Source organism: Pristiophorus japonicus, chromosome 8 (genome assembly GCF_044704955.1).
Source record: "Pristiophorus japonicus isolate sPriJap1 chromosome 8, sPriJap1.hap1, whole genome shotgun sequence".
Lineage (NCBI taxonomy): Eukaryota > Metazoa > Chordata > Chondrichthyes > Pristiophoridae > Pristiophorus > Pristiophorus japonicus.
In genome coordinates this window covers 9840127-9984305 of record NC_091984.1, presented here as the reverse complement: position 1 = coordinate 9984305, position 144179 = coordinate 9840127, and the positions used below count along the sequence as shown (strand labels likewise).

The window sequence follows — 144179 nt, the reverse complement described above, 5'->3', positions numbered from 1 at the left end:
CAGACTGCAGCTCACTGACCGTTCACTGAGAATCGACACAGACTGCAGCTCACTGAGCATTCACTGAGATTAGACACAGACTGCAGCTTACTGACCACTCACTGAGAATAGACACAGACTGAAGCTCACTGACCATTCACTGAGAATAGACACAGACTGCAGCTCACTGACCGTTCACTGAGAATAGAGACAGAATGCAGCTCACTGAACATTCACTGAGAATAGACACAGTCTGCAGCTCACTGTGTTCACTGAGAATAAACACAGACTGCAGCTCACTGACCGTTCACTGAGAATAGACACAGACTGCAGCTCACTGACCGTTCACTGAGAATAGACACAGACTGCAGCTCACTGACCGTTCACTGAGAATAGACACAGACTGCAGCTAACTGAACGTTCACTGAGAATAGACACAGACTGCAGCTCACTGACCATTCACTGAGAATAGACACAGACTGCAGCTCACTGACCGTTCACTGAGAATAGACTCAGACTGCAGCTCACTGACCATTCACTGAGAATAGACACAGACTGTAGCTCACTGACCATTCACTGAGAATAGACACAGACTGAAGCTCACTGTGTTCAATGAGAATGGACACAGACTGCAGCTCACTGACCGTTCACTGAGAATAGACACAGACTGCAGCTCACTGACCGTTCACTGAGAATAGACACAGCCTGCAGCTCACTGTGTTCACTGAGAATAGACAGAGACTGCAGCTCACTGACCATTCACTGAGAATAGACACAGACTGCAGCTCATTGACCATTCACTGAGAATAGAGACAGAATGCAGCTCACTGAACATTCACTGAGAATAGACACAGTCTGCAGCTCACTGTGTTCACTGAGAATAGACACAGACTGCAGCTCACTGACCGTTCACTGAGAATAGACACAGACTGCAGCTCACTGACCATTCACTGAGAATAGACACAGACTGCAGCTCACTGTGTTCACAGGGAATAGACACAGACTGCAGCTCACTGACCATTCACTGAGATTAGTCACAGACTGCAGCTCTCTGATCATTCACTGAGAATAGACACAGACTGCAGCTCTCTGTGTTCACTTAGAATAGACACAGACTGCAGCTCACTGACCATTCAATGAGAATAGACACAGTCTGCAGCTCACTGTGTTCACTGAGAATAGACACAGACTGCAGCTCACTGACCGTTCACTGAGAATAGACACAGACTGCAGCTCACTGACCATTCACTGAGAATAGACACAGACTGCAGCTCACTGACCGTTCACTGAGAATAGAGACAGAATGCAGCTCACTGACCATTCAATGAGAATAGACACAGTCTGCAGCTCACTGACCATTCAATGAGAATAGACACAGTCTGCAGCTCACTGTGTTCACTGAGAATAGACACAGACTGCAGCTCACTGACCGTTCACTGAGTATAGACACAGACTGCAGCTCACTGACCGTTCACTGAGTATAGATACAGACTGCAGCTCACTGACCGTTCACTGAGAATAGACACAGACTGCAGCTCACTGACCATTCACTGAGAATAGACACAGACTGCAGCTCACTGACCGTTCACTGAGAATAGACACAGACTGCAGCTCACTGACCGTTCACTGAGAATAGACACAGACTGCAGCTCACTGACCATTCATTGAGAATAGACACAGACTGCAGCTCACTGACCATTCAATGAGAACAGACACAGACTGCAGCTCACTGTGTTCATTGAGAATAGACACAGACTGGAGGTCACTGACCGTTCATTGAGAATAGACACAGACTGCAGCTCACTGACCGTTCACTGAGAATAGACACAGACTGCAGCTCACTGACCATTCACTGAGATTAGACACAGACTGCAGCTTACTGACCATTCACTGAGAATAGACACAGACTGAAGCTCACTGACCATTCACTGAGAATAGACACAGACTGCAGCTCACTGACCATTCACTGAGAATAGACACAGAAAGCAGCTCACTGACCGTTCACTGAGAATAGAGACAGAATGCAGCTCACTGAACATTCACTGAGAATAGACACAGACAGCAGCTCACTGACCGTTCACTGAGAATAGAGACAGACTGCAGCTCACTGACCATTCACTGAGAATAGACACAGACTGCAGCTCACTGACCGTTCACTGAGAATAGACACAGACTGCAGCTCACTGACCGTTCACTGAGAATAGACACAGACTGCAGCTAACTGAACGTTCACTGAGAATAGACACAGACTGCAGCTCACTGACCATTCACTGAGAATAGACACAGACTGCAGCTCACTGACCGTTCACTGAGAATAGACTCAGACTGCAGCTCACTGACCATTCACTGAGAATAGACACAGACTGTAGCTCACTGACCATTCACTGAGAATAGACACAGACTGAAGCTCACTGTGTTCAATGAGAATGGACACAGACTGCAGCTCACTGACCGTTCACTGAGAATGGACACAGACTGCAGCTCACTGACCGTTCACTGAGAATAGACACAGACTGCAGCTCACTGTGTTCACTGTGAATAGACAGAGACTGCAGCTCACTGACCGTTCACTGAGTATAGACACAGATTGCAGCTCACTGACCGTTCACTGAGAATAGACGCAGACTGAAGCTCACTGACCATTCACTGAGAATAGACACAGACTGCAGCTTACTGACCATTCACTGAGAATAGACACAGACTGAAGCTCACTGACCATTCACTGAGAATAGACACAGTCTGCAGCTCACTGTGTTCACTGAGAATAGACACAGACTGCAGCTCACTGACCGTTCACTGAGAATAGACACAGATTGCAGCTCACTGACCATTCACTGAGATTAGTCACAGACTGCATCTCTCTGATCATTCACTGAGAATAGACACAGACTGCAGCTCTCTGTGTTCACTTAGAATAGACACAGACTGCAGCTCACTGACCGTTCACTGAGCATAGACAGAGACTGCAGCTCACTGTGTTCACTGAGAATAGACACAGACTGCAGCTCACTGACCGTTCACTGAGAATAGACACAGACTGCAGCTCACTGACCGTTCACTGAGAATAGACACAGACTGCAGCTCACTGAACGTTCACTGCAAATAGACTCAGACTGCAGCTCACTGACCGTACATTGAGAATAGACACAGACTGCAGCTCACTGTGTTCACTGAGAATAGACACAGACTGCAGCTCACTGTGTTCACTGAGAATAGAAACAGACTGCAGCTCACTGACCGTTCACTGAGAATAGACACAGACTGCAGCTCACTGTGTTCACTGAGAATAGACACAGGCTGCAGCTCACTGACCGTTCACTGAGATTAGACACAGACTGCAGCTTACTGACCATTCACTGAGAATAGACACAGACTGAAGCTCACTGACCATTCACTGAGAATAGACACAGACTGCAGCTCACTGGCCATTCACTGAGAATAGACACAGACTGCAGCTCACTGACCGTTCACTGAGAATAGAGACAGAATGCAGCTCACTGAACATTCACTGAGAATAGACACAGTCTGCAGCTCACTGTGTTCACTGAGAATAGTCACAGATTGCAGCTCACTGACCGTTCACTGAGAATAGACACAGACTGCAGCTCACTGTGTTCATTGAGAATAGAAAAAGACTGCAGCTCACTGACCGTTCACTGAGAATGGACACAAACTGCAGCTAACTGAACGTTCACTGAGAATAGACACAGACTGCAGCTCACTGACCATTCACTGAGAATAGACACAGACTGCAGCTTACTGACCGTTCACTGAGAATAGACTCAGACTGCAGCTCACTGACCATTCACTGAGAATAGACACAGACTGTAGCTCACTGACCATTCGATGAGAATAGACACAGACTGCAGCTCACTGTGTTCAATGAGAATAGACACAGACTGCAGCTCACTGTGTTCAATGAGAATGGACACAGACTGCAGCTCACTGACCGTTCACTGAGAATAGACGCAGACTGAAGCTCACTGACCGTTCACTGAGAATAGACACAGACTGCAGCTCACTGACCGTTCACTGAGAATAGACGCAGACTGAAGCTCACTGACCATTCACTGAGAATAGACACAGACTGCAGCTTACTGACCATTCACTGAGAATAGACACAGACTGAAGCTCACTGACCATTCACTGAGAATAGACACAGACTGCAGCTCACTGACCATTCACTGAGAATAGACCCAAACTGCAGCTCACTATGTTCACTGAGAATAGACACAGACTGCAGCTCACTGACCGTTCACTGAAAATAGACACAGACTGCAGCTCACTGACCGTTCACTGAGAATAGACACAGACTGCAGCTCACTGACCGTTCACTGAGAATAGACACAGACTGCAGCTCACTGTGTTCACAGGGAATAGACACAGACTTCAGCTCACTGACCATTCACTGAGAATAGACACAGACTGCAGCTCACTGACCGTTCACTGAGCATAGACAGAGACTGCAGCTCACTGTGTTCGCTGAGAATAGACACAGACTGCAGCTCACTGACCGTTCACTGAGAATAGACACAAACTGCAGCTCACTGACCGTTCACTGAGAATAGACACAGACTGCAGCTCACTGAACGTTCACTGCAAATAGACTCAGACTGCAGCTCACTGACCGTACATTGACAATAGACACAGACTGCAGCTCACTGACCGTACATTGAGAATAGACACAGACTGCAGCTCACTGTGTTCACTGAGAATAGACACAGACTGCAGCTTACTGACCGTTCACTGAGAATAGACTCAGACTGCAGCTCACTGACCATTCACTGAGAATAGACACAGGCTACAGCTCACTGACCATTCAATGAGAATAGACACAGACTGCAGCTCACTGTGTTCAATGAGAATAGACACAGACTGCAGCTCACTGTGTTCAATGAGAATGGACACAGACTGCAGCTCACTGACCGTTCACTGAGAATAGACGCAGACTGAAGCTCACTGACCGTTCACTGAGAATAGACACAGACTGTAGCTCACTGACCATTCAATGAGAATAGACACAGACTGCAGCTCACTGTGTTCAATGAGAATAGACACAGACTGCAGCTCACTGTGTTCAATGAGAATGGACACAGACTGCAGCTCACTGACCGTTCACTGAGAATAGACGCAGACTGAAGCTCACTGACCGTTCACTGAGAATAGACACAGACTGCAGCTCACTGACCGTTCACTGAGAATAGACGCAGACTGAAGCTCACTGACCATTCACTGAGAATAGACACAGACTGCAGCTTACTGACCATTCACTGAGAATAGACACAGACTGAAGCTCACTGACCATTCACTGAGAATAGACACAGACTGCAGCTCACTGACCATTCACTGAGAATAGACAGAGACTGCAGCTCACTGACCATTCACTGAGAATAGACCCAAACTGCAGCTCACTATGTTCACTGAGAATAGACACAGACTGCAGCTCACTGACCATTCACTGAGAATAGACACAGACTGCAGCTCACTGACCGTTCACTGAGAATAGACACAGACTGCAGCTCACTGACCATTCACTGAGAATAGACACAGACTGCAGCTCACTGTGTTCACAGGGAATAGACACAGACTTCAGCTCACTGACCATTCACTGAGAATAGACACAGACTGCAGCTCACTGACCGTTCACTGAGATTAGTCACAGACTGCAGCTCTCTGATCATTCACTGAGAATAGACACAGACTGCAGCTCTCTGTGTTCACTGAGAATAGACACAGACTGCAGCTCACTGACCGTTCACTGAGCATAGACAGAGACTGCAGCTCACTGTGTTCGCTGAGAATAGACACAGACTGAAGCTCACTGACCATTCACTGAGAATAGACACAGTCTGCAGCTCACTGTGTTCACTGAGAATAGACACAGACTGCAGCTCACTGACCGTTCACTGAGAATAGACACAGATTGCAGCTCACTGACCATTCACTGAGAATAGAAACAGACTGCAGCTCACTGACCGTTCACTGAGAATAGACACAGACTGCAGCTCACTGTGTTCACTGAGAATAGACACAGGCTGCAGCTCACTGACCGTTCACTGAGATTAGACACAGACTGCAGCTTACTGACCATTCACTGAGAATAGACACAGACTGAAGCTCACTGACCATTCACTGAGAATAGACACAGACTGCAGCTCACTGGCCATTCACTGAGAATAGACACAGACTGCAGCTCACTGACCGTTCACTGAGAATAGAGACAGAATGCAGCTCACTGAACATTCACTGAGAATAGACACAGTCTGCAGCTCACTGTGTTCACTGAGAATAGTCACAGATTGCAGCTCACTGACCGTTCACTGAGAATAGACACAGACTGCAGCTCACTGTGTTCATTGAGAATAGAAAAAGACTGCAGCTCACTGACCGTTCACTGAGAATGGACACAAACTGCAGCTAACTGAACATTCACTGAGAATAGACGCAGACTGAAGCTCACTGACCGTTCACTGAGAATAGACACAGACTGCAGCTCACTGACCGTTCACTGAGAATAGACGCAGACTGAAGCTCACTGACCATTCACTGAGAATAGACACAGACGGCAGCTTACTGACCATTCACTGAGAATAGACACAGACTGAAGCTCACTGACCATTCACTGAGAATAGACACAGACTGCAGCTCACTGACCATTCACTGAGAATAGACAGAGACTGCAGCTCACTGACCATTCACTGAGAATAGACCCAAACTGCAGCTCACTATGTTCACTGAGAATAGACACAGACTGCAGCTCACTGACCGTTCACTGAGAATAGACACAGACTGCAGCTCACTGACCGTTCACTGAGAATAGACACAGACTGCAGCTCACTGACCGTTCACTGAGAATAGACACAGACTGCAGCTCACTGTGTTCACAGGGAATAGACACAGACTTCAGCTCACTGACCATTCACTGAGAATAGACACAGACTGCAGCTCACTGACCGTTCACTGAGATTAGTCACAGACTGCAGCTCACTGACCGTACATTGAGAATAGACACAGACTGCAGCTCACTGACCGTACATTGAGAATAGACACAGACTGCAGCTCACTGTGTTCACTGAGAATAGACACAGACTGCAGCTTACTGACCGTTCACTGAGAATAGACTCAGACTGCAGCTCACTGACCATTCACTGAGAATAGACACAGACTGTAGCTCACTGACCATTCAATGAGAATAGACACAGACTGCAGCTCACTGTGTTCAATGAGAATAGACACAGACTGCAGCTCACTGTGTTCAATGAGAATGGACACAGACTGCAGCTCACTGACCGTTCACTGAGAATAGACGCAGACTGAAGCTCACTGACCGTTCACTGAGAATAGACACAAACTGCAGCTCACTGACCGTTCACTGAGAATAGACACAGACTGCAGCTCACTGAACGTTCACTGCAAATAGACTCAGACTGCAGCTCACTGACCGTACATTGAGAATAGACACAGACTGCAGCTCACTGTGTTCACTGAGAATAGACACAGACTGCAGCTCACTGACATATCACTGAGAATAGACACAGACTGCAGCTCACTGTGTTCACTGAGAATAGACACAGACTGCAGCTCACTGACCGTTCACTGAGAATAGACACAGACTGAAGCTCACTGACCATTCACTGAGATTAGACACAGACTGCAGCTTACTGACCATTCACTGAGAATAGACACAGACTGAAGCTCACTGACCATTCACTGAGAATAGACACAGACTGCAGCTCACTGACCGTTCACTGAGAATAGAGACAGAATGCAGCTCACTGAACATTCACTGAGAATAGACACAGTCTGCAGCTCACTGTATTCACTGAGAACAGACACAGACTGCAGCTCACTGTGTTCATTGAGAATAGACACAGACTGCAGATCACTGACCGTTCACTGAGAATAGACACAGACTGCAGCTCACTGTGTTCATTGAGAATAGAAACAGACTGCAGCTCACTGACCGTTCACTGAGAATAGTCACAGACTGCAGCTCACTGATCATTCACTGAGAATAGACACAGACTGCAGCTCACTGTGTTCACTGAGAAGAGACACAGACTGCAGCTCACTGATCATTCACTGAGAATAGACACAGACTGCAGCTCACTGTGTTCACTGAGAATAGACACAGACTGCAGCTCACTGACCGTTCACTGAGTATAGACACAGACTGCAGCTCACTGACCATTCACTGAGAATAGACACAGACTGCAGCTCACTGACCGTTCACTGAGAATAGACACAGACTGCAGCTCACTGACCATTCACTGAGAATAGACACAGACTGCAGCTCACTGACCATTCAATGAGAATAGACACAGACTGCAGCTCACTGTGTTCACTGAGAATAGACACAGACTGCAGCTCACTGATCATTCAATGAGAATAGACACAGACTGCAGCTCACTGTGTTCATTGAGAATAGACACAGACTGCAGCTCACTGACCATTCACTGAGAATAGACACAGACTGCAGCTCACTGACCGTTCACTGAGAATAGACACAGACTGCAGCTCACTGACCATTCATTGAGAATAGACACAGACTGCAGCTCACTGACCATTCAATGAGAACAGACACAGACTGCAGCTCACTGTGTTCATTGAGAATAGACACAGACTGCAGCTCACTGACCGTTCACTGAGAATAGACACAGACTGCAGCTCACTGACCGTTCATTGAGAATAGACACAGACTGCAGCTCACTGTGTTCACTGTGAATAGACACAGACTGCAGCTCACTGACCGTTCACTGAGAATAGACACAGACTGCAGCTCACTGACCATTCACTGAGATTAGACACAGACTGCAGCTTACTGACCACTCACTGAGAATAGACACAGTCTGAAGCTCACTGACCATTCACTGAGAATAGACACAGACTGCAGCTCACTGACCATTCACTGAGAATAGGCACAGACTGCAGCTCACTGACCGTTCACTGAGAATAGAGACAGAATGCAGCTCACTGAACATTCACTGAGAATAGACACAGTCTGCAGCTCACTGTGTTCACTGAGAATAAACACAGACTGCAGCTCACTGACCGTTCACTGAGAATAGACACAGACTGCAGCTCACTGACCGTTCACTGAGAATAGACACAGACTGCAGCTCACTGACCGTTCACTGAGAATAGACACAGACTGCAGCTAACTGAACGTTTACTGAGAATAGACACAGACTGAAGCTCACTGACCATTCACTGAGAATAGACACAGACTGCAGCTCACTGACCGTTCACTGAGAATAGACTCAGACTGCAGCTCACTGACCATTCACTGAGAATAGACACAGACTGTAGCTCACTGACCATTCACTGAGAATAGACACAGACTGAAGCTCACTGACCATTCACTGAGAATAGACACAGACTGCAGCTCACTGAACATTCACTGAGAATAGACACAGTCTGCAGCTCACTGTGTTCACTGAGAATAGACACAGACTGCAGCTCACTGACCGTTCACTGAGAATAGACACAGACTGCAGCTCACTGACCGTTCGCTGAGAATAGACACAGACTGCAGCTCACTGACCGTTCACTGAGAATAGAGACAGAATGCAGCTCACTGAACATTCACTGAGAATAGACACAGTCTGCAGCTCACTGTATTCACTGAGAATAGACACAGACTGCAGCTCACTGTGTTCATTAAGAATAGAAACAGACTGCAGCTCACGGACCGTTCACTGAGAATAGACACAGACTGCAGCTCACTGACCGTTCACTGAGAATAGACACAGACTGCAGCTCACTGACCGTTCACTGAGAATAGACACAGACTGCAGATCACTGACCGTTCACTGAGAATCGACACAGACTGCAGCTCACTGTGTTCATTGAGAATAGAAACAGACTGCAGCTCACTGACCGTTCACTGAGAATAGTCACAGACTGCAGCTCACTTATCATTCACTGAGAATAGACACAGACTGCAGCTCACTGTGTTCACTGAGAAGAGACACATACTGCAGCTCACTGATCATTCACTGAGAATAGACACAGACTGCAGCTCACTGTGTTCACTGAGAATAGACACAGACTGCAGCTCACTGACCGTTCACTGAGTATAGACACAGACTGCAGCTCACTGACCATTCAATGAGAATAGACACAGACTGCAGCTCACTGTGTTCACTGAGAATAGACACAGACTGCAGCTCACTGACCGTTCACTGAGTATAGACACAGACTGCAGCTCACTGACCGTTCACTGAGAATAGACACAGACTGCAGCTCACTGACCATTCACTGAGAATAGACACAGACTGCAGCTCACTGACCATTCAATGAGAACAGACACAGACTGCAGCTCACTGTGTTCATTGAGAATAGACACAGACTGGAGCTCACTGACCGTTCATTGAGAATAGACACAGACTGCAGCTCACTGTGTTCACTGTGAATAGACACAGACTGCAGCTCACTGACCGTTCACTGAGAATCGACACAGACTGCAGCTCACTGAGCATTCACTGAGATTAGACACAGACTGCAGCTTACTGACCACTCACTGAGAATAGACACAGACTGAAGCTCACTGACCATTCACTGAGAATAGACACAGACTGCAGCTCACTGACCGTTCACTGAGAATAGAGACAGAATGCAGCTCACTGAACATTCACTGAGAATAGACACAGTCTGCAGCTCACTGTGTTCACTGAGAATAAACACAGACTGCAGCTCACTGACCGTTCACTGAGAATAGACACAGACTGCAGCTCACTGACCGTTCACTGAGAATAGACACAGACTGCAGCTCACTGACCGTTCACTGAGAATAGACACAGACTGCAGCTAACTGAACGTTCACTGAGAATAGACACAGACTGCAGCTCACTGACCATTCACTGAGAATAGACACAGACTGCAGCTCACTGACCGTTCACTGAGAATAGACTCAGACTGCAGCTCACTGACCATTCACTGAGAATAGACACAGACTGTAGCTCACTGACCATTCACTGAGAATAGACACAGACTGAAGCTCACTGTGTTCAATGAGAATGGACACAGACTGCAGCTCACTGACCGTTCACTGAGAATAGACACAGACTGCAGCTCACTGACCGTTCACTGAGAATAGACACAGCCTGCAGCTCACTGTGTTCACTGAGAATAGACAGAGACTGCAGCTCACTGACCATTCACTGAGAATAGACACAGACTGCAGCTCATTGACCATTCACTGAGAATAGAGACAGAATGCAGCTCACTGAACATTCACTGAGAATAGACACAGTCTGCAGCTCACTGTGTTCACTGAGAATAGACACAGACTGCAGCTCACTGACCGTTCACTGAGAATAGACACAGACTGCAGCTCACTGACCATTCACTGAGAATAGACACAGACTGCAGCTCACTGTGTTCACAGGGAATAGACACAGACTGCAGCTCACTGACCATTCACTGAGATTAGTCACAGACTGCAGCTCTCTGATCATTCACTGAGAATAGACACAGACTGCAGCTCTCTGTGTTCACTTAGAATAGACACAGACTGCAGCTCACTGACCATTCAATGAGAATAGACACAGTCTGCAGCTCACTGTGTTCACTGAGAATAGACACAGACTGCAGCTCACTGACCGTTCACTGAGAATAGACACAGACTGCAGCTCACTGACCATTCACTGAGAATAGACACAGACTGCAGCTCACTGACCGTTCACTGAGAATAGAGACAGAATGCAGCTCACTGACCATTCAATGAGAATAGACACAGTCTGCAGCTCACTGACCATTCAATGAGAATAGACACAGTCTGCAGCTCACTGTGTTCACTGAGAATAGACACAGACTGCAGCTCACTGACCGTTCAATGAGAATAGACACAGTCTGCAGCTCACTGTGTTCACTGAGAATAGACACAGACTGCAGCTCACTGACCGTTCACTGAGAATAGACACAGACTGCAGCTCACTGACCATTCACTGAGAATAGACACAGACTGCAGCTCACTGACCATTCACTGAGAATAGACACAGACTGCAGCTCACTGACCATTCAATGAGAACAGACACTGACTGCAGCTCACTGTGTTCATTGAGAATAGACACAGACTGCAGCTCACTGACCGTTCACTGCAAATAGACTCAGACTGCAGCTCACTGACCGTTCACTGAGTATCGACACAGACTGCAGCTCACTGACTGTTCACTGAGTATCGACACAGACTGCAGCTCACTGACTGTTCACTGAGAGTAGGCACAGACTGAAGCTCACTGACCATTCACTGAGATTAGACACAAACTGCAGCTTACTGACCATTCACTGAGAATAGACACAGACTGAAGCTCACTGACCATTCACTGAGAATAGACACAGACTGCAGCTCACTGACCATTCACTGAGAATAGACACAGAATGCAGCTCACTGACCGTTCACTGAGAATAGAGACAGAATGCAGCTCACTGAACATTCACTGAGAATAGACACAGTCTGCAGCTCACTGTGTTCACTGAGAGTAGTCACAGACTGCAGCTGACTGACCGTTCACTGAGAATAGTCACAGACTGCAGCTCACTGACCATTCAATGAGAATAGACACAGACTGCAGCTCACTGACTGTTCACTGAGAATAGACACAGACTGCAGCTCACTGACCGTTCACTGAGAATAGACACAGACTGCAGCTCACTTACCGTTCACTGAGAGTCGACACAGACTGCAGCTCACTGTGTTCACTGAGAATAGAAACAGACTGTCTGCCCATGTTACTAGCAGCCTGTCAGTGAATCTGTTTGAGGTGTTCAAACCGTTTCCTGACAAACCGGTCCCGGTTCACCTCTCTGAGCTGACCTTCTGTGAGCACCGGGGCCAAGAAATGTGTGAGGGTCCGCATGATCTGGCCAGTCATGAGCTCATATGGGGAATACCCGGTGATCTTTGACTGGCTGGCTCGGATCCCCATTAGGACCAATGGTAAGACCTCCACCCACTTTTGGGGTGAGTCTCCCGTTTCCTTCCGCAGCCTTTCTTTAATGGTGCGGTTTAAACGCTCCACAATACTCGATGACTGTGGGTTGTGGGCAACGTGCCATTTCCCCTCAATGCCGAGCACCTTAAGGGTTGCCTGTATTACCTGCCCGGTGAAATGGCTCCACTGGTCCGACTCCACATACTGTGGGAGTCCCCACCGGGAGATTCCCTCACTAGAATCTTAGCTGTCCCTAGTGCGGTGGCTGTTCGACAGGGGAAGGATTCAACCCATTTTGAGAACACGTTCACCAGGATTAGGCAGTATTTGTAGCCTCCCTGGGCGGTGGGTAGGGGCCCAATGTAATCAATTTGGATTGACTGCCATGGTCCCTCTACCCTCCTGACGTGTCCTAGGGACACCTTCCTTTTCTGGGGGTCAGGGTTGTTCGCAGCACACACCAGGCAGTTCGCACAGAACTCGCGGACGTCCTTCCTGAGTCCCAGCCACCATCCTGCCTGTTCCACCCATTGCCAGGTGGTCTCAGGCCCGGGGTGTCCCGCTCCTGGACCCTCATGGGCCAGTTTTAGGAATTCCCTCTGGTGCTGCTGTGGCACGACCCATTGTCCCTCTTTAAACAGCATGCCTTCCTTAACGGTAATGGCTGCTGTGCCGTATGGACCTTCTACTCTCTCTCCTCTAGCTAGCGCGTTCAGGACAGCTTTCAGGACGGGGTCCTGAGCCTGAACTGTTTTTAATTCCGTGGCCAAAGCTATCCCTGTACTCTCTGCTGCCCTGTTCTTATTCTTGACCTCTGCTATGTGGCCGGTGTCATAGGGGTCCCAGAACTTTCCCATGCGGGACACCTTCTTTGGCCAGTTTGTCAGCCTGTTGGTTTCCCTCTGCACGGGGTTCGGTTTTTGAATGGGCCTTCACCTTATGTATGTAGACCTTTCCCTCTTCCCCCACCGCTGTCATGATTTTCTCCAGCAGGGGCTTGATTGCCAGGAGTCTCCCGTCAGCGGACGTGTATCCGCGACGGGATCAGATAGCCAGGTACTCCGTACATGAATTGCAGGTGAACATACTGTCCGAGCAAATCGTGTAAGGGGTAGGGAATTCCTCGGGGTGGGTCACCACGTACATTATGGCGGACAGTTCAGCATGCTGGGCACTCATGGTGCTGGGGAGCTTGATTGCCAGGGCAATACCTGCCCTTGGGTCATAGACTCCGCACCCAGTGAGTCGTTCGCCAGCAGATACCGTGCTCGACCCGTCCACGTAGATGTCCCGGCCTGTAGGGTGTAACCCCGCCCGAAGGCCAATGTTCACCTCCCATACCCCTTCTATGGAGCACCTGTGGGCTTTCCGTGGATAGATTAGGTTGGCTGCGAGCCTTGGCTCGCGGGGGCTTCTACTCTGAGGTCCATCTGGGAGAGGAGCAGGGTCCAGTGAGCAATGTGGGCACTGCTCACCGTCCCGTCCTTAATCCTCCCATCTAGGAGCATCTGAGTAGGTGTGTGGTGGGTTAGGAGTGTTAGAGGAGACCCTCCCGTGAAGATCAAGGATCTTTTCACTGCCCAATGTGTGGCTAGGAGGTGTCTCTCACAGTTGGAGTACCCCTTTTCCACATCTGTGAGGATCCTGGAGGAGTAAACCACCGGTCTCAGCTGGCTGTGTTGCTCTTGAAGCAGCACTGAGATCAAACTGTCCCTGCTGGCTGCCACCTCCAGGAAAAACTCCTTTCCTACATCTATCGCTCCTAAGGCTGGCGCGGTCTGCAAATCCTTCTTGAGCTGATTAAATGCTGCCTCGCAACCCTCATCCCAGTCCCACTCTACCCCCTTGTGTAGGAGCCTGAGCAGAGGGGCTGCGGTGGTTGCATAATCCTCAATGAAGTCTCTGTCGTACCCGGTGAGTCCTAGAAAGGACCTTACCCCTGTCATTGTGTTGGGGGCTGGTAACTCCTGTATTGCCTCCCTTCTAGCCTTGTCTATGGCCCTTTCCCCAGCGCGCACAGTCAGCCCCAGGAATTTGACTTCCTTCTGGCCGATCTGTGCCTTCTTGGGGTTTACTTTAAACCCTTCTTCTTTTAGCAGCTCCAGCAGCTCAGCCAGCAGTGGGCCATGCTCCTCCCCCTGATCGGTGAACAGAAGCAGGTCATCCACATACTGCACCAACTGCTGGGGTCTGCTAAAGCCCTTTAAACAGTTCGCCATGCATTGGTGAAAAATGCTGGGACTATTGTGGAAGCCTTGGGGAAGACAGTTCCACGTGTATTGTTGGCCCTTAAAAGTAAAGGCGAACTTGTACTGGTCCTCCCGTTTTAAAGGAATGGACCAGAACCCATTTGAAATATCCAGCACCGTGAAAGTGGTCGCAGATGCTGGAATACTCCCTATGAGGTCCGCTACGGCTGCTACAGTGGGTGCACAGGCAGGGATATTCTTATTTAGTACTCGATAGTCCACGGTGGCCCTCCATGAGTTGTCCGGTTTCTTAACCGGCCACAGTGGAGAGTTCACATGGGTTGCTATCGGTCTTAACACCCCTTGCTCTACCAGTGATCCCAGCGCCGTTGTCAGTTCTGCCTCTGCCTTCCTGGGGAAGTTATATTGCTTTTGTGGTTGGGTCATGGGGTCCCCTTTTATACTAACTTCCACCCCTACCCTACCACAGTCATGTTTGTGGGTGGCGAATGCTGCAAGGTGTGCCCGTACATATGCCTGGTACTCCACTGGGGTGTTACTGACCAGTAATTCCAAGTCATAACCCTCCTTTGGCTTCACGGTACACAATGTTCCCTTGGCCCCTTTTTCTGGGATCACCGCCACCTCACCTTCCCTGTCAGTCACTATGGCTCCCCATAGACAGTGGTTCCTGAGATCCACTAGGATCTGGTGGCCAATGATAAAATCAGCTCCCAGGATCCCTTTTCCCTTCTGCTCCCATTTCATCAGGACACACTTCCATTTGGTTTTGAGTGTCCCTAACTGAATGGTGAGTGGGATGGAAAATGAACCAGTTTGCTCATTGCCTGTGAACTCCACTGGACTGTACGGGACCCCGTTCGATAGAGGTGAGGTAGCTGGGTTATCTGCATATACAAGGGTGCTGGAAGCACCAGTATCTAGCAGGTAGGTCCCTTTCACTTTCTCCACCTCCATCGTAACGCACGGTCTCTTCCAGGCATCGTACTCTAGGGAACACAGGTACACAGGCTGCACTGGCCTTAGTCATGCATCTGGGTGGGTTGGAGCAGAGGGTTTTACCATACCGGCTACTGGACCGGTTGCGGTAGCTACTGCTCCCTATCCGTTTATGAGTGTCTGTAGGGCGGCTACGAGTGTCTCATATGTGTCGGGTGTTCCTGCCCCGGCCTTACGGGCTGGGGCTGGAGTGGCCTTTCCCTTAGTCTCTTTCCAGGGGTTCCTACAATCCTTTCTCCAGTGCCCACTTTTCCCACACCCAAAACACTCGCCCCCTTTGTGGGGAGGGTTCCCACCTTCCTGATGCCACTCTCTCTTGCCTTGGCTGGGTTTAATCTCATGGACCCTCCCTTTAGAGGAGGGCTCCTCTGTCCCTCTACTGTTCCGGTAAGCCAGGATCAACTGCCTGACTACGGTCTCCTCGGTGGTTCTGGGATCTCTTGGATCGAACCAGATCTCGGCTTTTGCCTTTACTCCAGGTAAGCTGTTTGCCACCAGGCTGCGGAGCCAGTGAGCCAGCTCGTTAGGGTTCAGGTGGGCCCGGTCAAGAACCCCACTACAGGCCCTTTCGTAGTCCGGCCACAACCTGTCGGCGAAAGCCTGTGGAGTCTCCCCATCGAGCTGCACTGTTTTCTCCACTCGGGAGAAAGGACTCCCATCGTTCATACCCATGGCCTTTAGAACCTCCTCCTTAACCGTAGCGTACGTGTTTCGCCCCTTTCTGCTGTCTGCAGAGAGGGAATGGCACAGCTTGGTGTCTAGCGAGAGGAGCAACAGCTTAGCCTTCTCCGAGTTATCGCACCCGTTAATATCCCCTGTGTGTTCCACTTCCAGGAAGTGTACCGAGGGATCCCCCTGTTGGGTGAGCTTACTTAGGTGGCCTATCATAGCCCTCAGTTTTTGGGTGTCGTGGGGGACTACGAAGTTGCTTTCTAGGGGTCCTGCTGTCCCATTGGCATCAGGCGGGCCAAACTTCTGCTGCCGGACCGGGTGCATTGGCCCTGGTTCCGGCCCTCCTTGTATTGGTTCGCCTGCTTCCCACTGCTGCCAAGCCGAGTTAAAACTCGGGGCTGCCGGTGTTGGTAGTTTGCAATCCTTGCCTGCCCCGCACTCTGGCTGACACCCCTGCTGCTCCGGGCCATTCCTGGGAGCTGCAGGCGGTGACTGAGGGGTTTCTCCTTGCCCAACCAGGTGTTCCTGGGCTAAACCCGGGTTTAACAGGCACACCATGCCTTTAGCCCGGGATAGAGCAAGGTTCAAGCTTTGGATCTGCTGCTGGCAGGGGCCGTGGTCTCCTGCCTCAAATTCCCTGGCACTGGCTACCTTATAGGCTACCTGAATGTCTCTCACCCTCTCCCCATACTCTTTAACTTGCTTGGCGAGGTGGGAATTCTCTTCCCGCAATGCCAGTTCGCTATTCTTGGCTTCAATAATCTGACACTGTAAAAGGTCCAGTTGGGTTTTGTGCCTTTCTTTAGTGAGCTCTCTACTTTCCTTTAATTGTCCCACCTCTGTCCACAGCCTTTCCCCGACTGTGGCCCTTGCGCTGGACCTCTCTTCTGCCTGTCTCAATACTCCCTTTAATTTCTCATTCTCCTCATCTAGAAGCCGGATCTGTTGCTGAAGGCAAATTAGCCAAATGGCCTTCTCTATCGACCTTTTATGGTCCTTGCTCTCGGTCCATTGAGCTGCAGCATCTCCTGGACGCTCAGCATACAATAGATCGAGTACCCACTCCTTAGCCACATTTGCCCTCTTAAACACATACGAGGAAATCCCCTCTTCCATTTTGCTTCTTTTCCTGAAACCAGTCTCTCTCTTATCACGTTCCTTGTACCAGTGTCCCATCTGGGTCGCCATTATGTAAGGGATGGTTTTCAGGGGGTCAGCTTTCCCTTCTGACCTTATATGAGTGGTTCCGAATCGCTCCCACACCCTTGGTTCTAGACACTGGAATTATGAAGGGACTGTGACAGACTTGGACAGACAATCGGTTTCAAGGTAGGAAGCAGGTATGGCTTTATTGTGTTTAAAAAGAAGTAAAAGGCACACCTTTAATAACACACACAGACCAATACACACTGAGGGGTACAACACATTGAATAAATTGTCCAATTACAGTCTGTGGGGAAAAGAATACAGCTTAAACTCTAAATGGGGTAAAGAGGCGAATGCAGATACATTTACACAAATTATCCCAGCCTCCCTCCTCCCAATTCCCCTAACTAACGAAGTTATAGCTCTGGGGGGTTCAGGGGCTATGCTCACCAATCCCCTTTTTGACAGTTCCAACTCCAGGGTTCGCCTTAGTTGTCCCTGGGGTTCACCTTAGTTGTCCACGTTCTGTAGTCTGTACCCCTTGGTAGCGTAGGACCAGCTTGTAGAGTGGAAAAATCTTCGTTTTTTCTTCGGTTTTGTCGGGTTGGTTCTGGTTGACGGTTGGGTTGGTCGCGATGGCCCACAACTTTCCAATAGTGGTTTTGACAGCCTGTTTGCTGTTGTGGTGCTGTCCTTCTGGGTTTTAGAGATTCCTTTCGCCGATGTTTCGGGGTCCCACTTTTCGAGGCTGGTGTAGAACTTATGCAACGAGACTGCTAACTTAACAGTGTCTCTTGAAGCACACCTCACTGCCAGAACAGACTTCAATTATACTAAAACAGGCTTCCTTATCTTCCATCAAATCTAGCTCAGTTCTTTGTTTTGATTTTGCAGCCAGCTAACTGAAACTTGATTAAGTGGTTTTAATCTGGCGTTAATAGGCTTTTCGAAGTTGGTGAGCTCTCCATTGTGCTAGTCTGGCCTGAGCCAGATATTTCTATGCCTGTTGAAAAGGTGTTGGAATATGTATGTGACATTTGGGTCCTCCGGGTGCGGTGATAAATGTTTCTTCCATCGTTGATTTTTTAAATGCTAATGTTTTCAAGGGGCAAGTTTCGAGGGTATACAGTTCCCAGACAATTTGATTAGTTCCAATGTCCAAACTGGCCCTTTAGATATTGACCCCACCCCTTTTCTTGCAGACCCAACATACACCTTTTAAAAATCCCAAATTCGATTAAAGTTCGTAGTTTCTTCCATGTGCACTTTAGGATTTCAAACTTTCTGGTAGATAGTTCCAAATTAAATTCCCTTTCCTATGAGTCCAAATACTGGGGGGGGGGGGGGCGGGGATCTCCATGAATGCATCCCCTTTTATCCCCTTTAAAATTCATTTGTGTCCCAAAGTTTTCCTTCCATTTTAAAAGTCCAGAAAGGGATTCTTCTCTTCTGCAGGGGAAAGGTACCTGGAATCTTTGCGAGATATTGGTAAATTCTACAAAATTGATCGGGGAGCACTGCAAACCAGCGAGTAGCATACAGATTCTACACCCACCGACATCGTGAAGGACAGAGCATACTGGACTTCGTAGCGGATCTCTAGCGTTTGGCAAGCCTCTGTAAGTTCACAGTCGCCTGCAGGGGGGAAATGCTAAGGGATTTCTTTATTGAGGGCATCGGTCATGTGGGAATTTTCCGCAAATTAATTGAGACCAAGGATTTGACCCTGGAAGTGGCGGCGTTGATAGCTCAAATTTTCATGGCGGGGGAGGAAGAGACAAAAATAATATATGCGCGCAATTCTGCCTCGAACGCAGCAATGGATCAGGGAGTCAACATCATCAATGCGACTCAGAGCCCCGCAGGCAGGCAGGGTCAGTCCGACACTCCCCAAGCAGCAATAAACCCCAGAGTAGGACTTCAACAGAGACAATGGTAGGCTGAACGGACATTCACGCCATCACAGTGGCCAATGCGGCCCGGGATGGGGCCATTGACACCCACTAATAGGGTACTTAAGAGCAGTCAAAGGGACAGTCAATGCTGAATGCCGGGCCATAGTCCCTTTGTTCCCAACAATGGAAACTTTAACTCATCTGGAGGTGTGGGGGAAAACACTCAGCCAGATCTTGCAGATTTCAACAGTTTGTCTGCAGGAACTGCAATCTCAATGGTCACTTAGCTTGAATGTGCAGGAAGTCTGCAACCAGACTAATATATGAGGCGGATGGACCAGAACAGGGTTCTTTGAGGCAGGATGACTTTTGGGGTGAATCGATGGATGCCGAGGTTCAGCGGGTCTATGTGGTGAATATTCACAGTTCATACACCAAAACGCCACCAATGATGATAAGGGTTTTATTAAACGGTATCCCTGTACGCATGGAGCTGGACACTGGAACCAGCCAGTCACTCATGGGCGTTCAGCAATTTGAGAAGCTATGGCCACTTAAAGCCAGTAGACACAAATTAGCACGTGTTGAGACACAATTACGGACTTACACTAAAGAAATCATTCCAGTGCTATGTTGGCTGTCACACACAATGGGTTAGTGAATCAGCTGCCACTCTGGATTGTCCCGGGCAATGGTCCCGCACTGTTGGGGAGGAGCTGGTTAGCCGAGATGAACTGGAACTGGGGGGATGTTCATGCAATGTCATCTGTGGAGCGAAGTTCATGCTCACAGGTGTTACAACAATTCGATTCACTATGTCAACCTGGCGTCGGGACTTTCAAAGGCACTAAAGTAGTGATACACATCACCCCGAATGCCAGGCCAGTGCACCACAAAGCCAGAGCGGTGCCGTATGTGATGCGGGAAAAGATCGAGAGCGAATTGGACCGGCTGTTCAGAGAGGGCATCATCTCGCCTGTTGAATTCAGTGACTGGGCGAGCCCCATCGTTCCCGTCCTAAAAGCAGATGGCTCTGTCAGGATCTGTGGCGACTACAAGGCCACCATCAATTGGGTGTCCCTACAAGATCAATACCCGTTCTTCGCCACGCTGGCCGGCGGCAAACTGTTCACCAAGTTGGACTTCACTTCAGCCTATATGACCCAGGGAACTGGCCGACGAATCTAAACTACTGACCACCATCATCACGCACAAGGGACTGTTCGTTTATAACAGGTGCCCGTTTGGCATTCGATCAGCGGCCGCGACTTTTCAACAAAACATGGAAAGCCTGCTTAAATCAATTCCTGGAATGATCGTATTCCAGGACAACATCCTCATCACGGGTCGAGACACCGAGGAACACCTCCACAACCTGGAGGAGGTGCTACGCCGACTGGACCGGGTAGGCCTGCGACTCAAGAAGTCTAAATGTGTGTTCTTAGCTCCTGAGGTTGAGTTTCTGGGCAGGAGGGTTGCTGCAGATGGGATTCGGCCCACCGAATCCAAAACAGGCGATTCGACGAGCACCCAGGCCCTGAAACACATTGGAGTTGCGTTCATTCCTGGGAACTATTTCGGGAACCTTCTGCCGAACTTGAGCATGTTGTTGGAGCTGCTACATGTGCTCCTGTGTAAGGGTTGCGATTGGTTTTGGGGGGGACTGTCAGGAATGGGCTTTTGATCGGGCGCGAAACCTACTTTGTTCAAACAAGTTGTTGACCCTGTACAACCCCTGTTAATAATTGGTTCTGACATGTGATGCATCGTCCTATAGGGTTCGGTGCGTGTTGCGGCAGGGAAATGCTGAGCGTTAACTACAACCTGTGGCTTATGCCTCCAGCTCGCTCTCTCAAGCAGAACGGGGATATGGGATGGTCGAGAAGGAAGCGCTTGCATGTGTCTATGGTGTAAAAAAAATGCATCAGTACCTCTGTGGTAGGAAGTTTGAATTAGAGACGGACCACAAGCCATTAACATCCCTGTTGTCAGACAGCAAGGCTGTCAATGCCAATGCATCAGCTCGCATGCAGCGATGGGCTCTTACGCTGGCTACTAATGACTACTCCATCCGGCACCGGCCCGGCACTGAAAATTGCGATGACACGCTCAGCAGGATCCACTGGCCACCACTGAGGGGGCAGCGGAGCAAAGCGCCGAGATGGTAATGGCTGTCGATGCCTTTGACAGTGCAGGCTCCCCCATCACAGCCCGCCAGATCAAAATCTGGACAAACAGAGATCCCCTCCTATCCCTGATTAAGAAATGTGTCCTGACTGGAGATTGGCCGCCCGCACACGGAGCATGCCTTGAGGAGGTCAGACCGTTCCACAGACGAATGGATGAGCTCTTCATCCAAGCCGACTGCCTACTATGGGGCAGCTGGGTAGTTATGTCCCAGAAGGGCAAGGAGGCATTCATCAGGGAACTCCACAGCGAGCACCCAGGCATTGTGCTGATGAAGGCCATTGCCCGGTCACACGTTTGGTGCCTGGAATTGATTCAGACCTGGAACACTGTGTTCGCAGGTGCACGACGTGTGCCCAGCTGGGTAATGCCCCCAGGGAGGCCCCGCTCAGCCCATGGCCCTGGCCCACCAGGCCATGGTCACGCATTCATGTTGGCTACGCGGGCCCGTTCATAGGTAAGATATTCCTTATTGTGGTAGATGCGTACTCGAAATGGATCGAGTGCATCATTCTGAATTCATGCACGTCATCCACCACCGTGGAAAGTCTATGTGCGATCTTTGCAACCCATGGCTTGCCGGACATCCTGGTTAGTGATAATGGCCCATGTTTCACAAGCTACAGATTCTGAGAGTTTATGTCGGGCAATGGCATCCACCACGTCAGGACTGCGCCGTTCAAGCCGGCCTCCGATGGTCAGGCGGAATGTGCGGTCCAAATCATTAAGCAAGATATGCTCAGGATTCAAGGACCCTCCCTACAATGCCGCCTATTGCGTCTCCTGCTGGCCTATAGATCCCGACCGTACTCGCTCACGGGAGTCCTGCCCGCAGAGCTACTAATGAAACGGACACTCAAAACTTGGTTGTCCCTCATTCACCCAGTCCTGACCGACATAGTTGAGGGAAAGTGCAAGTCACAAAACGAGTACCATGACCGTAATTCGAGGGGAAGATGTATAGAAATAAATGATCCTGTATTCGTCCTCAATCACGCCATGGGGCACAAATGGCTTGAGGGCACTGTAATTGACAAAGAGGGGAATAGGGTCATCGTGGTAAAACTCAACAAAGGTCAAATATGCCGTAAGCATCTGGACCAAGTTAAAAAAAGGTTCAGCATCGACATGGAGGACCCGAAGAAGACTATGAGATGGAGATCACATCACCGCCAGTGAATGAGCAACAAGAGCAATCAGAAGAATGCACAGTCCCTGCGGTCAGCCTGGACAGGCCAGAATCACCACAGGTGACAGACACTCACGTCAGTGTCCAACAACCAGAGCCCCAACTGCGGCGCTCCACGAGGGAGCGTAGACCACCTGAAAGACTAAACTTATGATCCCAATAAGACTTTGGGGGGCGGGGGGGAAGGTGATGTCATGTATGTAACCGCAATGTAACGCCACTGTATTACTGTATCCACTCAACCTAAATGCACACCTTGACCACAAGGGGTGAACTTGTGGGAGACACTCCTTACCTGATCACACAGGTATAAAAAGGGAGGTCCCACGCAGGGTCAACATCTTTGGAGTGCTGTGAATAAAGAGTTAAGCTCACAGAGTGACCTTGTCCCCATAATGTGCCTTGTGTGGTTTCATACTGTACAGTAAGGACTTTACACTTTTTCTTTCAAACTTTTGTTCATCTGCCCTAATTTCTACTTATGTGGCTTGGTGTGAAATTTCGTTTTATAACAATCATATAGACATTATATAAATGCATGCTGTTGCTGTTGTATTAATCCAGATTTTGTTGTCAGGACCCGAAGCTCGCAGCCCCTATCCCCGGTCGAAGGGATGCCCCGATCTCACCACACCTGATTCTTAGCCGAGTGGCCTCCCGCACTGGCCGGCGAGGTAGGACTTCAGTTCTATTTTTTATTTATTGGTTGTGCTTGAGAGTTTTGATTGTTGTGGGGGGGGGGGGGCGGGGCAGGGGAGGAGGAGAGTTTTGGGGGGAGGAGGAGAGTTTTGGGGGGGGGGGGAGAGAAAGTGTTTTAAGGGGGGGAGAGAAAGAGTGTTTTGCATGTGTCAATCACTGCCAATGCAGCACTCTGACTGGGCATAACCTCTGTCAATCACTACCAATCTGACATTCTGACTGGACGAAAGTTCTGTCAACTGCTGCCCCAGGAGCAGTTTAACTGGGCAAGACTTGTGTTAACAGCCCTATGAATGGGTACAAGTACTGCCAATGTAGCAGTCTGATTGGGCGCGACCCATGTCCATCACCGGCGAGTCAGCCAGTATCTGTGCCCTTATCTGAGATCTGAGTGCAATTCACTCGCGGGAGGGGGACGAAGCCTCAATTGGACCTAGTCCCTTTATCGTTATCAGTGTGTTGCTGTTGCGGGAACATTTTCTGCGGATTTCTACTTTAAACCGCAAGAATACGTTGGAACCCAACAGGAGGCGGGCTTCATGAGATCTGCAGAGCGCCGCAGACCTCCGAGTGCTGGGGTGAGTAAAGTCAGGCTGCATTCAACGTTTTATGTCAACAGTCATGTCAAATATTGTGGCAAAAAGAATCACGGATCGGCATGGTTTGTGGGAAATGCACGGTGCCATCGAGCAGTGGTCTACTTTGAGGCAAAAGTTACTATCAGTTGGAAAATCATGGACTATGCAGCAAGACCATTAACACCTGAAAGGGCAGGCAAGAGCGACCCATCATCGACATTTTTGGCCAAGTGCCTATCCAAGTATTTTTTAAATGCGATGTAGATTTCTGCCTCTACCACCCTTTCAAATAGTGAGTTCCAGACTGCCAGCACCCTCTGGCTGAAAAAAATCTCAACGTCCCTCTAATCCTTCTATCAATTACTTTAAATCTATGTCCCCTGGTTATTGACCTCTCTACTGAGGGCTATTCACTCTATCTAGGTCCCTCATAATTTTAAGCACCTCAATTAGGTCTCCTCAGCCTCTCTAATCTTTCCCCATAGTTAAAATTCTCCATCCTTGTAAATCTCCCCTGTACCCTCTCCAGTGTAATCACATCGTCTGAACTGTAGATGGAAAGTGGGAAGCCCCTTCACAGAACTGGTCGAAAGGGAGTCGGGGAATGGGGAATGGGGAATGATGGCAGGAAAAGGTAACGAGAGATGGGTCATGTACGGGATAAATTGTAAGGTTGCAGATAGGGGGCCAGAATTATGCTGAAGGTAGTGAACTTATAAATTGCCTATGTATGTAAGACTTGCTTGTATAGGTATAGCACACTTATACACATTAAACTAAGGCTTAACCTTAGTAACATTTAAACAGCCGAAGTCAGCAGTTTTGTTTAAAAGTCCCTGAGGAAGAGATAAGGAAGCCAGTACAGCCACACTAGGCGTTGGATAGACTGGGGTAGAGGGCAAAATGCAACAAAACATTGATGAGAGATGGACAGTTGCATGTACCATTCCGAGCCCGTCTGATAAGAGTTGACAAATCAATATAACTTCGCTGATAGCAATTTACCTATCGAAGATTTTGGAGGAGGATAGCTCCTCTCCAAAACCTGGTATAAATTATGCTTGAAAACTCTTGTATTTCGGACGTTCCACGACTGAACCTTCCCGTGCATTGCTCGTAATAAAACCGGTAAACCTGAGGTTTTGTTTCTTTACTTCCGTGGTCGTTTTACCGTAGGAAGCTGGGCGAGGTGTCGATTAACTATATCAGTTAGTCCACCTGGAGGGAGAGAAACCTTTTTACCCCAACAGGTCAAAAAAATAAATGTTACATTTCCACATTGCAACGGCGACTGCACTTCAAAAAAGTACTTCATTGGTTGTAAAGTGCTACATAAATCCAAGTCTTTCAAGCTATATCTTCATATCGTATCTGAAAGTAGTGACTGTTATAGACAATACAGCAGCCACTCTGCACCAACATCTCACCAACAGCAGGTAATCTTTTGGTTGTGTTGGTTGGTGTTAAACAGAGAGAACTCCCTGCTGTTACATCACGTTACTATGGGCTCAATTTTCCCCAATTTTGTTTTTTGGCGTATTGCCAGAGTTATGCCCATTTTTCTTGGCCCCAACTACTCCAAAAAAAAAGTAGCAAGTTTCCCTGTTCTGTTTTTTGAAATTGGTGCCGCACAGCCTGACCTTTAGTTTTGGGGGTGGAGCCTAATGTCTGCGCCGAAAAAACGATGCCACCCCTTTTGCCCATGCGTGAAAAAAAGGAAGTTTTTGACGTGATTCCTATGGACGCGCATGCCCAGCACAGCTCCCGGTTTGCATTCGGCCATTTTTAAAGAGCCAGTTGTGTGTGAGAACTTTAATTCTCATTGAAACAAATCGGAGCAGCAATACAAGATGCAATGTGGCGCAAGGACCAAGAATTTCCTACAGGATGAACTGGAGGCACCAGTTACTGTAATTGAGGGCAGATGGTACGAGCTGGACACCAGCAGAGGTCACATAAAAATTCCACCAAAAGAAATGAAGAAACGTTGGAACCAACTTGCAGAAGATTACTGTGCAATGTGACCACCCCGAGGTCTGGAGGCCAGTGCAAAAAGAAGTGGCAGGACCTTGGTCTCTGCTTTGATGGGTTCTGCCTGGAGAAAAGCAACCACCACTGCACAAGCTGGGCCCACACTCGACGGAGAGGGCAAGTGCTGCAAATTCCACAGTCTGGCTTTGCTAAATGTTAAGTACTGCGCAGGCTAGCCATGCTTTGGTTCATGGGGATGTCTCCGTCATCTATGCTTCGGTTGATGTAGTGTGCTATCATTCATTGTGGTCCTTCAAATCAGCCTGCTGCCTGCACTGTGTGAGCGTACTCATGCCACCCACCCTGGCCCCTCCTCTGCTGCTAACCATTTGTCTGTTCTGTTATATTTTGCAGCAAGGCACACCCAGGGCCCCACAGGGTGAGGAGGGGAAGGAGAGCTCGACAGCGCTCTCCTGAGTTGCAGGATCTAACAGATGTGGTTCAGATTATGGCAATGAGTGCGGAGAGCATTGACCTTACCCGATCACTCCTGGACACCACTCTCACGAGAAATGGGAACACGAGGGCGGGAATGTTTCAGTCAGCCAAAACAATGTCGGTGAACATGAGGGAGGGAATGTTGCAGGTAGTTGAGACATTGTCAAGGCACACGAGGGAGGGAATGTCGGAGTTAGCTGCTGCAATAAGGGAACATGCCCAGACCCCGTGCCCACTGACAGAATCAATTGCCACTGCCACTCCAATCCCCAGACCAGCCTCTGAAGTGGCCCATGCCGGGCTTTCCACATTACCGGCTGCCGCCCCCCCCCTGCTCCCCCCCCCGTCTTGTGGTCCTTCTGGAATAGTTACCCCTGAGCCTTCAGGCAGCAAAGCGTTCACAGATGAGTTGCTGGCGCAAGGCTAGAGCAATCGTTAAAGGGCACGACGGCCTGCTTTCCTCCACCATCATGCTCCGGGTTCAGATAGTTGCATGGCTTCCTCGTCCTCGTCTTCTGCATCTTCCTCATCATCATCAGCCACTCTCGCCTCAGGTGGGCCTTCTGCTACCAGCTGCTGCTGCCTCATGATGGCTAAGTTATGCAGCACACCAACAGTGAATTGACCGATAATCTCGGGGGAGCCTCTGGAGTGGTTCAGGCATTGGAAACGTTGTTTCAAGACGCCAGTGGTCTTCTCTATTATGCTGCGCGTTGCAATGTGCGAACTGTTGTATTTTCGGTCAGCTTCCGTCCGTAAGGGCGTAAGGGCGTCATGAGCCAGTTGGCGAGGCCGTACCCTTTGTCTCCCAGTAGCCAGCTCTGCCCTTCTGGCTGCTGCTGCTGAAACACAGCAGATATAACACTCTCGGGTAGGATGAACGCATCACGGGTGCTCCCAGGGTATCTTGCATCAACTGACATGATGCGATGCATGTAGTCACAGACAAGCTGCACGTTCATCAAGTGGAAGCCTTTTCTGTTCCTGTACATCTCTGCATCCTCCAGAGGTGCTCACAAGAAGGCGATGTGGCTACCATCAATGCAGCCCTGTACCTTTGGGAAGCCAGCAATCGCGGAGAAGGCCACAGCCCTTTCACGCAATGCCAGGGCGGCCATGGGGTCTTTATGTAGTCATTCCTCCTGGCATATAATGCAGCAGTCACCAGTCGAATGCAGATATGTGTTGCATGTTGAGAAATGGTGGTGGCGTGTCAGTTTAAAAAAAAAATGAAAACTTAAAAGAATTCCATTAAACTTCCATTTCCTGCGTTTTAAGTTTGAAAAAATTGAGCTTCATGATGTGTATTTAATGTCTTCTTGACTCCCTCCAAAACTTCGGATAAAAACAATGGTGTCTTTCTGCAGCGATTCTTTAATGTGCGCTGGTTTCCCTTAAGTACCCAGAAGATTTTTTGGGACTGGTCACATACACCGTCCGAGGATAAATTTAAATTGACCAAGCTTGCATAATTGTGAAAAACTGGCGCAGACATCGGGTTACGCCCCTTATGACGTGAAAAAAATTGTAACTAAGTGAGTTATGCTGGCGCACAAAGAGTGGGGACACTTGGATTTAAAAAGTTTAGGCCAAAAAAAGCAGCACGCGCCAAAAAAACGGCACAAATCACTGGGGAAAATTGAGCCCATAGAGTCTACAGCACAGAAACAGGCCATTCGGCCCAACTGATTTTCTCAACTACTCCCTGTGGTAGCGCATTCTACATTCTCACCACTCTCTGGGATTTATTAGTGACGACCTATATTTATGATCCTTGGTTTTTAGATTCCCTCACCAGTGGAAACATTTTCTCTACGCCCACCTTTTTGTTATCTTAAACGACTCTATCGGGTCACCCTCTTTTTCCCAGAGAAATGAGTGCCAGCCTGTTCGGTCTTTCCCTCATGTTCCCTCACTGGCTTCTCCATTGTAAATCCCACACAGCATGGACATTGAAAGGGCTCTCACACTAAAAAAAACAGGCGACCCAGAACAAAATGCGAATTACAGGGAACATTGCTGATAAGTATATCCTTTCAGTTCTGGTACAGTCCTTGTGAATCTTTTTTGCACCTTATTCAATGTCTCTGTAACCTTATTTTATAATATGGAGACCAGAACTGTGAACAGTACTACAAGTGTGTTGTTAAAATAATATCATGGGATGTTTTAACGTCCACCTGAACAGGGAGACTAGATGACTTTGCTTTAATATTTCAGCCTAAGAACAACAGCTCAGACAATACAAAGCTCCCTCAATACCACAGTAAATATTGGGAGTGCTAGCCTGGATTAGCAGCCAATAAACCTTGATGGCACAGCCTTCAAACCCAGAGGCAAGGTTGCTACCAAGACTGCTGCCAAGATAGTATTAAGAAAGAGGCAAATAAAAACAGAAAATGCTGGAAATACTCAGGTCAGGCAACATCTGTGGAGAGAGAATTCTGACAAAGGGTCATCGACCTGAAACGTTAACCCTTTTCTCTCTCCATAGATGCTGCCTGACCTGTGTATTTCCAGCATTTTCTGTTTTTATTTCAGCTTTCCAGCATCTGCAGTATTTTGCTTTTGTAGTCGAAAGAGGAAGCTATTTTTCTTTAAATAAAAAGAACTGAAAAAGGATGATTTTTCAAAGATCAAGTAGGCCGTGAAAAGTTATCAGAATAAGATCAGCTCCAAAATTGAAAGGAGTAAAGTAGAATGTGAATGGGTGAAACTGAGAGGAAAACGGGAGAGGTGGTTTAAAAGAAAGAACTTGAATTTATATAGCACCTTTTTATGACCTCCGTGTTCCAAAATACTTCACAACCAATGAGCTAATTTTGAGTGCAGTCACTGTAGCAGGCAAATCTTCCTGCTTCTCTTCCTCCACCCGCATCGTTACCTCTGGTGTCCCTCCAGGATCTATCCTTGGCCCCCTTCCTATTTCTCATCTACATGTTGCCCCTTGGCGACATTATCTGCAAACTCAAGTACACTGATGCCACCCAACTCTACCTCGCCACTGCTTCCCTCAACCCCTCCACGGTCTCTAAACTGCTTGTCCAATATCCAGTTCTGGATGAGAAAATTGTTTCCCCAGTTACATATTGGAAAGACCAAAGCCTTTGTTCCCTAGCCAGTGACTCCATCCCTCTCTAACATTTGTCTGAGGCTGAACCACCTTGTTCGTAACCTTTGTGTCATATTTGACCTTAAAATGAGCTTCTGACCATCTATCTAAGCATAACTAAGACCACCTATTTCCACCTCTCTAACGTGGCCCTTCTCTGCCCCACCTCAGCTCATCCGCTGCTGAAACACTCATTCATGCCATTGTTACCTCTAAACTTCACTATTCCAACGCACTCCTGCTTGACCTCCTACATAAACTTGAGGTCATCCAAAAGGCGGCTGCCCGTGTTCTAACCTTCACTGTCCCGTTCACCCATCACCCCTCGCTGACCTACATTGGCTCCCAGTTAAGCAACACCTCGATTTCAAACTTCTCATCCTTGTTTTCAAATCCCTTCATGGCCTCATCCCTCCCTATCTCTGTAATCTCCTCCAGCCCCACAACCCCACCCCAAGACATCTGCACTCTTCCAATTCTGCCCTCTTGAGCATCCCTGATTATAATCACTCAACCATTGGTGGCCGTGCTTGCTGTTGCCTGGGGCCTAAGCTCTGTAATTCCTGGCCTAAACCTCTCTGCCTCTCTACCTCTCCTTCCTCCTTTAAGACATAAGAACATAATAGGAGTAGGCCATTTGGCCTCTCGAGCCTGCTCCGCCATTCAATAAGATCATGGCTGAACTGATCCTGGCCTCGGCTCCACTTCACCGCCCGCTCCCCATAATCCTTGATTCCCTAAATCTTTTAAAAATCTGTCCATCTCCACCTTAAATATATTCAATGACCCAGCCTCGCCAGAGCTCTGAGGTAGAGAATTCCAAAGATTCACGACCCTCTCAGAAAATAAATCCCTCCTAATTTCCGTTTTAAATGGGCGACCCCTTATTCTGAAACTTTGCCCTCTAGTTCTAGATTCCCCCACAAGGGGAAACATCCTCTCTGCATCTACCCTGACAAGCCCCCTCAGAATCTTATATGTTTCAATAAGATCCCCTCTCATTCTTTTAAAATCCAAGTTGCATATGCCCAACCTGCTCAATCTTTTTTCATATGAAAACCTCTTCATCTGAGGAATCAACCTCCATGAACCTACTCTGGACCGCCTCTAATGCAAGTATATCCTTCCTTACATAAGGAGACAAAAACTGTATGCAATATTCCAGGTGTAATCTTATTGTTACAGTTGTAGCAAGACTTCCCTACTATTATACTCTATCCCCTTTGCAATAAAGGCCGGCATTCCATTTGCCTTCCTAATTACTTGCTGTACCTACATGCTAACTTTTTGTATTTCATGCACAAAAACCCCCAGGTGCCTCTGCCTGTACTGCAGCATTTTGTGATCGTTCCCCATTTAAATCATAATTAGCTTTTTTATTTTTCCTACCAAATGGATAATCTCACATTTTCCCACATTATACTCCATCTGCCAAATTTTTGCCCATTCATTGAGCCTATCTATATCCTTTTGTCGATTCTTTGCTTTATCCTCACCACTTGCTTTCCCACCCATCTTTGTATCATCAGCAAACTTGGCTACATTACACTTGGTCCCTTCGTCCAAGTCATTAATATAAATTGTAAATAGTTGAGACCCCAGTACTGATCTCTGTGGCACCCCATTAGTTACAGTTTGCCAACCTACAAATGACCCATTTATCCCAATTCTCTGTTTTCTGTTAGCCAATCGTCTATCCACACTAATATATTACCCCCAACCCCGTGAGCTCTTATCTTGTGAGTAACCTTTTGTGTGGCACCTTATCGAATGCTTTCTGGAAATCCAAATATACGACATCAACTGGTTCTCCTTTATCCACTCTGCTCATGACATCCTCAAAGAATCCCAGCAGATTTGTGTTTCATAAAACCATGTTGACTCTGCCTGACTGCATTATGATTTTCTAAATGTCCTGCTACTACTTCCTTAATGATGGACTCCAGCATTTTCCCAATGACAGATGTTAGGCTAACTGCTCTATTGTTTCCTGCTTTCTGTCTCCCTCCTTTTTTAAATAGAGGTGTTACATTTGCGATTTTCCAGTTTGCTGGGACCTCTCCAGAATTCAGGGAATTTTGGTAGTATACAACCAATGCATCCACTGTCTCTACTTTTAAGACCCTTGGATGTATGCCTTCAGTTCTCGGGGACTTGTTCACCTTTAGTCCCAGATGCTCCTTAAAATCTACCTCTTTGACCAAGCTTTTTATGTTCCATACCTCTGGAGCCTACTGTCAACAAGGGCAGACGTTGATGGCGAAGTTCAACACCACCTTTAGTGTGCCAGTGCAGCCTTCGGTCACCTGAGGAAGAGAGTGTTTGGAGACTACGACCTCAAACCCGACACCAAGTTCATGGCCTACAGAGCAGTAGTGATACCTGTCCTATATGCTTTAGAGACATGGACTATGTACAGCAGGCACCTCAAAGCACTGGAGAAACATAGAAACATAGAAAATAGGTGCAGGAGCAGGCCATTCAGCCCTTCTAGCCTGCACCGCCATTCAACGAGTTCATGGCTGAACATGAAACTTCAGTACCCACTTCCTGCTTTCACGCCATACCCCTTGATCCCCCGAGTAGTAAGGACTTCATCTAACTCCCTTTTGAATATATTTAGTGAATTGGCCTCAACTACTTCCTGTGGTAGAGAATTCCACAGGTTCACCACTCTCTGGGTGAAGAAGTTTCTCCTTATCTCGGTCCTAAATGGCTTACCCCTTATCCTTAGACTGTGACCCCTGGTTCTGGACTTCCCCAACATTGGGAACATTCTTCCTGCATCCAACCTGTCCAAACCCGTCAGAATTTTAAACGTTTCTATGAGGTCCCCTCTCACTCTTCTGAACTCCAGTGAATACAAGCCCAGTTGATTCAGTCTTTCTTGATAGGTCAGTCCCACCATCCCGGGAATCAGTCTGGTGAATCTTCGCTGCACTCCCTCAACAGCAAGTATGTCCTTCCTCAAGTTAGGAGACCAAAACTGTACACAATACTCCAGGTGTGGCCTCACCAAGGCCCTGTACAACTGTAGCAACACCTCCCTGCCCCTGTACTCAAATCCCCTCGCTATGAAGGCCAACATGCCATTTGCTTTCTTAACCGCCTGCTGTACCTGCATGCCAACCTTCAATGACTGATGTACCATGACACCCAGGTCTCGTTGCACCTTCCCTTTTCCTAATCTGTCACCATTCAGATAATAGTCTGTCTCTCTGTTTTTACCACCAAAGTGGATAACCTCACATTTATCCACATTATACTTCATCTGCCACGCATTTGCCCACTCACCTAACCTATCCAAGTCACTCTGTAGCCTCATAGCATCCTCCTCGCAGCTCACACTGCCACCCAACTTAGTGTCATCCGCAAATTTGGAGATACTACATTTAATCCCCTCGTCTAAATCATTAATGTACAATGTAAACAGCTGGGGCCCCAGCACAGAACCCTGCGGTACCCCACTAGTCACTGCCTGCCATTCCGAAAAGTACCCATTTACTCCTACTCTTTGCTTCCTGTCTGACAACCAGTTCTCAATCCACGTCAGCACACTACCCCCAATCCCATGTGCTTTAACTTTGCACATTAATCTCCTGTGTGGGACCTTGTCGAAAGCCTTCTGAAAGTCCAAATATACCACATCAACTGGTACTCCTTTGTCCACTTTATTGGAAACATCCTCAAAATATTCCAGAAGATTTGTCAAGCATGATCTCCCTTTTACAAATCCATGCTGACTTGGACCTATCATGTCACCATTTTCCAAATGCGCTGCTATGACATCCTTAATAATTGATTCCATCATTTTACCCACGACTGAGGTCAGGCTGACCGGTCTATAATTCCCTGCTTTCTCTCTCCCTCCTTTTTTAAAAAGTGGGGTTACATTGGCTACCCTCCACTCGATAGGAACTGATCCAGAGTCAATGGAATGTTGGAAAATGACTGTCAATGCATCCGCTATTTCCAAGGCCACCTCCTTAAGTACTCTGGGATGCAGTCCATCAGGCCCTGGGGATTTATCTGCCTTCAATCCCATCAATTTCCCCAACACAATTTCCCGACTAATAAAGATTTCCCTCAGTTCCTCCTCCTTAATAGACCCTCTGACCACTTTTATATCCGGAAGGTTGTTTGTGTCCTCCTTAGTGAATACTGAACCAAAGTACTTGTTCAATTGGTCTGCCATTTCTTTGTTCCCCGTTATGACTTCCCCTGATTCTGACTGCAGGGGACCTACGTTTGTCTTTACTAACCTCTTTCTCTTTACATACCTATAGAAACTTTTGCAATCCGCCTTAATGTTCCCTGCAAGCTTCTTCTCGTACTCCATTTTCCCTACCCTAATCAAACCCTTTGTCCTCCTCTGCTGAGTTCTAAATTTCTCCCAGTCCCCAGGTTCGCTGCTATTTCTGGCCAATTTGTATGCCACTTCCTTGGCTTTAATACTATCCCTGATTTCCCTAGATAGCCACGGTTGAGCCACCTTCCCTTTTTTATTTTTACGCCAGACAGGAATGTACAATTGTTGTAATTCATCCATGCGTTCTCTAAATGTCTGCCATTGCCCATCCACAGTCAACCCCTTAAGTATCATTAGCCAATCTATCTTAGCCAATTCATGCCTCATACCTTCAAAGTTACCCTTCTTTAAGTTCTGGACCATGGTCTCTGAATTAACTGTTTCATTCTCCATCCTAATGCAGAATTCCACCATATTATGGTCACTCTTCCCCAAGGGGCCTCGCACAATGAGATTGCTAATTAATCTTCTCTCATTACACAACACCCAGTCTAAGATGGCCTCCCCCCTAGTTGGTTCCTCGACATATTGGTCTAGAAAACCATCCCTTATGCATTCCAGGAAATCCTCCTCCACCGTATTGCTTCCAGTTTGGCTAGCCCAATCTATGTGCATATTAAAGTCACCCATTATAACTGCTGCACCTTTATTGCATGCACTCCTAATTTCCTGTTTGATGCCCTCCCCAACATCACTACTACTGTTTGGAGGTCTGTACACAACTCCCACTAACGATTTTTGCCCTTTAGTGTTCTGCAGCTCTACCCATATAGATTCCACATCATCCAAGCTAATGTCTTTCCTAACTATTGCATTAATCTCCTCTTTAACCAGCAATGCTACCCCACATCCTTTTCCTTTTATTCTATCCTTCCTGAATGTTGAATACCCCTGGATGTTGAGTTCCCAGCCCTGATCATCCTGGAGCCACGTCTCCGTAATCCCAATCACATCATATTTGTTAACATCTATTTGCACAATTAATTCATCCACCTTATTGCGGATACTCCTTGCATTAAGACACAAAGCCTTCAGGCTTGCTTTTTTAACACCCTTTGTCCTTTTAGAATTTTGCTGTACAGTGGGCCTTTTTGTTCTTTGCCTTGGGTTTCTCTGCCCTCCACTTTTCCTCATCTCCTTTCTGTCTTTTGCTTTTGCCTCCTTTTTGTCTCCCTCTGTCTCCCTGTATAGGTTCCCATCCCCCTGCAATATTAGTTTAACTCCTCCCCAACAGCACTAGCAAACACTCCCCCTAGGACATTGGTTCCGGACCTGCCCAGGTGTAGACCGTCCGGTTTGTACTGGTCCCACCTCCCCCAGAACCGGTTCCAATGCCCCAAGAATTTGAATCCCTCCCTGCTGCACCACTGCTCAAGCCATGTATTCATCTGCGCTATCCTGCGATTCCTACTCTGACTAGCACGTGGCACTGGTAGCAATCCTGAGATTACTACTTTTGAGGTCCTACTTTTTAATTTAGCTCCTAGCTCCTTAAATTCTTTTTGTAGGACCTCATCCCTTTTTATACCTATGTCGTTGGTACCAATGTGCACCACGACAACTGGCTGTTCTCCCTCCCATTTCAGAATGTCCTGCACCCGCTCCGAGACATCCTTGACCCTTGCACCAGGGAGGCAACATACCATCCTGGAGTCTCGGTTGCGTCCGCAGAAACGCCTATCTATTCCCCTCACCATCGAATCCCCTATCACTATCGCGCTCCCACTCTTTTTCCTGCCCTCCTTTGCAGCAGAGCCACCTACGGTGCCATGAACTTGGCTGCTGCTGCCCTCCCCTGATGAGTCATCCTCCCCAACAGTACTCAAAGCAGTGTATCTGTTTTGCAGGGGGATGACCACAGGGGACTCCTGCACTATCTTTCTTGCACTGCTCTTCCTGTTGGTCTTCCATTCCCTATCTGGCTGTGGACCCTTCTCCTGCGGTAAGACCAACTCACTACACGTGATACTCACGTCATTCTCAGCATCGTGGATGCTCCAGAGTGAATCCACCTTCAGCTCCAATTCCGCAACGCGGACCGTCAAGAGCTCGAGGCGGATACACTTCCCACACACGTAGTCGTCAGGGACACCGGAAGTGTCCCCGAGTTCCCACATGGTACAGGAGGAGCATATCACATGACCGAGCTCTCCTGCCATGTCTTAACCTTAGATACCCTTAAATTGGTAATAACAATGTTATAGTTCACTTACTGATATAAAAAATAAAAGAAAAGCTACTCACCAATCACCAGCCAATCACTTACCCCATTGGCTGTGACGTCACTTTTTGATTACTTTCTACTTCTATTTTGCTTTCTCTCCCGCTGGGCAAAATCCTGCAAATCCATTGGCAAGCTAGGTGCACCAACGTCAATGTTCTCACTTACGCCAACAACCCCAGCATCAAAGCATTGACCACGCTGGATCAGCTCCGATGGGTGGGCCACATCATCCGCATGTCCGATACTGGACTCCCAAAACAAACACTCTACTCAGAGCTCTGACACGGCAAGCGAGCCCCAAGTGGGCAGAGGAAATGCTTCAAGGACACCCTCAAAGCCTCCTGGGAAAAAGTGCAACATTGCCACTGGCACCTGGGAATCCCTGACCCAGGACCTCTCAAAGTGGAGGAGGAAGGCGCCAGACACCTCGAGTCTCTTCGCCGGGAGCACGCGGAAGCCAAGCACAAACAGCGGAAGGAGCGTACGACAATCCAAGCCCCCCACCCATCCGTCCCTTCAACGACCATCTGCCCCACCTGTGATAGAGGCTGTAGGTCCCGCATTGGACTCTTCAGTCACCTGAGAACTCTTTAGTGTGAAAGCAAGTCATCCTCTACTCCGAGGGACTGCCTTAGAAGGGATGAACGGTACAAGTTATTAACATGTATGTACTTTATTTGGAGGCAAAATATGTATTATTGTTGGTCAAATCATTCTGCAAGAAGAAGGAGGCTATCAGCCCTGTGTGGCTCGGTGTCAAATGTTTTGTCTTATAATACTCCTATGAAACACCTTGGGACGTTTTACTACGTTACAGGCGCTATATAAATGCAAGTTGTTGTTGTTGTTGATAAAACACGACCACCAATTTGCACAAAGCACAATCTCACAAACAGCAACGAGATGAATGACCAGATACTCTATTTTAGTGATGTTGGCTGAGGGTACCGGGAGAACTGCCTTTCCCTTTGAATAGTGCTATGTGATCATTTATGTTTACTGTTGGGCCAAGGTTTGACGTGTCATCCGACAATGCAGAACTCTCTCAATGCTGCCCTGTCATGTCAGCCGAGATTATGTGCTCAAGTTGCTGGAGTGGGGCTTGAACCCATTACCTTTTGTTTGAGGTGTAAGTGCTACCACTGTCCCAAGGCTGGCATTTCAGGTTTAAGGTTTGAAGTCCATATTTACATCAGGGGACTCTAAAGTGCCTAAAGAAAAACGAGATACTGTTCCTGAGGCTTATGAGCTTCATTAAGTCAATGAAGGACAACAAAGAGGAAAAGGTTGGAAATGGAGGAATTCCGAGCCAGTTGGATGTCAGGATTATGCTTGAGTTCAGCAGCGAGGACATTGGGGTTGATCACTAGCATGAAAAAGGATTCAGAGCAATAACGAACTGCAGAGCCTGTTGAAATGTCTAGCTAGCCCTCCAGGTTGAGTTTAAAAAAAAAATGTATTCGTTCACAGAATGTGGGCGTCGCTGGCATGGCCATCATTTATTGCCCGTCCCGAATTGCCTCGAAGGTGGTGGTGAGCCACCTTCTTGAACCACTGCAGTCCATGTGGTGAAGGTACTTCCACAGTGCTGACTTTGTTGTAGTGCTTTGGTACAACTGAGTGGCTTGCCCGGCCATTTCCGAGGGTGGTTAAGAGTCAGCCACATTGCTGGGGTCTGGAGTCACCTATAGGCCAGACCAGGTAAGGACGGCAGGTTTCCTTTCCTGAAGGATATTGATGAACCAGATGGGTTTTTCTGACAATCTTGTAGTTTCATGGTTACTGACACTAGCTTTTTAATTCCAGATTAATTTAATTGAATTTAAAACCCGCATCTTCGTATCATTAATCTCGGCCTCTGGATTATTAGTTCAGTAACATAACCACTATGCTACCGTACCCTTTTGAGGGGTAGTGTCGTAGGAGTCTGGGAGCACACATTAACCTACAAAGTGGGGGAAAAACACAATTGTGTTTTTGTGAGTTATATATCAAAATCTTGTGCCTAGTGCCTAACTTCATTGTGATAAAACAGTAACATTTATATCAAAACATGTAGTAAACAGACCCGTTGAAAGCAGAAAAAACAGATATCCTAAGTTCAATTTTTTTTTGTGTATCCGTCCTCTTCGATCCTTATAACCATATCTTGACCGTTAGTTTTTCCAAAGCTGACCTACTGTGTATTTCTTCACTCCTGCTCTACCATTGGTGACAGAGCCTTTTGGAACTACCCCGCTAAACCCGCTACAGAGCTCCCCAACTTGAAAATCACCTGTAAAAGATATCTCTTTGATAGTGCCCATGGCCAACTCCCTTAGTGCCCCTTCTATTCATCTGTCTTTTAGATTGCCTCTCTTGGTAAATTTTGCTACATTAAAGACACTTCAAGGAATTTTGGGTTTTGCAGTAGATATTTTCTTGGGTTCAGTGTCACTGGCCATTCCCATAAGAGGACCTTGCATCCACTACAATCTGTAGTGCACCTTTTTCTGCCCAATATGCAGTAAACAAACACAGGAATCATAAAGCAGAACCTTTGCTCTGTATACTGGCTACTGAAATATCGCATGTGATTTCTCTCTCCATGGAAGGTGGACTGAAAAGCCCTCTCTCTCTTTCTCTCTCTCTCTCTCTCTCTCTCTCTCTCTCCAGATGTGGTATGGCTTCAAACCAACAAGCTGGTTTAGTTTACGTTCAGGCCATGTATCAACAGCATATAGCTTTCAGAACAGTCAATTTCATATGCTTCCTGGATTATGAAAAATAAAGATGCAAATACTAACTCTGAGTATGGATCCACTACCTCCAGTCACGCCTTTCAAGCAGGCTGGCCTGGGCTTTACAAATCAGAGCCAGCTTCTAACTGCTGTCAGGGCACAGTTCACTTACTTTGATAGAGATAAAGAGGTCTACGGGATCAGGGGTTTGGTCCACTGAATCATCCGTCAAAGTCACCACCCTGTTTGAAATGCCTCCCCATTGTCGTGGCAACTTAAATGTCTGCCTTAGCTAAGCACCCTGAAGTGCAAATGGAATGAGGCGACATCTGACCGACCATTAGGAGTCCGGAGGAAACCATTTCATCACAATAGGCTGAAATGTTTGTGAATGCACAAAACAATTTCCCCTTTTATTTACTAATTAACATTCCAACTTACAATGGTAACCAGCCTGGAGTTCGCGCTGCTGGCTTGTTGAGAGAAACTGCCAAATTTAACCTTAACTAAATTGGAGTGACTGCTGCCAATGGCCAGAAGCTGCACAGAAACATTCTGCGCGTTAATCTGGAAATTTTGATGATGTTTTTGCTTTTTTGTATTGAGCCTGCTCTGTGTCCCTGACATTTTTCCCCTGGTGCGTTCCGGGTTCCCGACTTTTTTCCCAGGCCCTGAGAGTCCCGAAGTGAAGAACCAAATAAACACAGACTGCTCAGGCCCAACTACTTCTGGGTCGTTGGCAACAGTCGCGACCTAAATAAATATAAGACAAAAAGAATCCAGTTTAGGCAATGCAGGTAAAATCCAAGTTGTTACAGGTGCAATACCAAGTTGCTCTTTGAAAGACGACTAGAAATGTTTGATCATTGTAAACATCGAATCAACAATCAGCAAAACCTACCAAAGAAAAAATATTTGCATTTCCATAGCACCTTTCACATCCTCAGGACATCACAGCTAATGAAGTGTAGTCACTGTTACCAGTAAAACAAGTACAAAGGGAAACCATTAAACTGCTCACTTTTCTTTGGTGACCATCTTGGTGTATGATTTAAAATTAGAAACTTTCAGTACTGAAAATCAGATTTGTACATAATAAAGACACAAAAGTGGTGCCTCTAGACTTGACTACTCCAACGCATTCCTGGCTGGCCTCCCACATTCTACCCTATGTAAACTAGAGCTGATCCAAAACTCTGCTGCCCATGTCCTAACTTGCACCAAGTCCCACTCATCCATCACCCCTGTGTTCGCTGACCTACATTGGCTCCCGGGTAAGCAACACTTCCTATTTCAAAATTCTCATCCTTGTTTTCAAATTCCTCTGTGACCTCGCCCCTCCCTATCTCTGTAATCTCCTTCAACGAGGAAATGTTCCAAGGACACCCTCAAAGCCTCCTTGATAAAGTGCAACACCCCCACTGAGAGTCCCTGGCTAAAGACCGCCCTAAGTGGAGGAAGAGCATCAAGGAGGGCGTTGAGTACCTCGCTCTCGTCGCCGAGAGCATGCAGAAAACAAGCGGAGGGAGCGCGCGGCAAACCAGACTCCCCACCCACCCTTTCCTCCAACGACTGTCTGTCCCACCTGCAACAAAGACTGTAATTCCCGTATTGGACTGTTCAGTTACCTGAGAACTCACTTTTTGGAGTGGAAGCAAGTCTTCCTCGATTTCGAGGGACTGCCTATGTTGATGATGAATCTCCTTCAGCTCCACAACCCCCCCCACCCCCGAGATATCTGCGCTCCTCTAATTCTGCCCTCCTGAGCATCCCTGATTATTATCGTTCAACCATTGGTGGCTGTGCCTTCTGTTGCCTAGGCCCCAGGCTCTGGAACTCCCTCCCTAATCCTCTCGCCTCTCTATCTCTCTCTTATCCTTCAAAACGCTTCTTAAGACCTACCTCTTTAACCAAGCACCTTCTCTAATTTCTCCTTATGCGGCTCGGTGTCAAATTTTTAATCTCATAATACTTCTGTGAAGCGCCTTAGGATGTTTCACTATGTTAAAGGTGCTATATAAATACAAGTTGTTGTAAGAAATTAAATCTGCAGTAGCGTTTTTGTTTGAAATGTCTTAACAGCATTGTGGCTCTGAGAAGCCTCGGGCTTGCATTTGTGAGATTTTGTGGAGCTCTCTCCTTCAGCTGAAGAGGCTGAATAAGTTAACCGTTAACTCCTAGAATATTTTGTGGTTGACAGCAAGTCTGGTAATTCAGAGTGTATCAAAGTTTGCTACTTTTAAGTCCTGATCTTCCCCCTCTGTTGCCCATTAATGGAAAATTACATTGAAATTGAAACACCCTGGGAAACTGGTATTCGAAGAAGTGAAGGCACTTGGAATTTGTCTCAAAGCATCGTAACGCTTGAAGTTTGGAGTGTTATTTGAGGTAACAGTCACAGGAAATCCATGTAAGTTACGGTATTGAAGGGGTTACACATGATAAAGGAATCATTACATTACATACAATTTACAGCACGGAAGTAGGACATTCGGCCAGTGGGTCTATGCCGGTGTTTATACTCCACATGAGCCTTGCTTCATCTCACTCAATTAACATATCCATCTATTCCTTTCTCCCTCATGTGCTTCCCCTTAAATACATTTATGCTATTCGCCTCAACTATTCCATGTGGTAGTAAGTTCCACATTATAACCACTCTGAGTAAAGAAGTTTCTCCTGAATTCCTTTTTAAGTTTGGTGTTTTTTATATTTATGGCACTAGTTTTGGAACCCCTCCCCAGCCCAACAAGTGGAAACATCTCTGTCTACCCTATCGAACCCCTTCATCATTTTAAAGACCTCTATCTGGTCACTTTTCAGCCATTGGATTAAGGAAAACACTCTTTATTTTTCTTGCAGGAACCAATATTAAAACATTCTGTCTCTGAGCATATCTCTTACAAATTTCTTTCCAAATCCTGCAACCTTCATCTAGTCCCATGCCGCCTTCCAACAAAATCACAGCCTCTCTCACCGTATGCAACACCATGGAAGATATGTAAATATAAATATACATTTTTATGAGTCTATTGTATTTCACACTTTGATACAAATACATTGGTATTTTTTCAAAAAGAGGAAGCAAGCCAGTGATTTAATGCTTTTTTTCCTGCCCTTGGGGAGGAACCCAGAAGCCTCTAATTCATAGAATCATAGACTGATGCAGCTCGGAAGGAGGCCATTCGGCCCGTTGTGCCTGTGCCGGCTCTGTGAAAGAGTTATCCAATTAGTCCCACTCTGCCCTTTTTCTGCATAATTGACCTGATGCATTCATTTTCAGCGACTAGACCTTGCAGCCTTAAAGGGAGATGGCTCCATCTTAGCAGCAGAATAATACATTATACATTGCGTGGCATATATTCCCAAACTTATAAAGCTTAGACTTGCTTAGACGATAGCTATTTTTGAAGTTGTTTCTTACAGGATCTCTGTACAAAGACCATCAGATTTAATCAGTCAGACAAGACAATTTTCATGATCTAAGCATGGACTTTATAGGTATAATAAAGAGGAAGGATACACTTTTTTTGTAATACTATGGCAATTGCCCTCTACTATTGGCTGCAATACCGTGACTGTAACAAGAACTCCTTCTTGGATAATTTTATTCTTCATTATTTTCCTGGTGTAAGTATTTTCCTTTTACTGGTCTGAACCTGTATCTCCTTGTCCTAAGTTATTGAACGTGTAAATATAAGAATAGGCACCTGATTCAAAATATTCCCATTATCGCCTTTTATGATATTGTGTGACTGTTGTCATGCCAAGAATACATTTAATGCAATAAAAACTTGCATTGGAAAAATACTGAAGGTCCAATTATTTTTGTTTTACAGCTGTACATTCCTGTCCCATTAGCTCATGGAGATTACACTCTTCTTACGCCAATCTCTGTGTTCTGTATCTATCTTTTAAACACCAGTGTTTATATTGTAGTTCCAAAGTACCAGTGTGCTGAAGTTGTACTGAGCACTGTTTTCAGAATGTTAAATAGATGTGCCAGACTTGACTCCATTTTCGCACTCTCTGCTCAATGGTAACACTTTCCCCTCTGAGTGAGAAAGTCGTGGGTTTAAGTCCCATTCCAGAGACTTAAGCTGACACTTCAGTGCAGTTCTGAGGGAGCGCTGCAGTTTTGGAGGTGCCATTTTTCAGGTGAGACGTTAAATCGAGGCCCCGTCTGCCCTCTCAGTTGGTTGTAAAAGATTCCAAGGCACCTTTCAAAGACGAGCAGGCGAGTTCTCCCAGAGCCTTGGTCAATATTTAACCCTCCGCCAACATCATTAAATCAGATTACCTGGTCATTCATTTCATTGTTGTTTGTGCGACCATGCTGTGCCCAAATTGACCACCTGCATTTTGCAACATCGCTAGAGTAACTACACTTCATCCATTACAACAGTGACTACACTTCAGAAGTACTTGTATGGCTTTAGCATATCATGAGGTCATGAGAGATGCTATATAAATGCAATTCCTTTATTTTAATGCATATCATTTCAAAAATAAACTCAGCTCTAGTATTCATTCATCTGTTTCACCCTATATCATAAATCTCCTTTCTAACATTTCCCCATTTGTTTTCAACTCTGAAATTCTGAAATATTGAGAATTGTGGCTTTAATGCTCTGCCCCTCGGTGTTTCTGATTATGGGGAGCCCTCTCTTTGGGGCTATGAGCATCTCCACTGGAACCTCCTGACCGACCAAACACCGGGAGCTGCCCCACTTTCTAAAGCTGAAGCTGTGTTTATTCTTGAGGTTGCAGGTTGGGAATTATATCATCGGAACATAGGAGCAGGTGTAGATCATTCAGCCCCTCGAGCTTGTTCCGCCATTCGGTTAGATCATGGTGATCTGGATCTTAACAACATCTACCCACCTTGGTTCCATAACCCTTAACAACATTGCCTAACAAAAATTTATTGATCTCCGTTTTTAAATTTTCACTTGACCCCCGAACCTTGTCGAAATCTCGACCTCCGAAAAGAATAACTCCGACACTTACAGCTCCGGTAGAAGTTTCCTTTTTAATTTGCTTGCTCGCAAGGGGTAGGTCACACTCAGTCAAGGGCTAAGTGAACACCTCCGAAATGGTTCAGTTTAACAAGATATTTATACAGTAAAACCAAAGTTCTGGCCTCTCCCTGTGTATTGCTCTGTCTCACAGTCAGTGAATACAGATAAAGAGTAATTACTATATCCTGGTCCTGACATGGTATCCAGATATTTCCTTTTGTCAGGGTTATCAGAAAGCCAAACGGCCATTACTCCATGAGTCATAGGTAATGGGCTATCACCTGTCTTGTATTGTGTCAGGATTGTTTCAATTTCCTGGTCAGTTTATCTGTTTGCATCAAATGGATGAGGTCTCGGAAAGAGATAATGGCTAGAAGATAAGGGTGGGGTGACATGGAACTCCTGTAGTGTAGACAATAGGAGAGCACCATGGGGGGTTACTTGTCTCAGCATGACTTGTCTCCTAGCTGTCTGATGGCCATCAGCCATCTAACAGCAGGTTTAGCTGTTTATGCAAGCTGACTGCTAAAATGCAGAAAGTTCTGGAAGGGCCAGGACTCCATTTTAATCAAAAGGCACACAAATACCGTATGGTATCAGCTTAGATAAAAATACTTTCCACAGCCTCAACAGCTTTTTGAGGGAGAGAGTTCCAGATTTCCACTATTCTCCGTGTGAAGAAGTGCTTCCTGACATCACCCCTGAACAGTCTAGCTCTGATTTTAAGGTTATGCCCTCTTGTTCTGGATTCCCCCACCAGAGGAAATAGTTTCTCTCTATCTACCCTACCAAACCCTTTAGTTCGAAACACTTCAATTAGATCATCCGTTATTCTTCCGTTCTATTTCTGACAGCAGTGTCAACCGTGGCTCAGTGGTCAGCACTCTCGCCTCTGAGTCAGGAAGTTGTGGGTTCAAGCCCCACTCCAGGGACTTGACCACAAAATTCTTGGCTGACACTCCAGTGCATTGCTGAGGGAGTGCTGCACTGTCAGAGGTGCCTTCTTTCAGATAGGACATTAAACCGATGTCCCATCTGCTCTCGGGTGGATGTAAAAGATCGCATGGCACTATTAGGGCAGGGTAGTTATCCCCAGAGTCCTGGCCAATATTTATTTATCCCTCAATCAACATCACTAAAACAGATTATCTGGTCATTATCACATTGCTGTTTGTGGGAGCTTGCTGTGTGCAAATTGGCTGCCGCGCTTCCTACATTACAACAGTGACTACACTTCAAAAGTACTTAATTGGCTATAAAGCGCTTTGGGACGTGCTGATGTCATGAAAGTCCCTATATAAATGCAAGTCTTTCTTTCTACTCAGCGGATTGCAAGCCTTGTCTATGCAACCTGTCCTCATAATTTAATATTGCTATAGTTTGTTTTTTGGCAAGTAAGTGACCTCTTAACATGAAATCCATCAACGAATGTAATTAGGAACATCATGATCAACATTTTTTCCAGAGAAGTGGTTTTGTACTGAAAACAAAACACCGAGAATGTGGGGAATGTGTAAACAGTAGTTAGACACGTGCCAGTTCTGTTAGCATGTATCTAAATTTATAACTGAATTGTTTGGGAAATGGTTGCAAAGTTTTAAGTTCCAGTTTTTGAAGGATGGCAGTGTTTTGTTACCATGTAAAAGTTGGACAACGCCTTTAGAAAAAAAAACAATGTTTATTATTCAATATCCGATGTATATTTTTATTTATCAAACATTATGGAAAAGGGTTTGCAAATTTGCCAGACCATATACGTAAGCAGCGATTTTAAAAGGTCTGTGTAGCTCTGTGAAGAAAAGCCTCAGTTTTAAAATTCTCATTCTTGTTTTCAAATCTCTCCATGGCCTCGCCCCTCCCTATCTCTATAATCTCCATCAGCCCCACAACCCTCCGATATCTCTAATTCTGGCCTCTTGAGCATCTCTGATTTCAATCATTCCACCATTAGTGGCTGTGCCTTCAGCTGCGAGGCCGGCATTTATTGTCCATCCCTAATTGCCGCAGAGAAGATGGTGGTGAACCGCTGCAGTCCGTGTGGTGAAGGTGCTCCCATAGTGCTGTTAGGGAGGGAGTTCCAGGATTTTGACCCAGAGACTAAGAAGGAACGGCGATATATTTCCAAGTCAGGATGATGTGTAACTTGGAGGGGAACTTGGAGGTGATGGTGTTCTCATGCGCCTGCTGCCCTTGTCCTTTTAGATGGTAGATGTCGTGGGCTTGGGAGGTGCTGTCAAAGTCTCCTTGGCGAGTTGTTGCAGTGCATTTTGTAGATGGCACACACTGCAGCCACGGTGCACCGGTGATGGAGGGAGTGAATTTTTAAGGTGGTGCATGGGGTGCCAATCAAACGGATGGTGTCGAGATTCTTGTGTTGTTGGAGCTGCACTCATTCAGGCAAGTGGAGAGTATTCCATCACACTCCTGACTTGTGACTTCTGGTGGAAAGGCTTTGGGGAGTCAGGAGGTGAAACACTCTCCACAGAATACCCAGCCTCTGACCCGCTCTTGTTGCCACAGTATTTATATGGCTGGTCCAGTTAAGTTTCTGGTCAGTGGTGACCCCCAGAATGTTGACCATAGGATAAGGATTCGGTAATGATAATGCTGTTGAATGTCAAGAAAGAAAGAATTGCATTTATATAGTACCTTTCACGACTTCCGGATGTCCCAAAGCACTTTACAACCAATGAAGTACTTTTTTGAAGTGTAGTCGCTGTTGTAATGTAGGACGGGGTGGTGGTTAGATTTCCTCTTGTTGGAGATGGTCATTGCCTGGCACTTGTATGGCGTGAATGTTACCTGCCACATTTCAGCTCGAGCCTGACTGTTGTCCAGATCTTGTTGCATGTGGTCACGGATTGCTTCATTATCTGAAGAATTGCGAATGGAACTACGCAATCATCAGCGAACATCCTCACTTCTGACCTTATGATGGAGGAATGGTCATTGATTATCACATTGCTGTTTTTGGGAGCTAGCTGTGCGCAAATTGGTTGCCGTGTTTCCTACATTATAACAGTGACTACACTTCAAAATACCTCTTTGGCTGTAAAGCGCTTCGGGATGCTCTGCGGTCATGAAAGAAAGGCGCTATATAAATGCAAGTCTTTCTTCTTACAGTAGATTAATAGCATTGTGGCTAAATAAGCTTGGTGATGCTAGTGTTTTATCCCAGTTGTGATTTAAAACCATTATGGTCATTCATTTTTCTAACTGTGATTGCCCTGCAATCCTTTGTATGATTATATTGTTTGGGTATTGCATATTCACAGTTTTTGCAATATAAACTATTTCAGGTGTTAGAACTTCATGTCTTCTACGTCCCAGCTGAATTGTGGAACGCCAAATTAAACACCGTTTCTACCCATGCCATCAGCAAGTTCATCTCAGCTGGGTTTGTCAGGTAAGGAAAAACCCTGATCTATTTTTCTGAATGTTTGTTTATATCCGAATCCAATGGGCTCAAGTTTGAGCAACTAGTTTAGAATGGAGCAGCTTAGAAATTGCAATTCTCGGCATTTAGTTTGCTCCAGTTCTAGTGAGTTAGAACAGTTTCATTTTAGAACAAATTTTTTTTTTTCAAAAGGGGGCGTGTCCAGCCACTTACGCCTGTTTTGCAAGTTTAGGCAGTGAAAACTTACTCCAGAATGGAGTAAGTGTAGATTTTTGTACGCTCAGAAAAACCTTGCCTACAGATAAATCGGGCGTAGGGAACGGGAGATGGGGTGGGGTGGGGGGGAGGGGTGTTTACAAACACTAAACACTTCACTTTTACAAATAAAGAGCCATCATCAATAATAAATGATAAATAAACCAATAAATCAATCCAAATAAATTAAAAAAATTAAAAATTAAAAATCACTCAATAAATAAAAAATTAGTTCTACTCACCTACTGCAGCACCAGGGAGAAGAGGGGGGGTGGGGAGGGGAGGAGAAGAGAAGAGAAGATGATGGGGGGAAAGAGAAGATGATGGAAGGGGGAAAGAGAAGATGATTATGGTGGGGGGGGGAAGAGGAAGATGGGGAGAAGAGGAAGATGGCGGGGGGGAGAGAAGAGAGGAAGATGGGAGGGGGGAGGAGAGAGGAAGATGGGAGGGGGGAGGAGAGAGGAAGATGAGGGGGGAGAGAAGAGAGGAAGATGGGAGGAGAGAGGAAGATGAGGGGGGAGAGAAGAGAGGAAGATGGGGGGGGAGAAGAGAGGAAGATGGGGGAGAGAGGAAGATGGGAGGGGGGGAGGAGAGAGGAAGATGGGGGGGGAGAAGAGAGGAAGATGGGAGGAGAGAGGAAGATGGGGGGGAGGAGAGAGGAAGATGGGGGGGGAGAAGAGAGGAAGATGGGGGAGAGAGGAAGATGGGAGGGGGGGAGGAGAGAGGAAGATGGGGGGGAGAAGAGAGGAAGATGGGGGAGAGAGGAAGATGGGAGGGGGGGAGGAGAGAGGAAGATGGGGGGGAGGAGAGAGGAAGATGGGAGGGGAGAAGAGAGGAAGATGGGGGGGGAGAAGAGAGGAAGATGGGAGGAGAGAGGAAGATGGGGGGGAGGAGAGAGGAAGATGGGGGGGGAGAAGAGAGGAAGATGGGGGAGAGAGGAAGATGGGAGGGGGGGAGGAGAGAGGAAGATGGGGGGGAGGAGAGAGGAAGATGGGAGGGGAGGAGGAGAGAGGAAGATGGGAGGGGGGGAGGAGAGAGGAAGATGGGAGGGGGGAGGAGAGAGGAAGATGGGGGGGGAGGAGAGAGGAAGATGGGGGGGGAGGAGAGAGGAAGATGGGAGGGGAGGAGGAGAGAGGAAGATGGGAGGGGAGGAGGAGAGAGGAAGATGGGGGGGAGGAGAGAGGAAGATGGGAGGGGAGGAGGAGAGAGGAAGATGGGAGGGGGGGAGGAGAGAGGAAGATGGGGGGGGAGGAGAGAGGAAGATGGGGGTGATGGGGGGAAAAAGAAGACGATGAAGAAGAAGCCCCGCATGCAGCCGATGCTGGGCTGCCAACGTCTCTCGGGTGGGGCCCGTCCCCCAGCGAGAGGCCGGGCGGGCGGGCCCCGCCGCCGAGGTAAGATGCGCAGGCCACTCGGCCGGGGATGGGGATGACGTCCCTTCGGCCTGGGATAGGGTCGTTGCCCCGGAGACAGGACGCCGGCAGTTACTGCGCATGCGCGAAGCCTCCACTGTGCATGCGCGCAGCTGCCGGCACTGTTTTCGGCGCAGGGCTGTAGCTCCGCCCCCAGCAGCTCGTGCTGCGCAGCGCCGAGGTGGAATTGGGCCTACAGCTATCTGAGAATCGCGAGGCAAGTATTCGGCGCAATTTTTCTATAAATTAGGCGGGCCTCTCCGATGTGCACCGTTCTAGCGGGCGGCTGAAACTTGACCCCAATGTACTGTATGTTTTGTAGCCTGGACAAGTCAGTGTTTCATATTTTTGTTTGTTGAGAGGTTGCAGCCGCTCTTGTGTGATTTGTAGGGACAGCTCCTCAACTGCTGGCTCCACTTCAGTCCCACGCTCCTGATCTTTGGACATCCGGTGTGCCGGGTGGGTGGGTGACCTCGTGCGTCTGCTCCTGGGCCTGGACAAGGTGAACGTCCACAGGTCCAGGTTAGACGCGGCCCGTGGCTGTAATCACTCTGGCTGCCTGTCTCTCTTACGCAGTCCTGCCTGCCCCTGTGTGATCCGGGAGAAGGAACATGCGGTGTCCGCTGGTACGCTAGATGCCTTCCGTGACTGGTGAGCACCACGGGGACTGGAGTGTGTACTGGACACTGGCAACAACATTGTTATTTGACTTTCCAAGTTTCCTTTGATTTTTTTTTTAATAGCTTAATTCGTTATTCGATGTTTCTTTCTAAAATGGGGGCACTTTTTCTTTTTCTTTTTCTTTTTTTTTTAGAAAAGGGATACTGAAGAGATGCAGTGGCTGTTTGTTAATAGCATACCTTGAGATGAGTGAGATGGAAAACAAAACTGGAAAATATTCAGCACTACTGTCAATTCATAAAGTGTCATATTCAAAATTATGAAGGTGTTCGATAGGGTAGATGTAGAGAAGATGTTTCCACTTATGGAGGAGAACAAAACTAGGGGCCATAAATATAAGACAATCTCTAATAAATCCAGTCGGTAATTTAGGAAAAATGCCTTCACCATGAGAGTAGTTAGAATGTGGAACATGCTACCACAAGGAATAGTTGAGGCGCATAGCATAGATGTATTTAAGGGGAAGCTAGATAAACAAATGAGGGAGAAAGGAATTGAAGGATATGCTGATAGGGTTAGATGAAGTAAGATGGGAGGAGGCTCATGTGGAGTATAAACACTGGTACAGACCTGTTGGGCCAAATAGCCTCGTCATCATCATCATATAGGCAGTCCCTCGGAATCGAGGAAGACTTGCTTCCACTCTTAGCATGAGTCCTTAGCTGGCTGTACACACGAGAACCACAGTCTCTGTCATAGGTGGGACAGACAGTGGTTGAGGGAAAGAGTGGGCAGGGAGCCTGGTTTGCCGCACGCTCCTTCCGCTGCCTGCACTTGGTTTCTGCATGCTCTCGGCGACGATACTCGAGGAGCTCAGCGCCCTCCCGAATGCACTTCCTCCACTTAGGGTGGTCTTTGGCCAAGGACTCCCAGGTGTCAGTGGGGATGTCGCACTTTATCGGGGAGGCTTTGAGAGTGTCCTTGTAACGTTTCCTCTGCCCGCCTTTGGCTCGTTTGCCGTGGACGAGTTCCGAGTAGAGCGCTTGCTTTGGGAGTCTCTTGTCTGGCATGCGAACTATGTGGCCAGCCCAGCGGAGCTGATCAAGTGTGGTCAGTGCTTCAATGCTGGGGATGTTGGCCTGGATGAGGACGCTAATGTTTGTGCATCTGTCCTCCCATTTCTGTGCTATAACATTCGATGGGCTAGAAATTTATTAGCATTCTGCCCATTTGCCGCTGAGAAGCACTTTACTGCCCAAATGAGTGTAAAAGTGGAAATTATTGCCCAATAACCGCCCATATACCGTCGTCGGTAAATTCGGCAGTCAATTGCCGCCGGTGGTAAGCGAAACCACCCGCCCATTTAAAAAAAAATTGTGACGTCATTTCTCATGCACCGCCCAAAATGATGCTCAAAGTGGAAATTACCGCCCAATTTACCGCCAGTCTAAAATACCGCCCTGCAAAAGCTGCACTCACCTGACCTTAATCCAGTGGTATGGATACCATGTTTTAAATCAGATGAAGTCGAAGAAAAGGCTGCTTCAAGTTGATGGGAGCATTAAAGTCATTTGTGAGTGGATTTTAAGGGTGTTTGAAAATCTTGCACATTACCTGAGCACATTGTGGTCAATTTAGAGTACATTTATGGTTGTTTAAGGACAATTGAAGAATTTTGAAGACAGTTTAGGACATTTAAAGGAATGGGGCCAGTAATTTCTCAGCCAATATTGCTGACTGCTCCCATGCTGCAGAATAGAGATGGAAGAAGGTTCATTGAAGAGCATTATGTGCCCAATGAAAGAGGTGGCAGACTGCTGAGGAGGAGGAGGAGGCCTTACTCCCAACTCATTTACAGCGAGCAGCGATCATATCTGCACCTGTCCGATACAACGTGCATTAGAAGGCTGCACTTCCGAAAAGAGGTCATCAGTAAGATATGCCAGCTGCTTAAGGGAGACCTGCAGCCTACCAGCACCATCAGGACCGCACTGCCCTTTGAGGTCAAAGTTACTGCAGCACTTTCTTTCTATGTATCGGGCTCCTTTCAGGCTTCAGCTGGCGACATTTGCTGCATCTCTCAGGACGCCACACATTGCTGCTTTCAACAGGTGACTGAAGCGCTTTATGCACGCAGGATGGACTTTATAAACTTCTCAAAGACCAGGGAGGCACAGCTTGAGAGGGCTTTGGTTTTTTTGAGAATAGCAAACTTCCCCAAGGGTCCAGGGTGCAATAGACCATACTCGCGTTGCCCTGCGAACAACTTTAGAGGAGCCAGAGGTGTACGGGAACTGAAAGGCAATTCACTCCTTGAACTAGTTGTCGATCACAAGCAAATAATCATGGCAGTAAATGCCAATTTTCCAGGGAGCATTCATGATGCATACATCTTGTGAGAGCACTGTCTCTGATCTTTAACGGTCAGTCACAAGGTCAATGCTGGGTGACGAAGGATACAGCGCCCCCCCCCCACCTGCCGTAAGCCTCAGACAGATGCCGAGCATCGCTACAATAACAGCCATATAGCCACACGCAATATCGTCGAAAAGACAATTGGCACTTCAGATGCCTGGAACACTCAGGAGGCAACCTACAATACCACCCTGAGCAGGTCGCTGAGTTCATTGTGATGTGTTGCATGTTGCACAACTTAGCTATCAAGTGGGGACAGGAATTGCCAGATGGGACTGCCGGACCACCTCGGGAAAGAAGGAAGAGAAGGCGGAGGAAGAGGAAGACGAGGACCTCGAGGAGGACTGGCGATGAATCCATGCCACCACACACCACAGGAGAAGCCTCATGGTGCATATGCAACTGCAAAACTGTTATGTCAGCAGCTCATAAGTAAACGCTTTGCTGGAACGGTGAGAGTTACGTTTCATCCTTGCCTGGCCATTGTTTGTATTGATTGTTAACCCTCAGTTTGTAAAAGTGAGTGAGACACTGCACAAGAATTGTTAAGTGGAATAAAAACATTTATAAGTTAAGAACATTGAAAAATGTTATAATCTTTGAAATAAATTAGTAAATAATTCTTTTTAAAGGAAAAATACAACATCATTTAAACAAAACAACCAATTAACAGCCACAAGAACAAACTTTGAAAACCACCAATAGCCTGGAGGAGCTCTCGACCAATGTTGCCGCTCGCCCTAGACTGTCCCAGCATGTCCAGGTCTGCTTGTCGTCGAGCATGCCTGCCCCGCCGAATCAACCTCCGCGGGTTCGGCATGGGGGCTGGAACACTCGGTGTGCCTTGCTGCACGCCACTTGGTCCCGCTACTTCCTCGGAACTGAATCCAGGAAAGATGGATTCGGCTGAGGAAGAGAATGGGACCCCCACTCCCCCTCTTCCATATCCCCCTTCACATATTGTGCACATGACACAGCTTGAGGGTCGTCAACTCGATCCTCCTCCTCCGTGGTCTCCCCTCCGGTGAGTACCACTTGTAGCAGGGGGCTCAGGTCTCCGGTATGCCTGGGCAACTAGAAAACATAATATGAAAGGTTAGTAGAAGGGGAGGGGAGTGTCAGGGTGACATGAGAACGCTTACATTGCGCAGGCATATGTAGAGGAGCAACACTGCTGAATTATATATCACCAAGAGACGTTGCATGCAATTAACATGAACGGAATGTACAGAAACTGCATGGTATTATAATAAGATTTCATGATCCCAGCATTACATTACATCATACATTATACTCACATAGCATTAAATATTTTGACTGCTGCACGGCCCGGGGATTATACATGACTTACCTGCTGCTACCACTGGATCTGCACCTCCACAGGTGGCCGAGCGATTAGCCTCCCCTGCTCCTCCAGGTCTGTGAGTTCCAACAACTCCGCTGGCCCTCCTCCCATGTGCTGACGCTTGGCGCGATTGGAAGATATCTTCTGCAAAAATGACAAGAGCATTGTATAAGCTAATTGCCCAGGTACTAGTACTGAACACACTGATAGGCATCCACAATTAGCCATCCCAAATGCTTTTCATCAATGTCCCATTAATGTTATATGTTAATACCGTTGGGATGCAAGTAATGCATGATGAACACATCTAAGAACAGAAAAACAATGTAATAAGATTGTTGATAGGAAATAATGCATGACACCAAGCTTACCATGCTTACCAAGCTTAACAACATTACAATGTGGCAGATTTACATTTTAAGTAAGGAGTCAGTGCATGATGAAAGTTATTACTTACTCTCGCAGACGCAACGAGGTCATTCCAGCGCTTGCGGCACTGGCTTGGCTCCCGAAAATCATGGGCAGCCGACGACACCACAATCTCCACCCATGTGTGCTGGTAGACTGCTGGGGGTGGTTTCCCACGCCCAACCCGGGTCAATTGGGTCCAGCACGTCTCCACCTCGTCGACCAAGGCAACCTGCGCTTCATCAGAGAAGGGTTTGGCCCTCTTCCTCCCTCCTACCTCAGCTACATCAGCTACCTCCTCCATTCCCTCAACTTCGCTCTCCATTCAAGGCTTGAAACTCTAATTTAAAGTCAAAACTTCGAAATTCAAATTCAGGCAATCTGCTCTTGCGCTCTCTCTCTCTCTCTCTCTCTCTCCCTTCCTCTTCTGTGCATGCGCAGGTGACCCCTGACCCCTGAATCACAGGAAAAAGGTAAGATAAGAAAAAAAAAAACTCGCGCATGCGCAGAAGGACCATTGTTAGGGACGCCAGCCTTACACGAGGAAAAAGGCCGCTACCGCCCACTCTACCGCTACTGCCGAAAAAAAAGCCGAAACTAGTGGCTTTGGATCTGGGCGGTATTCCGGTGGTTCTAAAAAGTCGTACCGCGATTACCGCTGGAATACCGCCCAGATATGGGTGGTAGCGGTACAAATGGCAATTCTAGTCCTGTGTAATTTAGTGTGCAAAGTTTTCTTGGAGACTTTTTTTACATCTGGAAATATAATTTTTGAGATCGTCCTTCCAAACCTGGGTTATGTCTGGAGAGAGTAGCAGGCAAAATGCTCAAATCTATTATTAGGGACGTGATAACAGGACACTTAGAAAATTGTAATATGATTAGGCAGAGTCAACATGGCTTTTTGAATGGCAATCGTGTTTGACAAATCGGTGTTTTTTGAAGATGTAACTAGTAGGATGGATAAGGGGGAACGAGTGGATGTAGTGTATTTGGATTTTCAAAAAGCATTCGATAAGGTGCCACACAAGAGGTTATTACACAAAATTAGGACTCGTGATCGGGGGTAATATATTTGCATAGATTGAGAATTGGTTAGTGGACAAAGAATAGAGTAGGAATAAATGGGACTTTTTCGGCTTGGCAGGCTGTAACTAGCGGGGTACTGCAAGGGTCAGTGCTTGGGCCTCGGCTATTTACAATCTATATTAATGATTTAGATGAACTAATGTATCCATGTTTGCTGATGATACAAGTTAAGTGGGAAGGTAAGCTGTAAGGAGGACGGAAAGAGGCTGCAGAGAGATATAGACAGGCTGATTGAGTGGGCAAGAATATGGTAAATAGAATACCATGTGGGGAAGTGTGAAGTTAAACACTTTGGTAGGAAAAACAAACAAGTAGGATATTGTGAGTGATGAGAGACTGGGAAATGCTGGCATTCAGAGGACCTGGGTGTGCTTGTACATGAATCACAGAAGGTTAACATGCAGGTACAGCCAGCAATTAGGAAAGAAAATGATATGTTTTTTTTGATACAAAGGGATTAGAGTATGAGCAAAGTCTTGCTACAATTATACAGGGCATTGGTGAGGCAACGCCTGGAGAAATGTGTGTGATTCTGGGCTCCTTACCCAAGGAAAGGCAAAGCCTTAGAGGGAAGGAACGAAGGCGCACTAGACTGGTTCCTGGGATGGGGGGATTGTCCTATGAGGAGAGATTGAGTAGACTAGGCCTATATTCCATAGACTTCAGAAGAATGAGAGGTGATATAAAGGGGGAGAAATTTTGGTAGGTTAAGCACCTCCCGCCCGAGCGCCGCACTATTGGCGCTTGCCGCGAACTTCAGTGAAGGTTTAAAGGCTGACTGCGCTGCGCTCACTAGTGCCGCCCACTTGGTGACATCACCGAGTGTGCAACGCCCCGTAGTGCCGCAGTTGCGAACTTGACATCTTTCGCCTGCCGCAGCGCTGGACACTACTTCCGACAGGGAAAGCAGGCATCACGGCGAAGCTGCTGGGGTGATAATGTCCAAGGGGAGCAGGTGGGCAGTTAAAATGATTTTTTTTCCCCCACTAATGCATCTCTTCTAGATGCTGCACATTGTTGTTTAGCTGCCTTGACTTTAACTTTTCGGGTGGTCCAGCTGACCTCCCCTTGAGGTACGAGGAGGCCGGTTTCTTAGCGCCAGAACTTAGAAACATAGAAGGTAGATGCAGGAGTAGGCCATTCGGCCCTTCGAGCCTGCACCACCATTCAATAAGATCATGGCTGATCATTCACCTCAGTACCCCTTTCCTGCTTTCTCTCCATACCCCTTGATCCCTATAGCCGTAAGGGCCATATCCAACTCCCTCTTGAATATATCCAACGAACTGGCAACAACAACTCTCTGCAGAAGAGAATTCCACAGGCTAACAACTCACTGAGTGAAGACGTTTCACCTCATCCCTTATCCTTAGACTGTGACGCCTGGTTCTGGACTACCCCAACATCGGGAACATTCTTCCTGCATCTAACCTGTCCAGTCCCGTCAGAATTTTACATGTTTCCATGAGATCCCCTCTCATTCTTCTAAACTCCAGTGAATACAGGCCCAGTCGATCCAGTCTCTCCTCATATGTCAGTCCTGCCAGCCCGGGAATCAGTCTGGTGAACCTTCGCTACACTCCCTCAATAGCAAGAACGTCCTTCCTCAGACTAGGAGACCAAAACTGTACACAATATTCCAGGTGAGGCCTCGTCAAGGCCCTGTGCAACTGCAGTAAGACCTCCCTGCTCCTATACTCATTTCCCCTAGCTATGAAGGCCAACATTTGCCGCCTTCACTGCCTGCTGTACCTGCATGCCAACTTTCAATGACTGATGTACCATGACATCCAGGTCTCGTTGCACCTCCCCTTTTCCTAATCTGCCTCCATTCAGATAATCTGCCTTCATGTTTTTGCCACCAAAGTGGATAACCTCACATTTATCCACCTCATACTGCATCTGCCATGCATTTGCCCACTCACCTAACCTGTCCAATTCACCCTGCAGCCTCTTAGCATCCTCCTCACAGCTCACACCGCCACCCAGCTTAGTGTCATCTGCAAACTTGGAGATATTACACTCAATTCCTTCATCTAAATCATTGATGTATATTGTAAATAGATGGGGTCCCAGCACCGAACCTTGCGGTACCCCACTAGTCACTGCCTGCCATTCTGAAAAGGACCCGTTTATCCTGACTCTCTGCTTCCTGTCTGCCAACCAGTTCTCTATCCACGTCAGTACATTACCCCCAATACCATGTACTTTAATTTTGCACACCAATCTCTTGTGTGGGACCTTGTCAAAATCCTTTTGAAAGTCCAAATACACCACATCCACTGGTTCTCCCTTGTTCACTGTACTAGTTACATCCTCACAAAATTCTAGAAGATTTGTCAAGCATGATTTCCCTTTCATAATCCATGCTGATTTGGACCGATCCTGTCGCTGCTTTCAAAATGCGCTGCTATTTCATCTTTAATAATTGATTCCAACATTTTCCCCACTACTGATGTCAGGCTAACCGATCTATAATTCCCTGTTTTCTCTCCTTCCTTTTTAAAAAAAAGTTGTGTTACATTAGGAATTCTATAGGAATGGGGTACTGAAGTTGCATGTTCAGCCATGAACCCATTGAATGGCGGTGCAGGCTCGAAGGGCTGAATGGCCTACTCCTGCACCTATATTCTATGTTCTATGTTTCTATTAGCTACCCTCCAGTCCATAAGAACTGATCCAGTGTCGATAGACTGTTGGAAAATGATCACCAAAGCATCCACTATTTCTAGGGCCACTTCCTTAAGTATTCTGGGATGCTGACTGGGGATTTATCGGCCTTCAATCTCATCAATTTCCCTAACACAATTTCCTGACTAAACCCTCGGTCCCCGAGTTTTTCCGGAATGTTATTTGTGTCTTGCTTAGTGAAGGCAGAACCAAAGTATTTGTTCAATTGGTCTGCCATTTCTTTGTTCCCCATTATAAATTCACCTGATTCTGACTGCAAGGGACCTACGTTTGTCTTCACTAATCTTTTTCTCTTCTCTTATCTATAGAAGCTTTTGCAATCAGTTTTTATGTTACCAGCAAGCTTCCTCTCATAATCTATTTTCCCCCTCCTAATTAATGTGCAAAGTTAAAGCACATGGGATTGGGGGTAGTGTGCTGACATGGATTGAGAACTGGTTGTCAGACAGGAAGCAAAGAGTATGAGTAAATGGGTACTTTTCAGAATGGCAGGCGGTGACTAGTGGGGTACCGCAAGGTTCTGTGCTGGGGCCCCAGCTGTTTACACTGTACATTAATGATTTAGACGAGGGGATTAAATGTAGTATCTCCAAATTTGCGGATGACACTAAGTTGGGTGGCAGTGTGAGCTGCGAGGAGGATGCTATGAGGCTGCAGAGCGACTTGGATAGGTTAGGTGAGTGGGCAAATGCATGGCAGATGAAGTATAATGTGGATAAATGTGAGGTTATCCACTTTGGTGGTAAAAACAGAGAGACAGACTATTATCTGAATGGTGACAGATTAGGAAAAGGGGAGGTGCAACGAGACCAGGGTGTCATGGTACATCAGTCATTGAAGGTTGGCATGCAGGTATAGCAGGCGGTTAAGAAAGCAAATGGCATGTTGGCCTTCATAGCGAGGGGATTTGAGTACAGGGGCAGGGAGGTGTTGCTACAGTTGTACAAGGCCTTGGTGAGGCCACACCTGGAATATTGTGTACAGTTTTGGTCTCCTAACTTGAGGAAGGACATTCTTGCTATTGAGGGAGTGCAGCGAAGATTCACCAGACTGATTCCCAGGATGGCGGGACTGACCTATCAAGAAAGACTGGATCAACTGGGCTTGTATTCACTGGAGTTCAGAAGAATGAGAGGGGATCTCATAGAAACGTTTAAAATTCTGACGGGTTTAGACAGGTTAGATGCAGGAAGAATGTTCCCAATGTTGGGGAAGTCCAGAACCAGGGGTCACAGTCTAAGGATAAGGGGTTAGCCATTTAGGACCGAGATGCGGAGGAATTTCTTCACCCAGAGAGTGGTGAACCTGTGGAATTCTCTACCACAGAAAGTTGTTGAGGCCAATTCACTAAATATATTCAAAAAGGAGTTAGATGAAGTCCTTACTACTAGGGGGATCAAGGGGTATGGTGAGAAAGCAGGAATGGGGTACTGAAGTTGCATGTTCAGCCATGAACTCATTGAATGGCAGTGCAGGCTAGAAGGGCCGAATGGCCTACTCCTGCACCTATTTTCTATGTTTGTATGTTTCTATAAACCCTTTGTCTTCCTCTGCTGAATTCTAAATTTCTCCCAGTCCTCAGGTTTGCTGCTTTTTCGAGCCAATTTATAAGCCTCTTCCTTGGATTTAACACTATCCTTAATTTCCCTTGTTAGCCATGGTTGAGCCACCTTCCCCGTTTTATTTTTACTCCAGACAGGGATGTACAATTGTTGAAGTTCATCCATGTGATCTTTAAATGTCTGCCATTGCCCATCCACCGTCAACCCTTTAAGTATCATTCGCCAGTCTATTCTAGTCAATTCATGTCTCATACCATCGAAGTTACCTTTCCTTAAGTTCAAGACCCTAGTCTCTGAATTAACTGTGTCACTCTCCATCTTAATAAAGAATTCTACTATATTATGGTCACTCTTCCCCAAGGGGCCTCGCACAACAAGATTGCTAATTAGTCCTTTCTCATTACACATCACCCAGTCCAGGATGGCCAGCTCTCTAGTTGGTTGCTCCACATATTGGTCTAGAAAACCATCCCTAATACACTCCAGGAAATCCTCCTCCACCGTACTGCTACCAGTTTGGTTAGCCCAATCTATATGTAGATTAAAGTCGCCCATGATAACTGCTGTACCTTTATTGCACGCATCCCTAATTTCTTGTTTGATGCTGTCCCCAACCTCACTACTACTATTTAGTGGTCTGTACACAACTCCTACTATAGCGCCCCAGGGTTGGCGCCCTAAGACGGGTGTGGAACGCTTCCCTTTGCGCTCCACTCCCCACTTGGGACGCTAAAAGTGAATATCCCGGTTGGAGGCGGTAAAATCACTCGGCGTTAAATTTAGCAACCAGGCTGTGTCACCGCTTCAAAGCGGGCTATACCGAATTTCCACCCCCAAATTCTTAAGGGGCTTGACAGGGTTAATGCTGTGAAAATATTTCCCCTGGATGGGGAATCTAGAATACGGGGTTACAGTCTCAGAATAATGGGTCAGCCATTTCGGACTGAAATGAGGAGAAATATCTTCGTTCAAAGGCTTGTGAATCTTTGGAATTCTCTACCCCAGAGAGCTGTGGATGCTCAGTCGTTGAGTATATTCAAGACAGAGGTCGATACATTTATGGGAATCAAAATGGGGATAATGTGAGAAGGTGGTGTTGAGGTAGAAGATTAGCCATGATCTTGTTGAATGGCGAAGCAGGCTTGAATGGCCAAATGGCCTACTCCAGCTCCTATTTCTTACTTTCATAAGAACGTAAGAACATATTTTGGACTGTATAACACTGGCCGGTGGTAGGGGTGAGAGCTATTTGATAGATACAGATGAGGGCAGACATTCAGCTATCTTAGCTCATTCTATTATAATAAAAGACTCTCCAATCAGAGACCAGTTATGTGGTGAGACTAGAGAATCAAGGATTGTTCCCTTTAGAGCAGAGAAGATTAAGGAGCGATTTAATAATTTTTTTAACATCTATATCAGGGGTTTGGATAGTGTGGATAAGGAGCAGCTATTTCCACTGGCAAGAGGATTAGTAACCAGAAGACAGAGATTTAAGATAATTGGCAAAAAATCCAGGGGGAGAGATGAGGAGAGTTTATTTACGCAGCGAGTTGTTGTGATCTGGAATGTGCTGCCTGAAAGGGCGGTGGGAGCAGATTCAGTGGTAACTTTCAAAAGGGAAATGCATATATACTCCAAGGAAAAATTTGCAGAGCTATGGGGAAAGAGCAGGGGGAGTGGGACGAATTGGATAGCTCTTTCAAAGAGCCGGCACAGACACGATGGACTGTATGATTCTATGATCAAATCATCTAGTTGACTCTTGAATTGGCACCTCCACTTTCTTACCTGGAAAACGATTCCAAACATTGAAGAATCTTGTGTGAAGAAGTTCCTCTTGACATCAATCCCAACATTTCCTGTCAGTAGTTTCAATTTATGTCCCTTGTTCTTGTGCTCTTATCCCAATTGACACCTTGTATATTTCCATAAAGTTCTTTCTCAGTCACCCGGATTGAAGGCTAAGTTTCACCAGTCTTTCCAAATCACTCAGTTGTTTGAGACTCTGTTTCACCTTCTTGTTTTTCTCTGCTCTGCCACCATTGCTTGAGTTGTTTATTATTTATACACGGGATGTGGGCATCACCGGCAAAACCAGCATTTATTGCCCTTGAGAAGGTGGTCGTGAGCTGATGTCTTAAACCGCTGGACTCTGTGAGATGTAGGTACTCCCAACGTGCTATTAGGTAAGGAGTTCCAAGATTTTGATGCAACAATGATGAATGAATGGCAATATATTTCCAAGTCCGGATGGTCTGTGACTTGGAGGGGAACTTGCAGGTGGTGTTTCCCTGCGCTTGCTACCCTTGTCCTTCTCGGTGGTAGAGGTCACAGGTTTGGGAAGTCGAAGAAACCATGGCTAGTTGCTGCAGTGCATCTTGTAAAATGGTACACACTGCAGCCATGGTAGTACCGGTGGTGGAGGGAGTAAATGTTTAAGGGGCGGCAATCAAGCGGGCTGCTTTGCCTTGGATGGTGTCGAATTGTTATTGGTGTTGCACTCATCCATGCAATTGGAGAGTGTTGCTGACTTGTGCCTTGTAACTGGTGGAAAGCCTTTGGGGAGTCGGGAGGTGAGGCACCCGCCACAGAATACCCAGTCTCTGACCTCTTTAGCCACAGTATATGTGACTGGACCCCCTCATTATTTTGATGGTGTGGGATTTGATGGTGGTAGTGCCATTGTTTGTCATGGGGCAATGGTTAGACTTTCTGTATGGAGATAGTCATTGCTTGGCACTTGCGTGGTGCAAATGTTACTTGCCACTTATCTGCCCAAGCCTGAATGTTGTTCAGGTCTGGCTGCTTGTGGGCATGGACTGTTTCTTTATCTGAGGAGTTATGAATGGAACTGAATACTATGCAATCATCAGCGAACATCCCCACTTCTGACCTTATGATGGAAGGATGATCATTGATGAAGCAGCTGAAAATGGTTGGGCCTAGGACACTGTCCTGAGGAACTCCTGCGGCAATGTCCTGGGGCTGGGATGATTGACCTCGAACAATCACAACCATCTTCCTTTGTATGACTCCAGACAATGGAGAGTTTTCCCCCTGATTCCCATTGACTTCAATTTTACTCGGGCTCCTTGATGCCACACTTGGTCAAAGGCTGCCTCGATGTCTCAACTCTGGAATTCAGCTCTTTTATCCATGTTTGGACCAAATCTGTAATGAGGTCTGGAGCTGAGTGGTCCTAGCATAACCCACACTGAGCATCAGTGAGCAGGTACGTGTCGCTTTTTTTGGACAGGACATACATGAGCAATTTTCCAAATTGTCGAGAAGATGCCAGTGCTGTAGCTGTACTGTAACAGCTTGGCTAGAGGTGCAGCTAGTCTTCAGCACTACAGCCGGGATATTGTCGGGGCCCTTAGCCTTTGCTGTATCCAGTATGCTCAGCTGTTTCCTGATACCATGTGAAGTGAATCGAATTGGCTGAAAACTGGCTTCTGTGATGGTGGCCAAGGTGGATCATCCACTCGGCACTTCTGGCTGAAGATGGTTGCAAACACGTCGGCCTTCTCGCGTGCTGGGCTCCGCTGGATGGGGACGTTCACGGAGCCCCCTCCTCCTGTTGTTTAATTGTCCACCACCATTCACGACTGGACGTGGCAGGACAGGAGCTTTGATCTGATCTGTTGATTGCGGAATTGCTTAGCTCTGTCCATAGTATGCTGCTTCCGCTGCTTAGCATGCATGTCGTGGTGTGTTGTTGATGAAAGCTGAGCACGCACTCCATGTGGGATCTGACCAGTGCACTGTACAGTTCTGACATGGCATCGGCTGCCTTTTACTCAACTGACCTAGCAATATAATTAAACATTCTATTAACTTAGTTTATTGCTGTCCACAGTGATCTGTTATATTAAGTGCTGAACTGAACATCACTGGCCGAAATTCAGCTCCCCAAGAAGGTCTCTTGCCACCAGAAAGCGGCGGCCAGGCGGCAGAGTCGAGTGGCTGCCGCCAGTGAAATTCACCTCTGGGATTTTTCCAGTGGCCCCCACTTCAGCTCCGCTGCTGCCGACCGCCCGCACCTCCATGGCACGCCCCGCGAATTTTAGCTGCAACAATCCACGATCCGTCGCGCGGTGCCCCCCGACAGCTTTCCGGGCTGTTGAGCCGCGGCCCTTCAAAGGGAGGGCGCACTGCTGGGGCCGCCATATTTTTTTTTTTTTGCCTGCCGACTTCCCGATCGGCCAGGCAGTTATGACCCCGGGTGCAGCTGGGCCGCCAACAGGCTGTTCGCGGCCCGGCCGAAACCCTCCCCGGTGGCCTAGTGGCCAAGCCTAAATAATCGTTGCTTCTCTCCCCTTTTAAATGAGGGGAGGGACGTGATGACACACACACGCACTGTCAGCACCGCTCTGCCACTGACCTGACTTTGTGTCGGAAACTCCGTCCCACCCACACTTCCGCCCCTCTAGAGTACTTACCGCCGCACTTCCGCCCCCATCACGATCGACTTCCCGTACACTCCAAAAAAAAACTTGCCAAAGAGCTGAAAATGAATCAAGAGTCCACCTCATCTGACGTGATGGTAAAAACTCTTAGGTGCGCCAGGTTTCTGGCGGGGATGAATTTCTACCCTCCTGTCTCGCCAGAGCCAAATACAGTTTTGAAATTACCTCCCTGGATTTATGCTCTGCTTGTTAACAGCCTTGGAATATTGTGCTGATACTGACCGGTCTACTAAAACCCCAAGGGCTAGAACCTGCACTTTCTTTGCATGCTTAATACCCACTTAACACCCATTTTACCGCTGAAATGACTAATTACGCCTAGATATCGCCCATTCAGCCGCAAAATGGAAACTGACGCCCATTTTTAGGGAACTTATCGCCGAGCATTAGTTTCCCCATGTGCTTAACGCCGGGAAAAAATATTACCACCCGCCCACTTTTTTGGGGCGGAATCAGCAGAATGGGCAAAATCAACGCCCAAAATATCACCCAGCGTTAATTTCCGCACTGATTTAACGCCGAGATTCAATAATACCGCCCGCCCACTTTTATTTGTTGTGAAGAGCATATTTACCGAAACTAACATAGAAACATAGAAAATAGGTGCAGGAGTAGGCCATTCGGCCCTTCGAGCCAGCACCACCATTCAATAAGATCATGGCTGATCATTCCCTCAGTACCCCTTTCCTGCTTTCTCTCCATACCCCTTGATCCCTTTAGCCATAAGGGCCATATCTAACTTCCTCTTGAATATATCTAACGAACTGGCATCAACAACTGTCTGCGGTAGAGAATTCCACAGGTTAACAACCCTGAGTGAAGAAGTTTCTCCTCATCTCAGTCCTAAATGGCTTACCCCTTATCCTTAGACTGTGTCCCCTGGTTCGGGACTTCCCCAACATCGGGAACATTCCTCCCGCATCTAACCTGTCCAGTCCCGTCAGAATTTGATATGTTTCTATGAGATCCCCTCTCATTCTTCTAAACTCCAGTGAATACAGCCCCAGTCGATCCAGTCTCTCCTCATATGTCAGTCCTGCCAGCCTGGGAATCAGTTTGGTGAACCTTCGCTGCACTCCCTCAAATAGCAAGAACGTCCTTCCTCAGATTAGGAGACCAAAACTGATCACAATATTCCAGGTGAGGCCTCACCAAGGCCCTGTACAACTACAGTAAGACTTCCCTGCTCCTATACTCAAATCCCTTAGCTATGAAGGCCAACATACCATTTGCCTTCTTCAGCGCCTGCTGTACCTGCATGCCAGCTTTCAATGACTGATGTACCATGACACCCAGGTCTCGTTGCACCTCCCCTTTTCCTAATCTGCCTCCATTCAGATAATATTCTGCCTTCATGTTTCTGCCACCAAGTGGAAAACCTCACATTTATCCACATTATACTGCATCTGCTATGCATTTGCCCACTCACCCAACCTGTCCAAGTCACCCTGCAGCCTCTTAGCGTCCTCCTCACTGCTCACACTGCCTCCCAGCTTAGTGTCATCTGCAAACTTAGAGATATTACACTCAATTCCTTCATCTAAATCATTGATGTATATTGTAAATAGATGGGGTCCCAGCACTGAGCCCTGCGGCACCCCACTAGTCACTGCCTGCCATTCTGAAAAGGACCTGTTTATCCCGACTCTCTGCTTCCTGTCTGTCAACCAGTTCTCTATCCGCGTCAATACATTACCCCCAATACCATGTACTTTAATTTTGCACACAATCTCTTGTGTGGGACCTTGTCAAAAGCCTTTTGAAAGTCCAAATACACCACATCCACTGGTTCTCCCTTGTCCACAATACTAGTTATATCCTCAAAAAATTCTAGAAGATTTGTCAAGCATGATTTCCCTTTCATAAATCCATGCTGACTTGGACCGATCCTGTCACTGCTTTCCAAATGCGCTGCTAATTCATCTTTAATAATTGATTCCAACATTTTCCCCACTACTGATGTCAGGCTAACCGATCTATAATTTCCCATTTTCACTCCCTCCTTTTTTAAAAAAGTGGTGTTACATTAGCTACCCTCCAGTCCATAAGAACTGATCCAGAGTCGATAGACTATTGAAAAATGATCACCAATGCATCCACTATTTCTACGGCCGCATGGGATGCAGCCTATCAGGCCCTGGGGATTTAGCGGCCTTCAATCCCATCAATTTCCCTAACACAATTTCCTGACTAATAAGGATTTCCTTCAGTTCCTCCTTCTCGCTAGACCCTCGGTCCCCTAGTATTTCCGGAAGGTTATTTGTGCCTTCCTTCGTGAAGACAGAACCAAAGTATTTGTTCAATTGGTCTGCCATTTCTTTGTTCCCCATTATAAATTCACCTGATTCTGACTGCAAGGGACCTACATTTGTCTTCAGTAATCATTTTCTCTTCTCTTAACTATAGAAGCTTTTGCAATCAGTTTTTATGTTCCCAGCAAGCTTCCTCTCATACTCTATTTCCCCCTCCTAATTAAACTCTTTGTCCTCCTCTGCTGAACTCTAAATTTCTTCCAGTCCTCAGGTTTGCTGCTTTTTCTAGCCAATTTATATGCCTCTTCCTTGCATTTAACACTATCCTTAATTTCCCTTGTTAGCCACGGTTGAGCCACCTTCCCCGTTTTATTTTTACTCCAGACAGGGATGTACAATTGTTGAAGTTCATCCATGTGATCTTTAAATGTTTGCCATTGCCCATCCACCATCAACCCTTTAAGTATCATTCGCCAGTCTATTCTAGGCAATTCACGTCTCATACCATCGTAGTTACCTTTCCTTAAGTTCAGGACCCTAGTCTCTGAATTAATTGTGTCATTTTCCATCTTAATGAAGAATTCTACCATATTATGGTCATTCTTTCCCAAGGGGCCTCGCACAACAAGATTACTAATTAGTCCCTTCCCATTACACATCACCCAGTCTAGGATGGCCTGCCCTCTAGTTGGTCCCTCGACATATTGATCTAGAAAACCATCCCTAATACACTCCAGGAAATCCTCCTCCACTGTATTTCTACCAGTTTGGTTAGCCCATGTATGTAGATTAAAGTCGCCCATGATAACTGCTGTACCTTTGTTGCACACATCCCTAATTTCTTGTTTGATGATGTCCCCAACCTCACTACTACTGTTTGGTGGTCTGTACACAACTCCCACTAGCGTTTTCTGCCCTTTGGTATTCCGCAGCTCCACCTATACAGATTACACATCATCCAAGTTAATGTCCTTCCTTACTATTGCATTAATTTCCTCTTTAACCAGCAACACTACCCCACCTCCTTTTCCCTTCTGTCTATCTTTCCTGAATATTGAATACCCCTGTATGTTGAGTTCCCAGCCTTGATCACTCCGGAGCCATGTCTCCGTAATCCCAATTATATCTTATTCATTAATAGCAGCCTGCACATTTAATTCATCCATGTTATTACGAATACTCTTCGCATTGAGGCACAGAGCCTTCAGGCTTGTTTTTTTAATACATTTTGTCCCTTTAGAATTTTGCTGTAATGTGGCCTTTTTTGATTTTTGCCTTGGGTTTCCCTGCCCTCCACTTTTACCGCCCAGCATCAATTTCACCACCTCGCTCACATATCACCCACAGTAGCGCTCGCCAAAAACACCACCCACAAAAAGTGGAAGTGTTCTGAACAAACGCCGGGGTGTGGCTGACATTTTTAAAATCGCACTGTTGCGTGAGGAGCTGATCTCTGCCGATTTGCCTGAAAGAGCGTTGATGTAAGTGACATCGCTGACACACTGCTGTGTGTGTGCAGGTCAGACATCAATGGTGCCCATCGCCTTGGTGCCAGTTAAAGTTTACATTGATTGATAAGTTGTATTTAACCCTTTCATGTTAAGGAATCACCAGTGTGTAATGGTGCAGCTATCTGAGACAATGCGCAATAACAAAAATTTTATGCCAACATTGGTCTGAATTTAAGCATTACGAGCAATAACACCCAACCACCGCCCACACCCCACTTTTTCCACCATTGACATATATTACATGTTCAACAGGTCCAGCAACACAGAATACAAAGGCAAAGCAGGAGTGTGGTCCCCTCCCCCCATAAATTGCACACACCCAGATGGAGATATAACACAGCCATCCCCTGCAGACATGCACCTCACTTTCCTTCTCCCTCTCCTTCTCCCCACCTCTATCCCCTCCCCTCCTCGCTCCATGCTGTCTGGCCGAGGAGCTCCTCAGGCAGTACCTCATTGCGGGGGATGAAGGCAGATGCGTTGAATGGACGGGTACGGGAGCGGGGGGTGCCGAGGGGGCAACATTCTGTGATACAGAAGCAGGATCTTGGTCCTTGCTCTCATCTGTCACTTGCAGTGGTGGTGCTGAACCTAGGGGTGGAGTGCCGCACTCGGGGACCACTGGGAGGCCTGTGCCAGCAGTGTTCCTGGCTATCGCCTCCAGGGACTCCGCCATCTGCGGAATGTACTCGGTCATGGTGCCGGAGATGGTGGCCAGCTGTCGGGATATGCCCCCCAATGCTTCGATGAGCTGGTCACCAATGTCTACGGTCCTGAACATCTGTACCATCTCTCCGCTGTCATGTGATGCTCGTGGAACATACCTGCCGCATCCACGGGAAATCCACGGGGTCGGCGCCGTCCTGGAGACAAATGGGGTGACCTGTGGCGAGATGCTTGGGGCCGGTACCTCCAGAGTGGAGGCGGGAATGACCAGAGGACCATTAGATGGCCTTGGGGTGGAATGGCTTCTGGAGCGTGGCAATGCAGGTACCTCGAAGTCCGCGCTCTCATCCGTGGAGAACAGAGACAGCAGATTGACGGGCGAGAATCGGAGCTCCTCAGCACCAGATGTACGATCGTCTGCCGACTCCTGCCCCGCGCTCCCAACTTCTGGCCTCTGTGGTCTTGCCTTGGGACACGCTGCTGGCTGAGCTGCAAGACACAAATTAGGTTATTAGAGGAGAAGTGGGTGCTAGGGTGACAAGGTGAGTCCAGCGCTACACACAGCATATGCACGACAAAAGCAGCACCGCTCTCAAAATCATTGCAGTCATCACATTTCATGACCATCAACACATTTGCATTTCAATAATTTTCATTAGGCCATCATTATTTCTATGACAGTTTTAGAAATCATCTGTCACATATGATTGTTCGGATATGAGTGTGTGTGGCATTTATTGACTTTACATCACGCAATGGTGTTAGCTTTATTCACGTGTCATCGCTTCAGGGTCTGCAGATGTGACCATGGCTGTCCAGCGGTGCTTCCCCATGAGTGCGAGCACATGCTCCTCCATCTCAGTGATGTCGCTGGGGACTGGTGGCCCCCTCACCCGTTTACCTCTGCACGGACCTCATCGTCGAGAGCTTCTTCTGTAAAAGGTGACAGCACGACATGGCATGAGATCATTGCGTGATATCATTGCTAGGTACTGTCACAGACACTGATACAACACATAACCAACAGATGTAATTATCATTATTATGATAATTATCATTCTTTACCTAAAGACGTACACCGTGAACGCAGGCTTTGAGTAAAACATTCCCAGTAAAAGTGAAAGATCTCACATCTGATGATAGTCACTCATGACTGTTACAAATCAAATTATATAAATACATAAGTACATGTAAATCAATGTAATACTTATTCTTGCGGATCCCACAAGGTCGTTCCATTGTTTGCGGCATCGGTTGCCCTCACGCACCTCGTTGGTCGCCGACGAGACCACCTCTGCTATCTCGGTCCATATCCTCTGGTAGGCCTTTGAGGTGGGCTTCCCACGCCCTCCCTGTGTCAAATCACCCCAGCGTACCTCGACCTCCTGCAGGAGGGAGGCATTTGCCTCATCCGAGAACCTCCTGGCTCTTATGCACCCTCCAATGTGCTCCTCTCCCACCTCACTGCTCTCTCCAGCTTCAGTCTCCTCAGCGTGCTGTGATGCCTCCTCCTCTCCCTCCATTATAGGCCAAAGTCAGGCAAATATGTGGCTGGTAACAGCTACTTTTTGTTTGCCTACTTGCTGTGAAGTTCGAAAGTCTCCCTTCTTCCTCCCAAAGCAGCCACACCACACCCAGACACGCCTTCAGTCCCTCTGAGCTCCCTCTCTCTCTGTCTCCTTTTCTGCGCATGTCATGATGACCATTGACCTCCAGAATTGTGGGAATTGAGCGTTGCCATGCCGTTGCTAAGGATGGCCACGCTTTACGGCAGAAGGTCAAAAAAATTTAATGCTGCCGCCCATTTTATATCGCTCGCGGTAACGGCCATTTTCAAAAGTGGAAACTAGGTGCTTTGAGAACGGGTGAGAAGCCGGCGATCTGAAAACCCTTTTTTAACGCCCACGCTGGAAATAACCACAAAAGTGGAGGTTCTTGCCCCAAGACATGTCTCGTCCTTCGATACTTGTTTTGCACATAATGTAGGGAAACACGGCAGTCAATTGGCACACAAGGCCCCACAAAAGGCAGCGAGTTAAATGACTCAATAATCATTTTTTTTTTTTGTGGTGGTGGTTAAGAAATGTTGGCTCGGACACAGGGAGAAATCTTCTGCTCTTCTTCAATAGTGCGATGGGTTCCTTTTATCTCCCAAGGTGGATCGTCAATCTAACGTCTTACCTGAAACTTTCCACTTCAGACAGTGCAGCACGCCCTCCGTACTGCACTGAAGTGATAATCTAAATTATACGCTCAAATCCTGGAACCCAGAACCTTCTGACTGAGGCGAGAATGCTACCACTGAGCCAAGGTTGACACTACAATGCTCTTTTCCAGTCCTGCGACATTCCATAGAACCGTAGGGGGCGAAATTTCCCCGTGCCCTGATTGGGGGTGGTAACCTTCAGGGGCCGGGACCCCAAGGTGGAATTGGGCCTTACACCCCACCGAGGAAGTGGAGTGCTTTTTCCGGCAACCCGCTTCCTGTGCGGGGCGCTCCCGGGGCAGCAGCGTGGCGCTGAGTCCAATTCTACACGGTTACTCCGCGTAGCGCTGACCTGCTACAACGCCCCACCTTTTCCCTTAAAGGGGAGGGCCGCGTGCACACCCTGCATGGCCCTTTGGTGGCCACCAGCGACGCGTGAGACCGGGCCAGCGGCCCAGCACCCAAAAATGGAGTGCCCGGCCGCACAATGGCAGTCCGGTCCACGCTAGGGCCGACCCGAGAGTCGGTCGCCCAGCAAAGATGGCGGCCCTGGGCGCTGCAGGCCTCCCCTTTAAACAGCACCCCGGGAACGGATGTCCGCCAACTTCACCACCCGTGGGGCAATTTCCCCCGCGGGATGATAATGGGTCAGCGCACATGGCGATGACATCATCGCTGTTTACGGGCCGACCCGGGGCACTAACCGTGGGGCATGGCGCTGCCCCCCCACTACCCCCCCCCCCCCGACAAAAACGTCCTCCCCCGTTAGCACCCCCCGAAGGCACTAATGGGGCTATAAAACACGGCAAGTTTGCCCCCATGGACTTTTACCCCAAAGAAGCTATTTACTAGAGCAATCCAGAACTTATTCCACTGCCTTGCTCTCTCCCCACTACTCTGCATCTTCATCTGTCTCAGATACTTGTTCCTATAAATGCAGCATATAATTGAGTTGTTCAGATCACAGGAGCTCGTATGTCAGTGGCAGGGATGTTGTATCTTCTGCCCAATATTCAACTCCCCTGACTTCAATAGATGTGACTATCGGGCTTATCCGATAATGGTCAGCAAAAACTTTTCCAGCTGTTGTGTGTCCCCACCCACCCATGTCCAATTTCATCCCCCAGTTTCTCTGAATGTAACATAGTTAGTGGATTGTTATTTGCAGATAATACTGTACAACTAAGAATTTCACCCCTTCACTGCAGAGAATTACATCGAAATGACAACACAGAAACACGCCATTCGGCCCAATCAATCATTGTTGGTGTTCATCCTGTACCTGAGCAGTAGTCTTAATCCCATGTGTCCAATCTTTTCCCATTCCCATATTTCCCTTTTTCTTCCACCTGCTCTGCCAACCTTCACTACGTCAATCGCTAACCTCAGTAGTGCAATTCAGTCTCACAACCCTCTGTTTAAAAAAAAATAAATAAAAATCTCCTTCTGTTCTATTATTCAATTATTTTAATATTCTACCCTAATATAAAGTATTCTTCAATTAACTTTTTAATTTACAGCTATTTAAAGTTATATATTTACATAATGTTCACTATTTTTATCAATGTAACAGTTGTGAAACATTTCTCCTTTTTAATTTGCTCATTGTGTCCTTGAAGCACAGATCACATGCTGCTCAAATCATGTTTAGACCCATCAGTATAGCTTAACAGTCCGTGTTGAAACAAGTATTTTTATTAGTTAACATGGTATGTGATAATGTATTCCCAATGACAAGTGCCCATTGTGAGTTGTCCAAGTGTCACAAGGCAAACAGTCCTGTGCATTCCTAAGTTCCTAATGGATTTTCACATAGTTGGAATGAAATCCTTCTAGAAAGTAAACTGTTTCAAGGCAGATTCAGAAATTGGATTCCATAATTGGACTCCAAGTGCTGTAAAAATGATCGATTGTCATAATTTCTGCTACTGATACTCAAAAGGACGCGTTGTCTTCTGGGTTGGGAGGGTGAGGGATTGTTTGTAACGCAGGGTCGCTAGGTGAGGGATGGTTTGTGGTGCACGGTATCTGGACGAGGGACGGGTTGTATTGCAGGGTGAGGGATGGTTTGTAATGCAGGATGTCTGGGTGAGGGATGGTTTGTAACATAGGGTTACTGGATGAGAGATGGTTTGTAATGTAGGCTAAGGGATGGATTGTAACGCAGGGTCGCTGGGTAAGGGATGGTTTGTAACGCAGGATGTCTGAGCGAGGGATGGTTTGTAACGCAGGGTGTCTGAACGAGGGATGGTTTGTAACGTAGGGTTACTGGGTGAGGGATGGTTTGTAACGCAGGCTGAGGGATGGACTGTAGCGCAGGGTCGCTGGATGAGGAATGGTTTGTAACATGCGGTGTCTGGTTGAGGAACAGGTTGTATTGCAGGGTCACTTGGTGAGGGATGGTTTGTAACGCAGGGTCACTGGGTGAGGGATGGTTTGTAACGCAGGGTCACTGGGTGAGGGGTGGTTTGTGGCGCAGGGTGTCTGGGTGAAGGATGGTTTGTAAATGCGGGATCGCTGGGTGAGGGATAGTTTGTAACGCAGGGTCACTGGGTGAGGGATAGTTTGTAACGCGGGGTCGCTGGATGAGGGATGGGTTGTATTGCAGGGTCACTGGGTGAGGGATAGTTTGTAACGCGGGGTCGCTGGGTGAGGGATGGGTTGTATTGCAGGGTCACTGGGTGAGGGATGGTTTGTAACGTAGGGTCACTGGGTGAGGGGTGGTTTGTGGTGCAGGGTGTCTGGGTGAGGGATGGTTTGTAATGCGGGATCGCTGGGTGAGGGATAGTTTGTAACGCAGGGTCACTGGGTGAGGGATAGTTTGTAACGCGGGGCTACTGGGTAAGGCACTGTGCTCTGGAGCATAGCAGCAGGATGACCCAGCGTTGTGTAAGGGGAGTAGAGGAGAATATTAGAAGGTTGGTTTCTCCGGTTGAGGCATAGCTGTAATATGCTGGAAATCCGAAATAAAATGCAGGAAATACACAGTGGGTCTGTCAGTGTCTGAACAATAAACAGTTATTGCTTTAGATAGAGGGTCTTCATCAGTTCTGCAATCCATTTGATTTGACAAACTAACCCTTTCGTTTAAGGTACGGGTGTGCTTGCTGTTTATTGGCAGCTATCTGTTTTCTTGGGTAACCTGGTTTGTAAACCTGCTGTATATAAAACGCAGCAGTGTGCCCCTGGACAATAAGCTGCATTGTTCCTGAGCTACCAAGGTTACAAAAAGTTTCTCTGGTTGCCTACATAGTGACACAAAATGACATATGTTATTATTTGCACACTAGCTTGCTGTATATAGATCTCTACTGTGTATTCAAGTAGATTTGCTGATTATCAGCAAGTTAAATATTTAATAGCAATACACTGTTTAATGTTTTAGATCAGCTGTGGCTCATTTGGTAGCACCCTCTCTGAGTCAGAAGGTTGTGGGTTCAAGTCCCAGTCCAGAGACTTGAGCACAAAAATCTGTGCTGACACTGCAGTGCAGTGCTGAGGGAGTGCTGCACTGTCGGAGGTGCCGTCTTTCAGATGAGACATTAAACCGAGGCCCCGTCTGCTTGCTCAGGTGGACGTAAAAGATCCTATTTCAAAGACGACCAGGGGAGTTATCCCCGGTGTCCGAGCCAATATTTGTCCCAAATCAACATAATTAAAAAAAAAATTATCTGGTCATTCTGACATTGCTGTTTGTGGGTGCAAGATCCACGGCGCGGCCCTCGACAACGTGGACCATTTCCCATATCTCGGGAGCCTCTCGTCAACAAAGGCAGACATTGATGAGGAGATTCAACACCGCCTCCAGTGCACCAGGGCAGCCTTCGGCCGCCTGAGGAAACATAGAAGCATAGAAACATAGAAAATAGGTGCAGGAGCAGGCCATTCAGCCCTTCTAGCCTGCACCGCCATTCAATGAGTTCATGGCTGAACATGAAACTTCAGTACCCCCTTCCTGCTTTCTCGCCATACCCCTTGATCCCACGAGTAGTAAGGACTTCATCTAACTCCCTTTTGAATATATTTAATGAATTGGCCTCAACTACTTTCTGTGGTAGAGAATTCCACAGGTTCACCACTCTCTGGGTGAAGAAGTTTCTCATCTCGGTCCTAAATGGCTTACCCCTTATCCTCAGACTGTGACCCCTGGTTCTGGACTTCCCCAACATTGGGAACATTCTTCCTGCATCTAACCTGTCTAAACCCGTCAGAAAAGAGTGTTCGAAGACCAGGCCCTCAAATCTACCACCAAGCTCATGGTCTACAGGGCTGTAGTAATACCCGCCTTCCTGTATGGCTCTGAGGCATGGACAATGTACACCAACGATGTCTCCGCAAGATCCTGCAAATCCCCTGGGAGGACAGACGCACCAACATCAGCGTCCTCGCCCAGGCTAACATCCCCAGCATTGAAGCGCTGACCACACTCGATCAGCTTCGCTGGGCAGGCCACATAGTTTGCATGCCAGACACGAGACTCCCAAATCAAGTGCTCTATGTGGAGCTCCTTCATGGCAAACGAGCTGAAGGTGGGCAGCGGAAACGTTACAAGGACACCCTCAAAGCCTCCCTGATAAAGTGCGACATCATCACTGACACCTGGATGTCCCTGGCCAAAGATCGCCCTAAGTGGAGAAAGTGCATCTGGGAGGGCGTTGAGCACTTCGAGTCTCAACGCCGAGAGTGTGCAGAAGTCAAGCGCAGGCAGTGGAAGGAGCGTGCGGCAAACCAGTCCCACCCACCCTTTCCCTCAACGACTTTCTATTCCACCTGTGACAGAGACTGTGGCTCTCGTATTGGACTGTTCAGCCACCAAAGAACTCACTTCAGGAGTGGAAGTAAGTCTTCCTTGATTCTGAGGGACTGCCTATGATGATGATGCTATGTACAAGTTGGCTGCTGGGTTTCCTACATTCCCACAGTGACTACACTCCAAAAGTATTTCATTGGCTGTAAAGCGCTTTGGGACATCCAGTAGTCGTGAAATGCCAGTCTTCCTTTCTTAAATATCTGCAGTCATGTAGAGGTAACATACTATGGCAATCTGTTGCAGAGTCAAAGAGGGGACATAACTCATTATTTTGCACTTTATCACTTTATTTTCTCGCATACTGAGAATTATTGACCAGTATTTCGGGAGCTGGAGCCTATAAAGTAAACGTGACATATTTCATCTTGCAGGGTTTTGCCTGAGCTGAGTTTGAAAGCACTGAGGGAACAGATTGATGATCTGCTCGGAGCCAGGACTGTGGATGACAAATTTGCGTTCCTAAAATGTGTCGGAAGGAGTTTGGCAGTGGTGAGTCATTCGTTGCTGTGTGTACACAGTAAAACATCATAAAAACTAACCTTGGTGTTTCAGTATACATAATAGGTACGTACGGTGGTGTAGTGGTTATGTTTCTGGACTAGTAATCCCGAGAACGTGAGTTCCAAATCCCACCATGGCAATTCAGTTTGAAACCAATTAATCTGGAAATAAAAAGCTGGTATCAGTAAAATCATAGAGGCATAGAATCATCGAAATTTACAGCACTGAAGGAGGCTATTTCTGCCCATCGTGTCCGCGTCGGCTGACAATGAGCTATCCAGCCTAAACCCACTTTCCAGCTCTTGATCCGTAGCCCTGTAGGTTAGGGCACTTCAAGTGCACATCCAAGCACTTTTTAAAAATGTGGTGAGGGTTTCTGCCTCTACCACCTTTTCAGGCAGTGAGTTCCAGACCCCCACCACCCTCTGGCTGAAGAAATTTAACCTCTAAACCTCCTACCAATGACTTTAAATCTATGCCCCCGGGTTGTTGACCTCTCTGCTAAGGGAAATAGGTCCTTCCTATCCATTCTATCTCGGCCCCTCATAATTTTATGCACCTCAATAAAGTGACCATGGATTGTTGTAAAAACCCATTTGGCTCACGAATGTCCTTTAGAACATAAGAAGTAGGAGCAGAAGTAGGTAATTCAGCCCCTCGAGCCTGCTCCGCCATTCAATAAGATCATGGCTGATCTCCTACCTCAAATCCACTTACTTGCACTATCCCCATATCTCTTGATCCCCTTAATATCCAAAATTCTATCGATCTCTGTCTTGAATATATTCTTCAATATACGACTGAGCCTCCACAGCCCTCTTGGGGAGAGAATTTCAAAGATTCACCGCCCTTTGAGTGAAGAAGTTTCTCGTGTTCTCAGTCTTAAATGTCCAACCCCTGATCCTGAGACTGTGACCCCTGGTTCTAGACTCCCCAGCCAGAGGAAACATCCTCCCTGCATCTACCCTGTCAAGCCCTGTAAGAATTTTGTATGTTTCAAATGAGATCACCCCTCATTCTTCTAAACTCTAGGGAAGGAAACCTGCTGATCTTACGCCATCTAGCCTATATGTGATTCCAGTCCCACTCTTAACTACTGCAGTCCCACACCAACGTGGTGGACTGACTGGCCTAGCAAGCCACTCCGTACATCAAACAACTAGGGTTGATCAAGAAGGCAGCCCACCAGCAACCTCTCGGGGAATCTAGGGATGGGCAATAAATGGAGGCCATGCCAGTGACATCTACATCCTGAGTGCTGTTTCAAAAAAAAAGTTTTACACAGGATCTGTGTAACTATGACTATTAACATCATAACTAGACAAGAAAGACTTGCATTTACAAAGCATCTTATCACATCGCTCAGAAATGTCATGGAAATTGACTTTGAAGTGTAGTGACGGTTGTTATGGAGGCAAATTTGTAAATGCCACCTTGGCTGGTTCTGATGACTGCACAGAATTCAGCTTCTTTATTCACCATCTCTCCTTCAGAAACAAGTCTTTCAGTTTCTCCTCTCCCACCCTTGTGACTCGGACAACCCAACCCCTGATTTCTCCCATCTCCACCCTTCCCACATGAACTTGTGGACACAGCCACAAGTGCTGTGCTGCAGTGCTCCCAAAGAACATCTCTATCTGAAGCTGGGTTTCCTTCAGTTTATAGAATCATAGGATGATAAAGCACAGAAGGAATCCATTCGGCCCATCATGCCTGTGCCGGCTCTTTGAAAGAGCTGTCCAATTAGTCCCACTCCCCTGCCCTTCCCCCATAACACTGTCAATTTTCCCCTTTTTAATTATTTATCCAGTTCGCTTTTGAAGGTTGCTATTGAATCTACATCCCTTTCAGGACTGGACCGTAACAACTCACTGCGTTTATAAAAAAAAAAAAAATTCTCCTCATCCTTTGTTGCAATGACATCTTTCAGATGAGATGCAAATCTAACGTCCTGTCTGCCTGTCACGGTGGTTCAGGTGGATGTTGATGATCCCAGTGTTCTGACCCAAACCAACACCACTAAAAACCGTAATTCATCTTCTTGTTCTTTGTGGATCTTACTATGTGCAAAAGGCATTTGCCTACCCAATAATATCAATGCACTTCTAAATAATTCATTGCATATGAAGTGCTTTGTTAATTTGCTGATAGAAAAAACACTATGAAAATGCAAATCTTTATTGTGGACATCATAGTTAGACTGCCCTCTCACTCATCATCATCATAGGTAGTCCCTCGAAGTAAGGATGACTTGCTTCCATGCCAAAAAGGGATGAGTTCACAGATGTTTCAATGAAGGACCTAATATTCCAGATCCTGAACTACATCGTGAAGGGTGGAAGATGCCTGTGCTTGGGTTTTTTTAACGTGTGGTGGCCGTTGCACACCAGCCACCACACGGGCTTGACAGAGCTAGGTCTTGGTCCAGTGGCAAGGATTACCCAAGACTAACTGGAGACCAGCTCTGCTGCACGGACCTAGTGCGCACACATATCGCCGCTTGGGCTGGGCCCGTGCTACCCCTGGGTCCTTGCCTCTCTTGGGCCCCGGCCACTTCCCTCCATGGACTTTTGCCTCTCCTTCGCCCCTCCTGCTGTGCCTGCCCGCACTGCAATCAGCGACCTGGCTTCATAGCCATCGCCCTCCTGTAGCAGCACGCGCTGCTCCCTGCAGTGGTATGCCACCGCACGCTGCTCCCTCCAATGGCTCCGGCCTCCTCCTCTACACTAAAATGTGTTGTTAAAAAAACATTGTATTTGAATGGGTTCTGTAACTCCTGAGGATTACAAGCCTTTAAAAGTAGTGAATTGCAGCATTGTGTAATCTTGCACAATCAATAGTTTTATCAGTTAAGACTTACAATGTGGGCTGCTGGACATGCTAGGGCATGTACGCCTAGTTTCCAGGGCCTTTGTCCTTGGTGATTTACTGTGTGTCACCTGCAGTACTATAGTTATGTTAATTTTACAGTGTGTCAACTCTCAGATTGCACTGGTCTGCTCCGCTTGTATATGAGGTCACAATTGTTCACAATTCAAATTAACGATTTAGACTTTGTAATCAAAAACATAATTTCTAAATTTGCAGATGACACCAAATTTGGGGGGGATAGTCAATACTGAGGAGGACTGCAACAAATTACAAGAATACATTAATAAACTTGCAGAATGGGAATACAATTGGCAAATGAATTTCAACGCAGATTTCAACACAGTAAGTTAAGAAAACTAGGGAGGGCACATATTACTGGGAAAATAAGAATCTAAATGAGAAAGAGGAGCAAAGGGATCTGGGAGTAAAGTACACAAATCACTAAAAGTATCAACACCGGTTAGCAAGGCCATTTAAAAAAAAAAGCACTGGTGTTTATTTCTAGAGGGATAGAATTGAAAAGTAAAGAAGTCATGTTAAACTTGTATCCTATCCTTGGTTAGACCACACTTGGAGTACTGTGTACAGTACTGATCGCCATATTCTAAAAGGATATAGAGACAATGGAGAAGGTGCAATAGAGATTTACAAGGATGATACCAGAAATGCAAGGTTATACCCATCAGGAAAGGATGAACAGGCTGGGTCTCTTCTGTTGACAAGAGAAGGCTGAGGGATGACCTAATAGAGGCCTTTAGAATTATGAAAGATTTTGATAGAGTAGATATAGAGAGAATGTTTCCACTTGTGGGGACGAACCGAACTAGAGACCATAAAAATAAGATAGTCACCAAGAAATCAAATAGGGAATTCAGCAGAAACTTCTTTACCCAGAGAGTGGTGAGAATGTGGAACTCGCTGTCACAGGGAGTGGTTGAAGTGAATAGTATCGATGCATTTAAGGGGAGGCTAGACGGGCGCACAAGGGGGAAGGGAATAAAGGGTTATGCTGATAGATTTAGACGAGGAAAGACTGGAGAAGGCTCGAGTGGAGCATGAATGCCAACATGGACTGGTTGAGCCGAATGGCCTTTATCTGGGCCGTATATCCTATATAAATGGGATTCACTTGATGAACAAGGTGTTGTGCGATCAGGACAATGTGACATTTTCTAAGTGGCAGTTTCTTTCACTTCTCCTCCCCTTGATGATGTGGACTTCTCTGAGGTTTTAGTCCTCGGTGTGCCTGGTGCCTTCCTTGGACATGTGGCTGCATCTCATTTGTGAGCCTAACCAGCAATTCACATGCAACCTTTCGCTCCACGGTGGTGGGAGGGTCACCACCTCTCTGCCTGATCCTGTCCATACTTGATGTCCACTCATGCATCATTTCTAGTAGGAATCACGAGATAGCAATTAGAAGCAAGGAACTTTAGTTGATCTCCCTGTCCCATTCTCACCCTTCCCCACCAACAACAAATTGCAATTGTCTTATTGTGTCTGCTGGGAACTGGAGAATTATTGGCCACCACTGAAAACCCTGATCTTTTCCTCGTCAGCTATCCACACACACTTCCAGCAGGGGTCGCTGGATAGCAGTGGGGAGTAGTAAGCTGGACAATTTTGTTCTCTCTCCCTAGACTTGTGATGCTGTGGCCCATTTTATCATCCCCAATGCTCCACATGCCTGGTTTGGTTAGTCAGAACAACTGGTGTAGGACGTGGCTCAGTGGGTTGCACTCTTGCCTCTGAGGTCAGCAGATTGTGGTTTAAGTCCCACTCCAGAGACTTGAGCACAAAATCTAGGCCGACACTCCAGTGCAGTACTGAGGGAGCACTGCACCATCGGAGGTGTCATCCTTCAGATGAGACGTTAAACTGAGACCCCGTCTGCCCGCTTGGGTGGATGTAAAACTTCCCATGGCACTATTTCGACGAACACCGCATTCTCCCCGGTGTTCTGGCCAATATTTATCCCTCAACCAACATCACTAAAACGGATTATCTGGTCATTATCACTTTATTGCTTGTGGGAGCTTTCTGTGTGCAAATTAGCTGCTGCCTTTCCTACATTACAAGAGCGAATGCACTTCAAAAAGTACTTTATTGGTTGCAAAGAGCTTTGGGATGTTCTTTGGTTAATACGGCACTATAAAAATGCAAGTCTTTCTGTTTACAACAACAACTTGCATTTATATAGCGCCTTTAACATAGTAAAATGCCCTAAGGCGCTTCACAGGAGTGTTATCAGATAAACAAAATTGACACGGGGCCAAAGGAGGAGATATTAGGACAGGTACCCAAAAGCTTGGTCAGAGAGATAGGCTTTAAGTAGCGATTTCAAGGAAGAGAAAGGGGGAGAGGTTTAGGGAGGGAATTCCGGGGTCTCGACGGCTAAAGGCACAGCCGCCAATGGTGGGGTGAAGAGAATCGAGGATCTCTGAGGACCGTAGGGAATTTACAGAGATGGAACCTGGGTTCGTGTCCGTTCTGTATCACTCTGCTACTCACTGGATACATGCACTGAGCTATCAGGGAACCCAGACACGTCCCTTTACATAAGAACATAAGAACATAAGAAATAGGAACAGGAGTTAGCCCTCGAGCCTGTTCCACCATTCAATAAGATCATGGCTGATCTGATCATGGAATCAGCTCCACTTCCCCGCCCGCTCCCCATCACCCCTTATCCCATTATCGTTTACATCACCTACTGAACATCCACTTAGTGTAACATGCCCCTTGCGATGTTGGTGTTCACTTGGTGTTTGGTGTTTTCAGTGAACACTCAGTGAAATAGCTGGAAACCACAATTGCAGACAGAAAGAGAAAAAGGAATTCTTAGTGGCTTGAAATCATAGATTGGCAGATACAGATTTGAAGAGTTTTATGAGAAAAGCTAGTGACACGTTCCTTCACTATGGCCCCCCAACCTGAACTTACATTTTATATAGTGCCTTTCATGTCTTCAGGACGTCACAAAGTGCTTCACTGCCAATGATGTAGTAGTCATTATTGTTTTGTAGGTAAGCATTTTGCACACAGTGATGTCCCACAAACGGCAATGAGATAAATGACCAGATGATCTGTTTTTGAGCTGTTGCTTGAGGGAAAATATTTACTTCTTACTGTCAGGGAATATGTCTCCTTTGTTTATCCGAACCTCGCGTATCAATTCAATGTGTATCACAACCCATTTAACAAGGGTTTCTAGCTCTCTTGACAGGATGGTTTATCCTCTCCACATTCCGTGAAACAAATGTTAGTTACCATGGTTTTGGGGGAAAAAAGATTATTGAAGATTTAGTGTGGTATGTTATTAAACCAAAAGTGAATACCGACCCAAGTTACATTCACGTTAATATATTGGCACCCCTGCAAGAGCCATTTGTTACTATTAGCAATGGAAAGTGCAGTTCCACGCATAGTTCCCTACTCCTCCCTTCCCAGGACAAAATAAGATTTGCCTGTGCAGCAGCCACACTAATGGTTCGTAGTATCGTAGAATGATACAGCACAGAAAGAGGCCATTCGGCCCATCGTGCCTGTGCCGGCTCTTTGATAGAGCTATCCAGTTAGTCCCATTCTCCCACCCTCTTCCCATTGCCCTGCAATTTCCCCCTCTATGATTCTACCTTATCAACCCCTTTAATCATCTTAAACACCCCAGTTAGATCACCCCTTACCCAAATGAATACAAGCCAAGTCTATGCAACCTGTCCTCATAATTTTACCTTTTCCGCCCTGGTATCATTCCTGTGAATGGAGATTGGGCATGGCCCATCCCACTGTTAAATTTGTCAGCATAGGACCTGTTTTACACCTGAAAAATGGGGGCACTGTATACCAATTTCGACTCCATTATGCAAGTATGTTGAGCACAAGGGAAACAGCAAGGATATCTGCATATCCTGGCTTTTGAAATGGCCTATGGCCATAATGTATATTCTCTGGAGCTGGAGGAAATAGCCATCAGTACCTAAAGTGTCTCTCAGACTCCTGTGCAGACATCTTAAAATATACACTTTCTGCCATAAGGGACATGTTTACATAGAAACAGAAACATAGAAAATAGGTGTAGGAGTAGGCCATTCATCCCTTCGAGCCTGCACCACTATTCGATAAGGTCGTGGCTGATCATGCAACTTCAGGACCCAATTCCTGCTTTCTGTCCATACCACTTGATCCTTTTAGCCGTAAGGGCCACATCTCACTCTCTTTTGAAGATATCTAACGAACTGGCCTCGACAACTTTCTGTGGCAGAGAATTCTACAGATTCACAATTCTCTGAGTGAGTGAAGAAGTTTCTCCTCATCTCAGTCCTAAATGGCTTACCCCTTATCCTTAGACTGTGACCCCTGCTTCTGGACTTCACCAACATTGGGAACATTCTTCTTGCATCTAACCTGTCCAATCCCGTCAGAATTTTATATGTTTCTATGAGGTCCCCTCTCATTCTTCTAAATTCCAGTGAATATAAGCCTAGTCGATCCAGTCTTTCTTCATATGTCAGTCCTGCCATCCCGGGAATCAGTCTGGTGAACATTCGCAGCACTCCCTCAATAGCAGGAATGTCCTTCCTCAGATTAGGAGACCAAAACTGTACACAATATTCAAGGTATGGCCTCACTAAGGCCCTGTACAACTGCAGTGAGACCACCCTGCTCCTATACTCAAATCCTCTCACTATGAAGGCCAACATGCCATTTGCCACCTTCACCGCCTGCTGTACCTGCATGCCAACTTTCAATGTACCATGACACCCAGGTCTCATTGCACCTCCCCTTTTACTAATCTGTCACCATTCAGAAAATATTCTGCCTTCCTGTTTTTGCCACCAAAGTGGATAAGCTCACATTTATCCACATTATACTGCATCTTCCATGCATTTGCCCACTCACCTAACCTGTCCAAGTCACCCTGCAGGTTCTTAGCATCCTCCTCACAGCTCACACCACCACCCAGCTTAGTGTCATCTGCAAACTTGGAGATATTGCATTCAATTCCTTTGTCTAAATCATTAATGTATATTGTAAATAACTGTGTCCCAGCATTGAACCTTGCGGTACCCCACTAGTCACTGCCTGCCATTCTGAAAAGGACCCGTTTATTCCTACTCTTTGCTTTCTGTCTGCCAACCAGTTCTCTATCCACATCAATACATTACCCCCAATACCATGTGCTTTAATTTTGCACACTAATCTTTTGTGTGGGACCTTGTCAAAAGCCTTTTCAACGTCCAAATACACCATTTCACTGGTTCTCCCTTGTCCACTCTACTAGTTACACCCTCCCAAAATTCTAGAAGATTTGTCAAGCATGACTTCCCTTTCATAAATCCATACTGACTTGGACCGATCCTGTCATTGCTTTCCAAATGCGCTGCTATTACATCTTTTATAATTGATTTCAACATTTTCCCCACTACCGATGTCGGCTATAATTCCCTGTTTTCTCTCTTCCTCCTTTTTTAAAAAGTGGTGTTACATTAGCTACCCTCCAATCCATAGGAAATGATCCAGAGTCTGTAGAATGTAGGAAAATGACCACCAATGCATCCACTATTTCTAGGGCCACTTCCTTAATTACTCTGGGATGCAGACTATTAGGCCCTGGGGATTTATCGGCCTTCAATCCCATCAATTTCCCTAACACAATTTTCTGACTAATAAGGATTTCCTTCAGTTCCTTCTCACTAAACCCTCGGTCCCCTAGTATTTCCGAAAGGTTATTTGTGTCTTCCTTAGTGAAGACAGAACCAAAGTATTTGGTTAATTGATCTGCCATTTCTTTGTTCCCCATTATAAATTCACCTGATTCTGACTGCAAGGGACCCACATTTGTCTTCACTAATCTTTTTCTCTTCACATATCTATAGAAGCTTTTGCAGTCAGTTTTTATGTTCCCAGCAAGCTTACTCTCATACTCTATTTCCCCCCTCCTAATTAAACCCTTTGTCCTCCTCTGCTGAATTCTAAATTTCTCCCAGTCCTCAGGTTTTCTGCTTTTTCTGGCCAATTTATATGCCTCTTCCTTGGATTTAACGCTATCCTTAATTTCCCTTGTTAGCCATGATTGAGCCACCTTCCCCATTTTATTTTTACTCCAGACAGGGATTTACAATTGTTGAAGTTCATCCATGTGATCTTTAAATGTTTGCCATTGCCTATCCACCATCAACCCTTTAAGTTTCATTCGCCAGTCCATCCAAGCCAATTCACGTCTCATACCATCGAAGTTACCTTTCTTTAAGTTCAGGACCATAGTCTCTGAATTAACTGTGTCACTCTCCCTCTTAAGAATTCTACCATATTATGGTCACTGTTCCCCAAGGGGCCTCGCACAACAAGATTGCTAATTAATCCTCTCTCATTACACAACACCCAGTCTAGGATGACCAGCTCTCTAGTTGGTTCCTTGACATATTGGTCTAGAAAACCATCCCTTATACACTCCAGCAAATCCTCCTCCACCGTATTGCTACCAGTTTGATTAGCCCAATCTATATGTAGACTAAAGTCACACATGATAACTGCTGCACCTTTATTGCACACATCCCTAATTTCCTGTTGGATTCCATCGCCAACCTCACTACCGGATATAAAAGGGGTCAGAGGGTCTAGTAAGGAGGAGGAACTGAGGGAAATCCTTATTAGTCGGGAAATTGTGTTGGGGAAATTGATGGGATTGAAGGCCGATAAATCCCCAGGGCCTGATGGTCTGCATCCCAGTGTACTTAAGGAGGTGGCCTTGGAAATATCGGATGCATTGACAGTCATTTTCCAACATTCCATTGACTCTGGATCAGTTCCTATCAAGTGGAGGGTAGCCAATGTAACCCCACTTTTTAAAAAAGGAGGGAGAGAGAACACAGGGAATTATAGACCGGTCAGCCTGACCTTAGTAGTGGGTAAAATGATGGAATCAATTAAGGATGGCATTTGGAAAGAGGTGACATGATAGGTCCAAGTCAACATGGATTTGTGAAAGGGAAATCATGCTTGACAAATCTTCTGGAATTTTTTGAGGATGTTTCCAGTAAAGTGGACAAAGGAGAACCAGTTGATGTGGTATATTTGGACTTTCAGAAGGCTTTCGACAAGGTCCCACACAAGAGATTAATGTGCAAAGTTAAAGCACATGGGATTGGGGGTAGTGTGCTGACGTGGATTGAGAACTGGTTGTCAGACAGGAAGCAAAGAGTAGCAGTAAATGGGTACTTTTCAGAATGGCAGGCAGTGACTAGTGGGTTACCGCGAGGTTCTGTGCTGGGGCCCCAGCTGTTTACATCGTACATTAATGATTTAGACGAGGGGATTAAATGTAGTATCTCCAAATTTGCGGATGACACTAAGTTGGGTGGCAGTGTGAGCTGCGAGGAGGATGCTATGAGGCTGCAGAGTGACTTGGATAGGTTAGGTGAGTGGGCAAATGCATGGCAGATGAAGTATAATGTGGATAAATGTGAGGTTATCCACTTTGGTTGTAAAAACAGAGAGACAGATTATTATCTAAATGGTGACAGATTAGGAAAAGGGGAGGTGCAACGAGATCTGGGTGTCATGGTACATCAGTCATTGAAGGTTGGCATGCAGGTACAGCAGGCGGTTAAGAAAGCAAATGGCATGTTGGCCTTCATAGCGAGGGGATTTGAGTATAGGGGCAGGGAGGTGTTGCTACAGTTGTACAGGGCCTTGGTGAGGCCACACTTGGAGTATTGTGTACAGTTTTGGTCTCCTAACTTGAGGAAGGACATTCTTGCTATTGAGGGAGTGCAGCGAAGGTTCATCAGACTGATTCCGGGGATGGCGGGACTGACATATCAAGAAAGACTGGAACAACTGGGCTTGTATTCACTGGAGTTCAGAAGAATGAGAGGGAACCTCATAGAAACGTTTAAAATACTGATGGGTTTAGACAGGTTAGATGCAGGAAGAATGTTCCCAATGTTGGGGAAGTCCAGAACCAGTGGTCACAGTCTAAGGATAAGGGGTAAACCATTTAGGACCGAGATGAGGAGAAACTTCTTCACCCAGAGAGTGGTGAACCTGTGGAATTCTCTACCACAGAAAGTTGTTGAGGCCAATTCACTAAATATATTGAAAAATGAGTTACTACTAGGGGGATCAAGGGGTATGGTGAGAAAGCAGGAATGGGGTACTGAAGTTGCATGTTCAGCCATGAACTCATTGAATGGCGGTGCAGGCTCGAAGGGCCGAATGGCCTACTCCTGCACCTATTTTCTATGTTTACTACTGTTTGGTGGTCTGTATACAACTCCCACTAGCGTTTTCTGACCTTTGGTGTTCCGCAGCTCTACCCATACGGATTCCACATCATCCAAGCTAATGTCCTTCCTTACTATTGCACTCATCTCTTTAACCAGCAACGCTATCCCATCTCCTTTTCCTTTCTGTCTATCCTTCCTGAATATTGAATACCCCTGGATGTTGAGTTCCTGGCCTTGGTCACCCCGGAGCCATGTCTCCGTAATCACAATTACATCATATCCGTTAATAGCTATCTGCGCAGTTAATTCATCCACCTTATTACGAATGCTCCTCGCATTGAGACACAGAGCCTTCAGGCTTGTCTTTTTAACACTCTTTGACCTTTTAGAATTATGTTGTAATGTCGCCCTTTTTGATTTTTGCCTTTGATTTCTCTGCCTCCACTTTTCCTTATCTCCTTTCTACCTTTTGCTTCTGCCCCCATTTTACTTCCCTCGGTGTCCCTAATTAAAGGAGTTGATCGGGTAGATTCATAGAATAAGGGGAATAATTGCAGGGCTATGGGGAGAGGATAGGAGAATGAGACTAAGTGTAAGTGCTGCTGTTAAGTATATGTTTAATTATTATTGTATGCCTAATAAATGTGTGACATCTGACATTTAATGCTGTGATTTTGAGGGACAAATTATAAGCAAGAACATCCGTCCTGTAACAATTATCGTCACACATAGTACATCTTGAAAAGAAAGAAAGACTTGCATTTATATAGTGCCTTTAATGACCACCGGACGTCTCGAAGCACTTTACAGCCAATGAAGTAATTTTGGAGTGTAGTCACTGTTGTAATGTGGAAAACGCAGCAGCCAACTTGCACACAGCAAGCTCCCACAATCCGCAATAAGATAATGACCAGATAATCTGTTGTTGTGTTGATTGAGGGAAAAATATTGGCCAGGACACTAGGGATAACGCCCCTGCTCTTCTTTGAAATCGTGCCCTGGGATCTTTTACGTCCACCTGAGAGGGCAGACAGGACCGCGGTTTAACGTCTCATTCGAAAGACGGCACCTTTGACAGTGCAGCACTCCCTCAGCACTGCACTGGAGTGTCAGCCTAGATTTTTTTTTTTATGCTCAGGTTCCTGGAGTGGGACTTGAACCCACAACCTTTGGACTCGGAGGCAAGCGTGCCACCCTGAGCCAGGACCCCGAGCTCCCGCCGGCGACTGCAGCGGGCAGTTTGATCGGACACGCGTGCCGTGCTCGGCTCTGTAAACAACTGCCATGGACAAGCAGCAGTCCAGTTTAAATGGACAAGTTATTTATTTTACCCCAGCAGCTTGATCGGGAACAGTAGCATACAGATTCAGAGGCCTGGACTAATGATCTGGAGACATGAGTTCAAATCCCACCACGGCAGCTGGGGAATTTAACCAATTAAATAAAATCGGGAATAAAAAGCTAGAGTCAGTAATGGTGATCATGATTCACTAATGCTCTTTAGGGAAGGAAATCTGCTGTCTTTACCTGGTCTGGTGTAATTACCTAAATGACTCCAGACCAGCAACAAAGTGGTTAACTTTTTTAACTACCCTCTCAAATGGAAAACCTTCACCTCATGTGCTGCCGCGGTTCAAGAAGGCGGCTCACCATGGCTTCTCAAAGGCAATTAAGAATGGGCAATAAATGCTGGCCTTGCCAGCAACGCCCCGTTCAATGAATTAAAAAAGAATCCATTAGTAATTGATGGAGGGCAACCAGAAAGAATGTTGGTTTCAGGCACCTGACCTGCAAGTCCCACCCTACGTCTGTAAAGATCAGCCCTGACTCCATGGTTTCAACAAGGGCGAAGGGGCACGTTGATTTATTACGTGCAGTTAAGCATCATGGCAACCTAATGAAATGGTTACTCTGCATTCAAATATTTGCCTGGTCACTTGGCTTTGCTGTTTAACAACAAGACTGCACGATATGTTTCTGCAATTTGTCCCAGCGAAAGGAAGTTGTATGCGCAAAAGGTAGTCTTCTAACGGAACCCCCGTTTAATCTGTGTTTGGTTAATTGGCTAATCCGTGCAAAAGGGTTTGTACACTGCAGGGTATTTTCAACTCTTTGGAGCACGACTTCCTCGCGTATTTTTAGTGCGTTGGTTACCGTTGCAGTAACTCCTTGTCTGTGCTGGTGCAACACAGTTATTTTTAAAAGGGTCAAATAAAGTCACACAGATGGATTTATAATGGAAACATGGTAACCAGCGCATTACAAATAGTGTCTAAAGGAAATCGAGCATGTTTAAACTGACAACCAGGGCAGTACTGAAGGAATGCTGCATGCATGGAGGTGCTGTTGTTCAGATGAGATCTTAACCCTATCTGTCTGGGCATCAAAGACCCCATGACACTATCGGATAAAGATTAGGGAGTGTCCTGGCCAACATTCATTCGTCCCTCGACCAACGCCACCACAATCAGCTTAACTGGCCATTCGCCTTGTTGCTGATTGCGGGATCTTGTGCAAAATGGCTGCTGAGTTGCCGACATATAAGTGGCTGCATTTCAAAGGTATGCAGTTTGAGCCATTACTGAGACATGGCATGGTGCCACAAAAGTGCAAGTCTTACTTTTTAGATTTTCTTTGAAGGAGAACCATGAAATAGATAGCATTCTCCACGTAACATAGAAACATAGAAAATAGTTGCAGGAGTAGGCCATTCAGCCCTTCAAGCCTGCACCACCATTCAATAAGATCATGGCTGATCATTCACCTCAGTACCCCTTTCCTGCTTTCTCTCCATACGCCTTGATCCCTTTAGCCGTAAGGGCCATATCTAACTCCCTCTTGAATCTATCCAACAAACTGGCATCAACAACCCTCTGCGGTAGGGAATTCCGCAGGTTAACAACTCTCTGAGTGAAGAAGTTTCTCCTCATCTCAGTCGTAAATGGCTTACCCCTTATCCTTAGACTGTGACCCCTGGTTCTGGACTTCCCCAACATCGGGAACATTCTTCCTGCATCTAACCTGTCCAGTCCTGTCAGAATTTTATATGTTTCTATGAGATCCCCTCTCATCCTTCTAAACTCCAGTGAATACAGGCCCAGTCGATCCAGTCTCTCCTCATATGTCAGATCTGCCATCTTGGGAATCAGTCTGGTGAACCTTCACTGCACTCCCTCAATAGCAAGAACGTCCTTCCTCAGATTAAGAGACCAAAACTAAACACAATATTCCAGGAGAGGCCTCACTAAGGCCCTGTACAACTACAGTAAGACCTCCCTGCTCCTATACTCAAATCCCTTAGTTATGAAGGCCAACATACCATTTGCCTGAATTATTTTTTTTTCAGGTAGTGATGGGCCTGCTGTGCATTTCTTTGTTTAGAATCAAAGAATCACAGAAGGAGGCCATTCAGCCCATCGTACTTGTGCTGGCTCTTTGAAAGAGCTCGCCAATTAGTCTCACTCCCTGCTCTTTCCCCGTAACCCAGCAAATCTTTCCTTCTCAAGTATTTATCCAATTCCTTTTTACAAGTTATTACTGAATCTGCTTCCACCGCCCTTTCAGGCAGTGCATTCCAGATCACAACAACTTAGAGATAACTAAAAGAAATAACTTGCAATTTTATATAGCGCCTTTAAAGACAACCCAATGCGCTTCACAGCAAGAAGTACTTTTGAAGTGTAGTCACTGTTGTAATGTAGGAAACACAGCTTCCAATATGCGCACAGCAAGCTCCCACAAGCAGCAATGAGATAATGATCAGATAATCTGTTTCAGTGATGTTGTTCGAGGGATAAATATTAGCAAGGTCACCAGAGAGAACTCTGCTGCTCTTCAAAATAGTGTCATGGGATGTTTTATATCTAGCAGAGAGAGCTCGGTTTAATGTCTCATCTGAACGATGGCACCTCCGACAGGCAGTACTGCCTCAGTACTGTACTGGAGTGTCGGCCTAGATTATATGCTCAAATTTCAGGAGTGGGACTGTGCGCCCATGACCTTCTGACTGGGAGGCGAGAATGCTACCAATTGAGCCACAGCTGACGCGACGAAGAAGTTAACACTTGTGTATCCAACTGCAGAATCGCACCCATCACTGAGTAAATAGCACTAATTGTAGTTTGGGATTTTAATTTGGGGCTCAACTATAATATGCTCTTTGTCCTGCACAAAAACACCCTGGTGCTGTACTAGAGTTTTGTGCCAACCAATATAAAGGGATTTTTATCTTGGTGTTCAGGTCCCTGGGAGAGCAGCACTCCAAAGGGGGATGCCGCTCCAATCAACAGCCTCCCTGCTTTATTTTAGCAATCTTGCTTTGCGCTCCATTGTAAGATGCAGGACCTGTGTGTGCACACATCTGATTGAGGAATGTATGAAGTAGCAATGCTTTTCAGCAGAGAAAACAAAATATAAAATACCAGCTGAGTTTAGTCATAAGAGTTTGAGGACCCTGAGCTTCACTGGAGATAAGCGAGATACAGCCTGAAAGTGGATTCCATGCGTCTGGAAGCTTGCATCGTGATGTCCGATGGATTGGATGAGCTAGCAGATTGGCTTGTTTCATTTTCCTAGGTTGTGGTTACTTCTGGAAATGCTTTAGAATTAAAATACATTAAGGTACAGCACCGCATATTTGATTATCAGTAAATTTATTTTCTAGAAATAAGCAAGGTAGGACATATCAAGAATGGCTTTATTGACATGATATTTCTCATTCCACCATGTCCCTTATTGGAACCACTATTATTCATGCTCTCACCCCGATTATCCATCAGAATATTTGTAGGGCAAATTCTCACCTCATTGCACATGCAATAATCTAAAGAAAGAACTTTGCGCTAGACTTTCTACTTCACATCGCCCATTTAAGGCCCATCTATCACGCAAAACGGCCCTCTATCGCACACTTTGAGCAAAAAGTGGAAACTAGGCCCTAAACATCGCCAGAAGCCCCAAGTTTCCACTTTGATCGCCGAGATGATCGCCGAGATGATCGCCCACATAAGGCCCATCCCAAGTTTCGGCACCTAGCATGCACTTCGCTGGGCCGATGCAAGGCCCAATAGTTGCATTTTCAGGGCCTTAGAGAGGGAAATGGGCACTACGGACACCATTTTTAGCTTCTGAGGAAGGGTGGAGAATTAGTTCTGAGTTATTTAGAGAGTAAAATTGAAGCAAATTGTACTCAGAAATTTGGGACAGGGAATATAAATAGGTATTATCAACTTATTTATGCTAAATAGATCTCATATATTGGAATGATTTAGTAAATAGCTTTTACATAGTGAAGTTATTTAATGATATTGTTGGTGCCTATCAAACTGACTGGTATTCAGCTTAGAGAGTACAGAGAGGGCAGACTACAGTGATTAGAGAGTATAGAGCGCAGAGATTATTGAAATCAGTGAAAGTAATTATTGATGGTGATTATGGGGCCTATGCTTTTCCTGCCTTTAATTGCAACTGCTCACACACTGGTTACCTAAAGGATCAATCGAAGAGGTGGCACAGTAACGTGTAGACGGAGGCGAAAGGAGAGACTGTCTAGCCAACGAAGGTACTTGGAGAAGCAATCTGACCTGAACTTGTCTGAAAATGCTTGTCTTAGGAGGCTGCGATTCCGGAAGGAGGCCATCGATGAGATATGTCAACTCGTCAAAGATGATCTGCAGCCTTCCAGCACCATCAGAACCGCACTGTCTGTTGAGGTGAAGGTTACTGCTGCCCTAGCCTTTTACGCATCGGGATCAGCTTCAGTTGGCGACATCTGCCATATCTCTCAGCACGCTACACACTGCTGCCTTCGACGGGTGACTGAAGCCCTTTACGCTCGCAGGATGGAAAGCTTCCCAATGACCACGGAGGCACAGACCGAGAGTTTATTGTGGTGTGTTGCATGCTGCCTAACCTAGCAATAAAGAAAGGAAAAATAATGCCGATCATGCTGCAGGTCCACCTCCAGAAGGAGATGAGACAAAAGAGGCAGCGGTGAAGATGAAGAGGAGGAACAGACGGGAGAGGACGCGGGCGAGGATATAGGGGAGCTTAATCAGCACCGGTACCACCTCACCTTTCCTGAAGACCAGTAGCCAGTGGCAGTTACACGGCCGCTAAGCTTTTGCGTCAGCAGCTCATTAATGAACGCTTCGCATGAACTATTATTGTTGATATTTAAACGTTCGATTACAGTTGCGTTTAAACAAAAGTTTCATTTCCGTGGGGAAACAGAATAAACAAATATGCATGAAAAACTGTACGTTATAAAACTTATGTAAGTACGAGAGAAGGTACAAAAGTTGTAGAAAAAATGTTTTTTTTATTAAGAAACAAATTTTTTTTAAAGAACTAATGAACAACATCCTCCCTCCAACCCCCCACCCCTTGCACCAACCCACTCTTCCCTCAAAATCCCCAAAACGTTAGAAGAAGAAATTGAACATTTTAAAGAACAAGTGACCATTTCAGTAACGATAACAAGTGACCATTTCAGTGATGATAACAAGTGACCATTTAAGTCATGATAATAAGTGACCATTTAAGTCTTGCTAACAAGTGACCATTTAAGTCTTGCTAACAAGTGACCATTTAAGTCATGATAATAAGTGACCATTTCAGTGATGATAACAAGTGACCATTTAAGTCTTGCTAACAAGTGACCATTTAAGTCATGATAATAAGTGACCATTTAAGTCTTGCTAACAAGTGACCATTTAAGTCATGATAATAAGTGACCATTTAAGTCTTGCTAACAAGTGACCATTTAAGTCTTGCTAACAAGTGACTATTTAAGTCATGATAATAAGTGACCATTTAAGTCTTGCTAACAAGTGACCATTTAAGTCATGATAATAAGTGACCATTTAAGTCTTGCTAACAAGTGACCATTTAAGTCATGATAATAAGTGACCATTTAAGTCTTGCTAACAAGTGACCATTTCAGTGATGATCACAAGTGACCATTTCAGTAACGATAACAAGTGACCATTTCAGTGATGATAACAAGTGACCATTTAAGTCTTGCTAACAAGTGACCATTTAAGTCATGATAATAAGTGACCATTTCAGAAAGAATGGAAAGTGAACAATTAAGTAATGATAACAAGTGAACATTTAACTATTGAATACAAGTGGCCAATTTAGTAACAATAACAAGAGAATAATAAAGTGATAATAACAAGTGAACATTTTAAAACAAGTGAACTACTGAGAAGCACTTCCCCTTCCCTACCCGCGGCCTCGTTTCCCTCCAGATCCTGTCCCACCCCGTGTTCGCACCCCACCCGCCCGTTTTGGTCTCCGCAGACCAACACCAAGACGTCGTGCAGCGTGGGACGGCAAGACTTCCTGCCGTGGTGGAGGTAACAGAGCAGAAGCAGAAGCCTCAGGCTCTACTTCCGAGTCAGGAGGAACTGTGTCCTCCATACTCGCTTGTGTGCTTGGGGTCTCGCTGCGAGCGGACACGACACCTTGGGGTGCAGCGCCGTGTCCAGCCAGCAACGCGTGCCGTAGGGGTATTTGTTGCGGCTGTCTGCTCCCTGATCGCCTCCAACGTCTCTCGAACAGTCTGTGACTGCTCAGAAGACCAGCTGGAGAAGCGCGAGCAGAACTCGCTCCAGGTTGTGGAGAACTGGCTCCAATTGTTTGAGAATCCCGCGAACCCCTGGATAAGATCACGACCGATCGTGATTGTCTCCCTGCACAGGGAAAGTAAGCTATCCGCCTGGTCCTCCGTGGCAGGCGAGTGCATATCACGCTGACCAGACCGCCGTGGGGTTGGCGTCTGCAATGTCACACGCCTTGGCATCACCACCTGCACACCGCTTGGTCCCAGTGCCTCGTCTGTCTCAAAAGAGATGGCCGCAGGTTGTTTCCCCCCTACAAAAAACATTTCCTGTTCCTCCTCCTCCTCCTCCTGCTCTGGCACAGCCGCAGCAGGAGTCTGCACTGGCTCCTCCTCTGGCTCTTCCTCCTGGGAGTTTCCTGATTGCTCAGTGGATGTGTCCGTTGACTCCATCAGTACTTGTTGACCTTTGAGAGACAAATGGAAGTTATAAACAACGATTAACAATGCAAATCAATTCATCTCAATTAAGAGCTCAAAACATTACCATTAGCCCATATGCACAAGCGGTCACCAGTCCGAACATGACCTCATTTGAAGATCAATAGTACATCTCAATAGTATAACTCAATTATATATCAAATTAAAGTATCATTGTATAGGATTACCCGCGTAACAAATATTTACTACTGATTCACACATTGCACAATGCACAGTTCTCATTACTCACGTGACTCTAGGGTGGGTTCGGCCACACCACGGGTTGTGACCGAACGGCTTTCTGGCCCCACTCAGGCCACTGCAAGCTCCTCATAGGCGTTGTGCGACTGCAGCATGGCACAGCCCCCGCCCGTCCTACTTTGCTCCGGCTGGTTGGTGGAAATCCTCTTCTGTAATAGATCAGGTAACATTGCACGGCATAAGCAGATGGATTTGGCAATAAACATTTAGGACTGACAGATTTATAAGTTCAAGTTCAAGTTTGCAATACATTGCACAGGAAGATATTTCATACTGTAACATTCAAATTTATGTTGCGGTGCATAAATGTAATAATTTAATCCTAATTTAGTTACTTAGTCATGCTTAAAGAGTACGCTATAACATTGCAGATGCTAATTAGATTTTCCATACAACATTAAATAATAAATATGGATGATTTCAAATTTAAATTTCAACTTACTCTTGCAGCCGCCAGTAGACTGTTCCATCTTTTGCGGCACTGGACCGATGTCCGGGTTTCATTAGATACTGACGTGACTACGTCGGCAATTTCTGCCCAAATCCTCCGATATGCACGCGGTGGAGATTCCCCAAGCCCACCCCGTGTCAGATCCTCCCACCTTGCTATTCACAATATTCACCAGGGCCTCATTTGCCTCCTCGCTGAAGGGTTTGGCCCTTCTCTTTCCTGCACCTCCCTCCATTCTTTAAATTTATCTGTTTTTTCAGTAGCTCAAGATAACTTGCTTCCTCTCTCTCTCTCTCTCTCTCTCTCTCTCTCTCCCACTCTCACCCAGACCCACACAGAGCTTCTGAGCATGTGTGAAGACTCTTGACCCTTCAAAACACGAGAAGGAACATCAACCTGAAAAAAAAAATCAACCTGCACATGCGCAATAGCGCTAGGGAAGCTTTTTTTCCCTTTTCTTTGGGTGATCATGAGATCGCCAAGAAATCACATCGCCCATTTGACATCGCTGGGCTAAGGCTGAGTGGAAAATCGCAAAAAAAAAAAATGGCCGTTGAGCCGGTGATCAGCACGGGTGATACGTCCCGCATCGCTGGAACATTTTTTCCGGCCTTAGCCACCAAGTGGAAACTCTAGCCCATAGATTTCTGCTGCACCTTTCACGACCTCGGGACGTCCCAATGCAATTTACAGCCAATTAAGTATTTTTTGAAGTGTAGTCACTATTGTAATGCAGGAACCGCCCCAGTCAAGTTACACCCAGCAAGCTCTCACAAACCAATAAATGGCCAGATAATCTTTTTAGGGATGTTGGTTCAAGAACAAAGATTGGTTAGGACACCGGGGGAAAACTGGCCTGCTCCTCTTTGAATAGAAATATCAATCTTCATTGGCTGATGTGGATCAATCCAAGAAAGATTAAATTCAGCTTGTTACTATATTTAAGGCGGAGATAGACAGCTATTTGAGCGATAAGGGAGTAAAAGGTTATGGGAAGCAGGCAGGCAAGTGGAGCTGAGTCCATGATCATGTTATTGAATGGCGGAACAGGCTCAAGGGGCCAATTGGCCTATCCTGCTCCTATTTCTTATATTCTTATGTTAATCAGATTGTAGTGTGTTCATTTCTGTAACAAGGGTATCGCTGCACCATTTGTGTAAGGCTACAATTTGGGCATTCTCAACTGTCTACCTCACCACTACCTCTCTCGATCGCTCTACTGCCTCTGATTTGTCACACTGGCTGTCAGAAACTGGATGAGCAGAAATTTCCCCCAATTAAATATTGGGAAGACCAAAGCTTTTTTCTGCAGCCCCCGCCAAAGACTATGTTCCCTAGTCAATGCCTCCATCCCTCTCTCAGGCCTCTGTCTGAGGCTGAACCAGACCATGCACAACCTTGACATCCTACCTGAACCTGATTTGTGTGTCCGACCTCATATTCTCTCCATCGCCAAGTATTTAAGGGGAAGCTCGATGCATTTAATCGAAAGCTGGATAAACACATGAGGGAGAAAGGAATAGAAGGTTGAGATGATAGTGTTAAATGAAAAGGGGTAGGAGGAGGCTTGTGTGGATCATAAACTCTGGAATGGACTATCTGGGCTGAATGGCCTCTTGCTGTGCCGTGCATTATATGTAATATGTAAGAATGCGTATTTCCACCTCCGTAACATTGCCCATCCCCCCCCCCCCCAGTCTCAGTTCATCTACTGCTGAAACTCTCATCCATGGCTTTATTACCTCTGGATCTGACTATTGCAGTTCTCTCCTGGTCAACCTTCTGCTGCCCCTAACTCACACCCAGTCCCATGCATCCATCACCCCTGTGCTCGCTGACCTACATTGACTCCCGGTCCAGTAATTCCTCGGTTAAAAAAAATTCTCATGCTCCTGTTCAATTCCTTCCATGGCCCCGCCCCTGCCTATCTCTGTAATTTCCTCCAGCCCGCCAAGATCTCTGCACTCCTCCAATCCTGGCCTCTTGCACATCCCGAATTTCAGTAGCTCCATCATTGGCGGCCGTGCCTTCAGCTGCCCGGGCCCAAAGCTCTGGAATTCCCTCCCTAAAACTCTCCGCCTCTTTACCTCTCTCTCCTCCTTTAAAACCTACCTCTCCAAGCATTTACTCGCCTGCTCTAATATCTATTATGTGGCTCAGTGTCAATTTCTTTTTGATAATGCTCCTACGAAGTTCCTTGGGTCGTTTTACATGTTAAAGGCGCTATATAATTGCAAGTTACTGTCTGCTAATTTCCATTATGGCCTCTTGGCAGAGTCCCTCTCTTTTGAAAGGTCTTACTCTTTGATGTTTATATCAGAATAAAAATTACGAAAGAATACAGCACCGCATTTTCATATTAAATTCTGAATCTTGTTTTCAGGTCAGAGCAAAGCAAGAATTGGAACTCAAAGTGAAGTCATTTGCCCCTCCCTATGTAGGTAGACCTACTGTATTATCACACACAGAATTATAATTTAGCAATATCTTTCGTTCATCATTTTCCTGCTTCTAATTGGAATCCCCTCTGATCTCTTAGGCTCCCCAGCCAGAACTCTACTTGCTGCCGGGCACAGATAACGTTGGCAGGGCCCAGCCCAATGACACGTTTATGCAGCTCCCGAAGGAAGATGCAGAGCCCGACTTGCCATATCCAAGAGCAAGAGCCACAACCCTGGATGAGAATGAGTCTTCAGGAGAATTTAAATCTTCCAGCTGTTGCTGCCAAGTGCATGTTACTAAGAGTCTGGATATACACAGCGCCTACATGTTACATCAAGCACCACGGAGTGCAAGCCAAGAGGACGATGCAACACCAAGGGAACGTAAAGCTGATGTTTTTCCACACAATATTCACCGCACCAGGAGCCAGGATATAATCGGCACCGACGTGCCGCTTCACCAGGGACCGCCAAGTACGAACCCGGAAGAAATTGAGGATTCGAGGGAATCTAAAGCCAATGGTTTTTCACGGGAGGTGCACAGTATGAGTCGTCCAGATTTAAATAGCACCTGGGAGCTGAAGGAGGCACACAATAAACCCATGAAAAACACCAGCCAATCCAACAAAAAAACATTGGGGAATCAACAGCAAGGACACGGAGTGCAGCAGAGAAAAAAAGGTTCTTGAATCAGATTTGTCGACATGTTTGGCACAGGAGGAGGCCATTTGGCACATCATACCTGCGCCAGTGATGGTTTCTCCAATGGATGCAGCCACTCTACTTCTAGTTCCCTGCTGTTTTAATTCATCATTTTTCTTCTTCAAATAATGATCATTAAAAGGATATGGGAGAAACAGCAAGGAACGTGAAATACAGGCGATCGCTCCACTTGGAGTGGCCAGCATTGTCGCAGGCTAGGTGCAGCAAATGTTGTCAATAGTTGAGCTTCAGTTGCCGCCTGTGGTAATGCATTCCATATTTAAATGACACTTTTTGTGAATGGATTTCTTTTAACCTCCCCCTTTTTTATATTTCTAGTATTGACCCCCTGTTACCTATTCACCAACCGTTGCAAGTAATATTTTGCTATTTACCATCTCAAACCCTTTTATAATTTTGAACACTTCCATTCAATTCGCAACAATGAAGTCTGCCACCACATCTTCTCGCCCTCGTACCATCTTAATGAATCTACACTGCACCTTTTCCCATGGCTCCAATATCTTTTCTATGATGCAAAGCTCCACACAGCGGCTCATGGGAGTAATCACTCATCCTATTGCTGTCTCATTAATTCTTGATCACTGCAACTGTGGCACTGAAGTAAGACCCAGATCATCACCATCAACTCCAACTCTTGGCTGTGTCATTGAGCAGTGAGCTAATCACGCACAGTGAGTTCCTGTACATCTCTTCCGGCCAACTAAATGCCAGCTTGGCTCAGTAGGTAGCACGTGTGCCTCGGAATCAGAAGATTGTGGGTTCCACTTTAGGATAATCTAGGCCGCATCTTCAGTGCAACACTGAAGAGGTGCGGCATTGGCATCGTCAGCCAAAGATCTTATTGAATGGCGGAGCAGGCTCGATGGGCCAAATGGCCGAATCCTGCTCCTATTTCTTATGTTCTTATGTTCTTGTGTATGGCGGAGTGCGGGAGGGGTAATTTCAGCTCACTGCCCGGGCAGTGAACATGGGTTGAAGATTGATGTCTGCCTGTTCTCGAACTTGGATGCTTTCCCTTGCCATTGATTACATGGGAAGGGAAGGCCAGCGACAAAAGCATTGGGGGGTAATTTTAGCCCCAAAACACAGGTGGATTGGGGTCGGCTAGGAAGTTAAAGTGTTAAAACACTGAATCCCGTCCCTAACCTGCGCACTCCCGGTTTTAATGGAGGTGGGCTGCCAATCCGCTTGCAGGAGGCAGGTCGCACATGTAAATAGTATAATGAGGCTGGCATGCCTCGACATTTAACCACCATTACAAATTTAACTTGGGCTGGACGTCTTTCCCGGGCCTCTGGGGGCCCACCATCTAAAGTAAGGTGAGGACTGTTGGATGCAGGAGGTAAGTGCCTTTACACTTACCTCCTGGATCCAGCGTCCCTACATCACCCACCCTCCGCAATCGGACAGCCCCCTGAGGCCTTTAATCTTTCCTCCTGACCTCCATCCCGAGGCCTCCGACCCCCCCCCCCCCCTTCCCCGGGTCCTCGGATCACCGCACACAAGGCCACTGGTCTCCCCCTGACCTACCCGTCGAAGCCTTCGATCTCCCTCCCCTGAAGTCTACGATCCCCCCCCCCCATGAGTCTTCCGGTCATCCCCATCTCCCCTTGGCCGAGGCCTCTGATCATCCTCCCCCCCCCCCCCCCCCCCCCCGGAGGCTTCCGATCGCCTTCCCAGCCTCCTCCCCTTCAGCCCCGACGCTCCTCCGGCCTCCGGCCTTCTCCCGCCAGCCTTGATGCTGCTCCAGCCGAGATCCACTCCTCCCTCCGTTAAATTCGGCAAGGCCTGTGGGAAACCCATTCTTCAGTGTTGCCCAACCGCTTTCGACACCAGCACTTTCTTCTTTGACTCACGCGTTGGGATCTTTTACATTGTGCACAGGGCCTCAGTGCACAATCCCAGGAATCAGTCAGGTGAACCTTCGATGCACTCCTTCAATAGCAAGAATGTCCTTCCTAAGATTAGGAGACGAAAACTGAACACAATATTCCAGGTGTGGTCTCACCAAGGCCCTGTACAACTGTAGTAAGACCTCTGTACTCAAATCCTCTCGCTATGAAGGCCAACATGTCATTTGCCTCCTTCACCGCCTGCTGTACCTGCATGCCAAGTTAAATAATTGTACCAAAGTTTTATTCTTTTATTATCAATGGACTTTTTTTTGTAGAAAATGCAATCATTGGAGATGTGCAAATGGATATAAGTTCAGTTTCAAAGGAAAGCAGGATTCAGAGTAATAGCACAAGGGATTCGGGTGTCCCAGAATCACTGGATGAGAGAGATTTGGAATATTTAGAAAATCAAAGAAAGAGAAGGTAAGAATCTTTGACTGGAAACTCGCGATTGATCGATTTCCATCTGGCATTGATTGATTTCCTTCCGCCATTGATCAAACTCCTTCCACCATTGCTTCTATGTTCTACTTCAAAACTGTATTTAAAAAAAGACTGATTCAAGAACTATTCCAATTCTGTTTCACAGTCAGCAAGTAAATCAGAGCCCAGAATCTAGAAATGCCAGTCAAAGAACCAATCAGGTATTGATTATGCTTCTAATAATGTACAAAACTGGATTGACCTCTATACCGTTCTTTAATTCCCTCACCATTTTACAAACTGTGAGTTTTGCACACACCAATGTGAGGGGTGCTAATCTGGGGGAATGGACCACTTCAGACACCCAGGGGGGTTAATTTTATGCTAACTCGCCAGGTGGAAAAACCCACGGGATCGGGTGGAACGCTGGTTTGACAGGCTGCCAAATGTTACTGTCCACTGGAGAAAAGGACTGAAGATTTTTTGTCTGTCCCTGTAAAAGAAAGTTGTGTTCTATTTAATAACCCTCTGCCAGCTCTGGGAAATTCCAGCCTGCCTGCGTTATTCAGTTTTCAGCTCTTGTGTTAGGCCGGAACGTGCTGGAGGAAAGGACCATGTCACACCACATGCCGGTTAGTTCGACCTTTCCCTGCAGCTTCTGCTCAAAACATTTGTTACTGGAAGTACGAACCAAGAGCTGCAAAGTAGCATCAGGCTGGATCGCTCTTTCTTGGCCACCACGGAGACGATGGGCCGAATGGCGGCCTCCTGTGCTGTAAATTGCTCGGATTCTGTGATTCTATATGATAATGGCAGCATGGTGAGGGCAGCGAGGCATCATGTGACCTTCGTGAACGGGGAGGACAACCAATGAGATTCAAGGGTTGAGGAGTAAACTGAGGAAGGACTGAGAAGGAGGTTGAACGAGAGCGGGTGAATGCAATGCCGGATCAGGTACAGAAAGAGAAACAGTGAGTGGGACAACAAGATGAGGATAAGAGCGAGAGAAAAAGAGACAGAAATGAAAAGTATGAACAAACACTAACATTTAAAATTTGACATTTTTAAAATCTCTGCCAACAATTCACAATCCAGCATTCTGAAGGAATGAGACGGGACAGATTAAATTGTTCACTTTCTGGGCCAGAGAGAGGTTGATTGGCATTGCGTCAACAATTATCACGTTGTTAAAAGGGTACTTACGCTGTTAATTACCAGGCTTGACTTTCTGCGCCGAGTTTAATGGGCAATTGATGTGCAAATCCAGCCAGTTCTTAAAAATAACGGGGAGGCTGAGGCAAGAGCTGCTGATTGTGTGAAGAAAGCGACAGAGTGGCGTAACTTGACCAGCAAGTTCAGGAGCTTCGTAACTCACGGTGCATCTCCTCATCCCCCCCCCCCCCGAACCTGATGACGGATTTGCACATTAATAAGGGTGTGCATTGTTCACGTGCCGTTACTTTTTCAGCAAGTTTATGGCCCATTGCACTTCTCTTATGTGCTTCTTTTCGCTACTTAGATGCAAGTGGATGGCAGAACGTCGCACTATCCACCAGTTAGAAAGCAGTATGCCCTGCCTCCCCCACCACCTCTGCTCGATCTCGCAGCACAAAGGTTCCACCTTCAGTCACTTCCAACAGACAGTAAGTACCTGGTGCAATTTCACACATGCTTCTGGCAAGACTGAGGTCGTTAGATTTTTTTTGTTAGGGAAGGGCATCAAGGGACATGCAGCGAAGGCGGGTAAATGGAGTTGAGGTACAGAACAGGCTCAAGGGGATGAATGGCCTACTCCTGCTCCTATATAGAGCTATGAGCATAAATAAGACCCGAGCAGAAAACCGCTCGAAAAAGCAGTGCCATTTTTGCATGTATCACAAGGAAGTACTTGTGAAACCAAGAGCTGGCTGGCAACATCCATCCCAATTGCTGCTTGCTTGCTGCCCCTTTCCCGCTACATCGCTGTGCCACTTCTCTAATCCATGCTCTTGTTCATGGGATCAGGGGGAAGGGGGAAGGGGGGGAGGGGCAGGTGGTGATGGGAGAGAAAACTTTGTCCAAAGTTCTGCATTTGGATGCGGTGGTCATGCTCATTTGCACTTGCTTAATTTATGGATCGCATAAACATAAGGATCTCAAGAAGCAATTGGATGTGTTTCTGTAGAAAGAAGACCTTGAGGGATGTGGTGAGAAGGCAAATCGATTGATCTTTTACAAAGATACAGGCTCGTTGAGTCACTAGGGTGGAGGAATATGGCTGCTTAGCGCCTCCTGTTAGTGCCTGAGGGGGGGCGCTATGAGGTTCGCAACCGGGCGCCGCAAACCTCTGTGCTGGTTTAACGCTGGCGCTGAATCTTATCGCCTCGGCCTCGAGCGCCTCGCAGATCGTGATGTCATAAAGTGCACAGCGCCCCGTTACCGCCCCAGATGTGAAATTGCCTCCCGCCCCCTGCTGTATCATAGAAACATAGAAACATAGAAAATAGGTGCAGGAGTAGGCCATTCGGCCCTTCTAGCCTGCACCGCCATTCAATGAGTTCATGGCTGAACATTCAACTTCAGTACCCCATTCCTGCTTTCTCGCCATATCGCCGGGTGTCAGTAACAAGCAGGAAGAGGAGGCGTTTTCAACTCGGCTGACCGCTTGGGGAACGCTAATTAAAGGGAATGGTTTTCAGGTAGGCCAAATGTTATTCTTTGCACCAGTCTGATGCCTGCTGAAAGTTTTCAATGCTTCATTGCTACAAGATGTCTAAGCCCGGAACTTTCTGAGAGTGTTTGGGGCTTTGATGGCAGTCCCGCAGGTCGCCTTGCATCGCAGAACTGCCAACAATGTAGGTTGTGCAGCATCAGTGGCCCTTCCCTTTAAGCGCGGGAAGCGGCCTCTGATGCCGTTAGCAACGCGCGCCACATTGTTCAGCGCTCAGCCGCCATCGCCCCGCTCTCGCACTTTAGCGCCCGAGGAGGAGTGGTTAGCATTCCATTTCCCTCTTGGTGCGCTAAAGCTGAATTTCCCGGGAGGAGAGAATCATTCGGGCCTGACGCTACTTTTCCTACTTTTCGAAACTTAGCGGAGCGCTATAGAATTTCTAGCCCTTGGACATTACCCGTTCGGAGAAATTCTCCGGTTTACAGCTAACAGGCGCTGCACTCTCTAAGTAATTCTCTCCATGAAACACTGTGAGGCGTTTCAACAATATAAGGCCCAATAAAAATCCAAGCATTTTCTTATTTTCGAAGCGCATCACAAAATTCTACGCATTAAGTTCCACTTTTTTCTTTAAAGAGGAGCAGCTTATTGCACAAATAAATGCTACAAAACAAGAGAGAAAATACCTTGAAAAGTCAAGGGACAAACTTGTGAAGAAAGCAAAAGGATTGTTAGCACAGAACCGATTGAGGCAAAACCAAGGTGAGGAAATTTAATTCAAATTCCGTGTTGTCCATTGTCACCAAAAAATAATAAATCCACAACTTACTAACTCTCGAGTTTGAGGTCGGTGTCTCCAGCTTAGCTTTTGGGGCTAAGCTGGTTCTGAAGTTTAAAACACTGGCATCGTCCTGCTGCTGGAAAAATAAGGAAAGCAGAACGTAGGAACTTATAATGACTTTGTGATGCTCTAAAGCGGTTTATAACCAATGAAGTACTAATGAAATGTAGTCATTGTTGTAATGTAGGAAAAGCAGCATTTTTTTTTTCGTGATGTTGGTTCAGGGATAAAGATTCACTTGGACTCTGGGGAGAACTTCTCTGCTTTTCTTCAAAAGTGCCGTGGGATCTATTATGTCCACCTGAGAGGGCAGACAGGGCCTCAGTTTAATGTCTCATCTGAAAGACGGCACCTCCGACAGTGCAGCACTCCCTCAGTACTGTGCTGGAGTGTCAGCCTAGATTTTGTGCTCACGTCCCTGGAGTGGGATTTGAACCCACAACCTTCTGACACGGAGACGAAAGTGCTACGATGCAAAGCACCTTGGGTGTGAGGGGACGGGACAGTCACCTACGCTCTCTTAAGTCAATGAGATGGATGCTCAGCCCACCAAGGTGTCAATCATCATTACTATCCTGTGACGTGGGAGTACTGGACTCCACAGTGTTTGCCTGGCTAACCCCTGACCCTTGCTCCCAACTGGAGTGGAACGATACCTAGACCCTCATTTATTACAAGGAGCTGTCTTTTTACACCAACCAAAAACGTTTGAGGTTTCCCTTTGAATAACTAATTGCCACTTAAAATCGCCAGTATAACCCATCCTTTATTTAGGCTGCTAGCTTGTTGCTGAGAAAAAAAATCCAGCATCTAGCATTCCAGAAATATGAACAGGTAACTATAAAAAAGAAATATGATATATACAGGGAGCAATCTCGCCTCTGTATCAAAAGGTTGTGGACTCAAGTTCCACTCCTGAGAATTGGGCATAAAATCTATGGAAAAAATCTGATATTGATCCCTCAATCGACAGTGATCTAGTCGTTATCACTTTGCTGTTTGTGGGAGCTTGCTGTGCCCAACATGGCTGCCGCCTTTCCTACATTACAACAGTGACGGCACTTCAAAAGTACTTCACTGACTGTAAATCACTTTGGGATGTCCTGAGGTCATCAAAGGCGCTATATCAATGAATGTTGTTGTACTTTTGTTTGATAGTTCGCGACAATTGGAAAAAGAAATACTTTGAATCAAAGAAGGTTACTGCTCCATTGGAAGAGATATCCAGCAAGTTACGACAAGAGCTGGAGACCCATTACCTGAAGCTGCTGCAGCAGTTGGAGGCCAGGAGCACGAGGAAACAGCCCAGGAAATCAACAAACACCAGCAGTTCTAAAGTAATCGCTGCTCACTTAGATCAATTCATTCCACGTGGCTAATGCTGTTATATTGAACACAGAAACAAAATAAAGCCAGGCACTTCTGCCCTTTTGTGATGTTGCTCCGGCCACTCGCGGACAAAGATCTTCATCTCCAGATGTTGATCGACTCGGTGAGCAAAGCATGGTCCTCGGAACATAGAAACAGGAGTAGGCCGGTCAGCCCCTTTAGCCTGTTCTGCCATTCACTTAGGTCATGGCTGATCTGTCCTTCCAGACAGTTCCATTCTGGTGGTCACTTCTGGTCGGGAAAGGAGCTCGCGTTACCCAGCGCCGCCAGGGGTTGGTGATCTGAGGAATTGTCCGACATCCGAATCGTCAGTTAACTTGTGTTCTCTTGACCGATACTGCCTCGTTTGCTGAGTCTCCAGCATTTTCTGCAGTGCTCCAAGTAATGGATTATCATTAATCTGGTGGGGGAATTACATAGACCTGAACAGAATTTACAGCACAAACAGGCCATTCGGCCCAACTGGCCTGTGCTGATGTTTATGCTCCACACGAGACTCCTCCCAACCTACTTCATCCAACCCTATTTGCATATCCTTCTATTCATTTCTCCCTCATGTACTTACCCTTAAATGCATCTATGCTATTTTTCTCAACCACTCCATGTGGAACAAGTTCCATATTCTAACTACTCTCTGGGTAAAGAAATTTCTCCTGAATTCTCTCTTGGATTTATTAATGACTATCTTATATTTATGGCCCCTAGTTTTGTTCTCTCCCACAAGTAGAATCATTTTCTCTTTGCCTACCTTATCAAACCTCTTCCTAATTTTAAAGATCTCTAATAGGTCACCCCTGAACCTTCTCTTTTTCTAACACATGCCCGTGTCCGAACTCGCACCGATTCCCGTTCACCCATCACCTCTTTGCTCGCTGACCTACATTGGTTAAGCAAACGCCTCAGTTTTCAAATTCTCATGCTTGTTTTCAGATCCCTTTATGGCCTCGCCCCTCCCTCTCTCTGTAACCTCCTCCAGCCCCCACAACCCTCCGAGATATCTGCACTTATCTGATTCTGGCCCCTTGCGCATTAATCGCTCCACCATTGGTGACTGTGCCTTGAACTGTCAATTCCTGAGCTCTGGAATTCCCTCCCCAAACCCTTCCACCTCTACCTCTCTCCTTTAAGATGCTCCTACGTCTTTGACCAAGGTTTTGGTCATCTGTTCTAATATCTCCTTATGTGGCTCAAACAACGCTCCTTGGGATGTTTTACTATGTGAAAGGCACTATAAAAATTCAACCTGTTGTTGTTGTTGTGGAGAAAGGAGCCCCAACCTATTCAGTCTTTCCTGATAGTTATAAGCACTCAGTTTTTATATCATCCACGTAAATCTTTTTAGCACCTTCTCCAGTACCACTGCTGGAGGTGCTGTATAAACCGAGGCCCCGCCTGCTCTCTCGGGTGGATGTAAATGATCCCACGGCACTATTTTGAAGACGAGCAGGGGAGTTATCCGGTGTCCTGGCCAATATTTATCCCTCGATCAACATCACAAAACAACAGATTATTTGGCCACTTTCACATTGCTGTTTGTGGGAGCTTGCTGTGTGCAGCTGACTGGAATTAAAAACAGAAAATGCTGGAAATACTCGGCTGGTCAGGCAGCCTCGTTGCCTGCCGCGTTTCCTACATTACAACAACGGCTTCACTTCAAACAGCACTTCATTGGCTGCAAAGCACTTTGGGACTTTGGGGGCGCGAATGGGGCGGAAACAAGTTTTAGCTCGGCGTGCCGCCGCGAACGACTCCCGCTAAATTCCGGGAGAGTTTAGCATTGGCGGTAACCCGTAGCGCCCCGTTCTGCCGGTAATGACAACATCATCAGCGAGCGCAGCACCCCATTTTCGCCCCGGAACAAAAATTGGGTCTAGTCCCCTGGCGATCCCACCGCTCCCGATCCCTCCGCCCCCGATCCCTCCGCCCCCGATCCCTCCGCTCCCGATCCCCCCGCCCCCGATCCCCCCGCCCCCGATCCCCCCGCCGCCGATCCCTCCGCCCCCGATGCCCCCGCCCCCGATCCCTCCGCCCCCGATCCCACCGCTCCCGATCCCACCGCTCCCGATCCCTCCGCCCCCGATCCCACCGCCCCCGATCCCACCGCTCCCGATCCCTCCGCCCCCGATCCCTCCGCCCCCGATCCCACCGCTCCCGATCCCTCCGCCCCCGATCCCACCGCCCCCGATCCCACCGCTCCCGATCCCTCCGCCCCCGATCCCTCCGCCCCCGATCCCACCGCCCCCGATCCCACCGCTCCCGATCCCTCCGCCCCCGATCCCTCCGCCCCCGATCCCTCCGCCCCCGATCCCCCCGCCCCCGATCCCCCCGCCCCCGATCCCACCGCTCCCGATCCCACCGCCCCCGATCCCTCCGCCCCGCCCCCGATCCCTCCGCTCCGCCCCCGATCCCCCCGCCCCCGATCCCTCCGCCCCTGATCCCCCCCGCCCCCGATCCCCCCGCCCCGATCCCTCCGCCCCGCCCCCGATCCCTCCCCCCGATCCCTCCGCCCCCTCCCCCGATCCCTCCGCCCCCGATCCCTCCGCCCCCGATCCCTCCGCCCCCGATCCCTCCGCCCCCTCCCCCGATCCCTCCGCCCCGCTCCCGACCCGCCCACTGCACTGCTGCCCCAGAAAGGAAGTGGAGCGCGTTATTTTGAACTCCACTTCCTTTCGGAGGCGGTAACCCGAATTTTTCGAGCGGGGCGGGACTTTCACGCCTGACGCAGAATGTGCTGCCTCCCGGATGTGACCACCCCCGAGCCAGGCGCAATGCAATTTCTACCCGTTAATGTTTCAAATTGCTGTGCCTGCTGTCATGAAATACAGGCTGTGGCCACCAGATGGCAGTAGCAGCCCAGTTTCTCACCTGTTCTGATAACCTGGCCGCTATTTTATTGTTTCGGAGCGGGTGCAGGACATTCTGAAAAGGGAGGGTGAACAGCCAGTTGTCGTGGTGCATATAGGTACCAATGATAGAGGCAAAAAACATGATGTGGTCGTATGAGACGAATTTAAGGAGCAAGGAGCTAAATTAAAAAGTAGGACCTTAAAAGTAGTAATCTCGGGATTGCTACCAGTGCCACGTGCTAGTCAGAGTAGGAATCGCAGGATAGCGCAGATGAATACGTGGCTTGAGGAGTGGTGCAGCAGGGAGGGATTCAAATTCCTGGGACATTGGAACCGGTTCTGGGGGAGGTGGGACCAGTACAAACCGGACGGTCTGCACCTGGGCAGGACCGGAACCAATGTCCTAGGGGGGAGTGTTTGCTAGTGCTGTTGGGGAGGAGTTAAACTAATATTGCAGGGGGATGGGAACTTATGTAGGGAGACAGAGGGAAACAAAAGGGAGACAGAGGCAAAAGATAGAAAGCAGAATAGTAGAAGTGGAGGGCAGAGAAACCCAAGGCAAAAAAACAAAAAGGGCCACATTACAGCAAAATTCTAAAAGGGCAAAGTGTGTTAAAAAGACAAGCCTGAAGGCTCTGTGCCTCAATGCGAGGAGTATTCGGAATAAGATGGACGAATTAACTGCGCAGATAGCAGTTAATGGATATGATGTAATTAGCATCACAGAGACATGGCTCCAGGGTGACCAAGGCTGGGAACTCAACATCCAGGGGTATTCAACATTTAGGAAGGATAGACAGAAAGGGAAAGGAAAAGGAGGTGGGGTAGCATTGCTGGTTAAAGAGGAAATTAATGCAATAGTAAGGAAGGACATTAGCCTGGATGATGTGGAATCGGTGTGGGTGGAGCTGCGGAATACCAAAGGGCAGAAAACGCTAGTGGGAGTTGTGTACAGACCACCAAACAGTAGTAGTGAGGTTGGGGACAGCATCAAACAAGAAATAAGGGATGTGTGCAATAAAGGTATAGCAGTTATCATGGGCGACTTTAATTTACATATAGATTGGGCTAAGCAAACTGGTAGCAATGTGGTGGAGGAGGATTTCCTGGAGGGTATTAGGGATGGTTTTCTTGACCAATATGTCAAGGAACCAACTAGAGAGCTGGCCACCCTAGACTGGATGATGTGTAATAAGAAGGGACTAATTAGCAATCTTGTTGTGTGAGGCCCCTTGGGGAAGAGTGACCATAATATGGTAGAAGTCTTTATTAAGATGGAGAGTGACACAGTTAATTCAGAAACTCGGGTCCTGAACTTAAGGAAAGCTAACTTCGATGGAATGAGATGTGAATTGGCTAGAATAGACTGGCGAATGATACTTAAAGGGTTGACGGTGGATAGGCAATGGCAAACATTTTTAGATCACATGGATGAACTTAAACAATTGTACATCCCTGTCTGGAGTAAAAATAAAACAGGGAAGGTGGCTCAACCGTGGCTAGCAAGGGAAATTAAGGATAGTGTTAGATCCAAGGAAGAGGCATATAAATTGGCCAGAAAAAGCAGCAAACCTGAGGACTGGGAGAAATTTAGAATTCAGCAGAGGAAGACGAAGGGTTTAATTAGGAGGTGGAAAATAGAGTATGAGAGGAAGCTTGCCAGGAACATAAAAACTGACTACAAAAGCTTCTATAGATATGTGAAGAGAAAAAGATTAGTGAAGACAAACGTAGGTCCCTTGCAGTCGGACTAAGGTGAATTTATAATGGGGAACAAAGAAATGACAGACCAATTGAACAAATACTTTGGTTCTGTCTTTACGGAGGAAGACACAAATAACCTTCCGGATGTACTAGGGGACCGAGGGTCTAGTGAGAAGGAGGAACTGAAGGATATCCTTATTAGGCGGGAAATTGTGTTGGGGAAATTGATGGGATTGAAAGCTGATAAATCCCGGGGCCTATTTGTCTGCATCCCAGAGTACTTAAGGAAGTGGCCCTAGAAATAGTGGATGCAGTGGTGAGCATTTTCCAACAGTCTATCAACTCTGGATCAGTTCCTATGGACTGGAGGGTAGATAATGTAACACCACTTTTTAAAAAAGGAGGGGGAGAGAAAATGGGCAATTATAGACCGGTTAGCCTGACATCAGTAGTGGGGAAAATGTTGGAATCAATTACTAAGGATAAAATAGCAGCACGTTTGGAAAGCAGTGATAGGATCGGTCCAAGTCAGCATGGATTTATGAAAGGGAAATCATGCTTGACAAATCTTCTGGAATTTTTTGAGGATGTAACTAGTAGAGTGGACAAGGGAGAACCAGTGGATGTGGTGTATTTGGACTTTCAAAAGGCTTTTGACAAGGTCCCACACAAGAGATTGGTGTGCAAAATCAAAGCACATGGTATTGGGGGTAATGTACTGACATGGATGAAGAACTGGTTGGCAGACAGGAAACAGAGAGTCGGGATAAACGGGTCCTTTTCAGAATGGGAGGCAGTGACTAGTGGAGTGACGCAGGACTCAGTGCTGGGACCCCAGCTCTTTACAATATATATTAATGATTTGGATGAAGGAATTGAGTGTAATATCTCCAAGTTTGCAGATGACACTAAACTGGGTGGTGTTGTGAGCTGTGAGGAGGATACTAAGAGGCTCCAGGATGACTTGGACAGGTTAGGTGGGCAAATGCATAGCAGATGCAGTATAATGTGGATAAATGTGAGGTTTTCCACTTTGGTGGCAAAAACACGAAGGCAGAATATTATCTGAATGGCGGCAGATTAGGAAAAGGGGAGGTGCAACGAGACCTGGGTGTCATGGTTCATCAATCATTGAAAGTTGGCATGCAGGTACAGCAGGCGGTGAAGAAGGTAAATGATATGTTGGCCTTCATATCTAGGGGATTTGAGTATAGGAGCAGGGAGGTCTTACTGCAGTTGTACAGGGCCTTAGTGAGGCCTCACCTGGAATATTGTGTTCAGTTTTGGTCTCCTAGTCTGAGCAAGGACGGTCTTGCTATTTTGAGGGAGTTTAGCGAAGGTTCACCAGACTGATTCGAGGGATGACTGGGCTGACATATGAGGAGAGACTGGATCAACTGGGCCTGTATATACTGGAGTTTAGAAGGATGAGAGGGGATCTTATAGAAACGTATAAGATTCTGACGGGACAGGACAGGTTAGATGCGGGAAGAATGTTCCCGATGGGGAAGTCCAGAACCAGGGGACACATTCTTAGTATAAGGGGTAGGCCATTTAGGAATGAGATGAGGAGAAACTTCTTCACTCAGAGAGTTGTTAACCTGTGGAAATCCCTGCCGCAGAGAGTTGTTGATGCCAGTTCATTGGATATATTCAAGAGGGAGTTAGATATGGCCCTTACGGCTAAAGGGATCAAGGGGTATGGAGAGAAAGCAGGAAAGGAATACTGAGGTGAATGATCAGCCATGATCTTATTGAATGGTGGTGCAGGCTCGAAGGGCCGAATGGCCTACTCCTGCACCTATTTTCTATGTTTCTATGTTAACACAGATCGGCAGCAGCGGAGTGTTAAAGGGGAGATCGGGGCACCGCCGGTAAACCTTGGGAGGGTAATTGGGCTATCAGCGTCGGCGGTCATTTCACTCCACAGCGTGGCCGTTGATTTGCGGGGGTAACAGGCCTTCAGGAGAAGGGCAATTTCGTCCCCTAATGATTTAAATTGCTGTGCCTGCTGTCACGAAATACAGGCTTTAGCCACCAGATGGCAGCATAAGCCCAATTTCTCACCTGCTTTGAAAGCTTGGCCGATAATTTGATTTTCCTCTTTCAAAGAAAATATTTTTTTTTGTTCAACCATTTTATATATTATTATTATTATTTAGGTTTTCCCCTCCCCTCTGCTCTTTCACCTGAGCAGCATTGCTCCTGCTCCACCTGCCCAGTGTTGCAGCTCTCACTTGGAATCCTGCTCCGTCAGTTCCAGCATTCCCCCCCTTGAGGCTTCATTCAGCCTATCCTCTTCCCATTGTTAAGCAGAGTACAAATCAAGGACAGTCAGCATGAATTTGTTAAGGGAAGGCCGTGTCTGACTAAATTACGGCTGAGGGGAGACCTAATTGAGGCTTGATCAGCTCCGCTGGGCAGGCCACATTGTCCACATGCCCGACACGAGACTCCCAAAGCAAGTGCTCTACTCGAGACTCCCAAAGCAAGTGCTCTACTCTGAACTCCTTCATGGCAAACGAGCCAAAGGTGGGCAGAGGAAACGCTACAAGGACACCCTCAAAGCCTCCCTGATAAAGTGCAACATCCCCACTGACACCTGGGAGTCCCTGACCAAAGACCAGTCCACCCTAAGTGGAGGAAGTGCATAAGGGAGGGCGCTGAGCACCTCGAGTCTCATCGCCGAGAGCATGCAGAAATCAAGCACAGCCAGCGGAAAGAGTGTGCGGCAAACCAGTCCCACCCTCCCTTATCCTCAACGACTATCTGTCCCACCTGTGACAGGGACTGTGGCTCTCGTATTGGACTGTTCAGCCACCTAAGGACTCATTTTTAGACTGGAAGCAAGTCTTCCTCAATTCTGAGGTACTGCCCATGATGATGGTATAAAATTATGAGGGGTCTAGATAGAGTGGATAGGAAGGACTTGTTTCCCTTGGCAGAGGGGTCAGTAACCAGGGGACATAGATTAAAAGTAATTGGTGGAGGGATTAGAGGGTGAACTCACTGCCTGAAAGGGTGGTAGAGGCAGAAACCCTCGCCACATTTAAAAAGTACTTGGATGTTGACTTGAAGTGCCGTAACCTACAGGGCTATGGACCTGGAGCTGGAAATCTCTTTTTCCAGACACCATGGGCCGGATGGCCTCCTTCTGTGCTGTAAATTTCTCTGATTCTATGATCCCATCGTTCCTCACTGAACCTCTTTCCCCATTCTTTCTGTGGTCTATTCGCACTTCGAGTTTGGCCTTGTAATGCTGGTCTTGCCGCCAGTTGCCTTTTAGCCTCGGCCTTGGCATAATTAGCGTATGTCCCGATGCTTTGGGATGGGAGTGAGTGGCAAGAGAAGGCTTGTCAGGGAGTGAGAGAAGGGGGGATGTTAGACTGGAAGAGAGCACTGTGAATATTAGGGGGAAAACGGCCATGTTAAGCACATGGGTCGAGTCAGAGGGATGTCAAGCAGGCGAGAGGCAAGAGCAGCTGTTCGGAGCAGAGAACATGTTCAGGATAGAGTGGGATGTTGGGTGATGAGCCAGTACAGGGGTATGCCGATGTTAGTGAAACATGAGGCACAGGGTGTTGAAGAGCATGTTAGAGCACGATAGTGGCGTTGAGGAGCAGAAGCAATAGAAATCAGGAGGATGGGCAATAGGGATGGAGATGTTAAGAAATGAGGGAGAGGCGGATATAAGGGAATTGGGGGAGAGAGAACAAGGAGTCAGAAACGTGTTGGGGGCCAGAGGTATGGGATCTGGAGATTGTCGATGGGGAGATTCAATCGGGGGTGATGAAGGACAATAGGGTGAGGGAAGAATGGAGCTGAAGGGTGGGGTGTAAAGGGGGAAGGGTTTCACATGAGCTGCAGTGAGGATGGGAGACAACAGGGGCAGAGGTGACAGGGAGTCAGGGGTTGGGGGCGGGGGGGGGAGGTACATCAAGAGATGTGGGACTCGGGTAGCAGGCATGGAGTAAGGTAGTTCCACTCATTTTGCTTTCTGGTACCCCTGGAAAATGTGGCCTGTTTCCCCTCAGCAGTTTCCGTCTCAGTCACATTAACCATCACCTCACCATCGAAAGCGCAGACAGAAGATGAAACTGAGATAAGACCAACAGACGAGGTGACAGGATAAAGCAAATCAGAAACACGGAGAAAAGCAGGAGATGAAACAGACAGCTAGGGAATTCGACTCAACTCCAATTGGATACAATGCTACGTTATTTAAGACTTGTAAAACCTAACACATAACAGTGCATGAGCGATAGTTTACAGAAACAACCAGTAAGTATATCACCCGCTCGGTCCTATCAGGGCAGCATCAGCCCTGACCAAAAATCAGGGGAAATGCGGCCACGACGAGGGCCAGGACTCCAAAGATGAGGGAAGGCTGGTGGCAGGGGAAGTTGGAAACCCCAGATGTGCCCCCCCACTCCCCCTCCTTCCCAAACCACCTCGGCCTGCGAACTTTGGTGGGGTCAGCAATGGGGTTGCACAATCCTGGCTTAATGGACTCGCGGATATTCAGAGCGCATGTTGTGTCAGCAGCATTCAGCGATGTCACAGCAAGCACTGTCGCGTATATAATTACTGTGAATAATGAGGAACTGGTAACTGCGTGTGTTTCTGTAAATGCATGATCAGCCGTGATTATATTGAATGGTGGTGCAGGCTAGAAGGGCCGAATGGCCGACTCCTGCACCTATTTTCTATGTTTCTAAGTATTGGGGTCGGAAAAATAGAGAACCTTCCGTTGCACGAGTGTGTTGGAAGTGCCAGAAATTACGTTGGGGGTTCCGAGGCTTGTTTTTAAATAAGATGGTGGAGTCCCTATCCCATCCCAAATAAGGCCATCGGCGCAAGAGCGGGCGAGACCGGACATTGCCAGTGCTGTTTTGTGGGATCTTGCTGAGTGCAAAATCACTACCAAGTTTGCCTGCCTAATTAAGTTTACTGGAACTCTTTGCAGAAGCAATTCTTTGTCTCTGAAGTGCTTTGTGATGGTTGGGAGAAGTGATACACAAACATTAATGACGTTTGTTCCAGAATGAGTTAATTATTGAGATTGCAACACTCAAGCATGAAGTTGATCAGCTGTATCGGAGAGTGGAAAATGCCAAACTGAAGCTAATCACTGAGATAAAGGTACAGTGTTCCCGCAATCTGCAGAGAGTGCGTGAGGGCTTTAACTGAATTTTTAAAAAATCACTGATTGAAATAACTTGCATGAACACATAATATACCTTTAATTACTAGGAATATGCAGTTAAGGCACCTGTTCTTCAATAGGTTTGGTATATATTTTTTTTACATGTATAAAATATCTGTAGCTACCTCAATATATCAAACAGCACAAATCAGAGCATGATTTGATCCACCGAATAAACAAATCGAACTTGCAATTCCCTTTGATTCGTAGAATTGTAGACGCACCGAAGGAGGCTATTGGGCCCATCGTGTCCGTGCTGGCTCTTTGAAAGAGCGATCCAATTTGTTCCATTCTCCTGCCCTTTCTCCATAGCCCTTGTCATTTTTCCCCTTTTCAAGTATTTATCCAATTCCCAATTGCATTTTACTGTTACGATTTCAGGGTTTAGCATATCCAGAGAATACTAGAAAATAAATCATTTTTGTCTGTGTACTTTCACCGTTGTAATATTTCTGATGTGAAATTTGTTGAGTTATCTGGGCTAACAAAGAGTTGAGTAGGTTGGGCCTCTACACATTGGAATTCAGAAAAATGAGAGGTGATCTTATCGAGATGTGTAAGATTATGAGGGGGCTTGACAGGGTGGATGCAGAGAGGATGTTTCCACTGATAGGGGAGACGAGAACTAGAGGGCATGATCTTAGAATAATGGGCCGCCCATTTAAAACAGAGATGAGGAGAAATTTCTTCTCTCCGCGGAATGTGAATCTGTGGAATTCGCTGCCTCAGAGAGCTGTGGAAGCTGGGACATTGAATACATTTAAGACATAAATAGATGGTTTCTTAATCGATAAGGGGTTATGGGGAGTGGGCGGGGAAGTGGAGCTGAGTCCATGATCAGATCAGCCATGATCTTATTAAATGGCGGAGCAGGCTCGAGGGGCCATATGGCCTACCCCGTTCCTATTTCTTATGTTTTTATGTATGTTCTTAATTTCTTTCAACAAAATGTTGTTAATAGAAGTACACACTTTTACCATTTTTTCTTTGTCAAATTTTTTTTTATCAAGGTTAGTGCTGAGGAATTTTCTATTTCAGGCATCCAGTGTCAGCATCAAGGACTCCCGAGGTCCAATATAGGACAATTAGATGCATACTGTTGAACCACAACATTCCAAACAGCACTCCTCTGCTGTGTCATTCCCCACACCTGTCATCTTATGGCCTTTGAATGAGATTGCCAATTTAGTACCAGTCTCACCCAACACTGAGCGTGGTCAGTGCTTCAATCAGCTCTGCTGGACTGCCACATCGTCCACATGCCTGACACGAGACTCCCAAAGCAAGTGCTATACTCGGAGCTCCAACATGGCAAGCGAGCCCCAGGTGGGCAGAGAAAGCGCATCAGGGTCACCCTCAAAGCCTCCTTGGAAAAAGTACAACATCCCCATCGACACCTGGGAATCCCTGGCCCAAGACCGCCCTAAGTGGAAGAAAAGAATCCGGGAAGGCTCTGAACACCTCGAGCCTCTTCGCTGAGAGCAAGCTGAAGCCAAGCGTCGACAGTGGAAGGAGCACGCGGCAACCCAGGCACCCCACACTCCTGTTCCTTCAACAACCGTCTGCCCCACCTGTGACAGAGACTGTAGGTCCCTCATTGGACTCTTCAGTCACCTGAGAACTCATTTCTAGTGTGGAAGCAAGTCATCCTCGACTCCGAGGGACTGCCGATGATGATGATGATGATGAGTTTTCTCCTGTGGGGCTCACATGGAACAGCAGCAACAACTTGAATTTATATAGCGCCTTTAACAGAGTAAAACATTCCAAGGCACTTCACTGGAGCAATTATCAAACAAAATTTGACATATATATGGGGGAAATTTTAACCTAACTCTCTTCCTGGGTAACCCACGGGATCAGGTGAAATGCCGATTTTTACACCCCGCCCAATATTACTCTCCACTCAAATGGAGGGTAACATCGGGCGGGGTGTAAAACCAGAGTTCCACACAATCCCATGGGTTTCCCGCACGGTATGTTAGCTTAATACAGCCAGCCGATAGAGGAAACTTTTCACCTGGATTTGTATGCAAATGGCAGGGAAGAAAGTGTAACACAGCATTGCCAAGTCCAAACATATGCTGGGAGACAAGTACTGGAACAGGTATCATAGAATGATATGCACAGGAGGAGGCCATTCGGCCCATCATGCCCGTGCATAATTAATATAAAAGTTACATTTTTGAATGAGTTGAGCTTGTTCTTTGGATTTCATAAATGTCGCTAAGTAACAAACAATATGGCTTCTGTTGAATGCTTGGTATTCCGTATCCTAAGTTGACTTTTAAACAATTTCAATTATTTCTATTGCCTTTTCAGTTGAGAAAACAGACATCAACAGACCTCCGAGTGCTCCGAGCTGAACTGGCACAGAAAAAGACCCAGTCATCCCTAACACGCCTGCATGGTGGTTCGGTCCCGCACAGCCTGAATATATCAGCTCCTTAGCCAATAACACGTCACCTGGCCATTTATCTCATCACTGTTTGTGTGGGACCTTCCTGTGCTCAATTTGGCTGCCCTACATTACAACAGTGACTACACTTTGAGAAGTACTTCATTGACTGTGAAGCACTTTGGAAGGTCCCGATGCCAGTAAAGGCGCCATATAAATGAAAATCTTTCTTTATCTGCATTCAATTTTGACCAAAGAAAAATCAAGACTGCCATACCACTGCTGATGATCTTGCTTTTTTCAACGGAGAGGCAAATTACAGTAAATTATTCTGTTTTTATTGTAATAGATTGATCCTTTAATATATAAAAGCAAAATCTTAGTTTAGAATGTTATATCCTAAGCACGGCTCACCAATTGCAGCTGCTGAAACGCTGGAATTATCTTCTCCAAATAAGTAATACCGTTTTTTTTTTACATTGTTTCATTGAGTGTCTCCCCTTTAGGTTTTGTTGCATTGGCAGCTAAGGATGTACAGGAGTGGAATAGACTGGACAATCCCAAAGGACAAAATACCTTGGCAGGAATGTTAACCTAAATAAAACGGTGGGCGGGGGGCATGTGAATAATTACAGTCTTAAAAATCTAAATCCAGACCTGAACCCGACTCCAACCCGACCACTCCTGGTGTTAATGGAGGCGGGGTGGCAGCCAATCCGCTGTCAGGAGGCAGGTTGTCTATTTAAATATTATAATGAGGCTGGAGGTCTCTGTTTAACCTCCACTTTTATTGAGATGGTCAGGTTTCGAAGGCCTTGTGAATGCAAGGTGAGGACTGCTAGATAGAGGCATAAACCTCCTGGATCCAGGGTCCCTATCTGACCCACCCCCCCTCGATCTGAGATAACACCACCGAGGCCTCCAGTACCCCCCAATGAGGCCTTTTCTTTCCCCCAGCCCTCCGATTCCCTCCCCAGGCCTCCAGTCCCCGCACGAGGCTTCAAGCCCCCTCTCCTTGGACCTCCACCTGTGCTTCAGCCGGCCCACGAACCCCTTGCACGGTTGCTCCCGCCTCCTAATCTTCAGTGGCTCAGTTGACCTGCGGCCCGCGAACGTCTTCAGAACCCACTCCTGCTCCTTCAGCAACTCCGCGGCCCCTGATCTGCTTCCGACGCCCCTTCCCCCACCCCCCCCCCCCCCGCCCACAGCCAGCCGGCCTCTCGATCTGGAGGAGACCTGTTCTCCCGGGTTTCCCGACCGTCCTCCCCACTCCGGCTTCCCCATTAAAATTCAGCCCCCGTGTTTCGTTCCTGTTCAAACACCAGATATGCTCCAAAGTGAAAAGAAATCCATCAATCATGTTTTTCTTTATTGATAACACAAACACTTTGCAAGTGCACAATAAAGTGTGCATTTGTTGTGCGGCACAATGGAGGAGATCAATTCCCTCCTCTCTCATTCAGTTCTCCATTGGATCCAGGCGGCAGCCTGTGTCTTACACCACAGGAGGCTGAGAAAATCCGAGAGTACCAAGTCACTGCCCTGCTGATATTCAGGGCATTGGAAGGGGCATAGAAGTGTTACCTGCCCCACCCTCCACTGCCACAGGCACAGCCTTGTACATAGCAGCACCGAGATGTACAACAGCTGGGGAATTTGGCTCAAGGGTCTCATTTCGAGTTAAGCTGACCTAAATGTAAGGGCATGCCAACCTAACTCCATCGGGACATCCCAATAAGAATTTTGGAGCTCGATTGGCTCATCCCAACCAGACGGACTTTAAACTGAAATGAAGTAAAACAACAAACAAATGGTAAAGAATCGCGGGTCTACCTGCAACAAATGACGAGGAAACAGCCCAGGATATCTTCATTAGGCTATGTTCATCCGCTGCTATATATTTTTTTCTATGAAGAAACTATATCTAATGGTTTCTTTTTATGAAGTGAACTAATCTTGAAGGTGGCAACTGGCAAAAGAACCAGAAGCGATCTGAGGAAAAATATTTTTACAGCAGCGAGTTGGATTGCACTGCCTGAAAGGACTGTGGAAGCAGATTCAGTAGTAACTTGCAAATGGGAATTGGACAAAGCATTGAAGGGGGAAAGTCTGCAGGACTACGGGGAAGGAGCTGAGGCAGTGGGACGAATTGGATAGCTCTCTCAAAGTCCCAGCACAGGCACAATGGGCCGAATGGCCTCCTTCTGTGGTGTATCATTCTCTGAAATTTACTTCTTTGAAATATCCGGAAGTAATTGATGCCCTAACAAAGGGACAGAAACGTTCTACACGAATAAAAGTACAATACTGGGCATTGCGACGAAAGGACTAAGACAGTTCATATCAAACACTACTTTTTATTTTCTGGCATGTACATTGCAAAAACAATCTAAAAAGTCGACAACTACACAAAATTTGTATATTTTTGTATAGAGTGGGCTGGAGTTTCTGTGTTAGGCACAGCGGAATACTGCGCGTATACTGTGCTTGAAATTGTGCTGCTTTTCCGAGGTGAAGCTATGGTTCATGTTTCCTCCCAGACGTATTTGCATAATCACAAACATAAACTCTTCGACGAACCAGCGCAATAGGTCAGCATAATAAAATGTAATTTTTTTTTCTCTTTGAATATTCATTGATGTATTTAAGATTGGTAACTTGGTGCAGTTTTATTAATACAGCTTGAACATGGGTTGATCACTAAAATGAAGCATTTTTAATTAGGTTGTCCAGTCCTCCACCCGTGAGAAACCCGATTTAAAGTCACTGAAAATTACTTAAAAAAACTACTGCACCATTTAATAGCAAATTGAGGATGTGAAATTGCCCTGTGCGCTAATTGGTGGCGGTAACCTCCCGGGACTGGGACTTTTAGCGCCCGGCGCAGAACCGCCCCCGCCGCGGAATTGCCCCATCGCCCCTGAAAGGAAGCGCCTCGCAATCTCCCGTGCCCCACTTGCTTTGCGGGTGGTAATCGGGGCGCTACTGGGGCGAGTGGTACAGTGCTACACAATGCTCTGTGTAGCTCTGACACACTTCAATGCCCCGCCCCTTCGATTACAGGGGAGGGCCACTGCGCACTCTGCATGGCCTCTGATGGCCTCCACTGGGCCAGCAGCCAAGGCGGAGTGCCGGGCTGCACGTAGAGCTGCCATCGTGGAGCCGACCCGAGAGTCGGCCGCCAAAAAAAAAGATGGCGGCCCGGGGTGCTGGCACCCTACCCTCTGAGCACCGCCCCGAGAGCGGATGCCGGCCAGCTTCGCGACCCGCGTTGACATCTGCTCACGCCAGCCTCATGGCCCGCGGGGCAATTTTCCCCATGGGGCGGTAAGGGGTTGGTGCGGGGCGGTGAGGGGTCTCCGCGCAAGCCGATTACATCATCGTCGGTTATGCAACGGCGCGGGGCTTTAACCACAAGCTCCCAGGCAATTTACCGGGAGGCGGTAGTGCCCCCCCCCCCTCCCCACAGGGCGAAAACTGTCTTGCACAGTGTTAGCGCCCCCCCCCCCGGAGGCAATAATGGGGCTGTAAAAAGAACCAATTTCACCTAAACATTTTTTAATGAGTAAACTTTAAAAACTTGCTGACTCGACTTTGTGCGCCTTAAAAGATTAGCTCAATTTGAAGACCCTCCTTGCGATCGGCAGAAACTCGCAATACCATTATTTTGATCTGGGGGCATTGTTACGTATGTGGGCAGGGTCGGCTTCGGGCAAAAAGATTTTTAAACAAGCATTAAAAATCGCAGAAACGCGATTTACGATTGACGTAACTTACGCTTAGAATTCCCTGATCTTTTGCACTTCTTTGGCCGATTCAACCTATTTTGCGCTGACAATACCACCTCAAACCAGCAGAAACTACCCCAGTATCTATATTCATATTTGAAAATATTCTTTTTTACAGAAAGTGTTTTCTCAGAAAATAAAGTTAGAATAGTTACTTAATGTATTTACAAATTATTTTTCTTCCTTTCTCTTTCCTTCCCCATTGCAACTTTCACCCATTTCTGCATGTGCCACGCATTCTTCACTGCCAGGGGCGGTTTGTTGACCTGCTTTCTGAAATAGCAGCAGTACTGAGGCATCAGGACTGATACCAATTTATTTCTAGTAGGGTTAGCATCAAGAGCAATGTTCCGTCTGACTTTTTTGGTGTCACGTGGCCCCTTTAAGGGGCTGCGCAGGGCATTCAAAATACCGCACATGCGCGGTTTTTACATTGAAAAGCCAGCTGCGCAGCTTATGGGGAACATTGATCAAGAGTCCTTTGTAAACTGCACTTTTATCAGTAATGTTTGACCTCGAACAACCACAATCATCTTCCTTTGTGCTAGAGCCACTTAAGAATGATTTTCAGCTTACCTTTTCCATTTTCCGTCTCATCTATGGGGTGTATGTTTGTAGTGGACCACATCTGTCAAGCTGAGGCAGGAGTTCAGTGGCCATTGCTTCAGCTATTGGGTTGACAGCTTCAAATGTAAAGTAAAAGCTTCCACCTTGTAGAGATATTTTCCCTCAGCCACAAGCTGTTCCTCACTGCATTTCCACAAAAAATTAACCATGCCGCAAGTCTTTACACAAGTCTCCATCCAGTGACCTCATTACCTCTCTCACCATTGACATATCGCTTCTGTCATCTCTACTTCACCTGCCATCGACTCCATCAGCATGGGTGCCATTTATCCTCTTCTCACCTTGGACCTCAGAATCCTACCACAATCAGTCCCAACACCAGCAGCACCAGGCACACCAGCAGCACCAATCGTCCCTGCAATCAGCTGTGCAGGACACAGGGCATCAGCACCCGACCACACTGCTGCTCGTGACACCAGGGATGGCCTCATCATGGCCAGATTTACTTCACATGATGCTGTACACCATTGCAGGGGGTATGTCTCTTGTCTCTTATGTCCTTTATGTCTCACCATTCACTGCAACTCACTAAGCCACTTCCAAAGGTGCACACAAATCGGTTCAAGAATACAAAGTGTTCAAAATAGAGGTTTCAATGTTTGACACCACATTAACCAAAACTTTACATGAACATTGGATAAAACACCCAAGTGTCTACCCTTGTGTATTGTTAGTTTGGTATGATTGCACTAGAATGAGGATGAATGTGAGGGGTGGCTAGTGAGGGGGATGGGTGCAGGTGCAACATAAGTTGGTTTGAGTGAGGATGTGCAGGAGTAGGGTATGGAAGGCAAACGGGGATGTGATGGTGTGTGAGGAGAGGCACAGCAGGATGAGGTTGAGTGTGGCTTTATACTAATGTTTTGTGATCTACTGAGATCATTGAAAGGTTACGCCACTGCACTCGGGTCCTCCTGACCACATCCCCACGTGTGTCCTCCTCTGCAATGTGTTGATCTCCTAGGGTGGTCTCTTCTGAACATGGGAAGAGAATCACTCCGCGGGCTGGGAGAGCCTGGGAACAGTCCTGTGCCTTTGTGTGATGCTTGTCGGTGTTTGCAACACCTCAATGTGCATCACAGGAGTATTATGAGACACAACATTTGACACCGACCCACATAAGGAGAAATTAGGGCAGGGGACCAAAAGCTTAGTCAAAGAGATAGGTTTTAAGGAGCGTCTCGAAGGAGGAAAGAGGTAGAGAGGCGGAAAGGTTTAGGCAGGGAATTCCAGAGCTTGGGACCTAGGCAACAGAAGGCACGGCCACCAATGGTTGAGTGATTATAATCAAGGATGCTCAAGAGAGCTGAATTTGAGGAGTGCAGACATCTCGGGGGTTGTGAGGCTGAAGCAGATTACAGAGGTAGAGTGGGGCGAGGCCATGGAGGGATTTAGAAACATAGAAACATAGAAAATAGGTGCAGGAGTAGGCCATTCAGCCTTTCGAGCCTGCACCACCATTCAATACGATCATGGCTGATCATTCATCTCAGTATCCCTTTTCTGCTTTCTCTCCATACCCCTTGATCCCTTTTGCCGTAAAGGCCATATCTAACTCCCTCTTGAATATATCCAACGAACTGGCATCAACAACTCTCAGCGGTAGGGAATTCCACAGGTTAACATCTTTCTGAGTGAAGAAGTTTCTCTTCATCTCAGTCCTAAATGGCTTATCCCTTATCCTTAGACTGTGTCCCCTGGTTCTGGACTTCCCCAACATCGGGAACATTCTTCCTGTATCTAACCTGTCCAGTCCCGTCAGAATTTTATATGTTTCTATGAGATCCCCTCTCATCCTTCTAAACTCCAGTGAATAAAGGCCCAGTCGATCCAGTCTCTCCTCATATGTCAGTCCAGCCATCCGGGATTCAGTCTGGTAAACAAGGGTGAGAATTTTGAAATCGAAGCATTAAAAAGGTCAATATTGACAGGAATGGATGACTGCTGGATGAACCACTGCGTAATCCGCACCGTCATTAACATCAATATAACCCCGAAACAGCGACGGCAACAGAAACAATGCCGCAGAAAAATCAACGCTGGGACATTCAAAGACCGAGTTAAGAAAGCCCTATACAGCCAACGCCTCAATGACAACCTGGCGACCCTTGATGACCCCGAGATGCAGAACGCCCACAGTGCCTGGTCTGCCCTCAAGGCCTCCACAACCAGCGTCTGCGCAGAGACGCTCGGTCACTCAAACAGGAAACACGAGAATGACCAGGAGATCCAGGAGCTAATAAGCTGCAAGCAGAAGGCATTTCTGAACCTAAAGCAGCAACCCAATTCGGGAGCAGCAAAGCAGCTCTACAGGTGCCTGAAGGCCGAGGTCCAACAAAAAACCCATGATGTAAGGAATAGTTGGTGGGTGGAGAAAGCCCAGGAGATTCAGCAGTTAGCTGACAATCACGATGTGCGAGGTTTTTTCAGCACAGTCAGGTCCAGCTACAGCCCAAGCAGCCAAGGCCCCACCCCACTGCCTGCCAAGAACGGAGAGGCACTCATTAAGGACACTGAGGCAGTCAGGGCCCGCTGGAAGAAGCACTTTGAGGATCTCCTTAACCGAGACTCTGCCTTCGATGTGAGCATCTTCGATTCCATCCCGCAGCATGCTACCCGCCACCATCTCAGCAAAACCTCAACCCTGCACGAGGTAGAAAAGGCCATCCGTCAGCTCAAGAACAACAAAGCCTCAGCAACAGATAGAATCCCCGCTGAGGCACTAAAGTATGGCGGAGAAACACTATTGGCACATATGCATGACCTCATCTCTCTTATCTGGAAGGAGGAGAGCATGCCAGGATATCTCAGAGATGCCATAATTACGACCATCTTCAAACAAGGGGACAAGTCCGACTGCGGTAACTCCCTGCTGTCAGTCACTGGGAAAGTCATTGCAAGACTCCTCCTCAATCGTCTTCCCAGAGTCACAATGTGGATTCCGTCCGCTATGGTATACAACGGACATGATCTTCACCCAATTACAAGGGAAATGCAGGGAACAGCACTAACCCTTGTACATGCCTTTCATTGACCTCACAAAGGCCTCTGACACTGTCAACTGTAAATGTTTCGGCTGCCCCCAAAAGTTTGTCACCATCCTCCGCCTGCTCCACGATGACATGCAAGCTATGATCCTGACCAGCGGATCCACCACAGACCCAATCCACATCCGGAACGAGGTCACACTTTTCTCGATCTTCCTTGCTGCAATGCTCCATCTCACTCCCAACAAGCTGGAGTGGAACTAAACTATAGAATCAATGGGAACCTGTTCAACCTTCACCGCCTCCTGACTAGATCTAAGGTCGTCCCATCCTCTGTCATCGAACTCATCATCATAGGTAGTCCCTTGTATCGAGGATGACTTGCTTCCACGCCAAAAAGGATGAGTTCATAGGTGTTTCAATGAAGGACCTAATATTCCAGATCCCGAACTACATCTCAAAGGGCGGAAGATGCCCGTGCATAGATTTTTTTAACACACGGGCTTGACAGAGCTAGGTCTTGGTCCAATGGCAAGGATTAATCAAGAAGACTGGAGACCAGCTCTGCTGCACGGACCTAGTGTGCACACATATCGCAGTGTGGGCTGGTCCGTGCTGCCCCTGGGCCCTCGTCTCTTCTGGGCTCCAAACTCACGCCTCTCCTGGGCCCCGATCACATCGCTCCACGATCACTCGCCGCTCTTTCGCCCTGACTTCGCCGCTCCTGCTGTACTTGCTCATGCTCCAATCAGTGACCTGGATTTGGGTGAAAGCATGGGCCTTATGCTAAACATCCGTAAGACAAAGGTCCTCCACCAACCTGACCCCGCCACACAGCACTGCCCCCCCAGGTCATCAAAATCCACAGTATGGCCTTGGACAACGTGGACCATTTTCCATATCTCGGAGGCCTATTATCAGCAAGGGCAGACATCGATGATGAGGTCTAACACCACCTTCAGTGTGCCAGCGCAGGCTTCGGTCGCCAGAGGAAGAGAGTGTTTGAAGACCAGGACCTCAAATCTGGCACCAAGCTTATGGTGTACAGGGCAGTAGTGATACCCACCCTCCTATATGGCTCAGAGACGTGGATCATATACAGCAGACATGTCAAAGCGCTAGAGAAATAACACCAATGTTGCCTCCGCAAGATCCTGCAAATTCCCTGGGCAGATAGACGCACCAACGTCTGTGTTCTCGCTCAGGCCAACATCCCCAACATCGAAGCACTGACCACACTCGACCACCATCCGCATGCCCGACACGAGACTCCCTAAGCAAGCGCTCTACACGGAACTTTGACATGGCAAGCGAGCCCTAGGTGGACAGAGGAAACGTTTCAAGGACACCCTCAATGCCTCCTTGATAAAGTGCAACATCCTCATTGACACCTGGGAATCCCTGGCCCAAGACCGCCCAAATCGGAGGAAGAGCATCCGGGAGGGCGCTGAGCACCTCGAGTCTCGTCGTCAAGAGCGTGCAGAAAACAAGAGTAGGCAGCGGAAGGAGCGTGCGGCAAACCAGGCTCCTCACCCACCCTTTCCTTCAACCGCTGTCTGCTCCACCTGTGACAGAGTCTGTAATTCCTGCATTGGACTGTACAGTCACCTGAGAACTCACTTCTAGAGTGGAAGCAAGTCTTCCTCGATTCCCAGGGACTGTCTATAAAAGGGAATTGGACAAATACTTGAATGAAAAAAAGTCGCAGGGCTATGGGGAAAGAGCGAGGGAGTGGGACTAACTGGATTGTTCTTCCAAAGAGCCAGTGCAGACTCGATGGGCTGAATGGCCTCCTGTGCTGTACCATTCTATGATTCAATACTTTGCTTTGTGGTGCAGTTCAGAGTGGACTGAGCCAGAGACTCGAGAGGCTGTTGTTTCAAGGCAGAGCGGCAAATCTGCAGCAATGTCTGTGAATGTATTTGAATCTTTCCCGAGTGGTCACGAGCTTGCTCACGGTTGGTAGGACATGGTTTAAACAATCCCAGAATAGATCCATTGGCTCTCTTGCTCTGGTTAAAGCACTTGTGAAGAAGCAGACAACTTCAACCCTCCCCAACCGACACTGAGCAGCTTTCCGCAAACGCTTCATCTCTATTAATTGATTTCCTTTTTTGATGACAAAAAAGTGGGGGAGTTGAAAGTGCTGCATAAAATCTAAACACGATAAATAAAATGGCATTGTACATTTAAAAACCAAGTGTGTGCCAAATCTTGGGGCAATTTTAAAACAGTAAAACTGATTTGCACGTACCTGTTGCACAGACTGCATCCTAAACTGACCCTGAAATCAAGAGGAAATTGTTATGTATTGTCCTTGTACATTAAAAGTATATGTACAATGGTGCACCACAGAGGGCGCTGTGATGGGAGACCTGAAAGTACCGGCAAGACAGAGTATAAAAGGCTGCCCACCACACCTGCGAGGCACTCTGGAGTTGCACAATAAAGGACTAAGTTTACAGCAGTTACTACAACACGAGACCGTGTGGAGTCAATGATTTGAGTGCTACATACATTACATTGGCGACAAGGACACAGACGAACTTCACGCAACCATGGCTACTCTGAGCTCGTTAAAAGATTTTATGGTGGGCAATGATTGGGAGGCCTTCATGGAAAGGCTCAAGTACTACTTCACAGCAAACGACCTGACAGGGAACACGGACGCACTGAGAGAGAAGCGTAAGGCGATATTGCTTTCCAGTTGTGGCGATGAGGTTTACTGTCTCGTCAGGGATTTGCTGCCACCCGAGAGTGACAGGGACAAGTCATATGAGGAGCTGATCGCTTTCATTCGTGACCAACTGAAACCGAAGGAGAGCATCCTCACGACCCGGCACAAATTCTACCATCACTGCAGACCTGAGGGCCAGGATGTCACCAAATATGCTGCGGACCTCAGGAGACTCACGGTGCCATGTGATTTCGGCACACACTTTGACGAGGCGTTGCGGGACATTTTTGTTATGGGGATTGGCCATAAGGGTCTCCTTCACAGGCTGCTATCCACTGAACCTACAGTCACCCTGAAGCAAGCCATCACCATCAGCCGGGCATTCATGACCTCGACTTGCAGCATCAAGCAGATGATCCACACAGTCTCGAACCCGGTAGGCACTGTCCACAGGATAGCGCCCACCATGGACAAAATGTGGCTGTGCCCAGGGCAGAGAGCACGGACCTCGGGGTCCTGGAACTCAGAGTCTGCCGAGGGGGGCTAATTGAGTAGCACCATGCTGGCGCTGTGGAGGAAGCCATGGGGCTCACCGGTGCAGGTTTGCGGAGTATACGTGCAATATCTGCCACACGAAAGTCCACCTTCAGCGTATGTGCAAAAGGAAAAGAAACCTGACTCACCGTGTGGCTGAGGAGATGGTAGATTATCTACAATCCAGCGAGGAGCAGGCAGAAGAAGATGAGGTGCTTGGACTATATATGTATACCGACGATTGGGCTCCAGTGATTATGGAGGTCAAGATTAACGGAGTCCCAGTGAGTATGGAAGTGGACACTGGATCGGGTCCGTCGTTGACGAGTCAGGAAACTTTTGATAAACTGTGGATCAACCCAGCTGCAAGACCCAAGCTGGTCCCGGTCACGGCGAAGCTGCGTAACTACACCAAGGAACTGATACCTGTTCTTGGCAGAGCGAATGTGCAGATATCTCACGGGGGCGAGACGCACGGTTTACCTTTGTGGGTCATTGCAAGCATTGGGCCGACGCTTCTCGGCAGGAGATGGATGGAGAGGGTCCGTGGGAGCTGAGAAGACTTCATTCCTCCACAGGCCACTGCCCCCCGGATTTCCCAAAGAGCAGCGCCGAACGAGCTGGAGGAGAAAGAAACCAGACACAGACGAGCAGACCCTGGAAGAGCAGATGTGGAACGGCAAACCCATCGACAGCCGACAAATCGGAGGGGGGACCGTGTGGAGAAAAAGTCGGGCGGTGGTGGTGGCTATGGCGGCCGCAGGAGAGACGGCAGTTACTGGGACAACAGCGGCAGAGGAGGCTACGGAGGGGGCCGGCATAACTCAGGAGAACACGACAGCTACTCGGGTAGGCATAAGAGCCAGAACGGCGGATACAGCAGCGGTTACGGCAGTTACGGCAGTTACGGAGGCCACAGGGACTATGACTGATCGAATCGTTCTTGGCTGCTGCTTTCGTCGCTGGAGAGTTCTTGGCTGCTGCTTTCTTGGTTGCTGGCTTCTTCACCTTCTTTCCCCTGGAGATCAGTCGTAGCGATTTTGAAGGAGTCCGAGGCGCCCGTGCCCTTGATCTTCTTCAGGGAGCCATTAATCACATTCCTCTTCTTGCTGGGAGCCTTGGTTTGAGCGGCAGCGGCAGGAGGAGCCGTTCCGGTGGCTGCAGTATCAGTCAGGTCCGCGACTCGTTCTTGGCCGTTTTTCTTTTTTTTTCTCTCTTCTTTATCCCCACTATCCCTTCTTTACTGCAGCAAAACGTCAGGCCAGTGGGCTCAAGATGGTGGTGAGCCTCGTGGCTGCAAAGAACAAAGGCAAGCAGTACAAAAAAATTTAAATGGCGCCGCCCAAGGGAAGCCTCGTGGGAACCACAAGATGGCGTCTTAAAAGGGAAATGCACCCGGGAGCCTTAAAAGGACCTTACACCATTGGCGGTCCCCACAAAAAAGATTTTTGTGAGGCAAGAGCGAGTCTAAATGTGTAATGTGATTTGTATGATGTAGTGATTTAGGATAAGAGTTGATATTTTGATGCTGAATGGTTACTGTGTTTAAAATGATGGAGATGAATGATTTACGAAAAGAGTTAATACCACGAGGTACAAGTAAAAGGGTTAATGGGTCCGTGACTAACATGACTAAGGGGCCAATGTGATTTCCGGATTTATGTGATTCATGCAATAGTTCAGCGGCTGCAGATGAGCCACTAAGGCGACTACCGAGAACAGAGGCAACGCACTAGTTGCGATACCCTGTCTCAGCACAGCCATCACCTCGGGCAAAAAGGGGCAGTATACTGCCACTGTACCTCACCCAGTGGAGCTGGGATTAAATAACTGTTCAGTGCACCTGCAACCTTTTGACATAACATCTGTACCATATATCATACGTACCATACAAATGTATTGTCTATGTATACCTGCTTTCTGTTGGAGGTTATATTCGTGTACTTCATCACCTATGTAAGGACTGCAAATACCACATGCTTGCAGCAGATCGCAAGCATAATCTCTACATAGGGGTTGGGGGGGGGGGGAAGAGGGAAGTGGATGGTTATGGACTCACACTCACAAACCAACCAGGATGAACAAGGCCGAGGTTACTGGCAATGGCTTTTGGAACTGGGGGCGTAGTGAGATGTTATGTATTGTCCAGGTACATTAAATGTATAATTACAATGGTGCGCCACAGAATCTGCAAGACAGAGTATAAAAGGCTGCCCACCACACCTGAGAGGCACTCTGGAATTGCACAATAAAGGACTAAGGTCACAGCAGTTACGACAGCACCAGACCGTGTGGAGTCAGTGCTACATACATTACAGAAATATTTCTCATAAATCTCAAAAGAAGTTACTAAACTTGAATCTAACTTGAACTATGTGATATTTTATTCCTGCTATCCTTTCTTAAGAAGTCGAGCTGCTGATTGCTTCATTGCTGGTTGTTCAGAAAAATGGGATTCTGCTGTCCCCTGTGAATGCAGGTATAAACATTGAAGGCTAAAGTTGTACGAGATCTTTGTCAGAGACTGTCCGGTTACTAAACACTGAACACTAGAGGTGGGTCATCGGTGCAGAATGATTTCATTTGGCTCAGGTCAATGGATGTGTTTGTTGTAAAGTTTTCCGATAGACAAAGAAGTTGCACTCAGAGTTCGTGGCCTGCTCAGTACAAAGAAAAATTAGAGGGAACATTGCTTCTGGATTCCCTTTGATGCGAGCAATTAATCTATTCTCATACTCTCTGCCGCTTTTATGCTCTTTTTTGATCTACTCTGTGCTCGCTACATCTCTAAGGCTGTCATGTATCTTACATTATTATATATAACTGTATCCCAATATGCTATACATGACTGTAATAAGATATGACCTGTAACCACCAGCATACCTTACCACCAGGGGTGCACTTGCAAGAGACAGGTATATAACGACAGGTCTCAGGCAAGTACAGCATTCCAGAGCTGTGAAATAAAGGTGCAGGTCCAGAGTGACCTTGACTTCACTACATGCCTCGTGTGAATCTGTACTGAGGGGACAGGACTTTACAGTGGCGACGGGTTACGGGATTACAGAATCCACAAAATGGCGAACAACGGATCAGATGAAAAGTACAATGTGGGAGGACTTTATAGAAAGGCTCCAGCAAAGCTTTGTAACCAAAAACTGGTTAGGCAACGATAAGGCAGAGAAGAGAAGAGCCCATCTCTTGACCAGCTGTGGCTCAAAAACATACGCTTTAATGAAGGATTTGTTGGCACCCGAGAAACCAGCAAGCAAGTCGTTTGAAGAATTGAGCACACTGGTAAGAGACCACCTGAAGCCAGCGAGCAGCCTACACATGGCCAGACACAGGTTCTACAACTACAGACGTTGTGTGGGCCAGAGCATACCCGACTTCGTGGCGGAACTTCAGAGGTTAAACATAGAAACATAGAAACATAGAAAATAGGTGCAGGAGTAGGCCATTCGGCCCTTCTAGCCTGCACCGCCATTCAATGAGTTCATGGCTGAACATTCAACTTCAGTACCCCATTCCTGCTTTCTCACCATACCCCTTGATTCCCCTAGTAGTAAGGACCTCATCTAACTCCTTTTTGAATATATTTAGTGAATTGGCCTCAACAACTTTCTGTGGTAGAGAATTCCACAGGTTCACCACTCTCTGGGTGAAGAAATTCCTCCGCATCTCGGTCCTAAATGGCTTACCCCTTATCCTTAGACTGTGACCTCTGGTTCTGGACTTCCCCAACATCGGGAACATTCTTCCTGCATCTAACCTGTCTAACCCCGTCAGAATTTTAAATGTTTCTATGAACTCCCCTCTCATTCTTCTGAACTCCAGTGAATACAAGCCCAGTTGATCCAGTCTTTCTTGATAGGTCAGTCCCGCCATCCCGGGAATCAGTCTGGTGAACCTTCGCTGCACTCCCTCAATAGCAAGAATGTCCTTCCTCAGGTTAGGAGACCAAAACTGTACACAATACTCCAGGTGTGGCCTCACCAATGCCCTGTACAACTGTAGCAACACCTCCCTGCCCCTGTACTCAAATCCCCTTGCTATGAAGGCCAACATGCCATTTGCTTTCTTAACCGCCTGCTGCACCTGCATGCCAACCTTCAATGACTGATGTACCATGACACCCAGGTCTCTTTGCACCTCCCCTTTTCCTAATCTGTCACCATTCAGATAATAGTCTGTCTCTCTGTTTTTACCGCCAAAGTGGATAACCTCACATTTATCCACATTATACTTCATCTGCCATGCATTTGCCCACTCACCTAACCTATCCAAGTCGCTCTGCAGCCTCACAGCATCCTCCTCGCAGCTCACACTGCCACCCAACTTAGTGTCATCCGCAAATTTGGAGATACTACATTTAATCCCCTCATCTAAATCATTAATGTACAGTGTAAACAGCTGGGGCCCCAGCACAGAACCTTGCGGTACCCCACTAGTCACTGCCTGCCATTCTGAAAAGTACCCATTTACTCCTACTCTTTGCTTCCTGTCTGACAACCAGTTCTCAATCCATGTCAGTACACTACCCCCAATCCCATGTGCTCTAACTTTGCACATCAATCTCTTGTGTGGGACCTTGTCGAACGGCTAGTTTATGTGAGTTCTCCGATGAACTGAGGAGAGAAATGCTGAGAGACTTTTTCATTGAAGGAATAGGCCACACAGGCATATTCCAAAAACTCATAGAGACCAAGAACCTGACCTTAGAGGAAGCAGCACTGGTTGCACAGACATTCTTGGTAGGGGAAGAAGAAATGAGGTTGATTTACAATGCAGGTACGACAACTAACGAAATATTGGAACAAGAAATTCACAGCACTAAACAAGCTGCCACCCCCACACACAGACAAAACCAGGAGAACAGGCTCTCGACAGCAGGCAGAAGCCATCAAGGGCCACAGGAACGGCCGTTCACACCTCATCAACCCACAATGCGAGCAATCAACTACAAACTGAGAGAAGCTCAAGAGAGATCAGCCAGATGCAGCTCATTCTTTGGGAACACTTTGAACAATGGAACAGGTCTGTGCTGGAGGTGTTGGGGTGGGCACTCGTCAAGGGGATATCGATTTCAGCAGGCTGTTTTCAGAAATTGTGAATATACAGGGCATTTGGCCTGCATGTGCAAAAAAACGGCAGCTCAGCTGGTATACGAATCGGATGGGTCGGAAAGCGGACCAGAAGATGGTGGGGACAGTATCCGGGACACCGGTGTACAGCGGGTCAACACGATCAATGGCCGCTGCTCCTACAACAGGATGGCTCCTATAATGATGAGGGTCCTACTCAGCGGGATATCTGTCAACATGGAGCTGGATATGGGAGCGAGTCAATCTCTCATGGGGGCTCAACAATTTGAACAACTGTGGCCGCATAAAAGAGACAGACCAAAACTCACAAAGGTCGACACCAAACTAAGGATCTATACCAAATAAATCGTACCAGTCCTCGGCAGCGCCATGCTCACTGTCACACACAAAGGGACAGTGAACCGACTTCCCCTGTGGATTGTCCCCGGAGACCCCCCAGCACTGCTGGGGAGAAGCTGGCTGGCAAAACTAAACTGGAAATGGGATGATGTCCATGCCATGTCATTAGAGGAATGGACCTCCTGCTCAACAGTTATAAAGCGATTTGAACATCTCTTTCAGCCAGGTGTGGGCACTTTCAAAGAGGCCAAAGTCAAAATCTACATCACACAGGATGCTAGACCGGTCCATCACAAGGCCAGAGCTGTACCCTATGTGATGAGGGAAAAGACTGAACACGAACTAGACAGGCTTCTGCGGGAAGGCATGCTTAAAATCCAAGGTCCCACGCTGCAGGGTCGCCTGTCGCGACTGCTGCTGGCATACAGATCTCGTCCGCACTTACTGACTGGGATCCCCCCGCACAAATGTTGATGAAAAGGACTTTATAAACAAGGCTCTCATTAATCCTCCCAGACATGCACAAAATCGTTGAGGCAAAGCACCGTAAGCTGACTGAGTACCATGACAGAAATTCGAGGGGGAGATGGAATGAGATAGGGGACAAAATGTTTGTACTAAACTATGGCAGGGGTTCCAAATGGCTTGCAGGGACAGTAAAGGACAAGGAAGGAAACAGGCTACTGGTAGTACAAATGGACAATGGCAAAACCGGCCGGAGGCATGTAGACCAAGTCAAAAGCCGATTTACCAACAACACTGCGGAACCAGAGGCAGACTACAATGTGGAACTCGCACCACACCTGGTGGACAGACAGAGGGAACAATCTGAGGAAAGGGCAATCCCAACAGACAGCCCAGGCGAGTCAACAACAATCACACCAATCGAAACAGACAGCCCAGGTGAGATACCAGCAACCACACCCAAAGAAAAACAGACACCAAGGAAAACAACTGAACCACAGAGAGAGCGTAGACCACCTGAGAGACTGAACCTATAAAGACAACAAGACCTTGGGGGAGGGTGATGTCATGTATCTTACATTATTATATATAACTATCCCAACATGCTATACATGACTGTAATAAGATATGACCTGTAACCACCAGCATACCTTACCACCAGGGGTGCAATTGCAAGAGACAGGTATATAAGGACAGGTCTCAGGCAAGTGCAGCATTCCAGAGCTGTGAAATAAAGGTGCAGGTCAAGAGTGACCTTGACTTCACTACATGCCTCGTGTGAATCTGTACTGAGGGGACAGGACTTTACAAAGGCTTTATTAACTGTCACACTTTCAAGAACTGGTTTAAATTATTTTTAGTTTCCAAGGACAAAAGATTCATCGGTGAAAGAGGTCATTTTTCTTCTCCCTTCTGTATCTTGGAGACACCCGCACAGGCGGAGTCAAACACAGCGGGGGAACAGTGCTGACCTGATTGGAGACATTAGCGGCGGCGTAACTTCCACGGTGCAACTCCAAAACAAAGCAAGGAGCGATTCACAGGGCAGCAGGTAGGCAATTGGTTGGTGAGTTTATGGGTTTTTCTCTAAGCTAGGGCAGTGGTTTAAACTAGGACTGGACAACTATAATGTACTGTATCAAATTTATAGCTTAACTAGTTAAACTAATTAACATAACTATAAATAATTGTTAAATAAGGACTTTAACTAATTAAATAAATAAACTAAAGCTAGTTTAAGATATGGCAGGGCAGGTTGTGTGTCTGGACTGCAGTATGTGGGAGTTTGTGGCCAGCGAGACTGTCCCGAGCATCTCGAATCTCTACGGCTGAGAATCATTGATTAGGAGTGTGAGGTGGAATCACTCTGACACACAAGAGAGGGGGAGGAATTTCTGGACAGCTTTATCCAGAATACAGTCTCACCCCAGAGGAAAGCCCAGGTTCGGGAATGGGAGGATGTGACTGTTAGGGAGCTGGGAGCAGGGATTTAGGAGAGATTGAGAAGAAAGTCCCACAGACACTGGTCCTGTCCCACAGGACAACTATAATGTACTGTCTTAAAGATAATGGCGATGAGTCAGTCCCACAGTTTTCGAGCAAGTGCTCTCCCATTGGCTTGAAAGCCCCATGCTTCGGGCTGACTCTGTCCCACCATTGGCCCTCCGGTGTGTTCCCCCGTCCAATCACTGCTCTGCCAAGGTCAAACCGTCTCGGTTTCAATTTCACATTGCAGCACAGACTGATCCCACAGCCCTTTTCCTTCTGGGTAAAATGAGGGGGTTTTCGTCCTCCCCTATATAATCCCCCATCTGACACAGTCAGACACCACTCGAGTGTGTCAAAGTTCAGGGTGGTGAGAAAACTCTAGGTCTCCCAAATTGCCCAACTTTCCCCAGTTTAACTCTAAACTGATCCCGTCGATATATATCGTAATTCCTTTTAACGCGGTACTAAACACAGAATCCAACAGGTTACACTACACGACAGCAATATACATATATGTACTTAAGGTTACAGCAGTAATTGTACATTGAATTTCATTTCAGTCTTAACCGTAAAACAAAGAAACCTGCCCTGCAAACTCCCCAGGGGCCATGTATAAAAACGCAGTCATCCCTGGGAATAACAAAACCGCCTACGTGTCGCGGTCAAGCTTTGTTTACACGCTTTGCGTGTTTAGTAACAGCTCTCTTGTCTGTGTAGTAGCCTGAGGAACTGCTTTCTTTTTCTTTTTCTCCTGAGCTTACAGCTTGTAACTAGCAGATAAGCTACAATCAGGAGTTGGCCGATTATTAAGGCTTGCGATCCCACCCGGATCCACGCAGGTATGTCTGCCCGTATACCCAAATCCCACCATGCTGGGGGTTTAATCTGGGCAATCTCCCCTGCTAGAATTTCAGTTTTCTGCTCCATGGTGTAAAAATGTTTTTGAGACAAATCCACTGCCTGGAGGAGGGCTGTAAGTTTCTCAGGTAGTGGGGCAATGGGATAGCCAAACTGGGCGACATATTGTTGTAGGTGGCTGAGGTTGTTTTGTACCGTGAGGTGAATCGTGGAAGGTTCAGGGATGGGTGTGATTCTGGTGTGTGCCACTTGAACCTCTGCCCTGGGTTTAAAGCAAAAGCTGCTGTACAGTATTGGACACCACCTTCCCGGTCCGTGTTCATGCCGTTGGGCACATGTGGTGACACAATATGTCCCACCGCCTACATATGCTACCTGTGGAGGCATGTGGTTAGGAGCCATTACCTCCATTGTGCAATTGATAGGCTCTGCCCCAGCAGTGCTGAACCCGCATTGTGGCCTTGCAAAAGCATTCAAGTGCTGGGGGCACAGGATTACCTGTGCTCCCCTGCTCCGACAACCCGAGAGGTCTGTACCTGTCACAGTGTGCTCCCACATTGTGACATAAGGTGGGACCTCTTGGAATCGAACATGCACCCCTCCACGAATGACTCCCACATTCTCCACTCAGTACAGGGGTGCTGGTCGTGGGGACCATGATGGTATGGTTTGACTTTCCACAGTCCACCGGTACCGGGTAGGCTTCCGACGCTACACGAAGTTGGCAAGGACTCAAAACATTATCATAAGGATGCAGTGCTGCTAAGTACTGGTTGCTGATCCAGGAGGGGACCTGTCCCTGTCTCAGATCCTCGAGGTTACTCCGTCCCTCTCCCAGCAACCAGGCCCCAAAGAGCACGCACACCTCATTTTGGGCGGCTTGATCGGAGGCGTTTCTATCCTCCCGAATCAAGGAGTTTACAGCCCTGGCCTATGCCTCCAATTGAGAGATAATCTCCTTTAAGTGAACTGTCATTGCCACCTCTTCGTGGAGCGCGGATCCCACTACGGTATTCTCGTCCCCCAGGACTTTGCGCAGCTGATTCTTTAACCCATTTATCTGGAGGGCCAGCTGCATGTTATCCAAACTGTTTATGGCGGACGCCCCGGTGTTAAACCCCGTGAAAATGTCATTTAAAGTGCCACGCCTCTGCCTGCCCGGTTCGGCCCTATCCCACTGTTTATACAAGTCTGTCACTTTGACATCCCCGAAGTCCAGTTCATAGAACTTCCGGAACATCTCCCGCAGCAGAGCCTGGTATAACAGCTCGGTTTCCCGGGGACACCACGTAGGTAGGCGGACTTCTGTCAGATTTAGCACCACTGATGCCACCGTGTAGTGTACCCCCTGATAAAATAGTTTCTCGGTAGGGACCAACAAATAAACCATTCCCCGGCCCCCAGGTTGTTGTCGAGCACCCGTGTGGGACGGTAGGCTTGGCCGTGGGTGGGGGTTTTCTTTCCCGAACTACAAGTTCAGTGGCATTTACTGGTACCCGGGGATTGGGGGTCACACACGCCTCCCCGCTGCGATCCCATACCACCCCATCCCCGACATCCTGCCACCACCTATAGAAAACAATGGAGACCACCTCTGAACACACGCGAGTGGATCCCCACATACACAAATAAATTCCTTGATCTTACGCCCACCATTTCTCCCAGCACTCCGTGACCCCGCCAGATGACCCCATGATGGTTCGGTAGGTATCATTATCCAGACGTTCCCAGTCTGAGTGTCGGTCTCCCACGTCCCTCTTGAGCTTTCTGAGCCACCACCACCGTCCCAGAGGTATGTCCCCTTGGCAAGTTAGGCATACCTTCCTGCCTTCTGTCACTCTCACTCTGGAAGTGGCCACAGTGATCTCCGGGCAGGGGATGGACGCCTCTCCGTAGGTAAAGTCCTTATAGTTGGAGTACTTGGTGGAGTTCGATCCCAACCACCCAGGCCATTTCCCCTCATGGGAGTAGGTGACCCGGCCATCCGCCACCGGAGTCCCTTCTCCTGTGGTCACTGTCGGCGCTCTGCCACCGGAGCATCCGAAAGCCAGGGAATCCTCGGTGTCCTCTCGGTGCCCGGTGCAGATCCTTAGCGATACCAGCATCACTAACGTCCAGTAGGGAGGTGTTGACATCTGAAAGACAAGAAGAACATGGCCTTGCCTTGAGAGACCTCTCCAGGCTCGGCCCACGTAACATGTTCCGAACATAAAATGCTGTACCCAACCGTCATTGCCTTACCTAAACACATATACACACAACACAAAGTAACAAAACAGGAAGGGAAAATATACACACCACCACCCATCCCCGGGTGGCCAGGCTACATCCTGTCACTGTACAGACGTCGTCGACCACTCGGCTGACCGTACCCTGGGGACCAGGATGCCCTCCGCTGAGGGGCTCGTATAGGCCCTCTTAATGAGTCTTGTGCTGCCCTCCAAGGCCCTCCCGAGCCCCGGATAATCGGTGGGAGACCCTTGCTAGCGCAACAGAGCACCCTCCCTGTTGTCTTTCGCCTTCTTGGTCAGGGGTGGGGAGCTAAGTAAACAGGGGACCACGGCGCCCTGGGCTGTGGCACTCTGTTACTCCTCCTTACTGTCGGTGCAGAGTCCCACGTTATGGGCTGCAATGCCATCTCCTCCACCTCTTGGGCTAGTCCCAGCTGATCCACCATGGGAGGTTCAGCTTCCCCTTGAACCTTGCTAATGGTAGAGCCTTTCTCCCTACTTCTGTTATTGGGCTGGGAACCTCTACCCAGTGGTGGGATAGCCTTACTGGAGCAGTGAACCATCCCCGGCTGTAGAGCTTCGGGGCCCGCTGCCTCCTCTGGAGCCTCCAAATCCACCGGGGCCTGTTCTTCCCCCAGTGCCTGATTCCCTTCCCTTGCTCGTCCCCTCTGTTTTTTTTATCTCTTTTGGGGTCTAACAATTTACACTGATTAATGTGATACCACTTCACCCGGCGAGGCAATTGAACCGCATAGACCACAGGGCTAGCCTTGTCGACTATGCTGTATGGTCCCATATACAGTGGTTCAAATACCCCGACCCGGGCGAAGCGTCTCACCATCACCTGGTCGCCCACCTCCCAATCATGGTGACTGCGGGGTTCCAGCAACAGCCGATTGGCACGGTGCTGTTTACCCATGTTGTTGGCCGCCTGCCAGTGAATCTGTTCAAACAGATTCCTGACGAAGTGGTCCCGGTTCACCTCTCGAAGCTGCCCTTCGGTGAGGACCGGCGCCAACACATGCACTGGGGTTCTCATGATCCGGCCAGTCATCAGCTCATGGGGTGAGCACCCTGTGCTCTTTGACTGACTGGCCCGGATTCCCATGAGGACCAACGGTAAGACCTCCACCCACTTGTTCGGTGAGTCTCCCGTCTCCTTGCGCAGCCTTTCCTTTAGGGTCCGGTTCAGGCGTTCTACGGGGCCCGAGGACTGAGGGTTGTAGGCGACATGCCATTTGGCTCTTATCCCCAGCACCTTTAGGGTGGCCTGCATCACCTGGCCGGTGAAGTGGCTTCCCCGGTCGGACTCCACGATTTGAGGTAGACCCCACCGAGAGAACACCTCCCTCACCAGGATTTTTGCAGTCCCCACCGCGGTAGCTGTTCGGCAAGGAAAGGCTTCTACCCACTTGGAAAACACATCCACCAGGACGAGGCAGTATTTACAATCTCCCTGGGCGGCCGGTAGGGGTCCGATGTAGTCGATCTGGATCGACTGCCATGGTCCCTCTACCTGCCTGACGTGTCCCATAGATGCCTTCCTTTTCTGAGGGTCTGGGTTGTTTGCAGCGCAAACCAGACAGCCTGCACAGAAGTTGCAGACGTCTTCCCGGAGGTCTGGCCACCACCCTGCCTTTTCTACCCGTTGCCAGGTAGATTCCGGCTCAGGGTGTCCCGCACCTGGACCCTCATGGGCCAGCTGAAGGAATTCCCTCCAGTGTTGTGGCGGCACTACCCATTTGTCCCCTTTAAACAACATGCCTTCCCGCACAGCAATATCTACAGCACTGTATGGGTCCTCCGCCTTTTCCCCCTTTTTGATAGCAGCCAAGGCAGCCTTCAGGACCGGATCCTGCATCTGGACTACTTTAAGGTCCGGGGCCGTAGCTCCCTTGTGTCCCTGGCTTGCTTCTTGCTGCTCATTCCTGCCTGCCTCGTATGGGTCCTATGGGCGACCTGTACGAGCACCTTCCCTTGGCAGCAGGTCTGCCTGCTGGTTACCTTCCCCCCGTGGCTCAGTTTTGGAGTGGGCCTTTAACTTATGGATATATACATCCCCGGTTTCTCCCACTGCAGCCACAATCCCAAGGGGCTTCCCATCCGCAGAGGTGTACCCCCGGCGTGACCAAATTGCCAGATACTCTGTACACGAATTGCAAGTGAACATGCTGTCCGAGCAAATCGTGTATGGGGTAGGGAATTCCTCGGGGTGTGTGACCACATACATCACCGCCAAGTGTTCCGCCTGCTGGGCGATCAGGGTGCATGGGAGTTTAAGAGCCAAGGCAATCCCTGCCTTGGGATCCCAAACTCCGCAGCCCGTGAGTCTTGTACCCGCGGACACTGAATTGGAGCTATCAACGTAGATCTCGCGGCCTGTGGGGTGTATCCCTGCCCGAAATCCAAAGTTGATGTCCCATACTCCCTCCACAGAGCATCTATGCGACTGCCCTGGATAGATTAAATTTGCTGCGAGCCTGGGCTCGCAGAGGCCCTTGACCTTTAAAGTCATTTGGGAGAGGAGGGTCCAGCGAGTGATTCTAGCACTGCTCATTGTCCCGTCCTTAATCTTCCTGTCCAACAGCATCTGCGTCGGGGTATGATGGGTGAGGAGTGTAATGGGGGATATTCCGGTAAAGATCTGAGCTCTCTTTACTGCCCAGTGGGTGGCAAGCAAGTGCCTCTCACAATTGGAGTATCCCTTTTCTACCTCCGTGAGGACCCTGGAGGAGTACACCACTGGTCTCAGCTGACCGTTTCGCCCCTGGAGCAACACTGCACTTAAGCTGTCACCACTGGCTGCCACCTCCAGGAAGAATTCCTCCCCCCCCATCAATTGCCCCGAGGGCTGGTGCTACCTGCAGGTCTCTCTTAAGATGGACAAATGCTGCCTCACAGCCCTCTTCCCATTCCCACTCGACCCCCTTATGTAGGAGTCTGAGCAGAGGGGCGGCAGTGGCTGCATAGTCCTCGATGAAGTCCCTACAGTAGCCAGTGATTCCCAGGAAAGACCTTACCCCCGACACATCCCTAGGGACAGGGAGTTCCTGCACTGCCTTTCTTCTAGCCTCATCAATGGCCCTTTCTCCTGCCCTTATCGTCAGGCCCAGGAATTTTACCTCTCCTAGACCTATCTGGGCTTTCTTGGGGTTAACTTTAAAACCCCCTTCCTTCAGTAATACCAGCAGTTCGGCCAGCAGTGGACCGTGTTCCTCACTGCTGTCTGTGAACAACAACAGGTCGTCCACATACTGGACCAGCTGGTGTGGCTGGCTGAAGCCTTTTAAGCAGTTCGCCATGCATTGGTGAAAGATGCTGGGACTATTATGAAAGCCCTGTGGGAGGCAGCTCCATGTATACTGCTGTTCCCGGAAGGTGAAGGCAAACTTGTACTGATCTTCCCTCCGTACAGGGATAGACCAGAACCCGTTGGATATGTCCAACACTGTGAACGTGGTTGCGGATGCAGGGATTTCCCCTATCAGATCCGCAACCGCCGCTACTGTGGGGGCACAAGCTGGGATGTTTTTATTGAGCACCCTGTAATCCACAGTAGCCCTCCAAGAATTGTCCGGTTTCCTAACCGGCCAAAGCGGGGAGTTGACATGGGTGGCTATGGGTCTCAAAACACCTTGCTCGACAAGCGAGCTTAAAGCTGTCTACAAATCTGCTTCTGCCTCTCGGGGAAAGCTATACTGCTTTTGCGGGCGGGACATGGGATCCCCATCTATTCTAACCTCCACTCCTGTGACTCTCCCACAATCGTGTTTATGGGTGGCAAATACTGCAAGATTTGCTTGCACATAGGCCCGGTACTCGGCCGGGATGTTACCGACCAGAACCTCCAGGTCGTAACCCCCTTTTGGCTTCATTGTACACAGAGTCCCTTTTCCCTGTTTCTTATCAATAACCTTGACTTCTTCCTCTGCTCCCGTGCCCACTGTGCCCCATAGACAGTGATTCCTCAAGTCTACTAGGATCTGGCGAGCGATGATGAAATCAACCCCCAAGATCCCTTTTCCCACCTGCTCCCAGTTCATCAGGACGCACTTCCATTGTGTTTGGAGTGCTCCTAAACGAACTGCGAGTGGGACTGAGAAAAACCCAGCCTTCTCATTTCCTGTGAACCCAACTAATTGATACAGCACCCCGTTTGATAGAGGAGAGGTTGCGGGGTCCTCCGAATGGACTATCGTGCTGGAAGCACCAGTGTCCAAAAGGTAAGTACCCAATACATCCTCAACCTCCATCTTGACCCAGGGTCGTCCCCAAGTGTCGTATTCTAGTGGACACAGGTATGCAGGCTGGATCTGGGCTAGTCACGGCCTCTGTACTGGCAGGGTTGCTGGTGCTTCCCTGCCTGTTGCCGTGGCTACCTTCCCAGTCCCCTCCAGTGCTGTCCTCACTGCAGCTACTATCTGGTCAAGGGATAGTGAGGAGCTCACTCCACTTCCCCCACTCTGGGCGGCTCCTAAAGAACTTCTCCCCCCATATCTCTTTACTGGGCTCCTGCAATCCCTTTTAAAATGTCCAGCTTTCCCGCACCCGTAGCACTCTCCCTCCTTATCAGACGAGCGGCCACCCTCCTGGTGCCATTTCCTTTTGGGAATCGAGTTGGGTTTTACTTCATTCACCCGACCTTTGGAGGTTTTCTCCTCCTCCCCTCCTCCATTCCGTTGGACCAGTGCCAGTTGCCTGACCACTGCTTCCTCGGTGAAGTTGGGGTCCTGGGAATCGAACCAC

At 47.4% G+C, this 144179-nt stretch overlaps 1 protein-coding gene across 2 annotated transcripts; it reads left to right on the top strand.

The window, feature by feature from the left end:
* Positions 1-24327: 24327 nt before the first annotated feature.
* On the top strand, positions 24328-120748 carry spata1 (spermatogenesis associated 1). Of its 2 annotated transcripts, XM_070886503.1 has the most exons (12): positions 24328-24489; positions 47644-47750; positions 75828-75945; positions 98199-98252; positions 98355-98937; positions 101153-101300; positions 101467-101521; positions 102820-102943; positions 104587-104712; positions 105950-106128; positions 115774-115872; positions 118259-120748. In XM_070886503.1, exons 1-12 carry the CDS (start codon positions 24451-24453, stop codon positions 118385-118387), a joined length of 1761 nt encoding a protein of 586 aa, XP_070742604.1. In that variant the 5' UTR covers positions 24328-24450; the 3' UTR covers positions 118388-120748. The 2 variants fall into 2 exon arrangements, with proteins under 2 accessions (XP_070742604.1, XP_070742605.1); XM_070886504.1 differs by lacking the exon at positions 115774-115872.
* The last annotated feature ends 23431 nt before the right edge of the window (positions 120749-144179 follow it).

Excerpts from the sequence above, each read along its gene's own strand:
- spata1 (XM_070886503.1), top strand. The coding sequence starts at position 24,451 with ATGAGATCTGCAGAGCGCCGCAGACCTCCGAGTGCTGGG. Across the intron at positions 101,301-101,466 it reads GAAAATCAAAGAAAGAGAAG|TCAGCAAGTAAATCAGAGCC; the intron begins GTAAGAATCTTT and ends TCTGTTTCACAG. Across the intron at positions 106,129-115,773 it reads CAAACACCAGCAGTTCTAAA|AATGAGTTAATTATTGAGAT; the intron begins GTAATCGCTGCT and ends CGTTTGTTCCAG.